The 103,090-nt window shown below is 44.1% G+C and overlaps 10 protein-coding genes and 1 non-coding gene across 12 annotated transcripts; 5 read left to right on the forward strand and 6 right to left on the reverse strand.

Moving 5' to 3' along the window:
- Positions 1-940: 940 nt before the first annotated feature.
- On the reverse strand, positions 941-5,081 carry LOC149299208 (carbohydrate sulfotransferase 4-like). The gene is made up of 3 exons (XM_089486663.1): positions 5,033-5,081; positions 3,704-3,762; positions 941-1,963 (listed from the first exon to the last, which is right to left on the reverse strand). The coding sequence occupies exons 1-3, from the start codon at positions 5,079-5,081 to the stop codon at positions 941-943; spliced, it is 1,131 nt and encodes a 376-aa protein (XP_089342789.1).
- Positions 5,082-8,984: 3,903 nt separating this feature from the next.
- Positions 8,985-13,953, reverse strand: TAT (tyrosine aminotransferase). The gene is made up of 11 exons (XM_089486301.1): positions 13,716-13,953; positions 13,309-13,413; positions 12,991-13,058; positions 12,490-12,648; positions 12,139-12,277; positions 11,907-11,959; positions 11,013-11,165; positions 10,458-10,586; positions 9,686-9,769; positions 9,294-9,392; positions 8,985-9,128 (listed from the first exon to the last, which is right to left on the reverse strand). The coding sequence occupies exons 1-11, from the start codon at positions 13,951-13,953 to the stop codon at positions 8,985-8,987; spliced, it is 1,371 nt and encodes a 456-aa protein (XP_089342427.1).
- Positions 13,954-23,477: 9,524 nt separating this feature from the next.
- On the forward strand, positions 23,478-26,168 carry MARVELD3 (MARVEL domain containing 3). Its single transcript, XM_089486664.1, has 3 exons — positions 23,478-24,052; positions 24,481-24,590; positions 25,558-26,168. The coding sequence occupies exons 1-3, from the start codon at positions 23,478-23,480 to the stop codon at positions 26,166-26,168; spliced, it is 1,296 nt and encodes a 431-aa protein (XP_089342790.1).
- A 736-nt stretch (positions 26,169-26,904) lies between these two features.
- On the forward strand, positions 26,905-27,546 carry LOC149299211 (MARVEL domain-containing protein 3-like). Its single transcript, XM_089486665.1, has one exon. The coding sequence runs from the start codon at positions 26,905-26,907 to the stop codon at positions 27,544-27,546; it is 642 nt and encodes a 213-aa protein (XP_089342791.1).
- A 1,845-nt stretch (positions 27,547-29,391) lies between these two features.
- PHLPP2 (PH domain and leucine rich repeat protein phosphatase 2) lies at positions 29,392-38,509 on the reverse strand. Its single transcript, XM_089486666.1, has 19 exons — positions 38,498-38,509; positions 37,141-37,373; positions 36,846-36,979; positions 35,729-35,919; positions 35,517-35,642; positions 35,219-35,373; positions 34,814-34,960; positions 34,499-34,729; positions 33,911-34,113; positions 33,765-33,825; positions 33,581-33,676; positions 33,332-33,487; positions 32,787-32,987; positions 32,523-32,685; positions 32,227-32,357; positions 31,917-32,027; positions 31,633-31,827; positions 31,148-31,379; positions 29,392-30,510 (listed from the first exon to the last, which is right to left on the reverse strand). The coding sequence occupies exons 2-19, from the start codon at positions 37,365-37,367 to the stop codon at positions 29,392-29,394; spliced, it is 3,879 nt and encodes a 1,292-aa protein (XP_089342792.1). The 5' UTR covers positions 37,368-37,373; positions 38,498-38,509.
- A 2,741-nt stretch (positions 38,510-41,250) lies between these two features.
- Positions 41,251-50,054, reverse strand: LOC149299213 (AP-1 complex subunit gamma-1-like). Of its 2 annotated transcripts, XM_089486287.1 has the most exons (23): positions 49,854-50,054; positions 48,501-48,625; positions 48,097-48,238; positions 47,665-47,761; positions 47,468-47,544; positions 46,798-46,806; positions 46,316-46,411; positions 45,853-45,933; positions 45,334-45,432; positions 44,988-45,043; positions 44,769-44,882; positions 44,193-44,333; positions 44,025-44,079; positions 43,748-43,870; positions 43,565-43,654; positions 43,359-43,486; positions 43,098-43,202; positions 42,880-43,021; positions 42,634-42,757; positions 42,406-42,498; positions 41,872-42,032; positions 41,491-41,589; positions 41,251-41,352 (listed from the first exon to the last, which is right to left on the reverse strand). In XM_089486287.1, exons 1-23 carry the CDS (start codon positions 50,052-50,054, stop codon positions 41,251-41,253), a joined length of 2,460 nt encoding a protein of 819 aa, XP_089342413.1. The 2 variants fall into 2 exon arrangements, with proteins under 2 accessions (XP_089342413.1, XP_089342414.1); XM_089486288.1 differs by lacking the exon at positions 46,798-46,806 and having other exon boundaries at positions 42,412-42,498.
- LOC149299214 (small nucleolar RNA SNORD71) lies at positions 44,414-44,498 on the reverse strand. Its single transcript, XR_016272375.1, has one exon. It is a non-coding gene; the product is annotated as a small nucleolar RNA SNORD71 (small nucleolar RNA).
- A 4,461-nt stretch (positions 50,055-54,515) lies between the features above and the next one.
- LOC149299215 (tRNA-specific adenosine deaminase 1-like) lies at positions 54,516-76,822 on the forward strand. Its single transcript, XM_089486668.1, has 10 exons — positions 54,516-55,036; positions 61,560-61,714; positions 62,608-62,664; positions 64,409-64,463; positions 64,840-64,970; positions 65,246-65,777; positions 65,882-66,021; positions 66,699-66,798; positions 66,927-67,013; positions 76,690-76,822. Exons 1-10 carry the CDS (start codon positions 54,516-54,518, stop codon positions 76,820-76,822), a joined length of 1,911 nt encoding a protein of 636 aa, XP_089342794.1.
- Positions 76,823-77,995: 1,173 nt separating this feature from the next.
- Positions 77,996-80,139, reverse strand: LOC149299216 (gamma-aminobutyric acid receptor-associated protein-like 2). Its single transcript, XM_089486419.1, has 4 exons — positions 80,106-80,139; positions 79,226-79,281; positions 78,255-78,427; positions 77,996-78,086 (listed from the first exon to the last, which is right to left on the reverse strand). The coding sequence occupies exons 1-4, from the start codon at positions 80,137-80,139 to the stop codon at positions 77,996-77,998; spliced, it is 354 nt and encodes a 117-aa protein (XP_089342545.1).
- Positions 80,140-82,342: 2,203 nt separating this feature from the next.
- On the forward strand, positions 82,343-84,651 carry LOC149299217 (transmembrane protein 231-like). The gene is made up of 7 exons (XM_089486669.1): positions 82,343-82,481; positions 82,564-82,730; positions 82,846-82,974; positions 83,529-83,672; positions 83,841-83,922; positions 84,015-84,111; positions 84,471-84,651. The coding sequence occupies exons 1-7, from the start codon at positions 82,343-82,345 to the stop codon at positions 84,649-84,651; spliced, it is 939 nt and encodes a 312-aa protein (XP_089342795.1).
- An 11,187-nt stretch (positions 84,652-95,838) lies between these two features.
- On the forward strand, positions 95,839-97,020 carry LOC149299218 (carbohydrate sulfotransferase 5-like). Its single transcript, XM_089486670.1, has one exon. The coding sequence runs from the start codon at positions 95,839-95,841 to the stop codon at positions 97,018-97,020; it is 1,182 nt and encodes a 393-aa protein (XP_089342796.1).
- Positions 97,021-103,090: the final 6,070 nt, after the last annotated feature.

The following is a 103,090-nucleotide window of genomic DNA, read 5'->3' on the forward strand; positions in this document are numbered from 1 at the left end:
TCTATAGTCCTGCAAATACCCAACGAAGGGCAACTTTGGCAGAACTTAATAAAGCACCGGTGATTCCAAAATGGTAAAATAAGGCTTGTTTTTTTTTCTTTGAATGACGTGTGAATTCATGTTCATATGTGTTGCATGATTATTGTGTGGTTTATTGGAATCTTCTGAGTATTTAGTTCTTTTTCTTGTGGTTTTTCCTGTTAATAAATATATAAATATATGTTTTTACACATCTATAGGTAATAGAAATGTATGAGGAGAGCCGGGTCATCCATCAAAGAACATCTTGAAGCAAGAAAAGATCTTACACCCTCATCACTGCATCTGGAACTTCTGCAACCCACATGCCTGTGCGGACATCTACAAGGATAGAAGCAAAGTGTTTGACTCTTATTCAGATGGACAAAATGTTTCTTACATCTTGTTGTATACAGAAAAGTATTGGAAGGACTGATTTTTATGGCTGTGTAACTGGTTAATATGTAATATTAATATGTTGATATGTTCTTTTGACGATATATATATATATATATATATATAAATAAACACGTTTCAGTTTCTTTTCTTTAGAAAGAAAAAAATGTCTTTCATAGGATTTTTATATAAATTTTGTTCGGAAAGCATTTGACTGCAGCAACTCACATTTATTGCTTTTGAATCCACTCTTTACTGTAGGAACAAAATGTTAATTTAATATTCCATTTGAACAAAGTTTGGAACATGTTAGAGGTTTTTGACCAATCGAATGATACTAATAAGACTAAAGACTAAAAATAATATATTTCCGATTTGTCTATTGCCCCTTCGCCGTTGTCCAGACGCACAATTCCTCTGGAAAGAGTTCCAACCCCACGTAGTGAACTTTGCACTTTGGACATTCATAAAGTCATGCAAAGCCATTCCGACCACGTACTAAAAAGGATGGTTTTCCCCCCTTAGATTACTTAGGCCCAGGCAAGAGAAGATCTAACGAAAAGTTTTTCTGCTCTTCTTCACTTTTCACGTCTTTATAGCCAAAAATGTCCATGGCACTCGCACAAATGTTTTGTATTTTTTCAGTTGTATTGAACGGAAGTATATACCTCCATGCCATAGAGACATTAAGAGCGTTTCTCGGGTTAATAACAAAACTGTGCCCGTGTCCTTCCCCATGCGTTATGTTATATATCCATGATTTAAGTTTTGGGGTGAAATCAAGCTTTGCAAACCTGTACATCAGCTCTGCCATGAGAACAGGTTCGTTGACGATATCCTCGTAACGTACCGCAAAGTAACGGCTACGTAGGCCCTTGAAGTTGGACCGCGTAGCATTTAGATACATTTCAGCTTGGCTCTTACAGATCTCCTGCATCACCTGGTATTCCTTATCCTCATCCTTCTTTGTTATTCCCTGCATAACAATGTCACTGTCCGTGCCTAGCTCTCTGGTTAGTCTTTGCCGAGAATAAAACACTCCGCGGGGATCCCGTACCAAATGAATGATCTTCAGGTTTAGAGATGGGTCCCTTAGAAGCGGATAGAGCACTTTTATGTCAAAGATTCGCACTTCTTTTAGAACGATATGGCTGTAGGTTTTACAAGCTTCTTCAATGGTCTCAAAAGGGTATTTGGAGCAAAGTATTCTGCAGTGCTCCTGTGGAATGATATCACTTCTTTTAAAAGATTCACACGCTGGTGGGGAACATAAGGCTCGACTGGTCTCCCACTGGAACAATGTAGACTTGATCTTTTCCGATCGCATGTAGGCATCAAACACCGACATGTCACACAGAAAAGCAGAGCGCAGCAGGTCCCGTACAGGCATATGCAATACCCTATGGCCGTTCTGAGGCATTGCAGACCATACGTGCCACCCTGGTTCCATTAGATAGAAGACATCAGGGTGTTGGCTGAAGAGTTGGCCAGTGAAAGATGATCCTGATCTCCAGGAGGAAAGGATAAGGATATGCGTCCTGTCGTGTTTCTTCACAGGAGGAGACGGCATTGTTCTTAACTTCAGCAGAACGCAGATGAAAGCTGCAGTTTGGGCTACAATCAGAATAATGTTGAATTTGAACATGTTCTTGGATGAAACCTAGGAGGAAAAAAACGAAATTTTAGAATCTTTACATAAAACAAATCTAAAAAAAATACCGCATTTGCGGTAAGACAGAAAGAGGAGAAAGAGCGTTGTGTTGCTCAGTTAAACTTGAGTGTCCCCAGTTGGGTTTTCTAGACTTCAAGCCATCCGCAACATTCCTGAATTGTCCCAGTTTCACTGGTGATCCTGCCCAGTGCACCAAGGACACCCATTATGCTTCATCTGTCCGTGGAATTCCACGGGAATTGTCACATCTCTTGGATCAGCTTTAGCAAAGTTGCGTATTGTCATAGTTTATCCTGAAGTACATGAACGCACCGCTAGGTGGAACTTCGAAAATGTTACGCCAAACAAATTCGCAAAGGCAGCAACAATTTGTACACAAAAAAAAGTCAACTTCAAAGGCCTTTTTATTTGTGTTAACTAGTCAATGCCTATACTAACGTGCAGCATCACATCTTTCCTTGGTAGAAAGTCAGCAGTGCAAACAGGGACACAATGAGACCACTGACCCATGCTTGTTGATGGCCGGCGAGCAGGGCAGAGAACAATGGTAGCAAGAAAACTCTAATCAGCCGACCTACTGTGTTGTCTCAAACACTTTGCAAAAGGCAGCAAGTGAAACCTTGCAAATTATGGAGCTAATCTCACTTGGAAGCGGTAATATTAGAAATGGAACCTCACACAAACGACTACGCAGGAATCCCTTGTTGGCCACCAGCGGGTTGATGTCTTAAGAAGTATCACAGGGTCAACTCATAGAGAACGTTCTCAAGTATGGTGAGGATCGCAGAGGTCTCTGGCATCTCCAATCCAACTGTCACATGCAAGAGAGCGTAAATACAGACGGTATAGCGAGAGGCTTCCGTGGTCTCTAAAAGGTCCTATCTTCTTGGATTGGTGGTTTTTTTTTGGTCTTTCTTATTAAAATCTTAGAGTCTTGGAGGAGCCAAAATTCAGATACAACTTTAGCCAGACGCACGCTATTTAGTGATTCAGGACTTGTACACGTCAGGAGAAACCAAGACACTCCGGGTGTAAGCGATACAAGGAGGAATCTCAGGGTTCACCATTAAATCGTGTGCTGCCCCCCCCAGCTCTTCTACCGGCAGCTTTAATCCCCTACCCAAAACAGTTTGCTGGATTTATTCCAGCCTAAATCATCCGATATTTGAAATATGGCCGCATGTTCTTAAGATAAAGGGAAAAATAGTTAATCTGTTTACAAAATAAAGTGTCAACAATGCTTTATTTACGTGCCCATAAAACCAACAAGTCATTGTGTTTAAAAAGTAGAATTCCTGGAGCTTAAGCCCTCGCATTGCCCGTGTGACTCTGTTAATGGTCCTTTGTTCTCTTTTATTGTGTTCTGTCTTGGCTTCACCTACCTAACATATTCCTCTATTCAAGTATTAATTCCCCTAGGATCGGAGCCATTGCCGACTTCTTTTCAGATGTCCAACCGGCCCTTAGCGATACCGCATTTAATGTGCCGATACTCTCCATTCTAACCTTTTGAAATTATAAAGCCGTGTAAATGACAAACACTGAAAAGTTATTTCAAGCATGCCGAGTTCTCGAATATCACACAGATACCCCCAGTATACTTCAACTGTACCGTACAGCCCAGACATTAAGACTTGATACATTTTCATAGAATTTGGAGCCAGGCAGGAGGAAACAGAGGATTATTGCACAAAAATGTATATAAAAAATTGGGAGTCAACTTTAATACTTTTAGGAGCCATCATTCCAATTAAAGAACCAGAGCTGAAACTCAATAACTTGCATATGATACTAAACATATTAAAGTGTCTTCCTGATACAATCTTGCCTATGCGGTGTGTGGATTGTGTTATCTTCCTAAAAGCGATTAACACAATGAGACGTCTTTTTATTTTACAAGTAAGTAATCCTTAAAGTTTTCCTACTTTTTTGTTCCCAGGTTAGGAAATATTTGCAAATATGGTATTGCAATCAGTTTTTTTTCTTCTTCCTTTTATTTATCTATATTGTTTTGTTGCAATTTTATTATTTTAAAACAATTTGAGAACAGGAGAAAAAAAATAATGCAACATTGTTAAAAAAAAATTCTTTTTAAAAAAAATTAATCCTTAATTAATGTTTAAAGCCCGGATTAGAAACATTTAATAGATAACCTCTCCATGGCTCATGTCTCATGTTATATATGAAATCCCCGTAAGTATACAGTGTTAACATAATTCCCGGGGAGGAATGCAAACACATTCGTTTGATAAGTGTTCTTAGGTTCATTTTAAGCAGTTTCAGGGTCAGATCAATCAGAAAGCCCACGGTTTGCATGCATGCGGACATAGAAACCTACACATAATATGTCATGAACTTATATTACAGCAATAAGTAATAATAAGTAACAAATAAGTAACAAACCACTTAGCGACGAGTCCATGCGATATTAGAGAGATAAACAGATATTACCTCTCTGTTGCATTAAATGACTTTAAATATATTTAATTTATATTTATTTACATTTATTTATATATAAATATTTATATGTAAAGACCTGCATCATATATATATATATATATATATATATATATATACACACACACACCAGGCAAAGCAAATAAGTATTTCAATGTATTCTCACCTTGAGTGCTTTCCAAGACGTCTGTAACCGATGTCTCTGCGTTGGGGTGCTTTGCTTGTAGTCGTGTCTCTCTGTGCCAGATGCCCCAGTGTTTTGCCTCTTGCCTCTTTGATCACTCAGTGGCTGATTCCATAGACCTCGCTGCCTGGTTCCGCCCTTGTATTGCCCTTGCTATATCCTTGCACACCTGTGGATTCTGTCCCCCTCCCTGCTTGGTCACAATGCATGGTAACCTGACAGTGTACTGAATGGCTTTGGTCCAGTGACCGCTGACTTGGATCAGGAAACCCAAGGGTGTCACGCAGATCTGGCCGTCATCTCACGTTGTCGGTCCATCAGGCTCGTGCAGTTTAGATCACCCGTCCCCGCCATCTCTGATCACATGTCACCTCCGACGTGGCACTTTGGACTCTAAAACAAAAAAGAGAAGCGTTTGTAAGGCATAAAACTTAATTACTAATTTTAACGAAAATCATAACTAATCTTATTGATATAGCGCCAACCAGGGACGGGGCGGCCATCATGAGGCAGCCCTAGCACTTTAAGGCCGGCAGCTGCCTGCGGATGGATATGCGTCGCCGCACGCTAACGTCTTTATGCTGCCACTGCATACCAGTATGGGGCACCAATGGCCAGTGGCCCACCGGGCAGTTGCCTGGGGTGCTAGATGGCCAGTCCGGGTCACTTCCACGTCGCTTCTTACAGTCCATACATTCAAAGGGTCCGACAAAACCACAACCGACCAAGATGAACCGATACGTTAGGTAAAGACGTCTTCGCTCGCAAAGCTTACAATCTAGAGGAAGGTTCATAGCAACACTCGCTCTGAGTCTGATACAATCCTTCCCGACATTTTTTTCTCTGGAACAATGTAAGGGTTAAATGAATTTAAGACCCAGACCATTGTGCTTCATTTATTTATTTTTACATAAGGAAACTCGCCCTCGGTGTCGTTCTCTGCAAGATATTCAGTTACCTTTCGGCTGCTGATTAATACTCACGCCGCCCGGTATAATAGCCGCCAGCGATCTCGAGTTTCTTTTTCTTTACGTTTCCCGGTAAATAGACAGTTGCCAGAGACATTGTGTTTTTATCGTATTGATTTTGCCCGTATGGCTTCTGATTTTAGGATCCTCCCTGCAGCGTTTGGCAGCTGTTCTCCAAAGCCGTGTAATTGTATCACATATTTACTAATGTCGTAAACTGGGAGTCGTTTCCAACCATCGGGCTGCAGGTATTACGCTGGCGATTGCGGGCTCTGTTTATTCACGGATTATATATATATTGTTGCAGGGCTGCGCGTCATCCGTGATATTCCCACGACTCCGCACACGTGTTTCACGCGCCTCGTGTCCGTGATTGCACCGCAGGAGGATAATGGGACTTAGCGTCTCTATTTCTGCATGCATTGTATGTCACATAAAAATAAAGCTTTAACCACTTATGTGCTGCAATTTAGAAACATGCGTCGTCATCTTTTCCTTTTTTTATTCATCTTTTACTATAATGGACCCGGCAACTAACTTTCTCATTTCTTCTGGCCTCGTTCTCTTTAGTATCGATGATATATGAATGATATCAGGGTACTGTTCTCCGTGCCATATCTATGCTGTACCCGTCATTGGTACACAAGGCTGGCTGGCTGGCTGGCTGGCTGGCTGACTTGGCCCACATGGCGAAATGCGGCCGATTATACCCCAAAAGTTAGCCGACGTCTCTGCTAGTGAACGTTTTACCGGGAATAATGTTTATTTTTTCGTGGAAAATGTCTCAATGTGATGAAGGTTGTGTAGAGCTGGCGGGCATTGTGCAGCCACTGGCTCTGGATACAGATATTCAAGCTTCATGTCCCATTTATGAATTCTGCATGAAGACACTCAAACTTCTGCTAATTTTCAAAGAAAAAACCTTAAAAAAAAAAAATCATCCGGTGTGAGCGAACCTGCCCCTAAACTCCCAGCACCCTGCGTGACCCCACATCTCAAACAGTTCTGCAATCCTTCGGCGTTCCAAAAAAAGCGCGACGCATGCAGATTTTTATCATTTATTTCACAACCACTAAAAAAAACCCCATTCATTTAGCAGGTGATTTATACGCACTTCTGCAGAGTTAAACAATACATGGAGTCCAAATAGAAACTCATCAGCCGCGGAGGATTTACTAGACTTTGTCAGCAACACAATAGCGCGAGGTGCGTATTTAAAACAAGCAAAAAGTTTGCGTAAGAAAACAAATGATTTTAAAGAAGCTTTTAACTGTTTGGGTACTAATATCATTGACACGAGAAGCCGCCGCGCTGCATAAAGCTGTATACAAATAATAGTTTTATCAATATTTCTTTGTTAGTGGCTGTTACTAAGTTAATTAATGGTCGACTTTCTTTGATTTAAGCAGATTTGGGAAGGATGATACCTTTATTGGCTAACTGACGTATAATGGAGTGCAAGCTTTGGAGACTATGAAGGTCTCTATTTCGGGCATATTGCACAATAAAGGACGCATCATGGGTAACACGGCTCTATACCTTTACCTTTGCTTTAGTTACACAGGGGATTTCATCAGAAGTGAAATCTTGCCAATTTTTATTTCCAGTACTCTGTAACGCACAACTTGGCCGCATATTACATCAGAAAATGGACAAGTTCTGAGAAACCCTGTCCGGCATGTCCGGTTATTATGCATATCGGCTGAGGTCACAGCCTGGTTTCCCGGGTGCTATACCAATGTAAGAATTTCTTGGCAAGCAGGTTGAAATCTGATGAAACCCGGTATTACGATGTAACGTTGGGTGCAGCCCTCCCTGCTTGAGTGTCTGGAGGAGAACCATAAAGGACAGTAGAGCTGGACCTCCGGTTCTTTGGGGGCCATATGCGAGCCTTTTTAAAGTTGGCACTAATCAGCCATATACCACGTGTTTCTTATCCTATTCTATGGCTGAAACCAGAGATTGCGAGCACACTATATACCTATGGCTCGTATCCCCAGCCCATTATGTTAAAACTCCAAGGTGCCATCCAAAAAATAAGAGTCCACCACCAGGCTAACGTCCCCCATATTAAAGAGGTTGAACTCTCTGTATGTTACCTACCTACAAGACCTACCATAAGTTTTCAAGGTAGAGACGTGGAAGGCATGCTCGCTGTAGGATGGTGGGCTTAAAGGCACCTCCAGAGGCTTGCTCCCATACAGCAATACTGGCTGACCCTCCTGATGGAGACCCTGCTGATGGAGACCCTGCTGATGGAGACCCTGCTGATGGAGACCCTGCTAGTATCTGCTGCTTCTATTTGATGATTCTCTCGCTTTGAGCCGACAGACGAAGACCAAGCTTATCTCCTGCCATGCCAATGGACCCTTTAATTCTCCCAAGTTAATTTAGCGCTTGGGTCAGCAATTACTGCTTCTTAATAGACTTATTTGAGAAACGCAGAACTCGGAAGAACAACGCCCGTTAATAAGTAAGCACACGGGACAAACATCTATAAGGAAAAATTCTGTTTAATATATATTTATTCATAAAAAAAACCACAATAACTTATTTATTTTACAGTGGATATATAGTTAATAAAAACAGCATGCATTTAAAATGCTGTGAAACACAGTTCTACTGCTTTACATGACATATAATATTAAATGCTAATAATATATTTAGACTCAGTCTGTAATGCCTTGTTGGAATCAATGTTTTAACCAATATGATATTTAAGTTTACATGCTTAAACTTAACATGGTTTGGAAAAAAAGTAACAAAGTTACCATGCAGGGCAAATGGATAGGACAACAAGTAAATGTAAAGAGCAAAAAAAAAAAAGTTTGTGGGAACTTATTATGAAGAAAGGTTTTGTGCCGTAACAATTATAATACAACTTGCCACAGGCACGTTCAATGAAACCATGTGTAAATAGTGTGTCGACCCATGAGGACCATGTTGGTTTTGGTTTGTTTTGAGTAAAAGCACTTGGACGCCAATGTCTAGTCCACCAGTCAATGTCCTCCCAATGGCCCCACCATCCAAGAAGTTGCATTAGAAAGTAGCCTTGATAAAAACACTGTAGATGACCGGCATTACTGAGCGATAAAATAATTTAAAAATGGTATAGATCTCCTGGAGTAATCATTCTACTATGTTGTGTTACAATGTATCGTTGACACGGAGTACCATAAAAAATCTAACAGTTGGTTACTGAAAGTACCAGACTCGGAAGTAAGCGTGAAGAGGGGTCTGGGGGTTTGGTAGTGGAGTTACTGGAAACCTTAAGACTCCACGCACGCTCTCATTTGTCACACTCTAGGTCTTGCGTTCCTTCACCTCCCTGATAATGCTGTTCACAGAACTCCCGGATCCGTCTGCAGGCCTCGATCATCATTTCTTCTGGAACGGTGAGGACAACGCGAAAGTAGTTTGGATACTCAAAGCACTGAGGGGGAAAAAACGTGGAGTGAAAAAATACAAGACATCAAATACATGGTACCTAGAAACCAACAGCAAACCACAATTGCCCACAGTCCGAGTAACACCAAAAGTTGGGTTTAGGAAGAAGCCGCCACATTTGATTGTTGGGTAAAGATGTTTTATGACTTACTGTAGCAGGGAGACAGAAAACGGACTGTTCGGAGATCATTCTTTCAGTGAAGTCCACATCGTTCTCAAACTCTGGGAAGTGTTCCATATCAATTCCGACCTGTGTGTTAAAGAGACAGTGGACCTGTTATGGGTTTAAAGCTTAGATCACTCATTCAAGATTCTTAAATACCCCTATTTAAAGGCACAATGAATTCCACACTGACCAGGGGCAACTGACTCAAAGGCATGAAGAGTATCAAGGGGCTCTGTCCGCTTTACATCTATAAATAGGTTTACAAAATGAAGTTAAACGCTGTATAAAATGTCTGTTAATGGTGGCGTGATTTGTTTTAGGTGGAAAGTTACAAATCATCGATTCTTCTTTCCTGGCAAACTCATAAGATGCCTCACCATAAGGTACATGGCTCCAGCTGGCTGCACCGGGCAGAGTCCAGGGACAGAGGAGAGGGCAGTGAAGCACAGGTCAGCATTAGACTGCAAACACAAAGCAAACAAACGGAACATTTTAACAAAGGTTCCAGAAAGCAAATGACTGGCGTAATACTGCGCCAGAGCAACAGATAAAGAGTTCAGAAAGGGGATGTCAAATAGTTCTGGTGCCAAGTCTAGGGGAGAACATCTACCCTCCCACGGCACAGGTTTAAAAGATGGATTACCAATCTCGTAGGGTCAGTCTAAATTCTTCACCCTGGGGTGGACACAACTCATTTCCATTAATCATACAAAGTACCGGAAGTCCAATGTTTCCTTCAATTATCGCACAATAGGTCAAATTATATGTTGGATTTTGGATCCCTTAGCTGTAGTTTTGGGGATCTCACACCACCATGCCCCCTGCCACAGCTGTAGTGGTGTGCTTCTTTACCTAAGCAGGCCAGGCAGTGACGCCACATATCACGTTGGCCTAGAATGCCATTTTTAAAGGGTTTTTGTTTTCCAGACTTGACATCAGTATCATAAGGCGCTAGGGCTTTTGAGAATTCTGCTGTTAAAATCATAATTCAACAGGTTTGTGGTTTCCTGCTCCAAGCGGTGGTTCTACCTCATGTCACAGATCAGGAGAATTTCTATAGTTTTTTATTTGATGAACTTTTAGGATTAACGATACCCAGAGTAAATAGAGTTCCTTGCATCTTGCCGTCTGGAGGTTTTGTGTGATTACCTTAATGAAGCTGATGGTGTTTTGGTAGAAGTCCTGTGGCGTCCTGTTTATGATGTGGTCCAAAGCCCCCTGTACTATGGTGCACGGCCCAAGAATCCTTTGGCTCAGCCTCACCAAACCTTCTCTGATCTGTGAATTACAAGATTGTTCTTAGACTCTATTTTTATAGAAAAAAAACAACAACCCATCTCCACTATTAATTCCTGAAAAACCACCAGACTAATCAACATCAGATGGGCCACGTTTATGGGTCTGGCGTGCTGCCACAGCCAAATCCGACTTGGTGCCTTTTGCTCCAGGACATAACGATTAGCAGATGTATTCGTGGTTTATGTGGTACATCGGGAGAGGGGAAACATACCTCCTAAACATTTAACTAATAGATTTATCTGGAAGAACATAAAATCATCCTGGTATGTTTTGTGGTCTACTGGGTTAGAAGGTTCAGAATACTGTGGACCATTAGCCACCGCAGTATGCAGTGTCCATGGCCGATACTTAAACGCATTATTGTTTTAGTTTTATAGAAACTAATAGTAATAGTCTTGCCCTTACCTCTTTTCCAAAGATATTTTTGCGATCGTGGATTAAAATCCATCCCATTCTCCATCCAGGCACCAGCCAACGTTTCGCAAGCCCACCACAAGACAGTATTGGGACATTGGTGCTCAGCGGAGCCAGAGACTGAAACATGCCTTCTTCAAACACCTAATAAAAAAAATCCATTATTGGATTTTTTATTTTTTTTTAAAGATTTGGTCGAAAACAGCAACAATACATGAACTTGGCCCAATCCACTGTATCGCAAAACCCAAGTACATCTCTGCAAACAGATACAAGGGTATCCAGGTAAAGCCATTGGCTTTATAACTTATTTTAAATTGCCAGAATTCCAATTGTGCCAATAAAATTCCCCTTTTCTTCCCCCCCAAGACAGTGTCATAAACGACCATTTAATGAATCTGTTTACTGTAGGCTTTTTTACAGGGAGTTAATAATTCTTGGATAGCATACGTCTCTCCACAACGCTTTGTACAGAACATCTGAAAGCGTTTATCGCAGCGGCGGTCGGCCCACGAAAACATAAACTTCAAAGAAAGGCAGATTCTGCAAAGTCACTGTGACATATAGATCGTCTGACCTCAAGGACGAGGTGACCTCTTGTTTATTAAGGAATAATGTCCGCTAACCCGACACATGATATGACGCTCATTTGAGAGGCCCGCGGTGAATGCCAACCAGTATACTCTGCGTCATACATTTTCTGTCATCGCTCAATAGCTCCATGCTCTGTACTATAAGCGAGAACATATATGTATATATATGTACCTGGAGAGCCATTCCTATTTTATCATACATCAACTAGTTGGAAGTGTAACACTTGATCATCATCATCATCTGACATCATTGTATGGTTACTTTAGACTTAAACATTGACGAGGAGCTCACCATATCACCGTAGATTTCATCAGCCAGTATGGGCACACATTGTCTGGATGCGACTGTGAAGACATAGAAAGGACTATAGATCAGAAATTGTATGTTGTATCAAGACACCGTTAAGGCTGCTGTAAGTTCTCAAAAAGAATGAAGGATGGGGGGTAAACAGGGGCCAACATTAATACAAAGTGTTTTACACACCTCAAAGGACGACACAAGACTCACAAACTAATTTACTCACCCGACAGAATTTTTTGCAAGTGTTTCTTATTGAAAACCGAGCCACAGGGATTTGATGGATTGTTGATGATGATGCCCGCGGTCTTATCATCCACCAGCGACTCCATGTGCTTCAAATCAATCTCCCAGGATCTCTCGGGCTGAAAAGGGGAGCACACGGTATAAGAGACGCCAGAACGTGGTACGTTATCGAGTTATTGGAAGGACAGAACACTAAGTCAGCGCTACGCACTGTTTGTACTGCGTAATATCAATATCAAAGCTCATAGCTTTAACGGCGCTACCTACTTTTTGTACTGCGTACTATCTTTTGGAATTTAGGACCAGTGTTGATGCAAAGCGACAGACTTACCAGTAAATTGTAGAGCTTGACCTCCACCCCGAGAGACAGAGACAAAGTTTTGTAAAGCGAGAAGCCAGGTCGTGGCACCAAGATATTCTGACCAGGGTTGGCAAGTACAGACAAGGCAAGCTCAATAGCTTGACTGCAGCCACTTGTAAGGATAACGTCCTAAACAGAAATAATTTGCAGTATTATAACAGGCCGATAATGTTTGCTATCTAATAAATAAGTTAAAGCATTATATATCGATTGTCTACATTGATTTGCTTTAAAATGTTGTTTAAATAGTCCATGGCATAGTGTCATGGGGCTTCCTCTGTTTGATTCATGATGATGAGGTTCTAAAGGGAGATATCGAGGTTTTAAACATAGTGAATCCTTATCCATCTGGGTTTGGATTAGTTAATGTGATTCTTTTATCTGTCTTCTTCAAGATACATCATGCGTAAATGATAGAGCCTACTCTATGTGTCCGTAACACTTGAACAAACAAAATGCATCTTGGTCTACCTTGGCTTCCAGTGGAGCTTCTGGGCATGTGTAGTATTTGGCGATCACATCCCGACTTGACAGGTACCCTACCAATACAATAAAAGACAGCTTTAAACAAATATTTGCCCCTTAAAATTGGGCTTTCTTCTATGAGACGGGCAGCTGTGATGAGGGAGAAGTATTAACACAACGTGATATGGTTAGTTGGGTCTCTTGGGCTGCAGGCCCCTTGGACATTGGGAAAATGGCATACATATGGAAAGTCATTGGGAATATTAGTTTGGGCACTACTTAGGAGAAGGTGGGATTAAAGGTGGAGTAAAGCTTTGTAATTACCTATACTTGGGGCATATCCATTATACTTGTGTGAGTCAATGGCTTCTTTCATGGCTCTGGTCACATGCTCGTCCGTAGGAAGATTGCCAAATACAGTTGGGTCTCCTGGAAGTAAAATGGCACTGTTGGTTACCCAAGGCTACTCAAAAGACATATGAGACAATTCTATAATAGTCCCCCAAGTAGTAGGTGTAATTCTTTGGGTAGCCCGACAGCCCCAAGGGCTTCTTCATTACCTGTAAATGTGGTTTTGTTGGATCAACTACAAGGCACAATTCTGAGTGGTGTGTTTTCATTAGAATAAGGTAATTATCATTATAATAAGATTATTTGAGTGTTCTGTTCAGATTTCTGTGTTTTCGCATTATTCTGTGAGTGATATATAGGCGAATACTGAAGCTACTAACCTATGGACAATGCTATCATCTTCTTGTTGGGATTGGGTTTAGCAGTCATCGTATCCACAATCGCTCTGATTGGATTAAAGGTTTTCTTTGACATCTCCGATGCCCGAATTGCCCATCTTGGCTTCCTGGATTTCATTTTCTCCAAGCCATTAGGTCCTTGAATGTTCACATGGACATCAAGGACTTTAGGGTGGACAGCAGATCCATTTACTTGGATAATATAAGAGTCCGTCTGCATTTCTCCTGGAAACAGGAAAGTAACGTTAAAAGAAATGAGTACAAATTATTATTTATTGGTTTATCTAGCACCATCATATTCTGCAGCGATGTACAATATACAATTTCCCTTTAAGCCACAAAGGGATCTAAATATATAATGCTGGGTTTAATGAAGAGAGAGTACAAATCCCAGATGTGCAGGCACAGAAATATCACCAGATGTTTAAATGCGTGTGAACAATATATTTATTTATACTCTCATTTTCGTGCTATATGTAATGAATATATTTTCACAATATTTTAATAAATGAAAAACAAAAACTAAATAAACAAAAATAAATTTCTCAGACAAGAATTACATGGGAAAAAATTTATTGTATGGAGGCTAAATTTGTAAATATGTAATTTCTATTCTAAAATGATCTTATATATCTTATTCCAAAAAGTTAAATAAAAAAAGAAATGACATTCATTTAAAATAAAATTTGTGACATCCTTGTAAGATTGAAAACTTTAAAAAAAAAAAAAAAAAAAACAACAACTAAAAAAAATGTAATTATTTTCATTAGGCAGATTAAAATTAAAATATATGATTTTTTTTTTTTAATGATAGCATGGAATTCAATGGAATTCATCAGGAGAATTGTACGCTTACTGTACCTTGGTGATGGAAGCTCACGTTATCGGCTGTTCCTCTGTAATCTTCTGAACAGGGAGCGAGACGAGTCACTGATCCGACTCCAAGTGTCCATAAAATAGCCCCAAAAAATGGGAGTTGGACCGGAATCCAAGTCACTATTGGTGGAAAGGGAGGGTAGTGTCCCACTAAAAGAACATCCCTCCTATTGGTTTATGTACCATATTGACTTGATTTGGAAGGCATGTCAGTTAACGCTTTCATGCACCTTTTTCTTTAGTAAAAACATGAGCTTTGTATCTGTATCCCGACTCGTGCTCGGTGCATTGACGCACAAGGTCAACAGGCAATTTACAGTAACAAAAAAAATGTAGGTGAACCAAGATAAGCCATCTATAACATATATCTTGTTTAGGTCAGTCCTAAATGAGGACAAGAGTCCAAATGGGTGTATTTGTTAAGGCATATGCTGAGGTCTGTCATTCGTACAAGTGATTTGATTTTTTTATATGTGAATTATGTGCCAAATCCAGTGTAGCTTCTACGCCAAGAGGAAAATTACCCGCTGACTTTCATAAAATATTTACCAGATTATCCCCATACATATGGCCATGTCATGGAAATCTTTAGGTTGGATGGTGCACTACCCTACCCGATACCTCCTGGGGGTCTTCGTGACGTTCAAAGAACGCAGGCGAATCTTTTGGGATCCACGTAGACCGCGTCAACCACATAGATCCAACCCTCAAAGCCTTTCGGGGTTAAAACCGATTTCCAAATGATTGCACAAGAAGGCAGCCAGCTAGTTAGCACTTGGCCACCAGAAGGCTTCAAGCATATACTGAACAGCATTCACTTTTATTACTAAAGCACATGGCACATGGGGTGTATCTTTAAGCGCGGCATGATGTATTTCCCTTTCTAACATGAATTCAGATATTTTCAAACACAGATTTCCATTGTTGTTGCGTTTGTTTGAAAAAAAAAAATAAATCATACTTTTTCAACATTTAAAACGACCAAAAAAGACCCTTTTGTTTTAGGGAGTGGGGTTGGGGGTGTGCTTATGGGCAGGGCTCAACCAAGACCTTCTACATAACCCACCGCTCGTCATTCATTAACAAGATGAATAGTAATTTCTAAACACCGTCACGTTATCGGGGCGTTAAGGGCTGTAGAACGCTGCGAGACCCTCAAACCCAGCAAACATTCTGAGCGCCTACAAAAGAGGGGCTTGTGGGGAACAAAGAGGGGCATCAGGGACTTGAGTCCTAAAGAGGGACTGGTTCTGCAAATATCATTCACGTGGGACGTATGACTTTTTGTTTTGTGTAATGTTTCTCAGCAGTCATTGTGGACATCTTGACCCTTGTATAGTTGCGTTACAGATGAGCCGTGTGGTTGCGGCATTCATTAACGCCCGGTCTATAGATCTGATATTAGCTTTCTCTATTCCATCAATCAATACATTGTGGGAAATAATTGGGTCTTTTTCCTTTAATTCTGCGAGTTCACTGCCCTTATGAACAAGCAACTATTTTTTTTATTGAACAAACGAATGCTTCTGTAATAGGACATCAACCCCTTCTGTGCTTTACTAACCTGTTTGTTTTGTTCACATCAGCCTCATATTTAAATTAGAGAACGGGAAGAAAATTTCAATGAGACAGTTCCATACACAAACGAACAGTTAGCTTCTTTCGTCCATCGCTCATGATATATTAATATAATTTAATCTTAATATCTTTAGGACTAAGGATCTGCCAGACAAAAGTGGGTTAAATGGGCCAGTGACATGCCTGGCACGGTACAGATCAAACCTTGGATCGCTGTCGAAGGTCCTTCAAGGCACCGGCCAGACACACGCATCAATGTTTCAGAGGGCTGATGGGATTTCAGGCATGTCACTGGCGGCAGCTCCGGAAAGACATTTTATGAAACTTTGTGACACATTGTTTGTACGTATGTTGTATTTTATTCATACAATTTAATAAACCCATTGGTTGCTGTTTCTATGAACATAATTGCGCAGAGAACACCGCGATACACGCTTACCCATCACGCTTTCTGGGGAAAGAGGGACATAAGGATTTCGGTCCCAAACATGAACACGTTAGAAAAGTTGGCATGATCCCACCCCGTTCACCCCCAAAACACGAAGGAGTCTGAACATCAAAAACATAACACATTCAATTGCAGGGAGGTCAGGCTGCCTCAGTTTGCCTTGCCGCAGGATACACACCTCCGTTACGTCAAAGCCCCAAGGCCACCGTGTTAATGCTGACCACCGGTGACTGTACGAAGTGATGACACAAAGGGCCGTGCTTCCCAGAACTGTGCACAGAGGTCATCACAGGACAGAACGCAGAACCACCTGCCAGAAATACCCAGGACCCTCTTACATCATTCCGCACCCCTGGCAGCGAGACGCCGGGGGTTACATAAGATAAGGAAAAACAGAAGTACCCAAAGGGTGCTTTGCATCTCCCGCTGCCCCGGCACATGTATACACACACACCTCCCAAATGTGAGTAGCTGTGCAATGCGAACATCAAACATACAGAAAATGTAAACATTTGGTCAACAACCCTCTTACAGCAACCAAAGGAACGTTCCTGCTTATCGGACGGCTGCGTTTAGCCGGCGTATCCGCGGCTCCCGACGGAATCTTCCCCGCATATCGGTTCTGCCGCCTTGTCGCTTAATCCCATCAAGGAATTCTGGGTTAAAAAAGCTTTTACAATTCGCATTGATATTATTCGAGTCTTGTGTTTTAAACAATTTGTTTATTTCCTAATATTTTAACGGTTTGTGGCTGTTGCGTGAATCCTGGTACCGGTGAAGGGTCAGAGGCCACAGGCCTTCATGTCTGGGATATAAAAATTACCCTGAAAGATGGTGTTTTTGACTCTGGGATCTGCTGTGATGCAATAGACCCTTCATTCCGGTTCATTTCAAGTGCCTGTGCTTCTCCTCGGCTTTTAAAGTCCAGCCCGTTATGTGTCCATTGCATCTAGCGTTCAGATGGCTTCATATAGTTTGTAGCGCATATATTTTGTGCCGATCCGGGAAACGCTGACTGTTGTTTGTCCTGCCGGCAGATGTCGAGCTCTTCCCCCTGTGAGCCTCACATCGGGGGCACAAGCCTGTAGTCAGATCACTTGGACTAAATAGCGAGGTTAGTGTACACATAAAACAAGAACACATTGTACTGCCTCCCTGCTGTACAAAAAAATAATCCATTTCCCAATAACCACGTCGAGGTTGCAACATGATCCCGACGGCATCTCATTCCCAATGCAAAGGAGACCACGCTGGGAGTAGAAAGCAACAACACAGCTCTCACGCAGCCGCGGGGATACAGAACGCTACCCGGGGTTTCCTTATCAGCCCTTTGAAGATGACCATGTCGGTAAACAAAGCAGATGCAATCAAGATTTGCTGTCCACGTGATATTTCTGTACCGCATGGCCGGCCACAGACTATCCCGAGCAGGGAGAATTAGAAATATAATTCTAAACTTTTTCACATGTGGAATAGTAGCTTACTTCTATCTCCTCGCACACCACACACTTGTGCTGCAACACACGTAGTTGGTCTCAGTAAAGACATCCAGGGTCATAATCAGGATCACTGCTGAGATTGTCGGTGGTCCCTCGCCAGCTCTCAGTGTCTGTCCAGTTGGTGGCTTGTGAGTCCTCCTCAGAAGACTCACTTGTTGCAGGTTTAGCAAAGTCATGGCATCTGGTCTGTGCATTGATGATCGCCGGAGGTAATCTTGTTAACTGAACCACGGGTTGGTATTTCCATGACATTGGATGCCTTACCAGTGGCCCAGTAACATCCGAACGCCTAACATCGTTGGTTCTTGGGGTCCTCCCGTCCAAATACCTTTCATCGTGTGGGGTTATCTTGTCCTGAACCATACTTGTGGCAGTTCCACGGTCTGTTTGGGTGGTTTTGGAGACATCTGCAACTCTGGGTGGGATAAAAACGTTGCTTTCTGGCTGTAACCCATGCGCTCCTTCACATACCTGCGTTCCACGTACCGCTGCCAGCACAGGATGCTTTTCCGGGAGGCCGTCAGTTTCCTGCGACTGAAACGGGTTTGGCGGAGAATGACTCGTAAAGTGATCTACATCCAAGTCTACACTGCAGTCCAGGCCAAAAATATCAAACACCGGACGGCTTCTGTGCAAAGAATGATCATCTCTGCCCCCAGAATCATAAATGGGGAGATCTGTATCCAGCCTCCTTTCAGCTGTAACCGTCTTCTCTGAACAGCGACTTTCTTCCGTGGTTTTCTTAGAGGCTTTACTGCGTCTCCACGTCTGGGAACCTTTGCAGCAGGACTGATGCTGCGCAGAGCTCTGCCCGATCTCCCGCTGCGCTTGTAGAACCCGGTGGCTCTTCTCTGTTTCTGCAGAACCACTCTTGTTTGACAGAACATTTTTCATTAATGCCGAATCCTCCGAAGAAATCGTGTTGGGGATGTTTGAAGCATCTAAACAAAAATAAAAACAAATGCCAATGCTTTCCCTGTTGCCAAAGCTTTTGCTAATTGATTTTCTAATTACAAATGCGATTGCAGAAAAGGATTTAATTGTATGATGGCGCCTGGAGGACAGCAGTTAGGTGCCTTTGATGTAGAGTTATTGAGGTCTGAAGTTCTAATCCTTCTTTTACCTTCAAGAGATAACCAGTAACTTACATGGATCATTCTGGTGCTGTGAACAGTTTTCCTGGAGAGGTTGGGGTGCTGGACCCATCGAACCATTGTCTGTCTCTACACCAGATGTCTCTTTGTGTGCCGTTTTACCCACACTTTCCGAGACCTGAAAGACAATAAACAGGACAAACCCTAATTCAACAAACCCATCGTCACAACGTTCTAAAACACTGTAACAAAAGTATTCTGCACAACCCAAAACTCCCGAACACTTCCTAGTATATTTCAATAGTATACTGACATTTTTTATAATTCAGATAATGATTTTTCTGGCCACAGCGCCGGGGTTAACCGGTTTTGTCTTTAATGTCAACATGTCTCAAATTGAAGCTAATCAACCAGAAACTGTTTTATCAACCACTTGACCGTAGTCCGATAATCCAGAGCCCCCCGGGTGTGTGAGCTTTGTGTAGGCTGTAAACCTATACGGTCGGTCTTGGAGTTCAGTACATGCACCAAATGGGGTGAATAGTTTGGATCAGGTGGGCCTTGAAGCGGACATCTGTTAGATGCCATCACACCCCAAACTAAAACACTAGTTACCTGGTGGGCGAGGACGGCTTGCAGACGCTGAAGAAGCTCCTCTAGGAGTTTCTCTAGAGCGGCCATAAAGTTTTCCCCGTAGTCATTTTGTAGCTCGTTCTGAAAAAGCACACAAAGCACAACATGAGGAATCGGAGGACAGCATTCACTTTTATGTAAAGTTTAACACGGTGGGGTTTTGGATCCTAATGTTACAGCAGAAAGTTGGACCTTTAAAAGAAACAGCGGAGAAGAGACCATATCTCGGGGGTAAGAGCTCACCTCCACATAGTTCTTACGGAATTTCTCATCCCGTATCATGCGAAGGACTAATCTGCGGAAGTGCATGTTACACTGATGCACTTTCAACAGATCTCGGCGCGTCTGGAATGACAAATAACATACAAACTACTTGTACTACGTAAATAAAAATAAACGTACTAAACATCACACATTTATGACAAAACAATAGTGCCACCTACAGGCAGACTCCAGGACTGCATTAAATAAATCTATGAATACAAATTTTTATTATTATTTTATATAGCGGCATCATATTCCGTAGCGCTGTACAATGGACATGGTGCAACTGGTGTACGGGTTTCTGGTGAGCTGAAAGCTCAACCGGCCCTAGAGCAGCTAATTACGGTTTTGTGTTCCCGTGGATGTTAATTATTAATGAAAAATAAACCAGCATTCAGAAAGGGTTGGGAGGGTCTGCTTAAGGGTCTCTCTCAACGTGGGAATTATAATTATGCTTGAAGGGACCGTAAAGGCAACTATCACTCCCCTGGTACATGCATAGCCTTATCATTGATATGCTCAGATGATGTGGAGAGGCTTAGTCATAGACTTCCACGCAAATAATAATAAAGGGGACAGTAGGAACAGCGTCAGGAGCCACGGCTCTATAGCACTTTAGACTTGTAAAGCTCCGAGCCTAACATGCAAAAGGATAATTGGATTGTATTCCAGGACGCCATGACGGTTTCCTTACTGCTCTTGGATCGTCAGGATACACAACAGGGAAATGACGGTTTAGAGCTTTGAGGACATCGAACAAGGAGCAGCTCTTCTCAACCATGTCAAGCACCATCTGTGGAAGGAAAGATAAGGGTGGTTTATTTCAGGTCCCGGTGTTGGTTATACTGGATACATTTAGGTGCTGATCTCACCTTTCCTTTTACACCTAAGCTTAGCTTGGCATGATGTCTGTAACGCAGCAGATCGGGCACCTGTTCATTGAGTAATTCCAAGAACTCCAACACTCTCCCAAAGTGCTGAGTGTCCCTCTTCTTCATCACCTGCTGAACAGCCTCGGCCACGACTTTAAGTGATGATGCATTGTCCAGACACGAGGCATTTGGACCTAAGAGATCACAGAACACGTTATAAATTGTGCATTTGTGCAGAACATACATAATATAATTTATACGCATATTAGCATCCTGCTCCCTGTACATTACACCCCTCTCTATGCTACCAGCCCACCATTCTCTATGCTACCATCACACTTGGTATCCCCTTCAATATTCTGCCATCACACCTGGTATCAGGGCCGGCCCTACAATGGAGCCGACTGGGGCAATTGCCCCAGGCGGCACTTCAGAAGGGGCGGCACTTTGCCGCCCCAAGCGTTTTTTTTTTTGTTTTTTTTGAAGCGGAGGAGAGAGAGAGGGGCACCGAGTGGTTTTCGCTTACCCGCTCGGCGCCCCTCTCTCTCTCCTCTGCGGCGAGTTTCCCTGTTCGGTCTCGGTGCCGGCTTGTGATGCAGAGCGCCGGAAGTGACGTGAATTTCCGGCGCTCAGCATTACAAGCCGGCACCGTGGCAGCACAGGGAGACTCGCCGCAGGACTGTTTAAGGGTAAGTACCGGTGGGGAGAGGGGGGGGTAGATAATGCCGCCCCCCCCCCGGCGTCGGCGGCATTTTAAACTTCGCCCCAGGCGGCGTTAAGTCTTCGGCCGGCCCTGCCTGGTATCCCAGTCTACATGCTGCCATCACACTTGGTATCCCAGTCTACATGCTGCCATCACACATGGTATCCCCTTCAATATTCTGCCATCACACACGGTATCCCCTTCAATATTCTGCCATCACACTTGGTATCCCCTTCTATGTGCTGCCATCACACTTGGTATCCCAGTCTACGTGCTGCCATCACACTTGGTATCCCAGTCTACGTGCTGCCATCACACTTGGTATCCCCTTCTATGAGCTTCCATCACACTTGGTATCCCAGTCTACATGCTGCCATTACACTTGGTATCCCCTTCTATGAGCTGCCATCACACTTGGTATCCCAGTCTACGTGCTGCCATCACACATGGTATCCCCTTCAATATTCTGCCATCACACTTGGTATCCCAGTCTACCTGCTGCAATCACACTTGGTATCCCCTTCTTTGTGCTGCCATCACACATGGTATCCCAGTCTACGTGCTGCCATCACACTTGATATCCTCTTCTATGTGCTGCCACCCCGTGCACGATTCAGTAAGCTGTAATCCCACGCAGTTGACCACACAGTATGCTCTTACCCCACCTTTGTAGTTACCCCCCTGCAGTATGGTGCATTCTTTATCTGCAAGCATTAACAAATAACTCCTATAGCTGTGACTGTAACTCGCCCACTCAAACACTTTATAAATCACCTGAATGATGAGTTCGAGGGTCCATCTCACCAACTCCAAAAAACAAGTCTAGACTCAGTTCCAGAAACTGACCAATCAAGACAGGGCAAGGCGCTCTGTAGCCAATCAGCTGGCGGAGTTACTATCCATTGGAGACATTAGTGTGAAAATATCACCGTTTGAAACGCACGAGACAAGCCTCTGTTTCGTTAATGTCTCCATCGCGGCAGCCATTTCATTGGATACAAAAAGGGTGGTGTACGCGCACGCATGCACTAATACAATTCGTGGACTCGCGCTCAGGTGTGTTTTTCTGTTTTTGTTCCGGTTAGTTTTCCTGCGCAGGTGATAAGACCAGTTTTCAGGTGAGTAATGAAGTTTTAATAACTAAAGAGAAGTTAGGTGCGAGTTATGGTGATATACACAGCACTGACCATTCCCAGCATGTAGACTCTATGGTATTTCTATACACTGTAGTCCCCATAGTGCTAAAGGTACAGATCATTTGCCTACCTGGGTCATAGCTATGCATATCATCTCCCTTTTCCATTACTCCATATACATTTCCACTTCTATACGTCCCAAGTGTCCCTCTTCACGAGGAACAGTCCATCCATTGGACTCAAATCCCTCTCTGGCTTTTTCCTCCTGCGATGTCCCCTCTAGAAGTAACAGCAGTAATACGTTTATAAATACGGAGCAAACAAAACATTTCTTATTATTTCTTTCCTGTACGCCTATGTTCTAGAAACATGTTACCGACACCCTTTAAACCGCCAGCGGTGGGAACAGCAATATATTTTATAAATATTATAAACATACAGTAAATATATACCGGTGTATATATATATATATATATATATATATATAATTAGTAATGGTTGAGCCGGGTGATATGTGGTGTGGCTCAGAATTCTAGAATAGTAACTGGGAGAACGCTCCTGGTTGTTGGGTCCGTGTGTTCAAGGAGAGGTTTTTTTTTTCTTGATTTAATATATATATTTTTTAAATCGTAGCTTGGGAAATGATAGATTCTGCACCGTATCAAAGCGATGGGGAAAGTCGAGCACCACGGAAGCACAGATTCCACCCAAGAAGTGACCAGAGCGGTAACCACGACTACAACCCTAACGTGCAGAGCGGACACAGGCCTGACCGCGATTACGGCCACAACGAAAGAGCCAACGGCAGGAACCAGCCGGAGCGGAGTCGACATCGGGAGAGAGATCAATACGATGATGAAAGAGGGCAAGTGAGTCATAAGGAGGGGAGCAGAACCAGGTACCAGGACAGGGATCGGTACTCTGCAGACAGGGATCCGGACCGGACCCAGAACCAGAGGAGCCGTGATCCGTACGACCAACGGGAGCAGCACTCCAGAGACAGAGAACAAAGTAAGAATCGTGAGGACAGGACCCCAGCGCGTTACGAGGAACGGGGCAGATCTCACATGGAAAGGGAGCAATACCCGAGCCGAGAGGAGAGAAGTCGTGAAAACCACCAGGAGAGAGACCGGCCTCAAAGACATTACAGCAATGACCGTCCACCTGATCACGAGACGCACATCAACGACCAGGAGACTTACTATAAAGCGGAGAGGTAAGGAACATATGCCACATATCCATGTATGTCATATATATAATATAATATATATACCAGACGTCTGACCCGTGCCAAGGACCAACTCCTGACACGCGCTTTTATCGTGCCGATTTAATCTACTGTTCTAGAACTCTAAGTAATCTAGATGCCGACAAATGAAGAGACCGTTCTGAGATATGCAGCGATTGGTATATTTGTACCGCTTTGTATGTCTCCTTTCTATATATTTACGGGTATGCGTATATGGGCAGAAAAAAGGTAACATTATCCTCAGATCCGTAGGGCAGATAAAAACTAATAATGGAGCAGATGCGCCGGTACGATGGATGCACCTTCTATGGGGGCAGCCATGCGGGGTCCGCTGGCCGTACATTATACAAGATGTATACATGGCGTCTTTATCTGTCTACCTCTACTGTTTACAGATCATTTGCTCCTAACGGCTCCCAGATGAACGACGTGGAATATTATGAAAGCAGTTCATACGGCGGAATCCTGGATTGTCACAAGTGCAGATACCTTTGCACGGGCCGAGGTAAGCAATTGTTGAAATCTCTTTGTACGGCAGAGACAGATTCTGCGTTACTAGGAACAAGCGGTCTTTGTGGACAGGTAATAAATCCCCCGTGTCGCAGGCAGTCGCCTCGCTTCTAGACCTTCTGTTTAGAATAAACACGCTCATTGTTCAGATACGGGCCGCAAAATGACAGGGCGCCTGTCCTCCAAAAGTGGACTTTCTGGTTCTTCAAGGTGAGCTTTCGAAACGCTAGTTTTATTTCACAATAGCTGTATCTGTCCACAAAGACCGCATTTGGCAGAATGCCGGGGGTATCGATGGTGAAAAAATTGGCTTTGGGTAAAATAAAATCTAATATAAAAAAAGTAGCCACTTCCCATTAGAAAAAAACATAGGGGGTTTACTCACTAAACAATGAGCTTAAACATTTCAGTGGCTGGTGGGATTTGTAAAGGGTTTTTGAACCCCAGCGTGGCGAGGACCCTTCTTACCCCAGTGAGCTTTACCCTGCCCATTTACCGCCAGGTAAATCATGTTTATCGCCCGCGTCCTATTTCATTTTATGGCCCAATGTTTATGACATGGACTTTGTCCTCATAAGGGGCACGTAAACCACTTTATCTTTAGAACGTTGTATCTGGTGTCTCGATCCATTTCTTTTTCATAGGTAGTAGTATCTAGCTCTGGCTGCAGAATAAAGATGCAGTGCACCATTAGTACATTCTATTAATATTTATATCACCAAGGAATAGGAATCCGATTCCCCCGACTCCTTGTTGTTTCTTTGTAAGCAGTAGATAGTGTTCACCTATGGTGTGTTGTACACTCACCTTTAGATGTCCCCTTTACCATGGCTAGCTTTGTTACGAAGGCACGTCCTTGACATCAGTCCTAGGGGAAGCGGTAAAGAAGGGCCAAGACCCAAAGTGCGCATCTCACTTCTACATCTCACAATAATGGCTCCATCCGCTTTTGATCTTCACAGCTTGCTGTCAGATGGTGGAAGTTCTGCTCAACATGTTGATCCTGATATGCAGTTCTGTGTCCTTCAACTCTACTGGGGGCTTCACTGGGATCACTAACCTGGGTGGGATTTACTATTACCAGTTTGGCGGGGCTTACAGCGGCTTTAGCGGAGAAGATGGAGAGAAGGCCCAGACTCTAGATAAGCAGTTCTACCAGTTGAAGCTCCCCACCGTCAGAGCCTCCATGGCTTTTGGCGGCGCTCTCATGGCTTTCTGTTGCCTACTGGTTTTACTGGGAGTGCTTCGTGTCCCCTGGCGATTTCCAGTCTGGCTGCTTGTGGAATGCGTTCTAGATATCCTTATAGCTTTGGGCTACATACCGGCTCTGTATTTTTACTTTACTCACTTGCACGAAGCCTACAATTCCCAAGTGTGCAAAGACCGGGAGAGTCTGTATAGCAGTAAAGGGTACCAGGGATTTACCTGCGGTCTGCACGGGGCTGATATCGCAGCCGGCTTGTTTGCATGCATGGCAATCATTGCCTTCGTGGCCAGCGCCGTACTCGCCATCAAGGGGTTTCTCAGAGTCCGCCAGCTGAAAAAGAAGCCAAAGAGCACATTTGATTTTTAGGGGGTTTACACACACACATATATATATATATATATATATATATATATATATATATATATATATATATATATATATATATATATATATATAATGTCATTAGTACAGGGCCCTATGCTATACCTCTAAAGCAGCACACAGTATAAGGCACCTGCAGGTCATGTGTATATATAAGGGGACTGCAGTTTGTATCTATGTGTAAGGATCGGTGGGAATGGGTGTTTTTAAATATCCTGTTTTGTAAAGATTTGTTTATTAATAAAAAGTGGTTACATGAGTTTTGTGGATTTCTTGTAATTTTTTAAATTGTATCTTTTTCAGTAAGTTATACTGTGTTTGTTTGAATGAAGTATAGACATATGATAAGCATGTGTTTGTCTTGTTCACCCAACGGCTTACAGTCTCCCTTTTGGGGTAGAAGCCACCAGCGCCTTCCGTCTACCTACTTAACTTTTGGCTGTTTAGGAATAGTTACCTACTCCAGAGACGGAAATCCTCCGGCTCGGCCATCAATAACTGTTGGGGTCTGCTGGAGGAACGAGGAAGGGGCAGCGTTGGGTAGCAGCCATTGTCACCAGGCTTAGGTTGTTCAGCCATTACTGACTTGCAGCCTTAGAATCCGATGAGCGCCAACGTGCTAATGCTGCTCAGCATTTCTATCCTGCATGAGCGAGGAGAGGTCCTTGTTGCATTGGAGTCATTTCGGTGGGCAAGTTGCGTTTCATGCTGGTACCTAGCAATGCGGGGAAGTCTTGCTGCGAGTTGTGGAAAGCGGGTGCTCAGCTCTCTCTATCTGTGTCTTGCCCCAGGTATACTGCTGATGTTGGAGGTGATTGTCAACGCGCTCGTTCTCATTTGCGTGGTCTCGTCCTATTTCGTCCTTGCTGGGTTCAGTGCTGGAATGGCAGGTGGAGGTTTTGGAGGAGGCTATTACCCGTTTGAGGGGCAGGAGCTGCAGCAGGTACGAGAGCTGGACCAACGATTCACGGTGATGCGCGCTCCCCTCTTGTATGGAGGCTTGACGGTGTCGGTGATAATGGGGGCACTTACTCTGGCGGTCTTGGCCGCAGGATCAAAGCATCTCATGAGCCTGTCTAAAACATGGCTTTGGGCCGAGGCGGCTTTCTGCACATTGGCCTCTTTGGGCTACGGAGCTGCCGTTGGGGCATTCCTCCACTTCGCCCTTCAGATTAACGCCACAGATTTATGCAAGATGCGGGAGAGACTGTATGCCAGAAATGGCCTGACGTGGATGAACTGTGACCTCGCCGGGACTGACGGAGGAGCCGCGACCTTTGGCATTTTGCTGATAATACTCTATGCTGCGAGCGTGGTTCTAGCATTTCGAGCCTACCGACAAAAGCTGGCTTTCCAAAGATAATGCATCCACAGCTGCTTGTTCGAGCCTGGATAGCTCTTCTGTACTTATACATCCAAAAAAAAAAAAGGAAATTTGATCATAATTTGAAAATGTTAAGCCTAGAACAATATAGTTAATGCAAATGTCACGGTATGAATTCCACAAAGTTCTACTGCCGCAAAACTATCCAACTTAAACACAAAGAAATACACTTTTTTTTTTGTAAATAAACTGTACCAATAGCAGCAGGAGAGGTTCTGGGGCATACTTGTCTAATGCCAGGGAATCTGGTCAGTTCTCAGATAGCGAGGACCTTAAATCCAGTTAAATTTAACAACTAAAACGGTTAAACAAGTGCTTCAGTGTTCTAGAACACTGGTATCCATAGTGCCTCTCGATAAAAATGATTAGGGACCAGTGTTCTGGAACAATACATTACCATGTATGTTAATTAATTAGTTTTCTCCATTAACTGATTTCTCTTAATGGATGGAATTATTGGCGATTGAATAAGCAGAAAACTGTTACTTAGTCGCTGACAACTACATACCAGAATGACACAGAAGAGTAGAGCCCACAGTATTTTTTTATTAACAAAAGTTTGATTTTGTAAATCTGCTTATATGTATGATAACATTTCAATATAATGTTTAATAAATTAACAAAAAAAAAAAGCAATATCACAGTTGGAATCGTAATGATTTGCAAATTTCCAAATCGGGCATCTATCTCACATTAAATTATCCAGTATAAGAATGAAAAGGGTATTCCTAAACCGGTTCTCAGTCAAATCCCGATTCTTGAACTGCCAGAGTCCAAGTTATGATAGAAGCGGCTCTGTGATCCTAGCATCAGAAGAAATGTCAATCCCGTGCAAGTATTGAAGCCAGAAAGCTTGCGGCATTGCAAGAGTAATCTGAAATGTAACCCTTCGGTGACCCCGCAAAATAGTGCATTTCTATACAGTATATGAACTGAAGTCATAATGGTCATGGCAAGGGTCAAAGATCAATTTTTTTTTTTTTTTGAGTACCATTTCAAAGTTTCAGGTTTGTACAAATTATATATATAAAAAAAAAACCTTATTCCAGAGGTATCAGATATCTTAATTTTTTAAGGTTGTGAATTGGAGGACACATGCACCAATGACGTGTGTAATAATTTATATATATATATATATATATATATATATATATATATATATATATATATATATATATATATATATTAAAGCAGCAACACACATGAATAGGCTCAGAAACTGCAGGATGACACTATCAAAGGTCACCCACTGAGAATAAATTTTTTATAACTTGACAATAAGTAAAACGCAATTAAAAGTGCTTTAAAATATTATATGTGAGCTGCCTTATTGTACAACATTGATCAGGACTGGCTCGGTTCTCTTAGAGAAAAGAAACAAGACAAACATGACTGGGATTGTCACATTCAACATTAAAACGCTAAAATGTGCATCGGAATTCGCAGAAATACCCCCCTAGATTTCATGGATTGTGATCCAAAACATGCTGGCAGCAAATGGAATGAGCTGCAGGTTTTTGGAGTCGTACTTCTAAACATTTGTGGAATGGAAACAAAAAAGGATATTCGCATTTGTTCAGCACATTTAAACCTCTTCAAGAATATTTGGCTTTATAAGAAGGGTGATGAAGAGGTACAAAGTTGCCTGATAAACCTCAGCCGGTAAGAGGGAAGAAAATAAAAAGGTCCTTTTCTTGGATTTCGGGAGAAAGGTCCTTGGCAAGCTACATCTGGCAAGGCCCGCTGCTAAAAATGTGCAATTTGAAATGCAGCTTAATGATCCTTACGGTTTTTCGCATTCCAAATAACAGTCCTGACTAAAGGTTACAACGCTGTATCGAACTCTTCGTGTCCGGCGGTTCTGTCCTGTAATACCTGCTCTGCATCACACAACTGTTCGTTGACCTCGTGCTGCAAGTGAGGTGGGACCACCAGCTGGTCATCAGGATCCACCTGAGAAGGTGCGCAAAAGTAACCCGTTTTTCTTTTAGGAGCCACTGAGGCCACTTCAATTAGGTTAAGAATTTCTTCCAGTGGCACAACAGAGCCATTCGAATGTTTCTTCATAAACACACCTGGTCCAGAGCAAGCAGTTGTTGCATTGTCCTTTTCTTGGCTTGAAGCTGCTGGTTGGTTGTAGTTTTGGCTGTTTTCTTGGAGTACCTGAACAGAGATCCCTCCGTCATCCTCCAAGGCGTGAAAAGTGCTGATGGCAGGGACTTCAGGTGTGTGCTGTCTACTGCAATGGATGTCCACCTCTACTTCCACTCTGCTGCCATTGGTGATAATACCTTCACCCTGCAGGTCATCATCACTGTCCAGACCATTGTCAGACTGGTTGCTGGAGAAAGTGGCACAAGATGGCTGACGCTGGAATGTGCTGGCTGAGGGAATAGGATGAAGGCTACATCTCCGGTCAGTCCTCGGGATGACCCCGAAGTCTAACCCAGCCATGGCATGTTCATCAGAAGCGGTTGAGCCAACCTCACTACTGACCTCCGATACGGACATCTCGCTGCTGAACTCCGATGCTATGCCGCTGCTCGAGGACGGTGTTGCAGAATCAGGAGATTCTTTCGTTGCGGCCACCGAGCTTGCCCCAGCTGCGTTTGGTAAGCTTAGCGTGTGCATTTCACAGGTGCAAGCATCCTCTCCGATGTTCAAACAAACAACCAGAGCTGCGATGTTGTCCTGGCAGCCATAGCTTTGGGCCAAAGTGCATAGTTTCTTGGCAGCTGCCAGTGGGTCAGCAAGATGGCGGATGGCTTTTACAGCTTCTGCAGGCAGCACATACTCCCACAAAGCTTTATTGCCCAGGATCAAGAGTTCGTCCTGGATAGTAAGTGGTACTGTAACGATATGAGGCTTGGGCAGCACCCAAGGGTGTAGATAGGTGCAGCCTAACATACGGGTGCAGCAGGTAACACCATTCACTTTATTGTCCTGCAAGAACATAAAAATCATCAGTATTTTCATTTAATGCTCTATTTAGTGTAATAATCATCAATTACACATGTTTAAAAATGAATCCCATTACTCTGAAATAAGATGGGTAGGTATCAAATTGGCATAAGGGCATAGTCTGCTGTGTTCATTAAGCTCCCGTCTGCTGTAAGCGCTTTATTAAATGGCCAAGATATTCTCTAAAGTGCAAGCTGGCAGTAGAATCGCAATTTCCACCCATAGGTTTCATTATGCATTGTGACATCAGTTGGGCAAAACGTGAATTAAATTCCAGCTTTAGTGAATAAACCCCTAAAACACAGCCTCTGAGATAGATGAAACGCAAAGTTCACATTACACCAGACAAGTAAAGCTGGAATATTGTTAGTCTGCAGTTAATCCACTAAAAGACACACAGAAAGCCAGTTAAATCTGCATAAGCCCTAACAATGTTACTCCATTTTACGAGGTTTGCGAGTATAACATTTTGGGCTTATTAGAGAATGTTCAGAGAAAGTGTCCGCATTAAACTCTTCGGTTAAAGAAAATCTAATAAGTAAGATTTACAACGTAGGTATGTTCTCACCAGCAGAGATACGGGAACGCTCTATAGAGGAAGGAGCTAAAAGCCACTAACCTCGGTGATAATCGCCTTTTGTTCCTTAATCCTCAGCATATCCTCCAGGCAATGTTCCAAGCTAAATACTTTGGAGAGGGAGAGAGCCTGTCCGTTCCTACACAGGACGGCCTTACAGGTTCCTACGTTGGCCACCGTTAGGGAGAAGCTGCCATTGTTATCCGGGACACAGTGTCCAATGTAACATAGGAGGGCTGAGGAGCCCAGCTTCTGACCGGCCATTCCCATCATTCTATAGAAAAAGAAGTTAAAATCAAATTATCACATTAAAATGCGGGACAACCGTGCAATCAAGATCGCAGTACAAATCAGGGTAAATTGGTCACAAAATATTTCACCCCTCTCACAGCCCCCTTTGAATAAATTCCATGTTTCAGGGGGCCACTCGAAGACCACGCGCAAGCAAGACAATCACAGATACGAAAAGAGAATGAGATGAGATCAGGACAGGAGTGAACATGGAGGCATCTGTCGCAGCAGCTGACCTGTGTGACACGAGGAACGTATGACACATGAAGGTTCTGTCACAGCTCGACTGTTGCATCTCCTCCAGAAGAACATCTCCCATGGTGCATTGTAGTAACCGTGGGACTTCTTCATTCCGATCTCCATCAAACATGCCGTACAACGCCTCCAGACCCTCAGCAAAGTCCGCCACTGCGAGGGAGGACACGCACAGCCTGCGGAAGACACAGAGACGGATGTAGCCGCAGCGAGAATTTGACGGATGCCCCTCAGACACGGTGCTTTACGTGCTTACGATACCCACTTGTTTCTCTGGCCAGACATCTCCGCCAATCCATGAGCCCACGGCAAGGTTGGCGCAGCCATATCAGCATTCGGGAAAGGCTTGTTGTCAATTTTAAGTATGGGTACATGGCTGCAGAGAAGCAATGCAACGTTAGTTTGGGAATCAATGCAATTTACACGTGTGATTTTAGGATTAACATGGTATAGCTATGGCTGAGGAACATGAGTTGATGGTGTGGCAAGATGCATGGGAACAGTAAACATAGCTTTAAATACATGGGGGACATCATTAAAGCAGTGGAAGGTGGTGAACTGTATGGCTCAATTACCTGAAGATGTCAAGAAGCTGGTGATTAAGGACCAGCTCGCTGTTGCCTTTCAGATCCAAGTCATGCAGGGCAGGAGGGAGAGTTTCAGGGATTGGGATTTCCATCAGGTTGTTACAGCTCAAATCAACCAGCTGCGGGAACAAAGAAAAGCGACATTTCAAGTCAGTGATAACAGGGTCTACAGATATACCACAGCATGCAAAGGTTGAGAGACAGGAGGGAAAACAAGAAATAAGGGATCAGGGCAATAAGAGGAAGGAAAGAGCCGATTATGTGGTTTAAGGGAGAGGCGAGACCTGGATATGTGGCAGGTTAAAGATTTCTGGGAAAACGCTGATACAGTTGGAGTGAGCCAAGAGCGTGTGGAGACGCTTGAGGTGGGACACAGTGCTGGGGATGGACTTCAGACGATTTCCACTAAGGTCCAGCTCTTCTAACATCTCCAGTTTGTGGAGTTTGCTGCGAGGAAAGGGGACACTTTGTAGCGCGGTGCTTGCGGATTGACAAGGTTATCGTACAGCGCCAGCGTTGTATATGTAACTAACATGAAATCCTCTCACCTCGCCGGGAAGGTGTCCAGCTGGTTGTATGCCATATGCAGGACCCTGAGGTTTGAGTGTGTGGTCAGCAGAGGAACGTACTGGTCTGTTAATCTGTTGTTGGTCAAATAAAGCACTTGCAGCCTACTTACAACGTCCTCTCCATTACTCAATGAAGGAAGGGACTCCAGAACATTTCCAGAAGCATTGAGGAACCGGAGACTGAAAAAACAATACTTGCGATTGGTCTAATAACCCAGACGTAAATTAAACATATGTATGATACGTGTGCGCCAATTTCACTTTTTGAGTTTTATTGAACCAATACAAGGCAATAGATTTTCCTTATTCTACTGAATTATCAATCCAACAGTTCTAGAGGAGTAAAACACTATAGCTCTGATGGTCAGACTTCTACGTTCCCCAAATTTAAACTTCCGAACGGGTGATTCTGTCTCTCTGTGTTTCCACAAAAACTTTGAGCACCAATCCGATCCACATTTGTTAATAAAACCACAATTTTTCCTGATATATCCAAAAAGGACCACTCTTTCTTGCATGCTTACTTTAAAGCCATTAAGAAGAGTGATTCAGGGAGGTGACTTAGCAAGTTGTGCTGCACGTCCAATGTGTCCAAGGGGATATTCTCCACCAGGCTGGGGAGACGCTTCAGCTGGTTATGTCCAAGAAGCAGCTTTCGGAGGCTCTGACTGCTCATCACCCTTGGGGGAAAAGATAGGCATCCAGAAAAGAGTGCAAAAGTAAGTGCACCGAAATCTAAAACTCGTTGCTTTTGTACATGCATATATACCAACCTCGACGGTAGTTCTGGGAGAAGATTCCAGCTGAGATCTAGAACCTCCAGCTTCTTAGCCTCGCAAAGCCATTCTGGAACGGCTGTCAGGCAATTCCTGCATTGGTAACATTCTATTAATGGTGCCATTGGGGCTGCGCCAACATGCAATAAAACACTGCAACTCTACGGCACCCTTTACTTACCTGGATAAATCCAACAAAGTGAGCAGAGCAGGGGCCAAAAACACACTTACTGCAGTCAGACCTGAAACATGCAAACATGTAACAGATAAGAATATCATACAAAGCATTGATGTTGCGCAGGTTGAGAGTAAGCTACATGAACTCACAGTTGGAACTGGCGTAAATGGTTCTCAGAGAGAACCCACAGAGTGTTAGCACCCTCAGCTGGTTGCGTTCACAGCGTATCTGTTCCAGGCTTCCCAAGCAGCTGAGGTCCAGTTCTGTTAGAGCATTGTCTCGTACATCAAAGTATGTGATGTGGTTTATTGCCTCCAAGCTGTTGCCGACGACTTGATTGAGAAGGTTCATTCTACACCAGAATAAGACGACGCGGTTTAGATGGGCCTTGGCTCAAGTTTTTGGTCGCCATATTTCCAACGGGATGAGGGCTACAACAATTGGGCATGGTCCAAAGTGCAGGAAATATTGAGGAAAGGATACTGGCAACTCCAGGATGGTTACAACAGAGATATGAGGGTTGACAAGTAGGTTAACGTTTTCAACAATGTACAAGACGGCATAGAAAAGGTAAACATTAAAGAGAAAGGAGATTAGGAGTAAGTAGGATTATTGGATAGATTTTATTTGCTAGAGTGGCAGCTTGCCAGAGAGCTGGAGTGTTAGTTTACTATGCATTATAATACATATAAAAAAATGGCTGCACAAATCCACCCGCTAAGCACTTAATATCTCACCTGAGGTCTATGTGTTTCACGTGAGGCATGTTCTTTAGTGAGTGAAGACTCAGAGTCTCCACAGAGTTGCCTGCCATGCACAGCTTCTCCACGCAGACGATCTTCTCATACACCTTTGGGATGTCACTGAAATCATTGAACGAGAGTCCCAGCGACGAAAGCTGCTGCAAGCACCCAAGGTCTTCTGGCAACGACTTCAAGGAGTTCCCTTCCAGATTCAAGTTCTGTAAACTGTTGGAAGGGAAAGTGAAGTGTCAATTCATTTAGAATACAGCTTTTTGGCATACTCTACAAATCCAGTCCCTAATAACTCACTTGACCAGGTGACAGATTTCTGCTGGCACCTCCGTCAAGCCGTTGCAGGACATGTTGAGCTCGGTCAGGGCCGTAATGTCACAGATCTCGATTGGGAATTCTCCTAGTCTGTTTTGGGACAGGTTAAGAACCCTCAGCTGAGAGAACCTGTAAAACAATAGCGCAATGACTGGCAAATCCCCTGTGATCATCGGTGTCAACACCAAATACATAAAGTCATATCCTACAGACGATAAACCCCAGTTAGGATTAGAAAAACGGTCACACAGTTGTGTACTTTAGAATATTTTGTTGGTTTGGGCGTGGGGGTGTCTCCTGCATTAAACAGACCTCTGTCCCCTCTCCCTCTGTGCCCATTGCAGATATCACACAGGGTCAAAGATTAAAACCATGCTGGGCTCAGACCTGCATAGACCGCTCACTCCCCCGGGGCTCTTCGCTTGCATGAAGTTGTGACGTAGGTTTAGTGAAGTGAGATCCTGGGAGTAGAACAGGTGCTCTGGAACCTCTTCCAAGCTTTGACATGATAGATCCACTGTGCTGAGTCTCTGAGACATGACCTGTTTTAATATAAAACAGAAACTGCTGAGCTACCATAAACAATCAGGAAACACTGAATGCCATAAATAGCTCCAGAGTCCACGTTCATTCAAACAGCACAAATATAACACGCTTGTGAGACGCCCCGCCAATCTATTCTTACTTTAGTTGCTTGCCGATGCCATCGCAGGTACTCTGACGGGGAATCAAAACTGACGTGGTACGTGGGAGCTTGCACTTCGGCGGAGGAGAACGCCAAGCAGTACGGCCTCCGCTTAACCTCCTCCACCTGGTCGGGAGGCAGAAGGTCAGCAGCAGAAGAGGATAAGCCGGCTGGCAGAGTAACACACGACAGCAAACTTTAACGTTACTCACTTTGCCACCGACAAGAGGCAGAATGTGCATTTTACCAGTCTGACATTCCTTCACAGACGACACGATTAAGGAAGTTCCGCAGAGGACCACCAGTCTCTCGGCCCACTTGTGCAGCTGGGTTTTGCCTTTGCGTACGTTAAATACTCCAGATAACAGAATCCGGTCCAGTTGCTCCAAAGACGTTGGTTTTTCTAGAAGAAACGCAAAGTGAACGAGCGGCACCAGCCCTTGCAGCACGCATCAGACATAACGTACAAAGGGAATTAAGAGTGCACAACGCTGTAACCCCATATGTACGGATATGTACATTATTACTTATCTCATGTACATGGCTTTTTGCAGTATAATAAAGGGGAGGCACAGTAAGTGCAGTCATATAATATGGTCATAATCAGAAAATATGATTGGGTAACAATGGATATACATAAAAGGAAAGGATGTCCCTGTTCCGAAAAGCTTACGCTCTACAGACAAAGTAAAGGGAATGCAGATTCTCCAAGAAAAATCTAGCAGCTTGGAATTGCTAAAGCAAACCATATTCTCAACAGTACATTAGCAGGACTCGTAACGAGCTGTTGGGAGTAAAAGTCACGTGGCTGGCTAATTATGGCACCCGTAAGGCAGATATGGCTCTTTAAGAAATGTTTGCCGGAGGTGGGGGGTTATAGCACTGTAGGCGGTACGCTACAGCTCGTAAACGGGAACACACGGAAAGGTAGAGGCGTAAAAACACACATGACCTTTACATGAAGTAATCTTTCCTGTTCCAGCTGTTTGCCAGACTCAGCACTTTTGTCCCCTGCCCCCTGCCCCCGGGACAATAAAATGCACAAGTTCCTCACCGATGGAATAAGGTCATTTGCTTTGAACGTTTGGATGTTCGAAGCTCTCAGAATATATTCTTAGAACGCGTTCCGAGTGATGGCGTTCCAATAACCCCTTACATGCTAATATTCCAGATTCAAAAATCATTAAAACCACAACTGAGAACAAGTACAAGTCCACAGAGACGTTTGCTTGGCGGTGTCCCTTTAAGGCGGCTACGTACGCGCATTCGCTGATAAGAGGGTGATTTCTGAACATGAGCTGGTCAGAGAGAAGCCGTAAAACTTCTTACCGCTGTAGAATCTGATCATGCAGCTGAGGTCCGAGTGGGCTGCCTCGTCCTGGATCCGCACGGCGTCGTGAAATCCCAAGTCAGCCAGGTACGTGTAGATCATGCGAAGCGGTCTCTCCTGCGGATCCAGCTTTCTGCAACAATAAAGGGAACGGCAGAAAAAGCATAAATCACCTGAAATACTCGCCGCTTAAGTCTTTTTTTTTTTTTTTGATATTCAAAACCCACGTTCAAAAGAATAAAGTAGAGTGAATGTGCATACGGTATAAGCATCATACACGGCGCGTGTCCTCACCTGATCAGGTCTCCGTTGAGCTGCACGTATAGACCATCTCTGCCCTCGCTGGCACAGATCTCCGAGGCGGAAGTGTCCACGGTGCAGAGAACCACGTCGGGGCAGCCTTGGTCCGCGCCGTACAGATAGACGCAGCCCCTGCCGGGGTCCTCTCTCAGCCACTCTCTCTCTCGGGATCCAAGGCAGCTCCGCTGGCTCAGGCAGTTTTTGCTCCCGCTGCGCTTCATGTTCTTCTGCGGGAAGGAAGGAGGGCTGTTATATAGGTCTGCAAGCGGGACCCCCAATAATACCCTCAGAACGCAAAGGGTTAACCATGAAAAGGTCGCAAACCTATTTCTTAGAATCCGCAGCCCAGAATACCAGCAGCTCCCAGTACGGATCCCAGCTGTCTATATATCATAAGAGAACACATCGCGATAGTGTGAAAAGTGGTCCTATCACCATAGCAACTGCTGAATGCTCCTGATTGGATCGTTCCTTGAATTACTGCGATAGGACCACTTTTCAAAATCTGCACCGTATAACCATCTGGTTTCGCTCACGGATTTCACGCGGATCCCACCTCTCCGGTCGCTTGCGGCGCTGTCCATACCGGTTTATTATCTTGAAGCGCCCCGTCTGCTGAACTAGCCTTTTTCTATAATGTCACCTCGCAATTCCCATCTCCCGTTATCCGTCTCCAGGGCTCCCCTCTCACATCTGCCCTGCGCTTCTCTTCAGCCGACTGTCAGCCTTTGCGCACCGGTCCCGCAGCCTAACATTATTCTCTAAGGCCATTCCTAACGACATCCCAGGAGACACAGAGCCCTGCAGTCTCACCTTCTGAACCTCGTCTCTCCAAACGCTTTTGCCCTCTCCTCGCGTTGAAGTGTCAGCATTTTTGGGATATTCAGCAGTAGTCACTAGCACGGCTCCTGGAGGCGATTCCCTCTTTGCACAGATGCCCCCAACAGCAGCTAGGATTTTAGGAACCCTATGCAAACCATTTGGGGGGGGATCTTTAACGGGCGACGGGGTTAATAAAACCCTAATGAACCCAATATGCATGCCCTTATAAATGTGACACCAGTATATTTATAATAAGTGTCGGTACCCCTCTGTAGCGCCTAATGGGGACACATACATCAGTGGGAACCCCAAGTGCATTATATGATACCAACAGCCATATCCTCTGTCCCTTTGGTCACAGTCACGTGATGATCTCTCCATATCCCCCCCCCCCCCGACAGCATTCTGCACACTTGTTAATAAATGCGTGCTGCCCCTATCCGAATTCCCCCAAAGCGCGATCCCACTCCCATCACACCTAACCCTATGCGGAGCGCCACCCACCTACAGGAGCGCACCAGCTACTCACTTTCAGCACCCGGATCCCTGCTGTCCTCGTATGTGTGCCAGGGAGCTGAGGCGGGGCAGGGCCTCCATCCCCAAAGGGTCCCGGAGTCGTTCCCGGTGTCTGTCCGTCCATTTCCACAGCTACCGGACCGACTGACAGCGACAGCCGTTCATCCAATACCATAAGAGACCGCCCACATACAGGTGACAGCGAGAATGTCCCGACCAATCACAACTAAGCGATGCGAGAACAGCGACAATCCCGTAGCAGGTGGCACCGCCCACTTTGCGTACTATAAATTCTACAAGCGAGGAGCACCAAAGCCGCCATCTTCGCGACTGGCAAGAGAAGATTACCTAACACGCATCTACCCGTAGTACTACGCATTATTGTGCGCCGGAAGACGCATGTGACATAGGTCATATAAAAGGTGCATGTAAGCAGTTAAAGTATTTACCACAAATTTACTTTATCAAGTCTAAAACTTGCACATTTTATTAAAAAAAAAAAAAAAAGGCTTCATGATAACTAGCATTAGAAAATGGTTGGGGTGATGGTTAAATAAAACCAGGCTGGTTTAATAAAAGCATACCTCATTGCACAAAGAATACAAGATCATTTTACCCGACTCTTGCATGTTTACACTGTTGCATCAGACCAGATGTAAAATAATCAAAAATGTAACCTGGACTGTGCTTTAGAATATTAGTAGGGTAAATTGTTGATTTACGGCATTTAAAATACAGCATTTTAAGATTCAAGGTTAAGTTTGTAAAACCCAAGTCCCGAAATGTTCTGCGCTAGCAGAACATCTAGGATTCCCCGTTAACCGAATACATGTTTAGTTAACCTGCACCTACAATAAGCCACCACTACCCCACAAGCATATCCAATACTGGTTTAATTATACACATACATACACACACGACTTTCAATAGACTACTTCTTACTCAAACCATGAAGCGTACACAGATCTGAACTCATAACTGAGGGATGGATACTAACGGAATATGTTCTTGCTTTTAAAACCAGCAAATGTTCATGAAATGTACACTTGCAGCCTAGGTGGCCAACCTTCTCGAATGAGAGCGCACTCCAAGCAAGGAGAGATGGTTGGATTTTTTTTCAATTCTTTATTTGTCACTTGTCATAATTTGTTTCAACCAAAAGACGATAATACACAGCAGTCTAAGTACCCCATGAAAATGTTTACACCCTTAATGCTCCCCAAAGACTTTTATTTTTATTTATTTTTTACAAGTTTGCTTTTACATCTCAAAATTAAGTCTTCAGTAATAGCAGTTCGTTAGCCACCCCACTCACAGATGGAATTTGAATGTTCTTTTGAATGCGGCCACCAGGTGGATGTTAGGGAACATGTAACTTACCGGAACAGCAAAGGGGGGAAAATGAGTTTATAGGAACAGTGTGGGGCATAAGCTTGCCCCAAACAGAAAATAAAAAAACATGGCCAAAGAAAGCGTCTGCGCAAAGACAAAATACCCGTGAAGCCAAGGTTTGCGTCAGGAGGGGAGTCTTGCACAGCAGCCCTTGGCTCCTTCCGGCAAATGTCTGCTCAGAGAGTGGCAGGGCCTGTGCCTGGGGAAGCTAGACCTTGGTCCTGCCAGCACCTTCAGCTCTGGCTCTTTGTTCAGAATATAAAAAGCAAGCTTTCACCGGTCTTCAACAAGACAGCGGCAAACTGTACGCCTGCAGGAAGCTGCACCAAATCCAGCCCAGGTCCTTGGCTAGCAAGGGTCACCATCACCTTCCCCAATAACCCCAGACTCAGTACTTTGTCTCGCCAACTACAAATTGACAGTGGGACACGTAATGTTTTGTCACCATCACTACCAGGAACACTATATCTAATGAGTTAAATAATAGTGTTATTAGCAGCCTTAACCAATATGAAAAGATTTAGAAGACACATACTGTACTTACTGAGGCCTCCAGATCCGCGCTGTTTAACAAGCTCCTGAAGGTCCGAGTGTTTATTCCAGTAACTTTTTATATATTTAAATATCTACTACATAATCCTTAAGGAGAAAAAATATAAATAAAACGGTAAAGGCAAGTCTGCTTTTCAGGAATGTTTTAGCTCCTTCATATTTCACATACACATCTATCAGTCCTCTACCATTCTAAAAATAGGTTAGGCAAGGTTAACCAGTATACAGCTGACCGCAGTATAGACTGGTAACATTTACCTGCGTAGCATGAAGTGGCAGCCATTTGTTACTAAAAATCATGGAAACCTGCAAATCTACCCTCTCGGCACTAGCGTGAACCCAATGGAAGGTGTGCACAAGCAAACTGAGCAGTAGCAACGGAGAAGCAAATATGCCCCAGGCACAGGATCTGACCAAACCACATTCTAAAAACAAATTGTACTCTGTCCCAAGGAGGCTGGGAAAGAGTCCGGGGGGGTAGGCGAGTGTGAGTGGGGAAACAAGGCTGCAGGAATGTACAGAGTGAGATGGGGAGGGTAAGAACACAAAATCCCAGGAGATCCATTCAGGGAAAGCCGACTGTTTCCCTGTGGTACAGGCGAGGATCTGGAGAGGCCAGGCTGCTCCGTCCCAAGTTGGAAATAGGAAGAGCAGCAAAGTCCTCGCCTTGCGTTCATTGCGTCATTCAGTGGCAGAATGTCCCTCAATCTTCTCTGCTTCCCCAAGGCCCAAAGTGCAATCATTGGCAATCCAGGGGCAGAGGCTTCAGCCCAGAGTTCCTTCAGCTGGGGTGGGGAGAGTGAGCATGGGCACAGCTCCATCTTATTGCCAGGACTGAGGAGGGAAGTTGCTTACTTCGGCAAGGTCCTGCATAGCCGAGCCCTTATGATTATATGTCAATTTGATCCGCATGCGCAGCTGTTGCTATAATAAATAAATTAAAAAAAAGACAAAAATTCACATGAGCAAAGCATGGGTTACATACAAAACAACGTGGACATACGTTTTGTGGGAGGGAGCCAGGAGGCACAAGAAAGATCAGGAAAATAAGCAGGGACTTACTTTCTGGGGGTTGAGAACTTTAATGACCTGTGTGACACTCCCAGAGTTGAATGCTGGAAGGACATTACTGCTTGGGGAGAGGAGCTGCAGCTGGAACGTCTGGCAAAAAAAAATAAAAAAAAATAGAACAATTAGTTTCCAACTATATATGAACTACTGTTAAACATACCCCTACATTCACAATTGTGAGCTTTAGTCTGGCACACAGTGACTATAGCATCCCTATGTCACGGTCTGTGCTACCATCAGATTGTCCGCTACAAACCCGGCAGAATACAGAGATTAAAGTATCTCTACTAGCACCTATCATTTAAAAAATGCCCATGGGCAATGTATTTGGGAAGGTAGTCACTGATACATTCCGTCACTTTCATTGGATACCTTTGGTACTGCTGCCTGGAACACAAAGTCTGTCATTTCACTGTCCGTGCTGTTGGACGCCTGTGTCGTTATCACAGTCACATTGGAGTTTCCACCGGATCTCTCGAAAGTGAAGTCTATCTTCAAGCCATTCTTGTTGTATGCAGTGATGGGTGGAATACCTACAAGAAAGGAAAGATTAGTCACGGAGGTTTAGTTTGGTACAGGGAGGAGCGGGACACTCGTAATACAGTTTATTACTAAGTGTGCAAACAAACCAGAATACTTGTACCTGCAATGCCAGCCTTTTGTATTTAGAAGAATGGGATATTTAATGGAACCCAGGGCAGAAGTGTAAAGTGTTTCAAGGGAAAACTAGAGAAATGTAAGGAAGTCCTTATCTTATCATAATTCCACACATTTACACCAATGAAACAGCTGGTGCAAAACATTTGTTTATATGTTTACTTTATAGCTGTATAATACTTTTCTTTGTACTGTATTGTTTGAACTATTTTTGCCCCCCAAAACACAAAAAAACGAGTCACGTGGAACACCGACCTGAAATATCATTGAACAGAGGCTGTGATGAGAGTCCGTCTAACAAGAGCTGAGGGGCCGGCATCTGAGGGATGGGAGCAGGAGGCCCTGTAAGATTTTTCACAAGTAACAACTTGTTAGTCAAGTCTTCAATGAATAAAAAGGGGATCTGAGGTCTTATTGTTGAGTAGCACATAGTTGACCTCATGTTTATAGAAAAACTAAAGTTCTAGCACTCACCACCAAGGTTTAGGTCTCCAAGAAGATCTAACAGTTCCCCTCCCGAAGATGACTGTTTAGGAGGAGGCGCTGTGGGAATAACCAGCTGAATATCGTTTCCTCCTAAGAGGTCTAATAAATCATTAGCCTGCAAGAAAAGGAAAAAGTCATAATACAGGCTGATTTAGAAATCATCAGTGGTCCACCGGAAGAGAAAAGTTGTTCAATGCTCTCCACCTAAATGGACAAAATTTAAGGTTTTTTGCTTACCTGGCTGATTGGCTGCTGGTTGGATGGAACTGGTTTACTTTCTGTTATTGCAAGTTCTGTTTCTCCGTTGGTTTGGGCCAAGTCTGTTGGTCCATTTGAGAGAGTTTTCTCCATGATGGGCATTCTCTCCAAAAGTGCAGACCTACAGAGAAACAACAGTCAGACTTCCAACAAGGAAGAGACACCTGTCACGGACATAAGAGCAGGTCCCAGCTTACCTCATATGGTCATACTTCTTAAACAAAGCATTGTATTCCACCGCTCTTTGCTGCAGCTCGACATCAATGCTGCTGCCGTAGATTGAAACCACCTTCTTTATGCGACTGCAGAGAACAAACAGCATGTTACTAATTTAACACCTAGATCAATAGCATAGTCTCGCCCCATCCTTTCCAAAGCAGCTTTTTGTCACAATAATTCTTTGCCATTTTCCCTCCCTCTTACATTTATTTACTTTATCACTGCATTCATATACTTACTTTACAGTGTTGTTGAACCTAGTGGAGTTTTTCATAATGGCCGTCAGGGCAAAGCCACGGGTAACTGATGCGGACATGTTTGAGATGAGAACGCTCTCTAAAATATCCAGAACTTCATCTTCTGTGACCTGAGATGAGACACAAGATCTTGAGACGTTCTACGTTTAAACCCACCATAAACTGTCCTCCTCAGAAACCTTTATTACCTGGATTGGCTCTTCTTCTTCACATTGTCCAGACACCAGCAGGTCTCCATACTCTCCTATACACCAGGAGGCCACCTGGACCAGCGGTTGCTACAGGGAACAGTGGTTGCATTTCAGAATCCCAACATTAACATTGTTGGTACTACACGCTCTGGGCAATTCCCGCACAATAAGGAAGCATACCTGAGATATGTCATCCACTAAAGCCTTGTAGAGCTTCTGTACGGTGTATTCGTGCATCTCTGAGCTATTGGTGATGAGCTGAATAAGATTTGGGACCGAGTCATCTCGTACATAACCTCCCGCCTAAAATACAAGGTGAGAGACAGATGCTGTCAAACTGCAAAGACTAAAGCAACAAAGCCAAAAACACTTTCAAATGAAAGATAATGTGAACCAGGAAAAGAGGGTAGTAAATGTGAGAAATCAAAGACTACTATATTTAATGTTATGCGCTTACCGTAGTGAGGACTCTCATAATAGTGTCTATGTGCCACCTTTTTGAAGGAGCATACCTACAAGAAAACAGATACCCAGACATCCCTTTAATTCACAGATACGGGTTCATTCATTCTCCCCCGGCGAGTTAACCCTTAGGGTGCTGGCTGTACAATTCCAACGTTCTTACTTTTCTGCAGCTAGGAAGATCCCAGAGGCACAGTCGGCTTTAAATTCGGGTTCACAGGAGTCCAGGAAGTATAGCAGCTCTTTCATCATCCCACGAATGTTGTTTCCGTTCACCAAAGCAAAGCTCAGCTCCATTGCGCGCCTAGACAATAGTGCAATAGTTAGAGGCTACTCCTAATACTGCTGCTACATTTAACTTGAGATACTTTTGCAGGACAGGTGTTGGTGTTGTCAGGTTTTAAAGTATCAGCACAGTGACAAAACTCAGCCGATGGATCACTCAATAATCATCATTCAACAGGGCCAACACCTTCCTTTCGATGCAGGTAACATCACTATGTGGACCTGGACTGAACCTGTTTTAGAGCACAGGTGCAAAAGTGCCCTAACTGTGAATACCACAAACTAGAGTAAGCAAAGTCTACAAATGATCTCAATAATAACTATGAAAACAATTAAGAAACATACAGTGGTACATTAAGGTGGCAGAATGGATAGAACGAGTAGGCCAGAAAGTTTTGATAAGTCTGCTATCTGTGTACTTCTTGAATCTGCTCTATTAATGTACATTTCTTACCGCTTAATAGACACGTCCAAATCTTTCAGACAATCCACAATGGTGCTGCGGTGTCTCTGTACTGCATTGTGGTCCGTTTGAACCGTCTTTAACAGGGAAGTCAAAGCCACATATCTGGAAAAGAGACATAAATCCTTTGCTTCAGCCAAAACGCAGCCCGGTTATAGGGTCTACCTTAATCAGCCACCTAGAATAGGAAGATCCTCCGCGAATACTCACCGGATATTCTTGTCATTATTTAATAAGAATCTTCCTAAAATATTAATAGCCAGTACCTGTAAAGAGGTTAACAAAACCAGATTTAAAGCGAGTTACAGGCAGGGGGTAGCACATGCAAAGAGGAGGAAGAAATATGGAAGTTTGTAACATGGACCAACAGTCACAGAGACAAAATACGCAACTTTACAGGCAAGACAGAGTAATACAGGTGGTGGTGGTAGGGGGGGTTATGGCACCTAAATAATGGAGGTGAAGGACAGAAGAAATTACAGGTCGCCAGGTCAAATGTACAAGGGATCGGTGACTTGTATAACTGAATAGATCGGGATAGAACTGTTATACACACCCGCAGGCCACTTTCTGATTTTATATCCATAATTGTCAAAACCGTTTCATACAGAATAGCATTGCCAACGTTTTTACTGGTCTCAGTATTGGTTGCAACCTAAAAATTGAAAAACATTGTGCATTATAGTTGGCTTTGGCCCTTCCAGCCCTACCCTTCCATTACCCAAACCTCCAAAATCCAGGTATCTTAAGCCAGAGCTCTTTCTGATACAAAATTCACAAAGCCCCCTCTTGTGAATAGCAGCCACACCATAAGTACCACATGCCCCCTCTATTCTATTCACTGACACAGCCTTATCTCTGAACTTGTGCATTCAGCCTTTACTATTAATAGTGGATATTACCTCTATCAAAGTGAAGTTATAAATTGCAAGTCTGACAGACTGGGGGAGTAACTAACGAACGTTCCACTATGCACCAGAATTACTTTTTTTATACACGGCATCTCCTGACTTTTTAGACAGACACTGATTGCTCTTTATACATTGTCTCTTTATGAATTGCTAAACTTGCTCACCTGAGCCAAGATATCATTCATGGCTTCACTCGAGTCATCGTCATTTCTACCAAGGATTCTCAGAAGCCTTAATATTCGAACCTGTTAAGAAAAAAAGAAATAAAGCGTACATCAAGATTCAGTTGCAAAGCAGGCACATTTGAGAAGAGCACGTCGACAAATAAATGATTGCACATAGGAACAGGAGCAGCTTGTGCTTGTTTACTGGAGTCTCAGCACAGCGACAAGAAATGCAAAACCTTCGTTCCTCCACGTGCTACAGAGTAAAGTAACCCATAATGAACAGAGATCTCAGGCAATCAAAGGGAGTTAACTGTGGAAAAGCATGCATAGCAACTTCACCATAGCACAGGGCAGACACAAAAGGATAAGAGACTGCATAAGACAAACAAGCGTGGAGAGGAGGGTCAAATTTCTTCGGTCCGGTAACGCATAACACGTGGCTTTTCTCAATACCACTTACCTGCAAAAAGGGGTCACTGATGCCAGACACATCATGCTCTGGAGAATATCCGGACATAATGAGGTTCTTAAGTATTCGAACTAACTGAGGGACGAGCTGTAGGAAAAGCAGAATGTAAACTCTGTGGCTCGAACACAAGAAGGTAATAATACTGCCATGCTTAGAAATGGGACATTACATCCAGTCTTCAACCCAACCACACACAAGTACTATGACCAAAGCACAAATCAGACATGTACAGTACAGGCTGGTGAGGGCTGCATCCAACATAGGTTACAAAAACTTAAATAAAAAATGCTGATTGGAGACTGATCAAGCCAAGGCATAGACTGGTGCCAGCCTTATTAGATAAGGTGAGCACCGCTATACAAGCATCAAGGGTGGGTTTTAATCGCTAAAGATTGGTGTACGTCATAAAAAAAGCTTAGTTCTACCGACTACCGAACTGGTAAGTCAACACAAAGAAAACCAACAACTCTTACCTTTTCATTCTATCATTCAGCAGGATCCCAAGCAGACAGAACAAAAAACAGGAAGCAGGAGTTAGGGACACCGGTCGGCAGAGCACATGCTTTACTGCTCTGCGATAAATTAAACTTACAGAGCTCAAACAGGCAGCCCTGCTACCCGTCACTCAGATGTTACTTATTACTATAACTGTGAGCTGGAAAAGGGTGTCTATTTCATAAAATCATAAAGGCCAGCGCTGGGAATTATGAAACTGCTTTTCCCTGCAATAAATATATACACATATACACAGTTTCCTCAACCAATATCCCAGGCTCCTGTCTGTATGACTTTCTACTCAGAGGGACACAGGTGGCTATTTAATCAGCACAAGCCTGGCTCAGCGACCAACTGATCCCCCTGCGCTCATGTGACCAGACCCTGTAATAATCAGGAGGGCTTACACTGCTGCAGACATCAAAAGGTCTATTTTAAAGTGTTTGTATATACCGGAGTAGTGAGAATATTCTTTTCTCCTAACCAGTCACAACCCTGAACATGCAAATCAGTTATAGTGTACAGGACTACAGTGTAGAAGAACTACAATGTATGGGCAGACCAGAGCACATTGGAACTCTACCGTTATCGCTAATGCAATTACGCTACTCGAGCACATTGGTTTAGAAGCAAAAATCCAATTCCTACCTTCCTAAAGTGAGTGAGCATATCTGGGCTCCGCTCGCACATCTCTGTGAGGAGCACGACTGAGGTGTGAAGAACTCCTGTATTTATTAGAATAATAATAATAATAAAAAAATTACACACCAGGGTTAACACAAGCCTTCTATCATAATGGAATAGAACTGCATGGGCAAGATTGGGAGGTCTTCCTCACAACTCACCATGATTCTTCTCATTGAGCAGGTTCTTTGTTGCTGGTAAAAACATTTCCATGAGCTCGGGGACTTTTCTGATGACGTGAACAGCGCACAGAGCAGCCTATGTCGTAAAAAGAGGTTAAACAAGGAATCCGGCCAAAAAGGCGAGATCTGCCTCCAAAATTATTTAAAGGGCCCTACTGTAAAACAACAAACACAACATTGCATTCTAAGCCCTAGACTTAGGACATTTTATTTATTTTAAAAAAGTAGCACGCAGTTTGTCATTATCCGAAAGAACGTGTAGACAGGGAATGTAGCACATTTTAAATTAAGCACCTTTATTTCATAATGCCAGTAGTTGTGTATATTATTTATAATGACAGCATATGCATATCTGTGTGTATTTGTATTATCCATATATGGGTAGATGGGGACAAACATAACTATGGATACCTTTTTCCGTAGGTAAGAATTGGACGTTTTCAGTAGTTTTTCCACCTCTCCTGCCAAATCTCTGCACATTTCGGAGGATCCCATGCAGCCCAATGTACAGAGCGCCAACCCTTGCACATACTGAGTGCTATGATTCAGGTCACTAAAATAAAGGCACAAAGTATAGAACACATAATGATAGCGATGGGGATCAGCCAAAGAATCATAGCCATAGGTTTAAATATACAGAGTGGACTATCTTATGCCAGCGCAGTTTTGACCCTGAAATTGCAGAGCCAAGTAAAATAAATTAGTAATTTACAGTCCGATACTGTAATCCTGCACAATTCACCAATAGAACTCTACTTCAACCACCTGGGTAATGTAAGGACCAGTTACATTGGGCAGAGTGCCATGTTTCTTACTTCTTGATGCAGTTTGTCATCAACAAATGGACATCTTGTCTCTCATCCAAGAGAAGCATTGCACCGAGGTACCCAATCCGTTTATCTGTGAACTTCTGAGAGGCGATAAGCTTCAGGCACTCCAACTACGAAAAAAAGGACACAAAACACAGGAGCTTAATCACAATACTTGACACATTTCCCCATGCTAGACTCTTTAGACTGTTTACACATATTTACACGTGTAACCGTATAGGCATTCTTCCTGATAACAGTTGCACACATGAGAGCACAGTGAATGCGGCTGAGGCACACAAAAATATATATATATATTTTACACAGTGTGCTAAAGCAAGGTATACCTTGCAATTCCTCAGTATCCTGCAGACACATTCTGACTTTCTAGTCAGAGGGACACAGGTGGCTATTTAATTAGCACATTTGACTGATTGATCCACCTGCGCTCGCGTGATGAGACCCTGTAATAATCAGGAGGGCTTACACTGCAGCTACTTGAAAGAGAGTTTGTATTCACCCGAGTAATGAGAATACCGTTTTCTCCTGATGAAGGTCACAACCCTGAACCGGCAAATCAGTTCTAGTGTAAAATACTGTAAAGCGTGTGCAAAATCCTCATTGTGCACTCGCACAAAGAGGACAAAATTGCCAATTGTCAGATAAATTAGTATTTAAAAGGAAAACATTGGCAGAACAGAAGAAATGTGTAACATGTAAATATGAGATCACAGAGTGTGGCTGCATGTAAGCAGGCTATGCATATGCTTTTACAGAGCCCCAGCGAGAAGATCAGCGCCTTTATGACATGAGCACAGGTGGGTTAATCAGCAGCCCACTGACCGGGAAAAGCACCTGTGTTTATGAGAAAGGCTCCTGAGAAGCCGCTGTCACCGATACGTTTTACTACCTCCGAGAACCCATGCAATAATAAGCCTTCAGCTCAGCGAAAACGTCCCCATGCTGTAATATGAGAAGTCTGTCCCGTGCAATGGCCGAATTCTCCCGTGCAATGACACATAGGGGTCTATTCATTAAAGCACCAATTGTCAAGACACTTTGCAGGAGCATTGCAGTTTTTAACTCTCTCACGTCACTATTCATTATAAGCAGCCAACATTAGCTGGATATTCAGGTTAGAAGGGCTGAGCAGGCCCTGTATAATGTATAGTTCAATGGTTGAGGTGAGAAATCTCACTAATTATACATTATACAGGGCCAGCCAAGCGCTATCCTGCAGAAGAAGCTGACTGGGGTTGGCACTCCATACTGTATAGTGAAGTCAAGAAGCTGAAAACCCACCTTGCCAATTCTCCCTTTAGTGAATATCCCCAGTGTATGGACAGAAATTGTACTCACCTGTCCAAAGTGAGCAGGGTACCCCAGCATATGCATGTACAGTAGCTTTGCCACATTGCGGCACCGATAGGTGTTGTCCTCCTCGCGGAATGATGAGCGAATTGCTGCACACTCCTTCTGGATCATCTCCCGCTCCTCCGCCTGTGTGCGCGCTGTCCGGATAGTCCGGATCAGCTCCCGCAGTCTGATAGGGGCCGGCATTCTCTGCACGAGACGCAAAAGAAAAACAGGAAATTAGTGCTGTATCGCAAAAACCAAAGAGACTCCCACAGGTTTCTACAGAGATATATAAATCAGCAGAGCAGCTAGAAGCTTAATGGGAACCCCCATATTCTGAAACAACGGAACCCTCGCTTACAAATACATGCCGAGCTACAGTATCCATCTCTCATCTCTCTCCGGCCATACTGGGAGTGTTACATACCACACTAAAACCTTGCAGTAATGATTATACTTCTCCTTAATCCCAATGATGTTTTTCTTTACTAGACAGCAAAAACCTCTTTCCTAAAGAGCTCCTCCCTGGAAACCGTTTGGGATTTCATTACCCGCTTCAGCCAAACCGAAAATACTGGTTTCCTATTTTATCAAGTGGAATGCCGGTCATAATGGTTTCCTAGACACCATTTCTTTCGAGAACCGTCACCGCGTGTAACCCGATCAGCACACAGGAGTTACCCAGCCAAAACCTCACCGCCTTTCACTCACACTCTCGCCGGCCGAGCGACAGCCCATTTGCCGAGGAGGGGAGGAAAAAGGCATGCACCGATCAATACTTTATGATCAATAGTGCAACCTGTGCAGTCATACTTTTATTAGGATATCACGTCAGACACTTCCTATTTTTTTCTGCTGTTTCAATGTTAAAGAAAGGCCCTTTTCACATGGGGAGTCTCTGATAATTGGGACGTTTAATTAAAAGAAAGAATGTTTAATGATGGAGATGCAGTTGATAGGTAACGAAGGCTAGAATAGTCTGAGAAGGAACAAAAGACTCAGGTCAGACGCGTTTTCCAGAGGTTGTAATGTAATCCACGCGATGCATTCAAATGCCAAGGCAGTAAACTATCGTTACCCTCTCCATAACCACCAAAAGGCTTAACTTCACGTAATCTGTTTTGAGAGATAATTCCGACATAAAAAAAAAAGTATATAATATAAATATGTAAACAAAAATCAAATATTACCAGTTCCTCTCTCTGTGAATTCCGAATTATTATTATTATCTCACTAAATTACTTGTCAGAATGAGTGCAGTGAGGGGCTCTGGAGTACTTATGCAACCCCCACTGGCTGACCATTCAAGATACCCACTACTCTTAGTTCTCCATTAAACAATACATATAAATCAGTGAATTGTCTTATGTGACACGGACCTCCGCTAAGAATGTAGTTATGTTTTGTAGACTACGTCTAGACTGGGATTTGAGTAAATTTTGCCAAGCAGGCATTTCTAATCAAGGTCTTTCAGGGCATGCAGGACACCAGTGGGTCCACTCCTAGGGTCACCCACTCGCTGTGTCTGCACACACTCAAATATAAAAAAAAAAAAAGGGAAATTAATAGTTTTCACCGTAAATCTCTCCTTTGAAAAAAACAACAAACAATACAATAACAAACTTAATGGAGAGCAAACAAATTGTTGCAAAATGAAAGAGCCCTGTTATTGTTTTGTTAATAGTTAAAATATTATTCTTTTCATTGGAAATATTTTCATCTAACAAGCTTTATCTCTCTTATTCCTGCCAAAAGAAACCTAAATTTTGATGGCAGATAAGATGAGTAAACATACCGCCAAAGAACTTGCTGTCTCGTCTTCAATGCAGTCTGTTAAATCCTTGGGATTTTTCATTTTTACTTTATTTTTTTAATTGCCTGCTCCTAGCACTTAGTCTCTATTTTTCTTTTCTGTAGTACAGTTCTTAGAGAACAGAGACAAAGAGCAGGTGCAGGGACAGGCGACACCAGGGATGTGAAGAGGAAAAAAGAATGGATAGACGGTCTAGAAAAGAGGGCAATGGAGCAAGAAAAAGAGAAAACATCCAACAAATCAAGAGGGGGGTAAAAGAAAATATGAGGGAATTAGCCTATTGCTGTGTGCATTCCACAGGGGCTCAGACGTCACATGATCACAGACCCAACATCCAGCAAAAGACCTGCAGCCCAGCGGGGAAGAATCCAACGCACAAAGCGCTGCCTCCCCCATCATCCCCTCAGCACCAGTGAGAACACAGCTATGCCCTTCATCGCCGCAGGCAGCTTCTCCCCGCTGCCCTGCCGACTGTTACAAAACGCAAGATCTGTTTACCAAATCCCGTAAGGCCGTCGAGTCTCAAAGAGTAATCTTGTTTTTTTAACATTAACAGAAAGCGGCATGCCTCGTCTCCATGGATCAGTGCCTGGAACGCTACTTCGTAACCCTGTCATGAAAGCAGCGTAGCTACACTCGTATCTTTAAAAATAAAAATAAAAAGAACAAACGCACACCCAAGCCTTTCATCGGTTCCTGAGTTTGGCTCGTCAGGGGAGCTGGCACTTAAATGTCCTGTATTCTCAAAATAACATTTCTTACAGCTCAGGAACCCCTTATACATTCATACAAACTAATTAAATACAGGAAGATGCCGCGGGGAACACAAATGGACCGTTCTTATTGCTTTATTCTTATTTCACACCTTTCTATTACCTACGGCTACCTGTTTTTAAGGACAGCTTTTGCCTCCGCCTGACCCTTCTGACACAAACCTGGCTCCGAACACTTTAAGACTGGCATGTAACTTTTTCTACTTAATATCGCCATATATGTGGTTCAAGGTTCTTAGACAAACATTAAGCTTGTTCCTTTAATAGTTTCTTAAATCCTGCATAACTTCGACCTATATCCGATATACTTATGTTACACACCTGAAGCCTCCAGGCCAGACCACATGTAAGCGATCCCTAATGCATGTCGCGATATAAATAGCAATAACCAAACGGCTCCCTCCTCTAATTTTCCTTCAACAGTTACTGCCCTCCACCCCGCTCCAATCTACAATACTGCCAATCACACTCCTCTCTGTTGCTCGCATTTCTTACCTGGCTGCATTGATTTCTCTTTTTGTCCTATATTTGTCCGGCTTTAGACTCTCCTGTTTATTGATCGATACATCAATGACACGTCTGTGAGTCACCTATGGAGACCCTCCACCCTTTAAACATCTGTAGAGAATCACCGCCTGGTCTAATCGCATCTGATCCTAAGCAGAGAGGCTTCTTGTGTGACGACGAACCAAGTCCACCTAAAGCCTTGCTGGACGCCTCTATAATGCCGGGAAATTAAATGGAGCTGAATACCTGGTTCCTCCCAAGCCAAGTCTGGCCACATCCACTTGCCCAAGTTCTAGATTGCCTCTCACCAACAATATCTTGCTTCTAACATTACACGTTTCTACCATCAATCCTGTCTTCTCCAACACTTATGGATATCCATCTCCCAGACCTGTGTTACTAACCCCTCATCATAAAAAGTCTAACCGAAAGACGATGCTCCATCATCCACATGGCTCTCACGCCCCTCACCACCACCTATGTTACCACCTGTGCCATCTGAGCCCCCAAAATTCACTCTAATCCCATATTCTGAGATATATATAGAGATATATATCTATATATATGGCACTATACTATGACATTGCATCATATTCTCATGATACCTACATCACTTGCACCAATTTCCAGAAGCCTCACCAGGTAACAATATGTTCATCGCCAATTACATTCATGCCACTTGCAAGCTTTCTGAGCTCATTCACGGACATTATTCCCCTTATGGTTCTCATTTTATTCTTAACATGTCCCAGGGGTCTTAGCGACCTCTGCCTTTCCTATTTAATTTCTCCGAGTGTCTTTCTGGACAAACCGCGACAACGATTCACTAAGGATACAAGATATCGGTAACGGTAAAATATTACGTATTCGCTGCAGTAAGTGAAATAAAACGCTTTTTGGTTAAAAGGATGCGACCTAAAGTAAACTTTCTGTTTTTACATCTGCTCAGGTAACCGCTGCAGCTGGCCTACAATAACAAATGAAAACTGTCTGGGGTAAATAAAGCATTCTGGAGATAAGAATCTCGTTAGAACGTTAGACGCTGTATATTTACACTTTCTACAGTTTATTAGAAGAGCCACATGTTCCCAAGAAAGATTTTTATATCCCGTTAAAGATTTGACAACGTGTCAAACGCCCCCCATTAACCACATGAGCCTTTCCCCAATCGTTCAGATCTTGACCTGAAGCCCACGAGATTAGCATCCCTTTGGTACTCTGATGTCAGCATGATGTCAGCCTCACCGCCCCCTCCGGGGCACCTGAGGTCCACAAGACATCATTCAGCACCAGATAAAACTTAGACTCAAAGGCAGATAAACGGTTAAAATCGCTGCAAGGAGGAAATAAAGATAAGAAAGTGAAGTCAGCTTTCTGAATAACACATCCTGGTTTATTACATAATTCATGCACTTACCCCACCAACACTCAGTGAACACCTAGTGCTCCCCCGTTGTAGCTATTATTTCTGCCCCCGTCCACCATGTCTTTGCCCCTGTGCTCGGGGGTATAACCGAGGCTTCTCTGCTGTCAGCCCCCGGGGTCCGGGGGAGCTCAGTCCCATAACCCTCCATGCGTGGGTTAGTAACGTCACAGCCCCTGCAAGCTCAGCTGTTACCGAGGCCTGACAGGCGCTTCGGGTTTCATTCAGACACCTTGCCCCGTCTCCCCAGGACACGGCCCCTGCAGAGAGAGTCCGAGGGCCAACCTGTAGGGCCCTTCCGCCTGCACACCGGTCTCTCCCGCCCTCAGCTGCGAGCTCCTGTATCGGAGCCCCCGAGACCGCTCTCCTCTACCTCAATAACTACCCGAGAGGCCTCCGCCTTTTGGCCCAAGTCACCAAGGTGCCCTACCTACCACCCAGTGCCACTGTCACAGCCCCCAGCGCCCGCTCTCACCGCCCGGTGGTGCTGCTCTTTCCTCGGCTCCGGGACACCCAAAATGGCGGCTGTTGGGCCGCAGTACCGCGGCTGCGCGGAAGGATCCCGTCAGGGCCGATTCCGTAAATCCGACCAACGGTTTTATGACACGGAGTCACTGACAAGTAGCCGTCCGGGAAGCCCCGCCAGTCAAAATGATGTACGGAAACCAAGGTATGGCGGCGGGCCGGACCTCTTTGCTTTCGGCGGAGGAACACTAGTGAAGTGTCAAGGGCTGCCAGTGATGACGTCAGCTCAGTGCCCCGTCACTGCCATACCCGGAAGCGAGAGAGGGCGGTGCCCGTGAAGTCACAAGCCACCTGACACCACCACCCAGGGGCCGGGCGGCGTGACGTCACGGGCACCTGTCATTGAGGGTCACCTCTTGCCTCGGTTGCGACTAGTTCCTATCCGGTAGAAGGACCGTGTCCTTTACAGGGATAGGAAATAGCTTGCTCAGTGTGTGTGAGCTATTTTCTATCCAGCAAAATTACCTTTTGCCCCCTAGTGGTCAGGTCCTGTACAGGGATAGGAACTATCCAACTCATGGAAAGAGAGCTAGTTTCTATCCCTGTAAATGACCTTTTGCTCCATCGTGGCCAGGTCCTGTTAAAGGATAGGAACTAGATGGTTCATGGTGAGAAATCTATTTACCATCCAGCTTAAGGACCCTTATCTCTCCAGCTCACGCAGGTCCCTTAAAGGGATAGGAACTAGACGGTTCATACTGAAAAATCTAGTTTCCATCCAGCTAAAGGACTTTTATACCATCAGGTAACAATGGTCCTTTACAAGGATACAATATCTAGTTCTTATACCGCAAAGGGACTCTTATCTCCAGCTCACGCAGGTCCCTTACAGGGATAGGAACTAGACGCTTCATAGTGAGAAATCTAGTTTCCATCCAGCTAAAGGACTTTCATACCAAGGATAACAATCCCTAGTTCTTATAGTGCAAAGGAACTCATATCTCTTGCTCACACAGGTCCCTTACAGGGATAGGAACTAGACGGTTTACGGTGAAAAATCTAGTTTCTATCCAGCTAAAGGACTTTCATACCTCCAGCTCACGCAGGTCCCTTACAGGAATAGGAACTAGACGGTTCATAGTGAGAAATCTTGTTTCCATGGTCAAAAAGGCAAGAAACAAAAAGGCAGAAACATTGTCTATTAGATTTTATTTAATCTAACGCGGTTTCCTAACATACCCATAGATATTCCTAATAATAATTGTTGTGTTAATGGTTACCGAAGTGTCCTTTTTATAACTCCAATTGTCTTCCATCTGTCCTGGATTCACACCTTAACCCTGTGTGGTCCCTAATCACCTGAGCAGGAGAAAGACACAACCAATGGCGCCTTTCTTGGATATTCTCCCTTGTGTATGGCGGTCCGACACACACAGCTGAGCTGTTCCCACTGCCTTTGCACTTGTCCGCTGCACAATACTCCGTGGGCAACAGTTTATGCCTGGCTCCTATTCCAAAAAGCCGCCACCGTGAGGACGTAATCTATTAATCTACCCATGTCACTTAAAAGTTAATGTTTTGTGAGTGGTTGAGATAGACTGTAGAAGAAGAAAACAGTATAAACATCTAGTTAAAGAAAAAAACAAACAAAACAACAAAAAAAAAACCAACTGATTTTTAATTGCAATTCCAGATATATTACATGCGTTATGTTAATTTACCGTATTTTTCGCTCCATAAGACGCAGTTTTTTTCCTCCCAAAGTAGGATGAAAAATCAGCCGCGTCTTATGGAGCGAAGATGCATGCAGGCAGGCAGGCAGGGAGGGGGGGCAACGATATACCGTATTTATCGGCGTATAACACGCACTTTTTTAACTAAAATCCGGAGCTTAAACCCTACCTGCGTGTTATACGCCGATAAATCCGGGGTCGCAACTGAGGCAGGCGGCGGCGGCCGCCAGCAGAGGAGTCCTGGATTTCTGCCAGTCAGGGGGGCCCAAGGGGTGCCGAGCGGTTGCTGAAGACAACCGCTCGGCAACTCTCGGGCCCCTCTGCCTGACAGATATACAGGAATCCTTTGCTGGCGGCAGCCGCCGCCACCGCCGCCTGCCTCAGCGCTTCAACTCCTGTGTTGGAAGCGTTTGTCTCGGGTGCCGGCGCTTTACGCTGGGCGCCGGCATATGACGTCAGACGCCGGCGCTCAGCAGTGAAGCGCCGGCACCCGAGACAAACGCCTCACGCTTCCAACACAGGAGTTTAAGGTAAGTGACCGGGGCGGGGGGGGGGGGGAGATCCTGAGAAGGGGGGGTTAGGGAGTTAGAGGGGAGATCCTGAGAAGGGGGGGTTAGGGAGTTAGAGGGGAGATACTGAGAAGGGGGGTTAGGGAGGGAGGTCTTACTGTGTGTGTCTTACTGTGTGTGTGTGTGTCTTACTGTGTGTGTGTGTGTGTGTCTTACTGTGTGTGTGTGTCTTACTGTGTGTGTGTGTGTGTGTGTGTGTCTCACTGTGTCTGTGTGTGTCTTACTGTGTCTGTGTGTGTCTTACTGTGTCTGTGTGTGTCTTACTGTGTCTGTGTGTGTCTTACTGTGTGTGTCTTACTGTGTTCATAGCTTATTCAGTTATTGTAATAAATATTTTAGCCCATTTTTTAGCTCAAAATATTTTTTCCTTTTTTTTCTCCTCTAAAATCTAGGTGCGTCTTATCAGCAGGTGCGTCTTATAGAGCGAAAAATACGGTAATTATTCGTGAACATATATTATTAGTATTACTATTATTTTGAAACATATACAGCTGTTGCTTTATTTTATCACATTCTCATATACATTGTGAAGGTCTCAATTACAGACATGGCATTTAGTCTATAACAAATGAGTCTATTCACTAAAAAATGATGTGCAGGAGAGTTGAGCGGAGGCGCGAGAGACGCACTTACTGGAACAGAGAGAGACAAAGCGAGACACACTCACTGGCACAGAGAGAGACAGCGAGACACACTCACTGGAACAGAGAGAGAGACTGACTGGCACAGAGAGAGAGAGAGAGAGAGAGACACATACACTCACTGGCACAGAGAGAGACACATACACTCACTGGCACAGAGAGAGAGACACACTCACTGGCACAGAGAGAGAGAGACACACTCACTGACACAGAGAGAGAGAGAGACACACTCACTGGCACAGAGAGAGACACACACACACTGGCACAGAGAGTCTGAGACACTCACTGGCACAAAGAGACACAATCACTGGCACAGAGAGAGACACAATCACTGGCACAGAGAGAGACACAATCACTGGCACAGACAGACAGAGAGAGAGAGAGACTCACTGTGGATTATTTCACAGATTCAAGTTTTCTTCTGCCTCCATAATATTCTGTATTTTCAGGAGTTCTGTTAAAGCTTCATCCTCACATCCCATGTTATTGAAAAAGAAACAGCAGCCCAGCACAGCCCATCTACAGTCCCGCGCTGCTGCTTCTTCTTTTTCCTGTAGTTCTTTGTATCATGTGACCAAACAGTCACATGGTCTGCTGACATCACCAGAGTCCTCCTACTGGGTAGGAACTAGCCGCTACCCTGTTGGAAAGTCGGAGGTGGCGTACCCCGCAGATTGGTGTCTGTAATGGAGGGCGAACAATGCAGGTCGGTCCCGCTAAAGTCACGTAATGCCTCACAGTTCTCCCCTCACGGTGCATTTTAAGGGTGGGAAACTCTGAATACCCCCCGTGCCCCAGCCTGCCGTCATTATATTGCCCTGAGGGCAGTTCTGCAGATCCTGTCTGACTTGGACCTTCAGTTCTGGAAACGTATCATATCTGGTGTCACTTTACTGTGCACAGCGGCGACTCTAGAAACAATATATAGGGGGGGGCACACAAGATACCACAGTCAAACTGGGGGGCATTAATAATTTCCACCATTAAATCATACCACTGAAAAAACACACACACACACACACACACACATATATATATATATATATTGCCAAAAGTAATGTGCTATGGAATGATACTTTTGTTATTGGACAATACAATACTTGATCATTCAACATGGGAAGCCTGAAGACACAATTTAGTACGACTAATCCTTGTAAACCACACAATACCTTAACTTTTCCACTAAATGATTTCAGGGCCTAATATTAGTCCCTGCTGCCGATAGATATATATATAAATATATATATAAATATTAGACCCTGCTGCCGATAGCAGGTATAGATCAACACATTAACACACAAACCCAGCTTTGCATGTATAGATCAATTGAAATTCACTTGTGATCTCAGCACTGAAGGTATATATCAAATAAACAGAATCAGACATACAAATCCTGTATTTGCAGGTATACAATAATAATATATGAAATGTAGCATTGCAGGTATAGATCAAATCAATACATGGAAACAGCACTGCAGGTATTAATCAACTGAACAAGACATACAAACCCTGTATTTGCAGGTATACATAAATAATGTATGGAAACATAGCATAGCAGATATGGATCTACAGAAGAACACACAAACCAAGCTTTGCAGGTAAAAATCAATTGGAATTCACATAAAAACACGGCATTAAAGGTATATTTAAAACCCCCTAAATTACAGGGATAGATCACATAGAACCTGGCCAGCACCCAGATAACACACACAAGATTTGCCATCTTTGTCCCATATACACCCTGCCTGTGCCATCCTGTTCCCCAAGGCTCAAACATCCTGCTAGTGCCATCTTTGCCCTTCCACAATTATACATCTATGATACACACAAACACATTAACTCATGCTCTCCCTTATTCAGACAAATCATCCACATATTAACTCATGCTCTCCCTCATTCAGACAATTCATCCATTTTAAGAAACTACACCCCTTGGAGCTTCAAATGAGGGGCTACATGTCTTTCTAGGACAAAAGTTGAGTGCACAAATAATGATGGAATATGTCTCTTTGGCTTGCGCACTCCAGGTTTGTACTAGAAACACATGCAGCCCCTCATTTGATGCGCCAAGGGATGTCGTTTTTGCAAATGTGTACTTTTTGTGCCATAATTTAACTTCCTACGTGAGCAGTAATGCCACGTCAAGGCTTCAACCCTAATTACTGATCATTCACACGCCTTTCATATCTCCATTCACTCACAGAAGCACACGTCATTCTTTCCATACATTTACTCACAGTAGCACACACCATTCTTTCCCCTTACAATCCCAAAGAAATGATGGTAAAGGGAGAAGAAAAAATCACTTTTACAGCAAAAATAAGTTTTGCAGTAAAAATGCAAGGCGCTGCAGGGATGAGATGGTTACTCACGTACCGCACAGGCTAAATGGCTGATTTTAATAATATTTGCAGTTCATCAGGATTTCAAAAATTGCCTCCCTCTACCGTTGGCTAAATTTAACCCCATGATCAAAGGGATCATGGGATTAAAAATTAGTATCGGCCATTTTTAAAAAGGGAATGTGACTTTTTATAGCTATATGATCGCTGTGGTAACATTGGCTACCACAGTGATCATTTAGCTAGAATACTTCAACTTTTTTTTTTTTTGAAAGTTAAACTACTTTATGTTTAAATAATTTAATTTGGGGGTCTCTAGGCAATTTTGATCTTTTTTTATCTGCCTTTAGAGACCCCCAAATCATTTTTTTTACATTTTTATTTTTTTTAACTTAATATTTTTTGTTCTTTTTTTACAATCTATATACCGTTGTAAAGGTGAGGCGATTACCTTTCCAATGGTATATGTTGGGGGTATGTAGCTGCTTAGATGCCTGAGATACAGGCATCTAAGCAGCATGCCCCCATACCTCTTTAACTGACAATTGTCAGTTGTTAATAAAGTTGCGTGGTGACGTCATCGCGTCATTGCGCGAGACGTCACCGGGCAGATCGGGTGGCCCCGGTGATGCCCTTCAGTGTGAGGGGCAGATCGCCGGGGTAGGTGGTGATGGAGGTCCACAGACCTCCATCAAGGTAAGATAGTGCTAGTGACGGCAAGGTGCCGTTGTTAGCACCTGACTGGGACTGCTAGCGACGGCACCATGCCGTCGTTAGCAGTCAAGGACTGTCCTGGGTGGTTACAAATTCGGCGGGGGAGCAACAGGGGGGGCAAGGAATAACCTATTGCCCCCCTGTAGCGACGCCACTGACTGTGCAATAAGACAGCAGTTGGCTATGACAGGGGTGACCGATACATACGGCTTCAGTATCATTTATTTGCCGATCATCATCCTGCGTGCTGGAGTTTTGCACCTAATACTTGAAATCACATTATTATTATTCAAGTTGGCCGCGTGTTAGTTAGTACGGCTAGGAATTTCACCTATACGTTGCGCAGCTCTGCAAACTATAAATCAATACTACTGTACTCTGAGGGTGGTAGATTAGTGGAAAAGCCACCCAGCAGAAGTGGTAGAGACCAATGCTGTGAGAGAAATTAAACATTTATAAGATCGGTATATGTCTTCTGAGCCTGACGAAACCAACGACTGATTAATATTTTTATAGCAGGAAACTTAAGCAAACTAGATGGCCCGATGGATCTGATCTGCCGGCTAATTCTGTGTGTCTAATTTAAAAATGATTGCATAAGGCATTCGTTTGGCGTACGTGATGTCATTACTGCATGTTTGTATCCACTTCCATAAACTCTCTTTATGGTCATTATAATTGGAGATAGTAATGAAGCCATCGCATTGTATATTTATTTTATCGTTAAAGGCCGTGGACTGCCGATGAGATCGCTGCTTTGAGTTATGAACATTACAGAACCAAGCTACCTAAACAGGGGCTGCCAGACACAAGCAGGGAGTGGACCCTCCTGGCAGCTGTTATACAAGTAGAACTCACACCGGAGAAAGGCGCGACTAAGAAAGGTACGGCTGTCACTTTAGTGAACAAAATGTTACTTCGCGTCCTGGCGAAGCTTTCGTTTACAGACAGCCCTCTGACTTAATCATTCTGATGTCATTCGGCTATTAGATTGTTGTTGCCGTATTTAAAAGATTGAATGACTCAATAGTGGATGCAGTCGCGTCTGTGTAAACTGTTTGGAGGCAAGACTTTTCTTTAATGCATCTGTCAAATCTGTGAACAAAAAGGCGATTATGCCATAAAGTGTGCTGCCTCCCACCTCAAATTATTTTAGTGCTTTAAAATAAGCCAACGAAGCAGCTGCTGTATCTAAAGTGCAATTCAGTTTCTACATAGGGGCAAGATTTTGCCCCCGTTGTGGCGCAGCATCAACCCCGTTAGTTATCTGAATGTGCAGAAGTGCCAATGGGACTATTGAGTATACAAACCCCATTCATTCTGTGGAGCCGTACTACCCAATAGCATCCACTAGATGGTGCTCTCACAGAAGGAATGCCTTTATGTGCTTTTAAGATAAAGAATAATGTAATCATTTATTATCATCGCTAGCAGATTCCATAACGATATTGCAATAGGGGACAACGAACCATTAACATTTACAGTATGCAAAATTGACAATACTATTAACATCTGTTAGTAGCATAGAAGATCTGTATTTGATTATAATTGAGGGTAATAAAGAGATGTTTGGGAGTAGAGAGATTGACCAAATTTATATTTTTGGACCATTTCTAATATTCTGCCAACTAATTAAATTTTTTCATCCAAAATCATTACTTCGATATCATTAAGCTTTTTAGCACATTATTATATATATATGTGTATATTTTGTTTTGATTAATATTATTTAGTTAATATTAAATTTACTATGTTTAACCTTTTTTCCCAATTATAGTGGTTGCTATGGGAACTGGAACTAAATGCATTGGGCAGTCAAAGATACGCAAGACTGGTAAGGACTTCTGTTTTACAGCATTATGCCAGTAGGAGTTGTTTAATGAATACAGTACTTCTCTGATTTTATTAGTGAACATTTATAATGGCTATAGAACTGAAATTTAGAGTTGCACAGGTTTTTTTTGCTGTATTGAACACTCCTAACCTGCCTCTGTCGTAGCACTGGGATTTGATGACCACAAATAACACAAAGTGGTCTCATAAGCAGATTGCTAGGATGATCAGACCTATTGTCAAACTTTGTAGGAATCACTTCTTATATGTAGGAAATGGAAAAGGTGTGTGTGTATCGTACAATAATATACAATATAACAATATTTTGAATTGTCTATATATTTTTTTTTATCGGTTTTACATGGCACATGACGGTGAAGTGCCTATTGTCTTTAAAAATGCTGTGTAGACATAAAACATTTTAGAACGCTGGCCTCCAATTCTCTTCAGCTTCATATTAACAATCTAATTATTCTCGATGAGGGTCGGAAGCATCTTGTTCCGATGTATATTCTGTAGAAAATTGGGCTCGCAAAATAATAAGAATAACAATAATGTAATCAATTTGTAGCCGTCCATGTATGAAGTTTTTACTCATTCTGTAAACAGTGTCTCAACAAAAAGGTGATATTTGTTAACATTTAGGCTAGGTTTCCACTTGGCTTTTTTTTTCTAAAAACGCCCAATAGCGCCACCTGGCGTTTTTTTTTGTGAAAAAACGCTGCAGCCAGATGTTAGCTGTTCTTCAATAGGAAATCGCAGAATGCCATATCCACTTGGCGTGTTTCTGTTTGGCGTATTTCCAGTCCTCTTTGGCGTTTTTCTGCTTTTTTGGGCTCTGTGGCAGTTTTTCAAAATCGCAGCATGTTGACGCTCTGGCGTTTTTTGCAAGGAAATCTTGGCGTTTTTCTCCAATAGAAGTCTATGGGAGAGAAAAAACGCCATGAAAAAGCTATGTGGGTTTATTGCCTTGGCGTTTTTCATGGTGTTTTTTCCACAGTTACAATGCAGAGGATGGACCCGGTATCTGTGTGTCCTATGAGAAATAGGCTGGAAACAAACAGTTTCACACAAAACAAAGTTCATATTGAATTTTACACCATTTGGAACAAACATGCCATTACAAACAAACATACGCGACGCATCAACTGGATCCTGCGTGCCAAAAGCAACAGCAAACAATTTGCACCATCATTTGGGGCCAATCTTCCTAGAGGAGCAGACATTCGGAATAAAGCATGCCTTACAAACCACAGAAAAGTGACAAAAGGGTCCGCCGGGGCGTTTAAGTAGAACTCTACCAAGGAAATGGCATCAGGAGGGGGCAGATACTTGCCATTTATCCTAATCCCTTCTAACTTGTAAAGGCTGGAAAAACTGCCTAAGGTCAAAAAAGCAATTTCCACAGAAAGGCTGAAACGCCAGAAAAAAATCCAGAAAAAACGCCAAAACGCAGGTAAATGCAGTGGCAGTTTTCTTGGCGTTTTTCATCAAGAAAAAAACGCAGGACAAAAACCCAAGTGGAAACCTAGCCTCATGATGGCACTCAGAGCAGTGCATGTACTAATAGTGGGTGATCCCCCTATGGCCTTTCAGTGGTGCAAGAAAAAGGACATTTGAGCAGAAAAGCACAGCTCTTAAAGTTAATTTAATAAGAGTATTTGTCTAAACTACCCCGTGTTTTATGAAGTCTGGGTTCACAACATTCCCTCAATAAAACCTGCATTTTTCCTTTTCTCGTGTAGGCGATGTTTTACAAGACAGTCACGCAGAAATAATTGCAAAGAGGAGCTTTCAGAGGTAGGAATTCTTTATTGTGCATCATTATTATTCGGGCTTGATGAACGTCACGGAAAATGAAAGACAATATTGTTAGACTAGGAGAGAGAGGAGGAGATTAACGACAAACCATCTATTGACAAGATAACAAGCTTCTGCGTTCTTGTTAGTATTACATTTAATTCCTTTTTATTTTCTAGATGTTTGGAACCCATTACGATTACATATTTGTATAAAGTTCTTTAATGTGCTGAGCATCAGGGGAGAGTCATCTCGTCTCTGGTGTCTTCTTTTGTCTCAGGAAATCTCTACCATTGATGACCTCCATGTTCTTGCATTTTTTGCACCTATTATATTGTCATTTTACTATTAAGCTGATGGTTGTTTCTTTGGGCAGGTATCTCCTACACCAACTATCTTTGACAATGTCAAAGGTCCCAGACTGTGTGTTTATTCCGGGTTCTGAAGAAGGGAAATGGATATTAAAGCCAGAGATCTCCTTTGTGTTTTTTACTAGCCATACCCCATGTAAGTATTAGTTAGAAGGGTAATTTAATACCCTATTGTGCTCTGTCAATAATTATGGTGCATTGTCTTTTGTTTATTTCTTGGTGATTAAATATATCAAGTAACTTTTCTTGGGCTAAACCGCCATTCATGCAATGCTCCATGGGATGCAGTGACGACATCTCCAACACAATGGGAAGGTTTCACGTATGCACGAGGTATTGACATTGCTTCTCCGTATGACTACTTGCCTTGTAAAATGAATTTGATTCTCCTTTTTTTTTTTTTTACTTTAGGTGGAGATGCCTCCATAATACCTATGCTTGCCATTGAGGATCAGCTTTTTCCAACAATAACATCAGAGAGTTATGGAGAAAATCCAGGTGACACCATCAACGTACCCGGCCACTACAAAAGGAAGAGGAATGGTGACGACCTCTGTACCACAAATAAGAAGTTCAAACGTGATGATGGAGAGACGGCAAAAGGGGCTGAACCTCCTCACCAAGAAAACAAGGTTTCTGATCCAGTGCCCTTGGCGGTAGCGGATGTGTACAGGACTGGGGCAAAGTGTGTCCCAGGAGAGACTCAGGACAGTCGTAACTCGGGGGCTGATTATCACTGCGTTGGGGTTCTCCGGATCAAACCAGGCCGCGGGGACCGTACTTTGTCGATGTCGTGCAGTGATAAGATGGCTCGTTGGAATGTGCTTGGCTGCCAGGGAGCTCTCCTCATGCACTGCCTGCAGAGGCCTCTCTATCTGTCTGCGGTTGTGGTCGGAAAGTGTCCATTCAGCCAAGGTGCTATGGAGCGAGCTCTTGTCAACAGGTAATATATGGACCAAAATGCACTGTGCCATATTATTATTTATTAAGTTCTACGCACAGAACACAGGTCAGGGAGCGTGACTTGACCTTTTTCTTATTTTTCAGGTGCCTTAACGTGGCATCACTGCCAGAGGGATTTCGGATAGAAAAGGTGCAAATCTTGCAGTCAAAATTGCATTTTCATCATGGAAGAGATGCGCTTATGGAAAAGGGCTGCACCAGAAAACTTGTTCCATGCGGGGCAGGTGAGACAATCTTTTGCTGGCCATCGTATTTAAGCCCAAAATAGTATCAAAATCTCACCTGACACCCAATCAATATCATAATTAACACAGGATTATCCATATAACGAGACGGGCCTTTTACCGGATCCTTGTGTCTGCATTTGGAGAAGCATTTGGATAATTGCTAAAGATGCATTTCCTCAGGTTTTTATCCCAGTACATGCGCAGAAAGGCCTTCACAGTCTAGCAGGTTCTTCCCTGGCACTCTTTACCCTCTCTGTGGGTTATTACTATCACACAGTCTCTCCATCTTTCGGTTTGACTAATATTGTCATAGTGGTAATGTGCAGCATTAACTGCGTATTAAGGGTTAGGTTCTAGCCCTTCTTCTAAGTTTATGTAATTGAAGACAAGACTTTTAACTCATTAAAACTGAGCAAACATCAAAAGAATGGTCTTTCGCTTGCTATTTAATCTGGAAGCTGGCAGTTATACAGCTATTATTATTTAACTGGAGTCCTGCAGGCTGGATAAAACTTCAGATTTTTTTTTTTATTTTTTTTTACTTTTCTATGCAGATAAATATATGCTTATCCTTTTATGTTCCATTTTTTTTCTTGTTACATGCGCCCTGTCCTAGAATGTCAATCAGTTTTACTTCCTTTGGCAGCCTGACTCTCTTCAAACATTTTCTGCAGCTGTTAGCTGGAGCGCGGTGCCACACCAGCCGCTAGACGTCACGGCAAATGGCTACAGGCAAGGGACAACCAAAAAGGCGATCGGAAGCCCACAGTCCAGGTAAGAAGAACAAAACCAGTTTAAACCCCAAGTATCCTGAAAACTATACATGTATCACAAGTCCTGTATTTAACATTCAAGAAAAGAAATAAACGGCAGAGGTGGCTGACTATTCCCATCTTCCGCAGGTCACGGATCTGTAAAGCAGAGCTGTTTGCGGCATTCCGGCAGCTGGTTCAGACATTTGCACCGGAGCAGCTCTCTAAGTCCCTCAGGTAAAGCAACCAGTGAAGCACACAGGGTGCTTATTCGCTTAACTAGGCGATGAGGAGAGAGAAAACGTTTGAGCCAGTGAAGTTCACAGTATAGACAGCGAGATGAACTATTCCTTGGCTCATGGTTCGGTGAATAAGCCCCGATGATTGTCTGCATGTGTATTATTTGTTTATATAGCGCCATCATATTCCAGTGCAGTGTACAATGAAAATCACGTGCATAGGATGCATATTATCTGGTGTTTTGTTGCATGCTCTTCAGTAAAGGGAGTTTTGTGTGTTTCCCCCAACAAACCTGTCAGTAAATTAATGCGTAAGTACACAATTATGTATGCGTAATGGGCATCGATACTAATGTCTTTTACATAGATCATTAGTTACTACTAAACTAAATCACTATCTCATGGCAGGGAGATTTATTTGGAAAAAGCCAGCATGCATCTGGCTAACATCGGGAACGTTTAATCATGGAATGTAACCCAGACTTGGTGAATACGGTGGCAGAACAGGAGCTCTTGTACACGATTTCAGTTAGTATGTGTTTTCTGAAGATGGTATAGAGCAGGGGTTCTCAAACTGCGGCCCTCCAGCTGCTGCAGGACTACATCTCCCATACTCCTCAGCCAGCCCCTTAGCTGAAGGAGCATTATGGGAGATGTAGTCCTGCAGCAGCTGGAGGGCCGCAGTTTGAGAACCCCTGGTATAGAGACTTAACTTAATCTTAAACTTTGCTAAGTGTGTTGTTCAGTAATGGGCAATAACGGAACAAATGATATCAAATAAACGCCGAAATCATACGTGGGAAGGTGCAATGAAACAGCGTTAAAGCTGGTTTTGGATTTAAATGGGATGTGACATGTTTGGTGGCTAATGTGTACAGGCAGGCACGGAGGCAGTGTGTGCATCTAATATCTGTTAGATAAGGACTGTTCAGAGGAGATCAACGGCCGATCCGCCCTCAGGTGTGCAGGATCATCCTTGTTAATGTATGAATGTCATGTTGTTAATGTATGATGTCGCAATTATGTACAGTGTAGGAATATACACTACTTTTGAGCGCTTTTTCCCCAAATTAGTCTCCAGTGATTAAACACGACCACTCCTAGGTTTCTCGCTGGCTGCAGTCACGCTTTGTCCCGCTGCCAGGAAATATTGTCTAATGTCTGCAAATGTTTCCAGCTCTTGTGTGGAGCTCTCGGACCATGTTTCATGAATGAACCTTCTATTGCCAGGAGAACACATCTGATTTCAGAGCACCGTAAAAACAAACAATTTACTTAGTCCCCGGTAAGCTGGCCTCGCCCTCACGGATACTCCGCTGCGGGATTTATTGCCTATGTACCGCATCCAAAATTGGAGACTAATGTGCAAATGACAGCATTAAGTTGTAGCTTCACCCCAAACCTACATCGAATGTATCGACCAATCTGGATGTTGTCCGTGCCACTTACTTATGCCACGTAACTGTTACGGTCAGGTAGACGAGGGATCCAACAATGCAGGTAAGCACAGCTAAAGAAAGTCCAGAACACAGTCCGAGGTCGAGGGCAACAGCAGGCAGCAAGGTCAAAAAACAATCCGAGGTCAGGGCAGGTAGATCAGGTGCAAAAACGGTAAACAGGTCCGGGTTCGTAGGCAGGCAGAGAAGAATCGTGGTCGTTTAAACAGGCAAGAGGTCGGTACACAAGGCAGAGATCAAGTAGAACGAGAAAATAGCACACCCAACGCTAGATAACGCTTAGAACGGGCAAAGACAAGGCAAACAAATGAGGTTTATATAGAAAAAGGAAACACTCACGTCATCAGCCGCGCCGTAGAGCGTGTCGCGCCCTAAATTGATATCAGGTGCGTTTGCTGGTCCCACCACTAGATGGCGCACTTCCGTCGTGTTCCCGGCGTGTGCGCGCGGCCACGCGCCGTGAGCGGGTGCGCGCGCCCGAAGAAGCAGGACTGCAAGCCTCCCGAGTGACCGCGGCAGGACCGGAGGAGGAGACGCCGACGTCGGGGGATCCAGCGTGTGCGGCCGAGGTAAGTGCCGCAGCGGCACGCGTAACCCGTCGGCAACTCGCGTGTGGGACGGAGGTGGGGTTGCCGGCGCCCGGCGAGCCGGCGTGAGCAGCCGGAGAGCGAGCCGTGGCGGCGGCGCGCGTGACAGTACCCCCCCCCCCCTCCAGGAGCGCGACGGAGAAGGACGAAGAGGGCAAAGCGCATGGAAGCGAGCGACGCAACGGGGAGCGTGAACGAAGCGAGCAGGCACCCACGTCCGCTCTTCAGGACCGTACCCCTTCCAGGCAACAAGGTACTGGAGTCCATTCTGTACCCAACGGGAATCGAGGATCCGATCAACGACATACTCGTCATGCCCCTGGACGACAAGCAGAGCGGGAGGCTGGAAAGGAACGGAGTGCTGGTTGGAGACGTAAGGCTTGAGCAGGGAGACGTGAAAGGACCGAGGAATCCGCATAGTAGGAGGGAGGTCGAGGGACACGGACACGTCGTTAAGCCGCTTACTGATGCGAAAGGGCCCAATAAAACGGGGACCCAAGGACCTGGACGGTTGGCGCAAGCGGATGTTGCGAGTCGACAACCATACCCTGTCACCCACTTTGTAATCCGGGGGAGACGATCGTTTGGCGTCAGCAGCCCGCTTACAGCGATGCTGGGCATTGGAGAGGACAGTACGAAGGGCGCTCCAATGTCTACGCATGTCAGCCACCCGACGATCGACTGCCGGCACAGCAGAGGAGGAACGAGAAGACGGAGGAGGCAGGATCACCGGGTGGTAACCCAACGCAGCAAAGAACGGGGTACTGCCGATGGATTCGTGCAGGGACCCGTTGTACGTCATCTCAGCGAGCGGGAGGAGAGATGCCCAGTTGTCTTGACGTACATTGCTGTACATCCTCAGGTATTGCTTGAGGGTTTGGTTCGTTCTTTCCGTTTGCCCATTGGTCTGTGGGTGGTAGGCAGACGACAAGTGGAGTTGTATCCCGAGCTTACGGCAAAGGTGTTTCCAATAGCTGGATACGAACTGCGTGCCTCGATCGGACACCATGTGTAGAGGAAGGCCGTGTATGCAGACAATGTCTTTGATGAAGATGTCGGCCAGTTGCATAGAGGAAGGCAGGCACGGCAAAGGGATAAAGTGGGCCTGCTTGGAGAAGCGATCAACAACCACCAGGATGGTGGTGTTTCCTTGGGACCTAGGTAGATCCACAACAAAGTCCAGAGAGACGTGTGTCCAGGGAGCCGTAGGAACGGGAAGTGGATGCAGGAGACCTTGTGGACGCGTCCGGGGGGACTTCTGTCGTGCACATGTATGACAGGCAGCGAGATAGGACCGGATATCCATGGCCAGGGACGGCCACCAGAAGGAACGACGGATGAGGAACATCGTTTTCCGGAAGCCAGAGTGACCCGCCAGCAGGGAATCGTGACCCCAGCGAAGGACGTTCGTGCGATATTTGGGAGGCACATGGAGACGACCTGGAGGAGGACGTTCATTGGACGGAATGGTCCTTTGGGACATACGGATTCGACTCATCGTGTGGGTAGACAAGCTGGCGATGAGCCGCGTTGAGGGTATGATGGGGTCATCGCAGCGCCGATCGTGTTGATAATCGAATTGACGGGGTAGAGCGTCAGCCTTGATGTTCTTGGTTCCTGGCCTGTAGGTGATGTAGTAGTTAAAACGTGTGAAAAATAGCGACCACCGTGCCTGGCGAGGACATAACCGTTTAGCACCTTCGATGTACGCAAGGTTCTTGTGGTCTGTCACAACGACCACGGGTGGTGCGGTGCCTTCCAGTAGGTGACGCCACTCCTCAAATGCCATTTTGATGGCCAGGAGCTCACGGTTGCCGACGTCATAGTTCTGTTCGGCTGCGGAAAAGCGCTTGGAGAAGAAGGCACAGGGATGGTATTTCGTGGTTTGTTCTTTGCGTTGTGACAATATAGCCCCGGCACCGGTTTCAGAGGCATCGACCTCCAGGAGATATTGTTTTGTTGGATCCGGACGTAGAAGGACAGGAGCCGAGATGAAGGCTTGTTTCAGGTTGTCAAACGCCTTTCTGGCTTCTTGGGTCCATAGGGTAGGATCAGCCCCCTTTTTTGTCATGGCGGTGATGGGAGCCGCTATGGCGGAGTAGTTCCGGATGAAGCGCCGGTAGTAATTGGCAAAGCCAAGGAACCGTTGGATGGCTTTGAGTGTACGAGGGAGAGGCCATGCTGTGATGGCCTCGAGTTTAGCCGGATCCATATGGAGACCGTCGGAGGAGACGATATATCCAAGGAAGGGCAGACTGGTTTTCTCGAAGGCGCATTTCTCTGCCTTGGCGTACAGACTGTTCTCTCGTAGTCTCTGTAACACGGCCCTCAGATGATGTCGATGGGATTCAAGCGTAGGAGAATACACGAGGATGTCATCCAAGTACACGATGACGTGGGACAGGAGCATATCCCTGAAAACGTCATTGACGAAGGCCTGAAATATAGCAGGGGCGTTACATAACCCGAAGGGCATAATGGTGTACTCGTAATGCCCGAATCTGGTGTTGAACGCCGTCTTCCATTCGTCCCCGGACTTGACACGGATTAAATTGTACGCACCCCTGAGATCCAACTTGGTAAAGATCTTCGCTCCTTTTAGGAGGTCATAGATCTCCGTGATGAGGGGAAGCGGGTAACGATTCTTTATGGTGATGCGATTCAACCCCCTGTAGTCTATGCATGGCCGCAATGAGCCTTCCTTTTTGGCCACGAAGAAAAAAACGGCACCAGCAGGGGATGAGGACGGACGAATGAAGCCTTTTTCCAGGCTTTCTTTGATGTACTGTTCCAAAGCCTTGTTCTCAGGTTCAGACAGCGGATAGGTGCGGCCCCGTGGTGGATCGGAGCCTGGCAACAGGTTGATGGCGCAATCGTAGGCCCGACGTGGAGGTAGTCTCTCCGCGTCTTTTTTGGAGAACACATCCAAATAGTCCCAGTAGTGTCTTGGGACAAGAGACCTGGGGTCAGTAGGAGCGATCTCGAGTATGAGATTGAAGCGTCGACAGGGTATAATGCAGTGCTTGACACACTGGTGGCTCCACGATAGGATCTCGCCTCTTTGCCAGTCTATGATCGGGTTGTGGTGACGGAACCACGGATATCCCAGGATAAGAGAGGCATGAGGTGAGTTGATTAATTCAAACGTGAGTCGTTCCTGGTGAGTGACCCCTACTCGTAGGGTCAATGGTTCGGTCTCTTGAGTGACGATCCCTGTTCCCAAAAGAGAGCCGTCGACAGAAGCCACCAGAGAGGGTGCTTCCTTGGTGCGGAGTGGTATGCGATGTGTCAGTGCCCATTGCTGGTCCATAAAAATGCCAGCCGCTCCGGAATCGAGGAAGGCCCGAGTGGCCACGGAGTGGTTTTCCCAACGGAGCGTTATGGGTACTGTCATGCATGTATTGGGAGGAATAGGGAAACGGCGTGCGCTTAGGGAGCTTCCTCCTGTGGTCCTTAAGCGTTCTCTTTTACCAGTCTGAGGGGACAGGTAGGCAACAGGTGATCGGCTTGACCACAATAGAGACAGAGTCCTTGTGTTCTTCTGTATCTTTTCTCGGCCTCGGAGAGTTTGCGGACGGCCCCTATTCCCATGGGCTCATCTGAAGCGGAGACGGACGGAGGAGGAGACAAAGAAGGTCTTGTGGGTCCTGGAGTGTAGGACCCAGGTCTTTTTTCTCTGTTGTGTTCTGATGTCCTTTCCTGGATCCGTTTGTCCACCCTGAGACAGAGGGCGATGTACTCTTCGAGATCCGTAGGTGTGTCGTGGTACACGAGGGCGTCTTTGATTTTTTCGTTGAGTCCTTTTCTGTAGGCGGCCTTGAGGGCGCCTTCTTCCCAGTTGGTCTCATGGGCTAGGGTGCGAAACTCCACGGTGTATTGGACCAAGGTTTTACGGCCTTGCTGGAGTTCAAGCAGGGAGGACTCGGCTGTCTCCTTACGACCCGGAGCATCAAAGACGTTCGTATGGATTCCATAAAAGCGGGACAGTCCTCAAGAAGATAGGATTCTTGCTCCACCAGAGGTGAGGCCCACAGCAATGCATCACCCTTAAGTAGGGATATGATAAAGGATACTCTCTTGGATGATGTTTGGAACGCCTGGGGATGGTTTCGGAAGTGGAGCATGCACTGGTTGAGGAAACCGCGACATTCCTTCGGGTCCCCGGAATACTTCTCGGGTAGCGGGAACCTAGCAACAGCCCCCATGCCCTCGTGGGAGACCTCCCTATGAACCGACGGGAGGGCGATCAGAGAACGCAGAAGATCAGTCATGGCGTCGACCTTTTGTTCCAGCGTTTGGAGCTGTGTAGCCTGCGCGGCAAGACGCTGGTCTTGGAGGTCCTGCCGGGCTTGCAGCCGTGCCATATCCGCGGGATCCATGTATGGCCCGTTCTACTGTTACGGTCAGGTAGACGAGGGATCCAACAATGCAGGTAAGCACAGCTAAAGAAAGTCCAGAACACAGTCTGAGGTCGAGGGCAACAGCAGGCAGCAAGGTCAAAAAACAATCCGAGGTCAGGGCAGGTAGATCAGGTGCAAAAACGGTAAACAGGTCCGGGTTCGTAGGCAGGCAGAGAAGAATCGTGGTCGTTTAACCCCTTCGCGACCTTTGCCGGTTCAGGACCGTCATGACAAGAAGGTCACTAAATGACCTTTGACGGTCCTGAACCGTCAAAAAATTAAATAAGCTTAGAAAGTGATCAACGATCACTTTCTTCGCTTAAACGGCGTTACTGTAATGCCTCGATGTCGAGGCATTCAGTAACGCCGAGATCGGCATCGGGGGCCATGTCTGGCCCCTCCCCGGGGCGTCAACAGCCGCCATACATTGTATGGCGGCGGACGCCCGTTTTAAAAGCGTTTAGGAGGCATCCAGCGACACCAAACACTTACCTTTGGATGGGCTGTGACCGCTCCGGAGAGCGGTCACAGCCGCAGCTGCCGGTGATCTTCGCCATCAGCAAGATGGCGGCGGCCCGGGGAAAAAAACAATAAAGAAGAAAGAGTTCGCTAGACGGTCTCCTGACCCTCTAGAGAACTCTGGCTCCACTTGCAGGTTGAATACAGGTACTGCATTAAACCAAGCAAGTCAATGGAACCCAGCTTTCTAATCACTATGTGATTAGTAAAATATTCAAAAAAAAAATGTGCTAACATTTAAAAATAATTATGCAGTGATGTCACTTGATGAACCATCCAGTACCAGCAAAATGTGTAAAAAAAATATAAAAAAAGTATTAAAATAAAAAAATAAAGTTTATTATTTTGAGCAAGTGCTAAAATTTCTCAAAAATCTCACAAAGAGTTAAAATAAAAGCACTTCAAATACCCAAGGGGTGTCTAATATATAAAAAAATGGCTGATGGGGTAAATTGGAGTGGCCGAGCTCAAAGATAGGGCATAGGTACAGACTGACCAAAATGGAGAAAAAAAGCGCACTTCCCAAATGTGGCATTTTAAATCTCAAACAACCCGACAAACCCATGCATGTCGGGTATCACTGCACTCAGGAGATGTTCCTGAACACACATTGGGGTGTTGTTTGACAGTGGCATATACCAGAACCTGTATATCTATAACTAAAGTACAATTTGTGTGAAAAAAAAATAAAAAAAATTACTATTACAAAGTTTGACAAAGTGTAGTTCTATAATTGGTGCATGGAAAGGGTTAAAATAACAGCATTTGGAATACCCTGGGGTGTCTAGTTTTGAAAAATATATGGTTTGAATGGGTTAAATTGAGTTAACCCGCGTCAAAGATATTCCAAAGAGGAGATGGAGGCAGACTGACCAGATTTGTTAAAAAAGATTTGGAAATCATAAAACGCTGCTTGTACTTATTGCCCTATAACTTACAAAAAACAGCAAAAAAACATAAAAACATTGGGTATTTCTAAACTCAGGACAAGTAGTAGAATCTATTTAGCTAGTTTTTTTACTTGCTTTTTTAGGTGAGTAAAAGATTTTTCAAATAAAAAATTTTCACCATGTTTTTTATTTTTTTTTATAGTAAATAAGATGATACGATCAAAATAATGGTATCTGAAGAAAGCCCATCTTGTCCTGAAAAAAAACAATATATAACTTATGTGGGTACACTAAATGGGTGAGGAGAAAATTACAGCTGAACACAAGCACCACAAAAGTGTCAAAACAGCCTCGGCCCCACAGGGTACAAAACTAAAAATGAGCCCGGTTCTTAAGGGGTTAAACAGGCAAGAGGTCGGTACACAAGGCAGAGATCAAGTAAAACGAGAAAATAGCACACCCAACGCTAGATAACGCTTAGAACGGGCAAAGACAAGGCAAACAAAAGAGGTTTATATAGAAAAAGGAAACACTCACGTCATCAGCCGCGCCGTAGAGCGCGTCGCGCCCTAAATTGATATCAGGTGCGTTTGCTGGTCCCACCGCTAGATGGCGCACTTCCGGCGTGTGCGCGCGGCCACGCGCCTGGAGCGTGAGCGGGTGCGCGCGCCCAAAGAAGCCGGCGAGCCGGCGTGAGCAGCCGGAGAGCGAGCCGTGGTGGCGGCGCGCGTGACAGTAACTAATACACACAGTAGAAGAGTTGCCATTTATTTTGTCATGGTACTGGTTGCAAAAACGTTGTTCTTGAGGACAGGAAGGGTATGAGCCATGTCCACATTAATAAAGGGAGCGTGTTTCTGTTATAGATATGTTTTATAAGATTTGTAGGTTTTATTTATTTCCTAATTTTTTGTTCTTGTTCGGCGTTATGAAGGACGAATCCCAGTAAGCTTTCCTTGCTGTAACAGCTTGAGTGCATGCTTTATACTAGACCAGCTTGACCCCTTAGGAGGAACTTACCAAGCTTGGCCTTTCATAATGCATTGGAAGGTTGGTGAGTTAAATCTCCCTCTTCGGCGGTGTTGTTTACACAGGAGCGTTATCTCCGAGTGCTCACAGTTTCTAACAAGGGGTGTTTAATCTCACAATGGAAGGGCCATTACCTGCCGGGATGCCATTATCTTTGATCCTGAAGCCACTTCCAGGCACGTCCTTTGTAAACAGTCTGCCGGAGGAGATGCGCTGCTCTCAGATACCGTATAGAATGCAGCTGTTCCTTTTAAGGTTGGGTCTTCTAAACAAATTTGCTCGGCTTAGCGTTTGGGTCATGTATTATCCCTTTTATTACTTATATAGATAACAATATTTGCTGATGTTCCAATCTACAGGAAAAGTACATGGCGGTATTAACACACTGTTTTTTTTCAAGCCAACATAGAAAAAGGTGTAAAGTTGCATAAGCTTTCGGGTCCTCGGAGGGCATCTTTTTCAAGTGGAATACAATTCCTCGTTACATTTCTTTAGATGTCAGTTTGTCTAACCACACATACAGAGTGGACCTAAAAAAAGGAATGCGTTGACTGTATGTAGAGGTATCTGCTGTATAAACCCTACAATTCTTCGTTAACGTTCTATTTCTTTACAGGCTTTGCAGATTTTGAAGTACATATTTAATTTTACAAAGGATTAATTACCGCAAATGGTTTTTTTTTTATTCCTGTAGGTATCTGTATTACTGTAATTGTGAGGAGACATTTATTTTCTAATGCTGTTCTCTAAAGGTGCTGTATGTAACGTCATGTATGCTCTGCTTAACCTTAGCGTTGGAGAACTGAAGACATATTGCGATTACAAAGAGGCAGCCACCACTTACCAGGAAGCCTGGAGGCAGTTACGGGAACAAACTTTCACATCATGGATCCAAACGCCGCGTGATTACCTTCTGTTTACCTGAAAGCAGCATTTACACACATTCCAGGCTATGGTTTTACTATAAGATTGGCATTAAAGTTCATCATCATGGCAGACTATACAGTAAGGTGTATGACTTTTTTTTTGTCATACCAGAAAACCATCCCACGTACATTAAACTGTAAATACACAATGCAGTGGCTGTCCGCTAGGGAGTACATTTACCATAAACACGTACAAGCCTCTCCTAGCCTCTGTAAGGCTGGCAAAGACTCATGGGAGTTGTAGTTTGGTGATGGGAGTTCCATGTCTCACCATCACTGCGTCTCATGACACTGGTTCTTCAACACGGTAATTCATGGTAACAGGTGAATTCCCACCCAATGTACATATTGTCAGGATATGTAACCTTTTGCAAATGTGATTGTTCCTAGTGATTTTTAGAACATTCTGTGGTTTTCTAATTCATAAATACACGCAAGGTTGTTTTAATTCCGAACTGTTATTAACACACGGTAACCGGAATGCTAACAATTTGTGGAGAGTTGGGAACAAAATCACGGTTTACCTCTAAAGTGAATGCCGTCGTTGCTGGTTTTGGTTCCGATTAATTTGCCGGACAGTTTTTATAGTAACCGCAGAACGATGTTCTATCCATTATCTATCCATCTAATAAAAGCCGTGTGAATAAAAGGAGTGACGCAAGCAATGTAAGTCTCTGAAATCATTTTATTGTACGGTTCACTCTGAGCGAAGTTGTACAGTTGAATATTGGTACCGGTAACAGTCGTTAACTAACAGCTTGAATTCTACAACTTAAATAAGCAAAAACTATCAATCTGAAAGAACCCAGGATTATGCTGAATACTACATATGTGATTAAATTACTGAACTGCACATTTTAGTATTCAAAATGCTTATAAATATTTTGCTAACACTAACCATGCCAGGAGACGGGAGGCAACACCCTCTGGCGCTGAAGGGGTTTATCTCATGCCAGTGGGGAAGGTGCGTGGCCCTGCTCCTCTGGCTACTGCAGGGTTAAATCACACAGCACAACAAACTAAAATACACGACAGTTAATTACAAGAAAAACACGACGTCTGTACAACCGAGATACATCCAGTTAATATGTATCTAAGCTACGGGGTGAGACGTGATGCACAGCGTCCAACTCAAACCACCTATTTACAAGATTCACAAGTCGATAGTAAGCTTAATAGCCGAACGTGTTCTCGCCGCTGTACGCCACGTACAAGAAGCCATCTTCATCTTTTTCTTTCTCGTACAGTTGTCCCATAGTGAGGCTAGAAACAGAAACAAATCAAATCAGAAACCGGCTCGGCGTGAAATGTTATTATAGATCTTTTATGTGATAAAACCCAGCGTTGTGTCCTTTTTAAAGGTGAGGTTGTGGGTTTGTTCGAAAGGGGCATGGTTTGTGTCCCACCGGTTAGATTCGTACAACATCTCACCTAGATTGGGGTACAGTTTTGTCTACAAACAGGAAGATAGCTTTTTCTGATGGCAGCTGGATCCGTTTCCTGATTATCCACATGAACTGCGCTACGGTGATATCCGATGGAACCAGGTACTTCCGCTTGTCAATGTCCACAATCTGTGAACCTGACACTTTTTCCACAATCACCTAGAGAAATACACATAAGGCAGAGCTTTAGTTATCCGTGACACGCAACAATATGCACATTTCTTTAAGCTTTGTGTTATACATCATCCGGTGACTAACTGCTCCCCGTGTTAATAGTCAGCGTGTGCACATTGTACACATACCAGATTTACTACTTTATTTTGCAATAGAGAAATTAATTGTCTTTTCTTTTTTTAACACAAATCAATAGTTCCTAGCAATACGGACGTCTTGTTTTTATTTGGAGTTTAGTAGATACAGTTTCATATGCGTAATTGTAACTGCTTTCTCACTTCAGCTACTCCAGACTACATCCCCTAAGAAGACATAGAATGGGCTTTCCTTGGCACTCTGTGGCCCTTTCCAACGTGGAAGGAACGTTGGAAAGGTGAGGTTACAAAAGTGCTCATTTTACACGGCAGATTTCCAATTTTCAACCCACTGAGGTCAGCGGAGCAAACGGGAGACAATACACGTATGGTTAAATGTCGGGGGCTAAATATCATTGTGGTTTCTCATTACAGAATAAAAATGGGTTTTAGCCAGACCGGTATCCTGTACTTTACATATTCAGTTCTTCCATTCATCACTGGACACAAATCAAATGCATTATTTAAAAGATAAAAAGTATGCATAGTTTACAGACATGAAGTGCACGTTGCTGTGCATTCGGACATCAGAAAGTACCAGTAAAGCAAAAGCTAGACTAGAGGCAGAACGCACAGAGAGTCCAGGCAAGTGCACCCAAACCTGAATAATTTATTGGTCACTGGTATAAATAAAACAAAAATAACTTACCGGAACTCGGTCTGGATACTTGGCTCGGATCTTTGCCGACTCCACGCACCTGTGTTCTGAAAGCACAAAGCAGAACGTGTCACAGAGGGTCACATTGGGTGGAATATGAAATCAAACATCTGCCGTGATATCAATCAACGTACCAATTTGATTCAACCGATGCCCGTTTAAGATGCTGTTAGGATGTGTTATTGCGATTACGGGTGTATAGCTATGGGGTCGTATTGGATTATTTAGCCACTGGTGACGCTTGATCTTGCCGCGCGGTTTTGTGTGTATGATGTATGGTTAATGTATGTCAGGTCATAGGACCGTTATGTCTCAATGATGGCATTGGAGTAATTGGTTGTTATGTCAGAACGCTATATGTTTGGATTGAGTTATAAGCGTAGCATCCTACCCGCCAGCCTAGGTTTTGTGTATGGCATATGGCCATCCACAAAGTGACAAGCGAAGGTGGGGAGTGAGCTTTGGTAATATCACGGTACAGAGTGATGGTGAGAATGGCGAGCTATGGGCGAGAAATCTATGATAGGAAATGTAAAAAAGGGCAATAGAGGGTGGTGCTGGTAAAGAATGTATAAGGCATTTGGAACTTAACGGGAGAAGAGAGGCTCTTTACGGTGGGCAGGGAGAGTGGAGTCCCCATTTCAGAGGGCAGACATACAGTGTACAGGAGGAGGTGGGGTATGGTTATGATAGGGTTAATGCAACAGGGGGTATGATGGTGGCATTGGGTTGTAGGGCCGGGGTAAATGTCACGGATGTAAACAAAGGGTAAGGCTCCTATAGCTGTGGGAAGGCCAGGGGCAGGTGTCAGGTAATGACAGTCCACGCGTGTAATTCAGCGTGGGGTGACACGATCACCCCCTATTCTCACCCAGCGAGTGGTCTTCCTTAAACATCCACTTCATGTTACCGGGAGCGGTGACAGGAGCGACAACAACAACAGGGCGGCTCTCCTTATGACGAAACTTCCGGGATGGGTGGCTTGGTTGGCACAGACCCCACCCACCATTTAAGGAGGGGGAATGGGGAACACCAGCTAGGGCTTAGTGGTGGACGGAGCATGCGCAGTAGCTAGCTCTATGTATGTACATGTAATAAGCTGTCGGTATAGGGCTGTTTTTAAAAATGCCGTATAGAATAATGTATATCTTAAATAAGAGCGAACCATTTAATTACTGAATGAACTGCTCTGTCCCCTCTACCTCCGGGGCTTCGTGTCTGCTGGAGACTCTTCTGTTTAGTACTGGAATGGGTGGGTTGGTGATAGTTGAGCTGCTGTGGGCTACAGCACCCATTATGCTCAGCCAGCCAAAGCCATGGCAGCATGCCAAGTCATTGCACAAAGCATACTGTCCTAGTCTCCCATTTTAGAAGCGACAGTCCCTTCTTCCTCCCCTTATGTGACCCTCTTTGTTAGGAGATTGGAGTGAGTGAATGGCAGAGTAATGTGTTTATAAACAACAGATAATATGTTTACAAATAAAGTGTAAATAAAATACATTATCCTTTCTCAATGACTAAAATATATAAATAACTACCAGCCTTCTAGCCACGCCCCCTAAAAACAAGTGCCCCTCTTTTTAGTAGATGGGGAGGGCTGGGGCGGTGGGATTTGAGGGTGAAAGACGTGCAATAAAATGTAAAGTCGTATTTAATATTATTTGGCTGTAGGGGCTTTTACTGTCATAATAAAAGGTTACTGAAGTGTAAGTCGCTGATCACTGTTCGTTATATAGTTGTATTGTGTATAGAATTCTGCCCCATTGTTTAGCAGCCACAGATAGTTAATACAAAGTTGTTATATGTTCTGAATAGCCCAGCTTGGTCCTACTGGCCTGATGTGGCTTTTCGGAGGTCCCCACCCTGCATGTGAATTCCAAGGGCGTTTTATATTACATCACTGTTTTAATAGGCGTATAAACTACATTACAGTGACAAGCTGCACTGTATTTAACTGTACCGTTCCTTTTCACGGGGAATGCGTTAAAGGTGCAGTTACTTTCATGCAGTTTCCCACTGCTGGCTTGGTTGGCACATGCCCGGTGGGCCAGTGGCTCCAGCAGCAGTTCGGGTTGCTGTATTATAATGTAATCTGCGCCGCCGGCCTTCTCTCACGCTGCTTAGCTGGCCCCAGCCCAGTCCTGCAATATTGTACAGGTATATGAATGAGACTAAGATCTTCCTGGGCCTAGTTCTTTACAGTAGCCAATGGAATGACCCGAGTGCTCTCCTACAGAACCTCTATAGATGATAATGGCCTCCATGAGGTTGGAGGGATTAAGACTTCTTTTTGCGATGCCTGGCAGTCCTGAGTTGTGCACGTAGACTGGCCAGGGCGAGGGTACCGGGAAGGGCCGTTGGTGGCAAATCAGTACTGTGTACCGCGCTACACTTTCTGGAGAGTCGTGGATAGCCGTTTACACGGGTCGCCTACTCGTAGCTAGTCGTGTATTTATTGTACCCGGCAAACATCCTCTGCTCCTGGGAAAGAGGGGCATTTAGAAGGCATGATGCCATAGCGGTCTGTGATACCCTTCACTGCCCTGCAGTGAACTGTCACCAACGGGTATCGGTGCTGGGGCGGTGCTAACTAATTTACTTCCGGTCTGCTGGAAGAGGAAGTTCCGGATCTTAGCGTCCGTTGTCATGGTACCGTGGTTCTGGAGTTTGAGAGCGGAGTGCCACCCGGGCTGTTGTAACGCAAGTCACCGGATCCTGGCGCTCTACTCCGTTTTGGCCGGCTAACGAAGGGCTTCGGGCGGGGGACATAGTGACTGAGGCTGTGGAGTGGGATGGTGGGTGCAGCTACCGGGGAACCTAGGAGAGAGGGGCAGAGAGATCCCAGGAGGGGTGCAAGGAGAGGTGGGTAGGGGCATCAAGGTTTGGGGAGGCTTGTAAGGAGAAGGGAGCTGAGAGGAAATACAATTCAAAGGGCAGCTTTGTTATTAAAGGAGAGGGATAAGAGTTGGTGATCAATAGGCTCACCCCGCACACATAACTATACTGATCCCCGGGCAATAAATAACCCCGCAACCAGGACAAACAAAACACAAACACCACAGAGATCTGTGCCCCTGCTGTATTTGGTTGATTGCAAAGCTGCAGATCATGGCTCTGTACGAGATATACTCGCACCCCGCGCTTATACGATACAGAGCCAGGGTCTGCTCCAAAGCCACGCTCTTTCTGCTGCTGGTTCTGGGACTAACCTACATCCCTCCGTTGTTAGTCGCCTATAGAAGCCACGGTGAGATATTGTCCTTTTACTGAACAGTCTGAAAGGGCTCTAGCTGCTAAACTGTTCGTTAATATATTTTGCTTCATTGCAGGTTTCTGGTTAAAGCAAAGCACCTATGAAGAGCAGCCCAATGTCCGCTTCCGGTACGAGGCCCTACTGATTGCCATGAACGACCTCAGTGGGGGGTATGTGGCATGGAGCACGTTCCAGGAATTTAACAGCTTGGTTGGAGACAGACTCAGATTGCCTCTGGTGTCGGTAAGCCAAAGAATACACTTTATAAATAATTGATCTAAATAAACACGGGATACGTGGGCTATCGCTAGGTGTATGGCTTAGTAAATATGTAATGTGCAAATTCTGTGTCTTTTAGGCCAGGGAAGAAGACAAGAACCAAGATGGCAAAATGGACCAACTGTATTTCAGATTGGAGCTACCTCTCCAGGCCACAGAGAATATTTACGGCGTGCAGCTTATTCTAACCTTCTCCTACCAGCTGTATGTAAGTGAGCAAACCAGTCGCCTAATTACAAGAACAAAACCGAGTTCTGTATCTATGATGATAAATGGAGATGATGGCAAAGAACGCAAGTGCCTGATTTGTTTTGTTGTTTTCCCATTACCGGTATATTGAATATTGGGAGGTTAAAGGAGCTCTGTTATGCCAACAGGCGTCCAAAATGTCACTATGATAGCAGCAGTATAAGAACATTGCAGTTGAACAACCTTTTATGACAGAGGGCAGGTATATGACATCATATCCCAGTGCCTTGTACAAATAGGATGAATGACATGGAGAAGAGATACTAGCAGAGCTCTTTCTGTAAGTTAGATACACAATGGATCATACATGTGTGGGCAAAGCTGCTGCTCAGTAAAGTAGCTAGGAGTGTATATAATATATACCCATCTAGGCATGTGCCAGGGGTCATTTTGGCCTTGTGTTGAAAGATTATATCTTTATGACATAGGTAGACCTTTATTATTTATTTAAGAAATGGCAGTTTAAATATGAAGTTACTCCTATAATGCTAATTGGTAACTTTTGCCTTTCAGAGGATGTCAACCTTTGTAATGCAGAGCATGGTGCTGATTCAGCACTCCTCACCCATTCCTGGAGCGCAGCTTTATATCAATGGAGACCTGAGACTGCAGCAAAGAGAACCCCTCAAGCACCAGGGACTGGACACAAGATACAATGTAAGAGCGGTTTCTTTTTTTTAGGAATAGTAGGTGAAGTCACATATAATGAAAAACATGTCACAGCAAAAACCCATCAAATGGCATATCAAGGCTGGGATCGAAAGGTTTTTGTTTTGTCATACTCTTTGACTCATTCATTAACGATTCTCTTCTCCTACACGGCAGCTCACTGTGATCAATGGAACCAGCCCTTTCGCGAGTGCCTACGAGCTCACAAACATAATTGCCGTTTACCAGGAGAGAAACGGTAAGATTTACAGAGGCTTTTAGAGTTTGTCCTTTTCTAAAGCTCATTCAACAAAAGTCATCTTTCCCATGATCATTTTTCTCTTGTTGCAGTTACTACCATCCTGAACAACCCTAGCCCAGCCTGGCTTGTAGGAAGAGCTGCGTCTGACCCGTTTGTAATTAACGCAATTATCCGATATCCAGTGGAATCGATTTCATATCCTTTTTTGACATTTAAGTATACGTTTCATTTCCATGTATTATCCTGTCCTGTACTTTGGGGTGTGTGATCTCGCTGTATAGCTGTGATGGGCGACTGCAGGGGCTGGGGGTGGTTACTAGAGCAAAATGCATGGAAGCTGCCCCCTTTTAGTGACAGATGGAGCCCTTGATTGACAGCATCATGTTGATGAATACTACATCATAAGAACTCTTTAGTATTCAGTACCATGGGGCTGTTAATCTTCCATCTGTTTCCTGTCTGCTTTCTATTTCCTGTGATTTCCTGCAAAACCTTCTTGCCACGTGTGGAACCTTTTCCTTATTTCCTGTGGAATATTCCTTAACGATCAGCACATATCTGCCGGGCTTCTGGGAGATGATAAAGTTTGCTTGGATCCAATATGTCAGCGTCCTGCTGATTTTCCTGTGGGTTTTTGAGAGGATTAAAATCTTCGTCTTCCAAAATCAAGTGTTGACCACCGTACCAGCCCAGATGCCAGCATCGTTCAAAAGTCACCAGAGCTGATCGCCACGGGGTTGTTGCTACTATGCGTGAAAGCAGAAATCATCACATTTCACAGTATTTTAATAACAAGGGATGTACGTTGGATAAGGTATTGGTATTTCACTACAATCTGATGTTTACCTTTTTGAAATGCCCGTGTGATTGACGGTGAAACTGTCCCCTATACTTTGGTGTTCGGATATCTTAATTTCATCCACCAATTGAATCTGTCCCTGTAAGCCTGTGTGCTGATCACTTATCACCGTGACCAATCAGCTCACATCCTTCAGACAGTTTAAAGTTTTAAAGCAGGTGACTTTGAAATATTGGAGGTTATTTACAGAGCGCTAGTCTGGTGCAAACATTTTTAAACATTTAAAAGCAGGCTTATCACCATAGCAACCAGTGGAATTGCTATGTGGATAACATCACTTTTCAGATCTGTAACCAATCCTGATTAACATTTTAAATGTGTATTTTAAGTGCCTTTTGACATATTAAAAACGAGATAATCTTCCTTTTTTTGTACACTGTGTAGCGACCGGGTATGGTTTTGTATAGAGGGTACATATGTTTATGGCACATTACCCAGAATGCCCTGTGAGCCGCACGCCGGCCCCTCTCTTTTTTTTCTGACATATAGGACTATATTGGTACCAGACCATTGGAATTGGGTTTGTTTTTGTTTTTTTTGTTTGTTTGTTAAATATTTTCAGTATTGTAAATCATGTTTGAAATGTTTTGAATACAATTTTTGAATACATTTTGTAATAGTTTTCATAAGTAAACCAAAAGCACAATGTCAAACACGGTGTTGACTCCATTCTTGCAAAAAGAAAAAAAAATAAAGAGAAAAATGAAGGGCTAAGTTATCCCATTGAAAGTAAAGAGCAGATAATTTGGTTTGGGGTATGCTCTGGTTTCGGCAGACTCGTCTGTCCTCAGTTCTCTGCATTGATAATGGGGTGCTTTGACCGTTTTGGTATATAACACGCATCGTTGAACAGAGTGCTGTATTGTCCGAGGACGTCCTTTCTTCTATAGAAGAAGACAATGCAGAGATACAGGTTTTATATGCCTCATAGTTTACGTTCTATTCAAAGCAGGCCTGCCTTCTGTGTCTAAATAAACATGAATTATACTATTCAAGTAAATGTTTGAAGCGAAACAAGTTTAACTAGAAAGCTGTATATAGTGTGTTTATATATATATATATATATATATATATATATATATATGTCACCCACGGGCCTTGCTTATGGAATGTTTCTGTTGGCGACTGGTTATAATGCATAGGTCAAATTACCTCTGCTCTGTTTAATGAAAGAGAAAAGAGCTCCTAACTTATTTAAAATACAAAGGAAAGTTGCATTCACGGGTTTAGCGGCTATTTGCCCTGCTCTGGAATATTGTGTCTCTCTGGGGGCGATGGAGTCCACAGGGCCACAAATTCACTCCTTAATTTCAAGTCCCAATTGGCTAAAATGATACAACCTCAACCATCCAAGTGCCATCACCAGGCATCAAGCTGGCATGAAAGGGGTGCGTTCTACTAAGTCGTGTCTCAGAGCAGACAGCTGTGTTAACTGGGCACACACTCGGGTATTCCGGGGGGCCGCGGTCACGAGACTGCTGTCTCAAAGAACCGGTTTGACAGAAGGTGCGGCTGTGATCTGGGATTTTTCCAGTGCCCTAGGGGGTCAAATTGGGTGAAATGCACTGAGAGGACCATAAATACCGCTAATATTCCATTTCATGCGGAAAAAGCACATGCTATGTCACACGGTATCCACTGCACAGGGGACACATTATATACCGCGTGTACATCATGGTTACAAAACATAGGTGAAAAAAAATATCCATGGTACGTGCATAGAAATAATATCATTTACATGTGCGTGTGTATGTATGTATAATGTTATCTATAGAGAGAAATCCTGGTCCAAAGTAATGTACTCCCAAGAATTGTATAATTTATTCTCATTCTCAATTATTTCACCTTAAAAAGGGATTTCTAACTCCTGATCCTGAGCTACACTGTGGCTGACCAGGAGCCGAGATTCCGGGATACGCGGTGTCGCAATATACCATTGCTATGTAATTCACATATTCATGGTATGGAAAGAAGGGGAGAAAAACCTCAGATGCTTCCCACAAGCTGTTAATTGAAGTAATGAGTGGCTACATAATGAGTTAGAGGGGGCGCCTATGATTTTAAGTGACCTCACAGGGATTTGAACCAGGGACTTTTTACATGGTGAGTAGGACACCGAACGCTCAAGCCACCACTGTGGCAACCCAAAGGAGCTCGTCCGTAATAAAAACTTATACTCAAATTCACCCACTCGCAAAACATAATATACACCAAGACAGGTGCTTTAACGAGATTAGAACCTGTAACTTCCCACATGGCGAGCAATACACCTTACCTGCGCGCCACACTTTCAATGAATGGATCTGCTCGTCCGTAATACAAATACTCAAATTCGCCCAATCTGAAAACATAATTTTACATACAGACCTCAATGGGATTAGAACCAGGACCAACCCGCATGGCCGGTAACAAACACTGCCGCTGTGCCACCCTTGCAACAGACAAAGCTGCTCGTCCGTAATACAAATACTCAAATTCGCTCCCCTCTGAGAACATAATTCTACAATAAGCAGTTACACGCACTAAGCGATAGGCAGTGCACCTTTTACATTGTGTGCATTATGTTAGATGTTATGTGTATTGGTGCATCACACGCAGGCATCATATGTTCATGGCGGCGAAGAGCCTTCAATCATCCGATGGTGTAATGGTTAGGTGCCCTGCCTGCCATGTGTTGCGGTCCCAGTTCGATTCCCTGTAGCTCCATGGAGAGCATCCAGCCATGCGGTGGTTTGAAGTTTCGGTTGTTGCCCACTTGATGCTGCGGTCCCAGTCTGGTTTCGCTTGAAGGTTCGGTGTGTTGCCTACGAGATGATGCGCTGATAGCTCGCTTCTGTGTGGCTCAGTACAGCCGCTGACAATATCTCTGTGCGTACAGCGTTCTTACCCTGAAAAAAAAAAAAAATGCGCGCTGCTGTATTATTATTATTTTTTTTAGCATTTATAGAAAAAGCGTAAAAGGTGTTGTGTACTACCGACTGGCTCTAACCCCCAATCATCCTGACCCGCACATACGCACAGCACTTTCACACACCACCGAACATACTCATACGTCTTACACACCGCACCGAACATACTCATACGCCTTACACACCGCACCGACCATACCGCACCGCAACCGCTCGCCAGGCCTCACGGGGATTAGAACCAGAAACCAAACCGCTTGGTAAGTAAGTACACTTGACACCTGCGCCACCCTTGTGGCAGACCGAATTTGCTCGTCCGTAATACTTATACTCAAATTCACAGAGTCTAAAAACATAACTTAATGTTTGTAGTCGCAGGACTACCTGGGACTCGAACCCGGAGCTCACAGCATGGAGCGCGACACACGGATCACATGCGCCACCTTCGAGATGGAGAAGAGCTGCTCATCCCTAATACAAATACACAAATTCACCCACTGGAAAACCATAATGTTACAAACACACACGCTTACACGCAGGCCGCACAGGGATGAGAAACAGGAGCCTCCCGCATGGTGAGCGATACACCTAACACACATGCCACGCTCACGGCTGGACAGCCACCCTCGTCCCTTCCACATATACTCAAATTTACCTACTTCAAAAAACATAAAATCATACATTATACAGTAATCACAGAGATTAGAACCAGGGGCCAGGAGCACGGTGATGAATACAGCCAAGATGTGCGCCACCGGTGCTGCAGGGCTAAAGGGCCTTGTCTGTTATACAAATACTCAGATTCACCCACTCTGAAAACATAACATTAGTTTACATGGGGGCTCCATGGAGAATAGAACCGGCATCCATTTGTATGGGGGGGGGGGGGGGGGGGTAACGCACCAAACACCTAGACCACCATCTCAACTGGGTCGAGAGGTTTGCCAGTTCCACAAATACTCTGATGTACCCGCTCTAAAAGATTAGAAATAAGATCATACAGCAGACAGGCGGGTGAGAACCGGCAGCCAGCCACACGTTAAGCATTTCACGTAACCATCACGCCATTCCACCACACGAGAGGGGGGGGCTCACTGGCTCCACATATACTAATATCTCCCGACTCTAAAAACATTAGAAATAAATTGGCCACGAAGCGAATGGGGTTAGAAGCACTATACAGTTACCTACGGGAGCGAAGCGGGTTTGAACCATAAACCAGTCGCAGTGCAGGCGATACACCTAACCGTTACGCCACACCACGACATGGCGTCGGCCGCCCACCTGCTCTACATTTACTCATACGGACCCCCTCTAAAAACATAAGAAGAACATGCAGACGCGCTACACACGTAGATCCAGCTTTCATGGAGATTAGAACCAAAATACTTTTATATGGTTAGTGATGCATACGATGTCTGCCTGCTCCACATATAATCATATGCACCAAGTATAAAATGATACAAATACACAGATCCACTATAACAATAAACACAACCGCACATTCAAACTATCATTCACAACACGTATAACGCACCCAACATGTGCACCACACGTGAGATGGAAGCAACGTGCTCGTCCGTAATACAAATATTCCCACCAAAAATTCCCACAAACAGATGACTTAAAAAGCACTCGATCCGGAAAGGAATGACGCAACTGCCTACAGTATCATTATTCATTTATATAGCGCCTTCATATGCCACGGCGCTGTACAATGGGATATTTCAGGCCGGAGAATGAAAAATGTTCTGTGTGTCGGAAAGATACATATTTACATAAGGATTTAAAATCGTTACATATTAAATACATATGTGTGTGTGTGTATTTCTAAACACGCATACCTGCAGTCCAACCCTGTCTTTTGAGGACAGTCCTTTCTAAAGCAACGGAACTCGGTCACAGACAGGGTCACACTCGGTGTGCCGGGGTTCCAAGGGGTTAAGTTGTCTGTCCTGGACCAGGCGCTTAAAGGACGAAGCGACTGGACTGAGACGCCCCATAAATTTAGGGGTTAAGTAGACGGGTACTTGATAGGCAGAAACAGACCGAGGATGGCAGAACCCCCCGCTATACAATAAGTGGAGCTAAAATGCACTCACCTACTGCGGGGGTCCTGAAAGAGAGCCCCACCAGATTTAAATGCCCCACGTGTGAGACTGGCCCCCTTGTCCGTCGGTGGCAAGATGCCTTAATTTGCACCTGCTATTTACTAATAATATATTGTATATAATAATATACGTCTCACACGATTATAAAGACAGCCAAGAAGTACGTCTGGGAGCAGGTTACATACGGGTGAAGCTCACGTGTTCATTGCGTGTAAATGTTTCCCCCAAATCTTTATTGATTTTGGGACAGTCCCTTGAAAAGAATGCAGGGCGATTGCTCAATGTCCGCAGGTCTGTGAAGCTGGGATCAGGTTCTGCTGCATGCACAAAGGTGTAAATCGATACGGCTGAGGCGTGCTGGATTTGGGGCTCACGCCGCACCCTGGGTTAAAGCCGTATTAATGGTATTCACAGAATCCAAAACAAAGATGGAAGGAAGATCCATCACGTGTGTTAACCATTTAATGAACACTGGGGCAAAACATAAATCCTCCCTGAAGGCAAAGGGGCAAAAAACAGGCTAAGGGGCAAAAAACAGGCTAAGGTTTCATATAAACACCTGTGTTGGTGGCTCTAAGGATAAGACAGGCAGCTATTTTCAACCTGCCGGATGTGAGATGATTCTAGAATGCTGATAATGCCTGAGGGGCAGAAATGGAATAGGAAAGGGGTAACTAAACCAACCAATCCAAGGGTCCCCAGGGGCAATGGGCCATTACTTCAAAACCAAGCAGTTTAATGAGGGGAGTTTGGGGGGGAGACACAGAAATCATCAGTTTGCCCCCCAGCTGCCCCTGATAAATGCCCCCTGCTGTCTACAAACAGACCCTGTAAGAGGGACCCAGGTGAGATTCACTTACACATCGAAGTGTAGTTTTAAGGTCCCCGGGAATTCCAAGGGTTCGGATTAAATGCACAGAACCAGTTTGTGTCCGGCCCCCCTGGCCCTCCATGGGCACAGTTACAAGGGGCAGAGACAAGGTGTGTGGGGTAGAGTTACGGTGTGTAGGGTAGAGTAAAGGTGTGTGGGGTAGAGTAAAGGTGTGTGGGATAGAGTAAAGGTGTGGGGGGTAGAGTAAAGGTGTGTGGGGTAGAGTGAAGGTGTGTGGGGTAGAGTAAAGGTGTATGGGGTAGAGTGTAGGTGTGTGGGATAGAGTAAAGGTGTGTGGGGTAGAGTGAAGGTGTGTGGGGTAGAGTAAAGGTGTGTGGGGTAGAGTGAAGGTGTGTGGGGTAGAGTAAAGGTGTGGGGGGTAGAGTAAAGGTGTGTAGGGTAGAGTAAAGGTGTGTGGGGTAGAGTAAAGGTGTGTGGGATAGAGTAAAGGTGTGTGGGGTAGAGTGAAGGTGTGTGGGGTAGAGTAAAGGTGTATGGGGTAGAGTGTAGGTGTGTGGGATAGAGTAAAGGTGTGTGGGGTAGAGTGAAGGTGTGTGGGGTAGAGTAAAGGTGTGTGGGGTAGAGTAAAGGTGTGGGGGGTACCATTCACCTGATGCTCCTTGTGCTCGTGTAAAGCGCTTATTGTGAGACATCTACCTGCTGTCTCTGTCCTCTCACCCCAGTCCTTACTCTGAATGTCTGTCTCTCCCAGCCCGGCTGTCTCTCCTATCAGGTGAGTCACGTTGGTGGGGCATTTAACTGCCCCCACTCCGGGGACCCTCGCAGGGGGCGGGCAGCCTAAACAGCCCCCGCCTCCCTTCTCCCGAGACCCACGGCCACGTCTGAATGAGGCTCATTGTCCGGGGAGAGGAGAGCCGGGGAGGGGGCATCATTCCGGAGAGGAGAAGAGGACATCCCAAATACCCACAGGAGGTAAGACCTGGCCTGTTGTTTTTGGGGCAGGTAATTACCCCCCAGAGCCCGGGACATAGTAGGTACTGCCACTCCTATCATGCTCATCCTGGGAGCTGCACTCCGGAGTGCCAGAGATTGCCAAACACTGCAGGGATTGTACTAACAGACCTGCTTCTAGAACGATCTGTATGAGGACCTTGGAGAGGGTTATGGTATAGATATAAAGTATCTCCCCCTATAGATATAGGGGACCCCCCTGCCTGGCAGTTTAAATGGAATGGCAGATCTCAGCCCATATTACCCACCGGGGCAGCTTTGGCCACCTCCATGTATAGCCTATACATTCAGCTGTACGGACCCTATATAATGTATCCAGGGGGGGGTTCCTATTCAATTTATATATATATATATATTTGTTTTAATCATAAAATAGAGGAATTAGGGACTGAGTGACAGCACTGATTCACCACGAGATCCCCATGAATGAAAATGAATCAGGAGACCGGCAGAGACGGCTTTAAAATCCGATAAAGTTATTATCATTAAGTGGCTATTTGCGGCGGTTGTTACGTTGAGTGCATCACATGCTTTTAATAAGTGAAAACTCATACTTTACACCCAAACTGTGTGTATGACGGTCGCCCCCTGGTTGTTTTGGGGTCTCATATCCAGAGGTGGGTACAGGGCACTCAAGTCTGCTTCAGTTTATGCTAAAAGTTGGCAAACTTCTTTCTTCAGCGATCATCACATCTAAAAAAGATGGCAAACTTCCCCAAAATGATGTTTCTGAGCGACGATCGGTCGGTTTTGTGGGATTAACACAGAATTAGGGTTGTCGTACTTTCAGTTACAGGAAAAACTGGTGGGAAATCCCAAAAGCTATTGAGTTATGCGATGTTTCTATTTACTAAACAGCAAGAGCATCATGCGCAGAGACTTTTTATGGAAAGACTTTGATGTTTCTTCCCGGTGGCCATGGCGCAGGACCACACAACGGATCCCTGCCCGGGGGCATTCCGTCCTATTGTTTGGTCTCTATAGCCAGTCAATGAGATGCGTTGGACCAACGGGTGTAAAAGCCCCTCCAGGACTTACCTTCCCCGCTGCCCCCGGCTGCTCGGAAAACTGGCAAATACTGGACGCAATTTACAGATAATCCACAAAAGTCTCATCAGCCAAGGTGACAGCGAAGGGACAGGCGAGCCCTGCAGCCTGCGTTTCATACAGTGATAGAAACTTCACGAAAGGGTTACGCATCTTACCACCTGCGTCCGCACTCGCTGCCCCATACGTGTGCCAACTGTCCCTGTGTTCTACCAGCTCCATGTATTGGTGGAAAGCCATCTACATTATTATTATTATTTTATTATTATTATTGTTATTATTATTATTTTTATTATTAGGTTTTATTTATATAGCGCCAAAGCATCTGGCAAAACTTAAGACAGACTTAGGACGAACAGATACGTTAGGTAACGAGGTCCCGGCTCGCAAGTCTTGTGCTTGAATGTGTATCCTTCTTAGTGAATAAACCCCCAGACTTTCTATAGGAGCAGACGTTGCGCAGATTGTTTCCCAGCACTTTCATATCAGTTTCATATTAAAGGAACACACATGTCCTTATTTTAAAGACATACGCTGTAGATAAAAGTCAAGCCCCCGCCAGCCCCCCCCCCCCAGAGAGTTTCTGAATGTGGTAGAAGTGAGCAGGCGGAGGGTACGTGTAATGGTTACACCTCAATCTCTTACCCGTTAAAGTGTAAAGGAGAATGCTTTCAGCATCATTAACCCTCAATCATTTTATCTAAACACCCCATAAAGCGTCTGGGGTATCAACTGTTTTATATGAGAGTACCGAGTAACTACGTGACTGCCTTTGCAGCTACAATTATCCCGAACTAAATACGGGTCGGGACAAATATCTTCCAAGCTTGCGTAAAGCACGACCCTGGCTTCTGTTTCTGCTCGTTGCGAAACGTAACTGTCTCGGAAATTGCCTTTTGTTCCAAAATGAAAAGAAAACCAAAGAGGGGCTAAATGCACGCGGTATCCACGATACCGTAAACCGATTACCTGACATCTGTAACAATGCACGGTATTTACAACCAAACATTCTTTTTAGCCTTAAAAGGCTCATCGCGGTATAACGTCAGTGAAACTGGCGAAAGGATGAAAGGACAAAATTTCAGTTAAAATGCCCTCTACGGCGTAAGACTGATTACCAGTCTATTCCATTCAGCGGTGTATTTCACTTTGAAGCGGGCATTTTGCTGTTAATTTAGCTTTAAAAAGTAATTTACGCCATTACTGAGCTCTTCAGATGGCAGACTTTCCCTGTTACTCGCTTAGTTACCCAAGTCTGTCTTATGTGTTCTGTCCCTTTAATCGGACCCGTTCCCAAGTCTGTCTTATGTGCTCTGTCCCTTTAATCGGACCCTTACCCAAGTCTGTCTTATGTGTTCTGTCCCTTTAATCGGACCCTTACCCAAGTCTGTCTTATGTGTTCTGTCCCTTAATCGGACCCTTACCCAAGTCTGTCTTATGTGTTCTGTTTAATCGGACCCGTACCCAAGTCTGTCTTATGTGTTCTGTTTAATCGGACCCGTACCCAAGTCTGTGTTATGTGTTCTGTCCCTTTAATCGGACCCTTACCCAAGTCTGTCTTATGTGTTCTGTTTAATCGGACCCTTCTAGCGGAGGCTTAATGTTACAGTCTTTTGACGGCGCTCTTTTTTTAACGGTTTCTCTTATAAACTGTTTATAGTGTTTGTTATATTCTCTGTAGAGTATAGTGTGATATTTTACTGAAAACAGAGTTCTTAATACGGTCGACGGCTTAACCCCTTAGATTCTGGTGGAGAAAATGGCAGCGGCAGTGGGGGGGGGGCTTTGAAAGTGTTATGGGGCTGTTTATTTTGGACATTTTAAGTTTAATTTTGGGTAGGTTTTATATGAACATGTTACACGCTCACAAACATGTTAATAAGTAAGTCATGTTGTGTAAAAAGGGACACCATAGAGCAAAAATGTGAGTGTAAATATGGTGGGACATGTGAGTGGCAGGGGATACTCGCACTCATGTTACAGGTAATACTCAAGCATGAAGCGTACGTCTTTTATGAGCATAAAGAGATTTTTTATCACAAAAGCAACATTTAATCATTTCTTTTTTTTTTTTATCTGCATAACTCTTTTGTGAGTTGCCCCAGGGGTCGCAGGTACCGAGAGGTGGGGGACCCGGGGCCGGACCTTTGGATATTCCTGCTGAATGGTGATACGATAGAAAACTAAAACTATTCCGCAAGCAGCCGTGTTAAAGGGTTTCTGCCGGTCGCGATAAACATCTTCCGGCTGCTAACATGAAACTTTCCTTTACGCTTTGTGCCCGCACGGTGTGACACAGTCTGAACAAACTGTAGGAATTATTTGTTTTAAATGCATCGTTGCTGTGACGTATTGTTTTTTCCATGCTTTTGTTCTAATGAATGCATTCTCCTCATTACGATCCATGCATGTGTGTTTTTTATTTTAACAATCTCATTATCACCCTCGCTCTCCCATCTCCTCCCCAAATTCTCACCCTGGCTAAACTCATTTCCGACCGCCTTAAACTGCTGTAACCTGCACCTTATGGGTCATTCTCTTTAACTCCTGCACTGCTGCCCATGTCTCACTGAGATGCTTTGTGCTTAGCATTGCTATTGACTTTGATAATGGGAAGTTAGTCCAATAAAAAGGTAATTTTTACACGTTGGAGAACTCTTTTTTTTTTTCCATTTTACATCACCGGAGCAGCATCCCAAGCTACATATAAATGTATATATTTATGCATCTATATTTACTGTACATCTCAAGATTAAGGCTCTCTCCACCTAATGTATCGGTTTGTCTTAGTCTGTCAATTCTCGTCTTGTTATACCCCTTGAATATTTGTATTGTAAGAAGCCCTGCATAAATTGTATAAATTTTACAGCTATCTGCTGCCCTCTTGTGGACATGTGAGGTCTTAACAGCTAGACATATTCTTACTGTCATATTCTTACTGTCATATTCTTACTGTCATGAAGGCATCATCAGTAAAAGAAACTAAAAGCCCAGGGTTCTGGCAGTCTGCTCATATTTTATTTCAATAAATAAAAAAATGAGATGTGCCTTTAAACAAGTTATGCTCAATGTCCTCAGTTTTTCTCCTGGCCAATAATCACATTATATTTCTTTCTTTTTTCGATAGGGAGGCAGAGTCCGGAAGACATGGCCAGGATACGGATGAACTGCTCCATGACTGCAGCATTTCTGATCATTCAAACAATATTCCTGCTCTTGCTATACTCCAAACAGAACGCCGTTCTACCGAACGCGGAGGGAAAAGAAGGGAAGGTCCATATCCTCATACTGTCTTCCTGGAGGTCTGGGTCTTCTTTCGTTGGTCAGCTCTTCAGTCAGCATCCAGATGTCTTTTATTTGATGGAACCGGCTTGGCACGTCTGGGTGTCCATGTTTCAAAACAGCGCCCGTGTCCTCCACATGGCAGTGAGGGACTTGATCCGATCAGTCTTCCACTGTGACATGTCTGTGTTTGACGCTTACATGCAAAAAGAGAGGAACGTGTCACACCTGTTTCAGTGGGCCGTCAGCCGGGCTTTGTGTTCGTCCCCCGTGTGCGACCTTTACGAACACGATGGGATTTCCAACGAAATGGCATGCAAAACACTTTGCGGAAAACAGCCGTTCGCTAAAGTGGAGGAAGCGTGCAACACGTACAGCCATGTCGTCGTTAAAGAAGTTCGGTTATTCGATGTGCAAGTACTGTATCCGCTCCTGACGGACCCATCGCTGAATCTGAAGATCATTCACCTGGTTCGGGACCCCCGAGCTGTCGTTAAATCCCGCGAACAGTCAGTGAAGGCTCTGGCCCGCGACAACGGCATTGTCCTCAACACCAACGGCACTAAAGTAGATGACGGCAAGTATGAAGTCATGCGGGAAATCTGCAGAAGCCACGTTCAAATCTACGAAACGGCCAGCTTCAAAGCACCAACCTTCCTCAAGGAGCGCTACATGCTGGTGCGCTACGAGGATGTGGTCCGCAACCCCTTAATAGAAATCAAAGAAATGTACAAATTTGCAAAACTCAAGCTCACCAGCAAGCTGCAAAGTTGGATCTACAATATCACTCATGGTCGGGGTCCGGGGCACAAAAAGGAAGCGTTCAGGACCACGTCACGGGATGCAGTAAACGTTTCCCAAGCTTGGAGGACTTCCCTTACTTTCCAGAAGGTCAAGAAGATCCAGGATGTGTGTAAAGGAGCGATGGGGATGCTCGGGTACCAGCTGGTGGACACGGAGGCAGAGCAGAAGGACCTGTCTCATGATGTCGTGTTACCAAGGCGACAGTATCACTTCAGCTGGTCCTCATCTGAAGAACACAACTGAAAGAAAAAACTTTTGGGAACGTTTTATTTATTATTTGAAACTCTAGTGGAAACATAATGTGGTTCCCACGTGGAAGAAAACCAGGAGGAGAACTTCTGGTTTCAATTTGAAAAGAAAACTTCTGTTTTTACGTTTTTCTCCATCTTGTGGTTATATACCCGGTATTAGGTGTTTACGTTTTTCTCCATCTTGTGGTTATATACCCGGTATTAGGTGTTTATGTTTTTCTCCATCTTGTGGTTATATACCCGGTATTGGGTTTTTACGTTTTTCTCCATCTTGTGGTTATATACCCGGTATTAGGTTTTTACGTTTTTCTCCATCTTGTGGTTATATACCCGGTATTAGGTGTTTATGTTTTTCTCCATCTTGTGGTTATATACCCGGTATTGGGTTTTTACGTTTTTCTCCATCTTGTGGTTATATACCCGGTATTAGGTTTTTACGTTTTTCTCCATCTTGTGGTTATATACCCGGTATTGGGTTTTTACGTTTTTCTCCATCTTGTGGTTATATACCCGGTATTAGGTTTTTACGTTTTTCTCCATCTTGTGGTTATATACCCGGTATTAGGTGTTTACGAACATAAAATGCCTCAAGGTTATGGACAGATATTGTGAAACAAATGTACCAAACACTCCAAACCTTCACGGAATCTTTAAAGTACGGCCCACGATGCAGTTCTAAGTATCATCCATCAGTTGTTTCATTGTTTGCTTGGTCCTGTTGTTCTAACGTCACGTATGATCGCGTATTTGTTTGCGTGAAGCTGTTCTAAGTGGGAATCCGGTCATTTCTTGTAATCTTCTTTATATATTTTTTTTATACACATCTCGGCCAATCGCAGATTCCCGGATATTGGTCCGTTTGTCAGGACCACACAAAGAAAAGGTGAATAAAAGTTATTACGATAACAAAGATCCGCAGATTAAATGTTTAAATTACATAGTAAAAGCCCCCCCCAAATAATAGCGATTCAGGAATACTTGGTGCTTGGCGTTGACATACAAAATAAAGCTAATTAAAATAATATTTCTGGACGCCGGACCACCCCAGGAAAGAGAGTTAATGGGGGTCCCTTTTTTACTCCATGGATGGGCCAAACTGTTACAGGCGCTGTATTGCCATACGTTGAGATGTAAAGAAGACTGAGACGTTCCGCCTGGCGCTCTTTACCTGCCGCGGTGACCGTCCTGATGCTTTTATTCAGCGATTTGCTTTGTAATTTGTTGTTTGTTACATTAATTGCAGTGAAATCAAAAGGAAGGGATTATTAACGAAACCAACGACTGCTTACTGAATGTCCCCTGGAACAAAAATGACACACAATAAAAATGGCATTCTTTCAGTCATTTGTCTGAAAATCCTGCAGGTTCTGATGTATTACATCATCGATCTAAGACGTTCCGTCATGCTTCTCAATGGCATACGGCCCTCGGGGTCCATAAGGGGGGCAATCCTGATGTAAACGATGCGGCGTTTGTAATATTTGCATTTCGCTGCATTATATACCACATTGGGTATTATATATATATATATATATATATATTTTTTTTTTTTTTCATTAGCATTAAAAATTTAATAAAACACTTTTTAGTAAAATCAGATTCCGAAGAAAACCTCTCATCAGTTGAATCATGTGATTTATTGGTGCGATGTGGAGCAAAAAGCCATGTCTGCTGCCAACCAGCGGGCCGGAGCGGGGTATTATAGAAAGCAAAACGAGAGAAGAAAGAAAAGTCACAGTAAATAATAAGAACTGTTACGCTAATTGCATGTTTCCTGCTTGTTTACACAACGGGGAGCTTTATGGCTGCTCGGTAAACACAGATGCTGCTGTAACAGAATGCAGGTGGCTGTCTTGAAGGAACCGTCCATCCCCGAAATTTTTTTTCCCAACCCCCAACCACATTGTCCTGCTTAACTTGTATATTTTTATTATTTGTAACGTAGGACGCTCAGCTTCTCATAATGGCACCTGCAGCAAGATGCGTGTGTAGCTATATATCTATCTATCCATCTATATATCTATCTATATATATATAGATATATGTATATTTAGCCCTAATGTATACAAATTGGAAAACAAATTTGACTTCTTTGGATAAATAATCCAGTTCCGGACGATATTCTTTCGTACCCGAAGCAGCCAGCGTGTGGAAGTGTTGCTCTGCCGGAAGCTGTGACATTTTAAATAGAGAAGCATCCATCGCTTTGGTAATAAAGTGTGTATCCGCATACAGCGCACAGATCCGTGTTTATCCACATAATAATAAATACACATAATAACGGCGACGTCTGGTAACGCTACAAAATACAGAGCTGTTTAGGATAAGGGATGAAAGGTCTGTCTTAACGCTCCTCTGATACTTAGAAACATAGAAAGTGACGGCACATGAGAACCATTCGGCCCATCCGGTCTGCCCAACCTCTGAATCCTTTCCTTAGTATCTGGCCTCATTCTATATCTAGCTTGGCCTTATGCCTATCCCATGCTTGCTTAAATGCCTTTACTGTATTAACATCTACCACTTCTGCTGGAAGGCTATTCCATGCGTCCACTACCCTTTCCGTAAAGTAATACTCTTTGGGAGGACTAAGATTCCTTACCTTCCATGTTTCCTTCTTTCCCATCGTTATCTACCCTGTTAGAAACCATTAAATATTTCACATATTCCACAGGTATGAGATATATAGGATGCGTGCTATAAAGATTAGCATATAATAGACTGCAACTCACTCAAAATAGCCGCACGGCCCCCACGAGCAATCATGTTATATTCTGCTTTTTCTCATACTGTGGAGCCGTGAATTTATAGATTTATCTCATACCCACCATTTGATGGAAGAAAACACAATATACAGGCATTTTTTGAAATTCTTTGATGGTTAATGACATGTTGATATATGGCGACGGACCCTTTAACCTCCATTATATGCGACACATTGCTGATATAAGACAAATGATCTGTAGACCGGCTGGGTTTGTATAAAAGGGTGAAATAAATCCTAATTACCCCCCTGAAACAGCAGCTCTCCAAAGGAAAAAAAAGAAATCTATAAGGTTTAATAGATGGTGAAGTCGGGGGGGGGGGGGGGGGGGTTGCATTAGCCAATCTACACATTAAGAGAGACAGATGCCCTTTTATTAAACTGTATTTAAATTACAAATATACGTAAAAATGATTTGCAAAAAAAACCAGAGGTATTCAGATAAATAAAAAAACACGAATGAACCGATAAGCCGGTCTATCTAGATTTTATCCAGAAAAAAAATCCAAGTTGTTTGGAATCCCTCCTCCGCTTTTCTTTTTAATGTACGTCTTCATTATATTCACAGAATCATCCCATTGTCATTACATACGGAACGTGGTCGGTAATATTGTGATATTCTAACAGCAGGCAAGGCCGGGGAATTGTCTATAAAGCCATATCTCTCTATAGGTAAACACGCGGTTTTTACAAACCATGTAAACGGCGGATTTCTCTGAGGTTATAAATTCCGATCATACTTTCTAAATGGCTACCGATAAATTATCTTGCAGAAGTAGTGATGTTTCGAAGTTCCTTGTGTTGCCATGGAAACAGAGTAATCACGCAACCTCTTCTTCCTTGGAGGACCCAAGGGGTGATGCTTTCTATCGTTTATTGTTTTATATAGCGCCATCATATTCCGCAGGGTTGTACAGTGCATAAACATGACATAGGACGTGACAAAAGGAAAAAGACGATTATGAACATGTTATTCGGAGAATAAAAGTGAAAGGAGCGGAAGCGGGGAGTGAAAGGAGAGGAGGAAACAAATAATATAGTATAACTAATAATAATAATATAAAATAAATAACAATAAAGCAGTATGGCGGCAGCTGATGACGGATCAGAGTATCGATTGAAGCGTTGCTACCACGTTGCTCTTTGTCCTTCTTGTTGCCCTCCTTGGTGAACTCTTCTGGTAAACTCCTCGTAATTGCCCCCAAGGTCAGTTCAGATATAAGGGACGGCTGCTTATTAGGGATTTATCATCTGAATAATTACCCTGAAATACAATCAGAGACAGAGGGAGGGCAGAGAACAGGGTGCTAACAACTGGATACAGACATATCACACGAATAACAAAGGAATGATACAAATGTATAAAAGTGGAATATTTAAATAATTCATTAAGCAGGGCAGCCAGCAACGAGGAAGATAACAAACAGGAGTAAACGCATAAAGGGATGCCTGTAGGTGAGAGAAGAGCGATGATAAATGAGTTCCTGATGGTGAGTAGCAGCCGAGTACGCGGTAGGATCAATCTGTTAGTAAACTTCTCAGTAGTGGCACTAATTGTGCCCCAAAACGGTTTCGATTGTAAAAAGAAGTGACATTTTCCAATAGATACCAACTTACATTCTATACATTCTTCCTCCTAATGTTTTTTATCAAATATTTGTATGGAGGAAGAAAGAAAACATTAAGTAAATGCAAAACAAGCATTGGACAAAAACACACTGCTCCCTGAATACTGAATGTTTTCTTAAAATCCCCCCAAAAATCCTTACAAAGTTGATTTTGGGAACAAGACACATTTCAAGGGAAGGAGGAATCCCAAATCTAAGAACATTTAAGGAATGAAAAGGATCTCCCGAGAATCCTCAGAGCCTCTGGAGGGAATGATTACCCTAATGCATTAAAATACCTTTAAAAACAAACTCTGGATTGTAAGCTACTTTGAGCAAAGCCACTATTTTGTTTCCATAAGCCCCAATTGTTTTAGGAGGCTCTACTTAATATGCCTTCTTTACCTATTGTACAGCGCTGCAGAATATGTTGGCACTATATAAATCAATAAATAACAATTACCGATTGCACACGAGGATGGAATAGGTGCACTGTCTTCTAGCTGCCTGAAGAGGGCGCCGTTCACCTACCTCTTGCACAGATGTTGGTAACAATCTATTAGTAGCGCTGTTATCCATCCATAGTGGGATTTTATACTGTAGATCAAAGCCCCCATAGTGTATTTATTTCTTCGCTTATAGCAGAAACACCACGCGCCATTATGACATTACATTTCATGATCGCATCTACCAGGCCCTTTAAAGTTTAGAGAATTTAAAATACGTCTGCAGGGAGGTCAAGGGCTCCGTCTTCCCGGTGGCTTTGGATAAGTGATTCAATTATTTTGTCTATCAGGCTCTTATTATCTCATTTAATGAAGCCTGGCAGCTTAAACGTTACACGAAGCCGGCTGAGAATCAGTATTTTCTTGTGTTTGCGCGGCCCGGTCGCTGAAGACTACGGAGTAGACGTTCCTTCAATTCCTGTAAAGGCTGACGACTAACTCTATACGACGGTAAAACTCACGACACCGCGCTGATGCCTTTGTGTGGAGATACTAAAGAAAACGCAGCAGTAACGTAAGCTGCTACATTGTATCTGTGAGTTTAATGGACAACAACATGAAAAAGGAAAAGCTAGACAATGAGTTTATTAAAACAGAATGAATGTGCAGACAAAAATATGAATTACCCGTATTCTACATCTATTATAACGAATACGTTTGCCTCAGAGTGACCGTCGCTGCCAGCAAAATGTCATGGATTTTAGGCAGCCACTCAATGGTGGTATAACTACAGCGATTGCTTCAAAAAAGAACCCATAGACGACCTTAAAGAATGGCAGCAAAAACAATAAAAGTAAAAAAGGAATGTATTTGGGAACCCGGGGTGCTTCTCTACACAATGGACGAGGTGTTAAGCTGTGAACTCATTTCTCTCTGGCTCTCAAACACTAAGTTCCGAGAGTCTAGAACCAAAGCTCTGACAATGTCCTATCATCTTATCGCCAATGTTCTAGGATAACAGGGCAGAGATGTATCCCCAGACGCGATCTCACTAACTAGATAAGTCTCAACAAGACATTTTTTTCATATTTCACAAATACCAGCGAGCCCAGATACAAAATGGAAAGCCAAATGTTGGGTAGGCTTCAGAAAATTCCCTAAACTGGAGAGATGGTCCCTAATGCTTTAGTTCTTAGAAAGGACTGAGCAACTGACATTTATCAGTAAGACTTCTTTAGCGAAGGT

The sequence above is a fragment of the Sceloporus occidentalis genome, unplaced genomic scaffold, assembly GCF_023333645.1.
Source record: "Sceloporus occidentalis isolate IW3139 unplaced genomic scaffold, rSceOcc1.0.p SCAF_29, whole genome shotgun sequence".
Lineage (NCBI taxonomy): Eukaryota > Metazoa > Chordata > Lepidosauria > Squamata > Phrynosomatidae > Sceloporus > Sceloporus occidentalis.

What these genes read in the sequence shown, in the direction of transcription:
- MARVELD3 (XM_089486664.1), top strand. Translation starts at nt 23,478, where the DNA reads ATGATAGATTCTGCACCGTATCAAAGCGATGGGGAAAGTCGAGCACCA. An exon ending in ACTTACTATAAAGCGGAGAG is followed by an intron (nt 24,053 to 24,480) that starts GTAAGGAACATA and finishes TACTGTTTACAG; the next exon opens with ATCATTTGCTCCTAACGGCT. An exon ending in ATACCTTTGCACGGGCCGAG is followed by an intron (nt 24,591 to 25,557) that starts GTAAGCAATTGT and finishes TGATCTTCACAG; the next exon opens with CTTGCTGTCAGATGGTGGAA.
- LOC149299218 (XM_089486670.1), top strand. Translation starts at nt 95,839, where the DNA reads ATGGCCAGGATACGGATGAACTGCTCCATGACTGCAGCATTTCTGATC.
- LOC149299213 (XM_089486287.1), bottom strand. Translation starts at nt 50,054, where the DNA reads ATGCCGGCCCCTATCAGACTGCGGGAGCTGATCCGGACTATCCGGACA. An exon ending in TCAGTGACCCCTTTTTGCAG is followed by an intron (nt 45,934 to 46,315) that starts GTAAGTGGTATT and finishes TTTTCTTAACAG; the next exon opens with GTTCGAATATTAAGGCTTCT. An exon ending in TCTTGGAGACCTAAACCTTG is followed by an intron (nt 42,499 to 42,633) that starts GTGGTGAGTGCT and finishes AAAATCTTACAG; the next exon opens with GGCCTCCTGCTCCCATCCCT.
- PHLPP2 (XM_089486666.1), bottom strand. Translation starts at nt 37,367, where the DNA reads ATGAAGCGCAGCGGGAGCAAAAACTGCCTGAGCCAGCGGAGCTGCCTT. An exon ending in CTCTTCTTAATGGCTTTAAA is followed by an intron (nt 32,988 to 33,331) that starts GTAAGCATGCAA and finishes TTGTTTTTTCAG; the next exon opens with TCTCCGGTTCCTCAATGCTT. An exon ending in ATGTCTGGCCAGAGAAACAA is followed by an intron (nt 31,828 to 31,916) that starts GTGGGTATCGTA and finishes TGTCTTCCGCAG; the next exon opens with GCTGTGCGTGTCCTCCCTCG.
- LOC149299211 (XM_089486665.1), top strand. Translation starts at nt 26,905, where the DNA reads ATGCGGGGAAGTCTTGCTGCGAGTTGTGGAAAGCGGGTGCTCAGCTCT.
- LOC149299217 (XM_089486669.1), top strand. Translation starts at nt 82,343, where the DNA reads ATGGCTCTGTACGAGATATACTCGCACCCCGCGCTTATACGATACAGA. An exon ending in AGTCGCCTATAGAAGCCACG is followed by an intron (nt 82,482 to 82,563) that starts GTGAGATATTGT and finishes GCTTCATTGCAG; the next exon opens with GTTTCTGGTTAAAGCAAAGC. An exon ending in CCTTCTCCTACCAGCTGTAT is followed by an intron (nt 82,975 to 83,528) that starts GTAAGTGAGCAA and finishes TTTGCCTTTCAG; the next exon opens with AGGATGTCAACCTTTGTAAT.
- LOC149299215 (XM_089486668.1), top strand. Translation starts at nt 54,516, where the DNA reads ATGCGTGGGTTAGTAACGTCACAGCCCCTGCAAGCTCAGCTGTTACCG. An exon ending in AATGATGTACGGAAACCAAG is followed by an intron (nt 55,037 to 61,559) that starts GTATGGCGGCGG and finishes TTATCGTTAAAG; the next exon opens with GCCGTGGACTGCCGATGAGA. An exon ending in TTTTACTAGCCATACCCCAT is followed by an intron (nt 64,971 to 65,245) that starts GTAAGTATTAGT and finishes TTTTTACTTTAG; the next exon opens with GTGGAGATGCCTCCATAATA.
- LOC149299216 (XM_089486419.1), bottom strand. Translation starts at nt 80,139, where the DNA reads ATGAAGTGGATGTTTAAGGAAGACCACTCGCTGG. An exon ending in AGTATCCAGACCGAGTTCCG is followed by an intron (nt 78,428 to 79,225) that starts GTAAGTTATTTT and finishes GTATTTCTCTAG; the next exon opens with GTGATTGTGGAAAAAGTGTC. An exon ending in AAAACTGTACCCCAATCTAG is followed by an intron (nt 78,087 to 78,254) that starts GTGAGATGTTGT and finishes TTCTGTTTCTAG; the next exon opens with CCTCACTATGGGACAACTGT.
- TAT (XM_089486301.1), bottom strand. Translation starts at nt 13,953, where the DNA reads ATGCAGACGGACTCTTATATTATCCAAGTAAATGGATCTGCTGTCCAC. An exon ending in CTGGAGCCATGTACCTTATG is followed by an intron (nt 9,393 to 9,685) that starts GTGAGGCATCTT and finishes TTTAACACACAG; the next exon opens with GTCGGAATTGATATGGAACA. An exon ending in TTTTCTGTCTCCCTGCTACA is followed by an intron (nt 9,129 to 9,293) that starts GTAAGTCATAAA and finishes TTTCCCCCTCAG; the next exon opens with TGCTTTGAGTATCCAAACTA.
- LOC149299208 (XM_089486663.1), bottom strand. Translation starts at nt 5,081, where the DNA reads ATGGCGGGGACGGGTGATCTAAACTGCACGAGCCTGATGGACCGACAA. An exon ending in GAGCCTGATGGACCGACAAC is followed by an intron (nt 3,763 to 5,032) that starts GTGAGATGACGG and finishes CAATAATCCTCT; the next exon opens with GTTTCCTCCTGCCTGGCTCC. An exon ending in CAAGTCTTAATGTCTGGGCT is followed by an intron (nt 1,964 to 3,703) that starts GTACGGTACAGT and finishes CCTCCTGTGAAG; the next exon opens with AAACACGACAGGACGCATAT.